The sequence below is a fragment of the Amphibalanus amphitrite genome, unplaced genomic scaffold (assembly GCF_019059575.1).
Source record: "Amphibalanus amphitrite isolate SeventyFive unplaced genomic scaffold, NRLGWU_Aamphi_draft 000299F_arrow, whole genome shotgun sequence".
Lineage (NCBI taxonomy): Eukaryota > Metazoa > Arthropoda > Thecostraca > Balanomorpha > Balanidae > Amphibalanus > Amphibalanus amphitrite.
Genome location: NW_024881794.1, coordinates 519,638 through 661,363, shown reverse-complemented (window position 1 = coordinate 661,363; position 141,726 = coordinate 519,638). Strand labels below are relative to the sequence as shown.

Sequence of the window (141,726 nt, the reverse complement as noted above, 5' to 3'; positions counted from 1 at the left end):
GTCATGCAACCAACGTTCATGGGTGGAGTTTCACGGCAGAGCACGCACTGCAGTGCTCAGCACTGCAGTGCGCTGCGTGTGTCAGAGCATTGGGTTTCCATGGCAGTGTCAACAAACTTCACTGTGACGCTAAGCTATGACAGCATCCCAGAACGCTGCACGCTGCGGTACCAGCACCAGCAGCATGCTAGCAGTATTTGAACTCAAACCTCTGTTCTTGGTACGGTTCTTCAGAACCTCTCACTCTGTTCCAAACGCGATTGATCATAAACTAAGAGATCACATGCAACGTCATTTGAGTGATGCTATGGTATGCCGTAGCTACCAGTGCACACAGTGTCTGGATGGTGAAACAGGGCCATTATTAATCACATTTGCTTTGCTTTGTTTCAGCAGAAACCTGTCTGCACATGGGAGGAGCGCAACAAAAGCCCATCAAGTTCATGCATGGCAGTGGATCTCAACAGGAGAAAACCAGAAAGAACATGGATGCTTGTAGATTGCAGTTGTACACTGCTGTTATCACCTGATGTGCGTGGCTGGCATTGCTCCTGGCAAGAACCACCTGCAAGTGATGAGATGGTGCCTCAGTTGTTAAGTGTGCTGCAGTGTGAGAGGTGCCCTGATCTCTACTTTGTGATGGGTTTCCATTGGAGGTTCAACTGAGAAGTGAGAACTGACTGTGACCATGCTTGAGCATGCCAGTGGAGCTTTACATGCTAAGGGCAGCTTTTGAACAGATGCTGACCATGGCATGTCCCATCCAGTTATCACGTGCACAGAATGGTGGGGGGAGGGCAACTCTGGGCTCTTGAGTCAGCCCTACTGCACAGGGGGTACAGATGGCCGCTTACGTTTGGTGTGTCCTGCACTGCATTATCAAGCCCAGTCTGCGCCACAGGCAATGGGTCGGGCTGCACTATATTAAAGGCAGACTATCTTGCAAAGGAGGCTGGCATCCTCTCCCATAATGACACACCAATTGGCAATCATCGCTGCAATGATCACGAGGGTGTCCGCTTATCTAACATGGTGAGGTGGAGAGCCAGTTCAAGCTGGCCTGAGGGATGGTTTTACTTCATCTGAGGCCCCCTTTCCCCGCCTGCCAGGTCCGGTCAAACGACCGCTTCACAGTGAACGACTTGCAGTGGATGCCGTCCCACAGCGCAACGAGCTCGCCGACCAGAGGCGGCGGCCAAGAGGCGGCCGCGCTCCCCCAGTCGACGGTCCCGGTGGACGTCGGCAACGCCCACCGCGCGACCATCAGATCGGCTCGCGACAGCGCCGTCGCCGACTGACCGCATGACTGGTATCTGTTCTTGATGTGGGACCGACTGCCACCGCCGGTCGCGGAAGGGCATCGCTCATCGGCCATCGACGTCCGCCAGCTTCGCGTGGGTCACTGTTCGGGCTGCCACCAATACACCGAATCGGATGGAACCCTGTCGGCGAATGCCGGCGGTGCCCCGACATCGACTGCGCGGCGGCCAGTGCATCGCGTGCCGGGAGGAGGCTGGCACCCCCGATCGGTCATTGGTCAGTGGTCACAAACCGTGTCCCAGCTCATGACTGCATCCAGCGCAGCTCTGTGAGATGTTCTGCAGCTGCTGCAGTCTGCCGCGTGTGTTGAAAGAAGAATGAACATGAGAAAACCTCAAAACTTTATGCCTATTCGTAATTGACCAGTATTGGAATAAGTTTGGATTTTGAGAATTTGTGTCCCTGTGCTTGTGCCTGTGTGGAAAGGCATGCTTTACGGTGTACCATCTCAATGTCAAATCCCGGCTGCGCTGTGCGGATTTGTGCGGCTGCTGACAGGCCACCTGGGTGCCAACGTATGTGCGAATCCGCGAATACGTTGTGTTTCGTCAGTCAGTATCGTTCTGAAAATATTGACTGCAATAGGCTATATAGCGTATGACGGTTCAGCCCAGCAGTAATAACTGACCATTGATTGGGCGAATTTTGTTTGGTGGTTCGCTAATACATAACCTAAAGAGTGTTTTGCCGGAATCGTTTAGTAGCAGAACTGACCGGAATATCAGTAGAATGCAACGGTTTGAATCGTTAATTTGTTGAAACGATTGTTCTCTGAGACCACTGTGTAACTTTTGACCTGAGAATCACCAATTATAACGACAATGGGGAAGCAGTAGGCACTGTAGAGTGTAGGCAACACTATACAGTTGGCACACTTACGGAAGCACACGACTTACGCAGTGGACATCTGCATCATGCATGTTAAGGTGTACTGGGAAGAGTGAGAAATTAGTCAGAATATAACTGACTAAGGAAAATAGGCGATATTTCCTATTGAGCTGGGGCGGAGAGGGGGAGGGGACGTGTGGTCAGCTATGCCAATAATTCATTCTCTTTATGCAGTTGTGTAAAAGGGCGTCCGTTTTTGGGTGAGACCTTCCCCATCGGCCATTTCCAAGTTAAATCGTGGTGGAGAGTCTGGAGACCTCAGCCTCGGTAGTCGGTACCCTGCGCGCTGCGCCACCTTGCGAAACATAAAGCAGCAGTCCTGACATCTACAGGCGTGACTTTTCATGAAAGCGCGGATGTGTTCGCGCTTATGCGAAGAAAATTCTTCCGAGTATGGTTGATAATGAGATTGATTGTTGTCATTTATTTATTAATTCATTGGCAAAAGTACCCTAATAAATCGGTAAAGTAGCTTGAACTGTATCGTATTTCCTTGGAAAAAAATGACGAACTCATCCTAAGACATCCAGATTATTGGATGCGTTCGTCAGTTGTAAGTAGTTCAAGTTTTTGGGAAAATTTGCTTGTGGAAAATCATAATATTTCAAAGATATGCCTTTTTTCGAATAATTTATGCATTTATCTGCATTGAAAAATGATTGTAAAGCAAAAGTGCAAAAGATTATTGTCAACTTATTTTCTCAAATCACGATTTACGAACGCACAAAACTCCAGCTTTTAATTTAGTGCGTGTGCGAATTGCAGTCAAGAAAAAATATTTAAACTGTCTATATTCCTCTTAAAACAATGAAGGTTGAATGAGGAAAACACTGTTTTGAACAATTGTATATTTATTTTTCTTAATTAAGCAAAAGTACAAAATTTTCAACTATTATTACATTTGCTCTCACAAAACCCATCACTTTTTAGCATGACGTCATGTCAGCCAAATTTACTAGCGCCATCTCTGGAGAGCATCTTTCGAAACCTCCAGACGATAGAGAGAGCCGTTCAAGACTGTTAAATGTTAAGTTTCATCAAACTTTACTAACGTTTTACAGTTTTACAACATTTTATTCAAGTATTTTACCTGTTTTATTCATTATTGTGATGTCATAAATTCCCTGCCCAGTGGAATGTCATCCTCTTGCAAGTTGCAACTTTGTATCTAAGTTGCAACTCATCGAACTCATCTATAATGATTTACAAAATTATTACCTATTACAACACACGGTCGCTGTTGTTTGTTGTATCATGGACAATCTAATCACGGTCAAAATTATCATCTAATAGGTACAAAATGTTCATTTAATAGGTACCTATTGGAGTGCTTGGAGGTAAGCTACCTATGGTATTTCTGAGCATGATTAATAATGTAAATAGAGTGAATAACCTTATGTTCATGTTATATGTTGCAAATTGATATAATTTAAACTAAATTGATATATTTCGATATTGCACCGTCATCAGAATAAGAATCAATCTTGACGTATTTAACGTTGGTATTAAACGTTGGTTGCAGTTGGTGAACGTTGGTATTGGATTACCTTACCTTACCTTACCTTACCTTACCAATACAGAATTTTGAGGCCTATAAGGCCTGTAGGGATCTGATCTCATCGAGCTCCTTACTAGTGACAGTCATGAATCTTGGACTGGGATGTCAAAGGATGCATCACCCCAGTGAGAGTCGAGACGGGCTTTGAAGAGATTGACAGACGTAGAGAGGACCACAGAGGCAGGAAGCGCGTTCCAGTCGTTGATGGCGCGGACCGATAGAGAGTTTCTCCTAGGTCTTGAAGTAGCTTGAGGCTTCAACAGCTTCAGAGCATGTCCTCTGGTGACAGATGACACTGCCTGCTCGAAAAACTGGTCCGGCCGAACGTTAACTCCACCCGTCAAAATCTGGAAGATGGCGATTACGTCTCCTCTCCGTCTTCGGTGGTACATTGATGGGAGCTTGAGGCGCCGGAGGCGTTCCTGATAGGGCAAGTGTCTCAGCTCTCGGACCAGTTTGGTTGCTCTCCGCTGCACTCGTTCAATCAGCCTCTGATCAGCTCGGTTTGATTGATCGATGATCGGTTTGGATTGATCAGATTAGCCTCTGATCGGTTTGGATTGATCAATGATCAAACCAAGATGATCTTTTCTTGCATTTGCTTCTGTTGCTGATTCCTTTAGTTGATGTTTCCTAGCTCTTGTCACTATTGATTTTTCATTTTTTGTCACTTTCAGTCATTTTTGTAGTTATTTGGTGTTCATTGTTCATGATAAACTTTTAACATAGTGGCTAGAATTATTGCTATTCTTGTGCGAGTTAAGTGTTAACCCCATTTGATGATAAAATAAACAAAAACCAAGATGTTTTTCTTATGGTAATTAAGGTTCTTAAGGTAAATTTGCACTTATTTGCAGCTGAACATTTGTTTAGCCATTGTATTAAATTATGGTTAAGATGTGCTTATCTTGTATGTTGCCATGATAGGAGTGCTAATAGTGCTTTAAGGTGTCAACAAGATTCACTAGGCTCATGGCTGACAGTTGCCATTTGGCAATGACCAGCAGTAATTGTGATTGTTGCCTGTTTGTTATTGACTGGGTAGCGTGACACTGACTCTTGCGTTATGCAGGATCATTTGTGGTTTCGCTAATGTTACGGAGGCGCTATCTGTGGACCGTGTAACTGCTATTGCGATTGACGACAGGCGCACCCACTCAGTGTAATAATGGAGTCTGGTCATCGAGCCTGTCTTCCTCGATTAATCTGATGAACGTTGAGTAGGGATAACTATCAACTTTCCGTGTTTTACTGTTGAATTCTGTTTATGATCTCGCCGTGTTTAGATAATGCTGTTTGCTTTATTTGTGTTTCTTATTTCCTTTCGGCTTCCAGGCTTTTTCAAATATATTTCCCCTTTAAACTATCGTGTTTTCCAGTAGTTTACCGGTGTATTGCACATCACCTATCGCCGTATGTTTTTGTCCCGCCTCGTGTGGCAGCCACAAAGTCAAATCGGAAGCAGAGTAGTCCTCGGGTATCATACCGCTGCTCACCAGGCTGCAAACCAGGGATGGCGGCACATAACACTATCGTTATCCCGAACTCCCGGAATAGTCTTGTAGACAACCGGAAAACGAACGCCACTGAAATCACTGCCTCATCCGGACCGTCCGGGATCTGCAAGTTCCGCGTGCCCCTCTCAGAACCGTTCTGTACAGGAATAGTTAGCGGGAGTTTGGATAAGTTACCGGGTAGCTGAATTTGTATGTGCTCATGAATGTTCCATTTCGGCCATCACTCCCTGTTCTACATTGTACAGAGCTGTGAGTCTCGCTCCATCTAGAACAGGTATGCCGTCAGTACTCAGTACCTGTCGGAAATCCGGAAGATGCAGTGTGTGTGTGTGGGGGGGGGGGGGCTGATGGAGAGGGGAGGGGTGAACCGTGCACGGTGCAGTTGTAGTAATGGCACTAATGACTTATGCCTCGAAGAAGTTGATATCATCCGCTGATGATGTAGTTCTCGTGTGCTCCGAAGGTGCCAGTCAGCGAACTCCTTATTATTCACCGATCGTTTTGTGACGGTTCCAGGGCGGCGCTGAGTCCTGCTGAGTGACTCCGAGGACGGTCACCATGCTGCCGCTGTTCACGCTGAAGCTGAACCACAAGCTGGTGCCGGGCCTGGTGACGCTCGGGGTGTTCGATGGCACGTACCCGTGTCTGACGGCGGCCACCAGCGGCGACAAGGTGCGGTATCAGTCAGATCTTTGGTGCGAGTGGCCGCCGGCACCGCCAGAGGGGACATGCTGCCAACGCTGGTTGGATGCTTCATTTAATAAAAGCTACCAACTCGTTTTGTAAGCTGATTGATACAATCCGTCCTGTACATGTTTCACTGAAATGGATGAATTTCACCAATATATCATGGCTTTTATTCGATTTCGAAGTCCTGACTGTATATTGACGGCTTTGGTATACCAATCAAACCCTTATTTTCAATTTGTTCGTTAGGAAGCCGCGTGGGTTTACTTTCATAAAACGAGTCTCCGATGTTTAAGTCAGCACGTTGTCCCACGGCGACGAGTTCGTAATGCACATCTACCGCCGTCCTGCAGCTGCTGGTGCATAACCCCCACGAGCGGAGCGGGGAGCTGGGCGGCCGGCTGCAGGGCAGCAAGGTGGCCTCGGACGTCTCCATCCTCAACATCAACCAGCAGGTGAGCCAGCTGAGCCTCTGCAACTCCAGGCTCTAGTAGGTGCACGCACACTTTGACACACTTATCATCTCTGAAACTCTGAGCCCGCCGCATACTATATGTCGCTGACGTCGCCGTTGTGTGTCAAGTGTTCAAGGTGATGTCACCTTTGTTTGTGTGTGATGCCTCAGCTGAACTAACCGACATGTGTAACGCATTCTCAGGTGACGTCGCTATGCTGCGGCCGTCTGAAGAAGGCGACCGCCGACGCCGGTCCGATGGGGGATGTGCTCTGTGTGGGCACTCCGTCCAGCTTGCAGGTGTACGACGTGGCCAACAACGCCGACCTCTTCTACAAGGAGGTGAGCCTACGGCAGGGCATGGAAGGACGACGGTGAGGTAAGGGATGAAGGACCGAAGGAAGGATGATGGAGAGGGAGAGGTGAGACTCATTGTGGCGAGTTTGACATTAGTGTGTCATAACTGATGTCATGTAGGTTATGACTGCAATGCAAACATACCAGCAGCAATCGTGCATGCCCTACTTTATCCCGCTAGTTTAGTTTATTCCCCTTATATCCCTTGCTGCTGAATGACGGCTGCCGGAACTATAGATCGGAGATGCGAGACTTCTCCGTCCCCCTGTTTCCTTCAGTTCCCTCCTGCATGGCACTATATGCCTGTGACGTGACCCCTGACCCCTCCCTCCGCTCTCCACAGCTGCCGGACGGCGCCAACTCGCTGGTGGTCGGGAAGCTGGGGGACCGTCCCGACCCGCTGGTACTGGTCGGAGGCAACTGCGCCCTGCAGGGGTTCGACGCCGACGGTAGTGACCCGTACTGGAACGTCACGGGCGACAACATCCGCTCGATGGCGCTGATCGACCTCAACCAGAACGGACAGAACCAGGTGCGGGCTGTCACGGGGAAAGGGATTCTACATAGCTGATATTGGTAAGGAATGTCTTCTACATAGTTAAGCTAGTGAAAAAGATCTCGTCTTCTGATTAGCGGAGTTAGACGAGGAACATTCAGCTTTTTACAATACAAGCTGAGCGAGAAATGACACATTCGCCTGGTAACTAGCTGAACTGGAAGAGAAGCTTCGTATTCTAACTAACTGAACTATGAGATGCTGTGCGAGCCCATCACTATGTCGGTCACATTTTATTGTACACCATAACACCATATCATCCCCTGTTTGTCGCTCTCACTGCCCCTTGCACACTCCGCTCCAGCTTCTGGTAGGCCCTGTTGCCTCTAGAGACTCTCACTGCCCCTCGTACACTCAGTCCCTGCTACTGGTAGGCTCCCATTGCCTCTGTACTCGTAGACTCTCACTACCCCCTCACTCTCTGCTCCAGTTGCTGGTAGGCTCTGACGACTTCGACATCCGTATCTTCAACGACGACGACATCTCTGCTGAGGTGACGGAGACGGAGGCGGTGACGGCGCTGCAGCCGCTGGCCGGCGCGCGCTTCGGCTACGCCCTGGCCAATGGCACCGTCGGCGTCTACGACCGAACGTCGCGCTGGTGGCGCATCAAGGTACGGAGGAGAGGGCTGCCGAGAGGATCATGGGAGGGTGTTGGAGTGGAAGAGGCTAATGTAGTGGAATGATTGGATAGTCGTAATTTTGGTGTTGGAATTTATGTCTCGGAGAGTGTCTGGCATTGGGTTTTGATTTTGAATGAGACGTATATCTCTTGGTGGTGTTCATAGATTTGGCGTGTGCCTAATGCCTATTGGCAGGAAGAGTTGCTTCCTGCAATAGTGTAGGAAAACGTTGTATTGTGTATCCTGTAGATGGCAGTAATTGTCTGGTAACGCTGCGACTTCACCCAGCCAACGACTCCTGCTTTAGGACATTAGATAGATGGCATTGGACATTAGTGCATTTTTGATTTAGCAGCAGCATTTGACCGTGAGTCCGTGACGTCAGTTCTGGCCACGTGACTGACCTAGCATATCAATCCTTTCTGTTTTTGCGCCACGTTTCGTCAGTGTCAGGATGGCCGAGCGGTCTAAGGCGCTGCGTTCAGGTCGCAGTCTGGTTCTCCAGGCGTGGGTTCGAATCCCACTTCTGACAAACGTTTACCGTCCGTCGCCGACACCTCACGTTTTGCCCTCAGTCGAAGAACTCGGCAGTGGCCCTGCAGAGTTTCGATATCGACAATGACGGGGTACCGGAGTTGGTGACCGCCTGGAGTAACGGAAAGGTGGACGCACGCAGTGACCGCACCGGGGAGGTCGTATTCAAGGTGAGAAAAGTTACATTGGGCCTGGAAATAGAAGACCGCTGCATTCCATATGAATGTAAATACATATGACATGCAAAGGTGCAAACATATGAGATCGGGTGTGTGGTAAGGAAGTGAGGTGCCGATATGTTGCTAGCAGATTGCCATGTCATTTTCAACCGGTGTCCATATTACATGGAGGCGGTCGGTGGGACACTCCTCGAAGGTGATGCGTCATCATGAACGGGTCGTCGGAACTCGGAATAACACACTGATCAAATTGCCTGAGTTGCCTGTAAATGAGTTTACCTTCGTTAAAATCGATCGGACTCATTAAAAATGTATGTCAATGCGGCAGTTGTTCCATTGTGCTGCGCTTACGATCAATATTTTGAAACCGTTTCGATGAATCGCTCAATCTCTGACGGTGCGTATGTCACCAGGACAACTTTAACGTGTCGGTGGCGGGTCTGACGGTGGGCGACTACCGCCTGGACGGAAAGGACTCGCTCATCTGCTGCTCTGTCGACGGAGAAGGTGGGTCTCCACTGGGGAGTGGCGAGGGAGAGAAGCACTGTCGTATAACTCATCAGCTGATTGGGTGCGATTTAAAGTTTCCGACATTGCGATGAATTCACTTGCCAGGCAGCATCAACTTTTTCTCCATGAACCTTATCGTTAGTTTGATTTAATGGGTTTCGTCGGTGACTGACCCCAGTCCTTTCCCTCCGCCCCCAGTGCGCGGCTTTTCGCCGTCTAGCGGCTCGCAGCGGGCGGCCAGCCAGGCTACAGATGGCAGCACCATCGAGCAGCAGACCATTCACGAGCTGTCCCAGCGCCGCCAGACGCTGCTACTCGAGCTCAGAAACTACGAGGTAGGGGCCCTCGCCATTGCCATGCGGACACGGTGGCTAGAAAAGTGCTTTGCTAAGAGTCATGCAATTGGACCTGAACTCATTCGTCGAATATCGAGACAACAAGCATGCCAAAATTCATCAAGGCCTAACAGTTATCGTCTCACGGCGGTCAAACAGTCAAGTGTAAGACCGTCGCTGTAAAACTGACGCTGATAACCGTCTGTGTTTTTTTTCACAATGAAACTAAGGTGACCGTGCCACCGCCCTGTCCACCGCCCGGCACCAGTGTGTCGTATGTTTACGCAGTTTATACCCCTCTAACCGCCCGTCCCGTGCGCTTGTGTCGGTGACCTACAGGAGAACTCTCGGGTGGACGAGGCGATCCGGTCCAGCGGCAGTAGGCAGACGGTCGAGAACGTCGGCATCATACCGGTAAGTGGTGAGTGTGGCGTTAAATCGATCGGCTGATGGACGATATCGTCATGTTCTGCCAGTTTCATTTTGAAAGCATCCTGAATGATTATCCAAACTTACTTGTGGTTATAATTATCTAATTATGACCACAAGTATCTAATTATGACAAGTAAGTTTGTTAAGCTAACTGAGTCTACTCAGTAACATAATAAGACTAGGACATCACCCAGCTGTGTTTGAGGTCTCTGTAGCTACGAGTAGCTTGCCTTTTTCTTATCCTTCCAGCTTTGATCACCGCCGTGACGCAGTTGAGCCCTTGGTTGAGCCTATTTCACCTCCCCCGTTCTCTCCGGCTCCGCCAGGCCAACACTCAGCTGCAGACGGGCCTGTCGGTGAACATGGGGTCGTCAACGGTGCCGCCGCACGTGGAGATCACGCTGGCCACCTCCAACGACACCATCATGAGGGCGGCGCTCATCTTCGCAGAGGGCATCTTCCAGGTAACGCGTCCGAGCGACGGTCCAAATGCGTTTAGTTAGTTAGCTAAGTCGGAGTGGTTAAATTCTTGGCTCACATTCGATCACTAGTCAATTGTTATTAATTAGGTTTCTTCAGCTCATTGCAAATTACTTTGAGGTGTTAGTTCCTGTGCTGTAACTTATTTCAACGCAGCGCGACAACGGAATACGTCCCTGACTCCCTGGTAATTAATGTATCGTTTACTCAATGCGGAATCATGTGTGTACCAAAGCCAGCGAGAGGGACGTTTAGTAGAAGCTATGCTGACCTATCCGATTTCCATGGTAGCAGCTCTCCGGGTCAGAGTCATAGGTGGTTCCCCCGGTCGGCAGGCGCCGTCCGCTACATAAACATTAAATAGTCTCTGGCTAATCACAGTAGCCAGACTGGGGCTGTCACGCTTATGGGGAGGTAATGAAGGGTCGATTGTTGGCAATGCGCCTTTGCAGCTTGCTTTTCTAACGGGAGTCTTTCGGCCTACCCTGGGGTGTTTCGGATGCGTTACGTCCTTGTCTCTCGTTATTGTCGGCCCTGCTCCATTGCTCGTTCTCTCTCTCTCTCTCTCCCTCTCCCTCTCCCTCTCCCCCTCTCTCTCTCCCTCTCCCTCTCCCTCTCCCTCTCCCTCTCCCACGTCTCTCGTTCTCTGCTCGTCATTGACATCACACGACAGCCATTGGGACGGGTGCCGACAGTGTGTCAGGCAGCGCATCCACCGTACTGTATACAGACCGTCACCTCTTCGGCCGTGTGGCGGGTGGTGACGGACGGCCACAACCTTGAAGCATTGCTCCATCTTTTCAATGCGCTCTGGGAAAGAGGGCTGTATCCCGAAACATGGCGGACGGCCATCATTATCCCGGTGCTGAAGGCTGGTAAAAGCGGGCTTGATCCGCTTCACTACCGCCCTATTGCGTTGACATCTGCCCTGGGCAAGCTGCTTGAGCGAGTTGTAAACGCGCGTCTCGTCTGGTTTCTGGAGGAACAAGGTGTTTTATCTAACTCGCAGTGCGGTTTCAGAAAGTATCGGAGCACAGTAGACCACATTTTAGCCCTTGATACCGAGGTTCGTTGCGCATTTAGGCGGAAGCGACACATTGGTGCATTGTTTTTCGACATTGAGGCTGCGTATGATACCACTTGGCGTTTCGGTATTTTACAAAAGCTTTTCAAGTACGGTATACGCGGTACAATGGGCCATTTCCTCGCCAGCTTTTTATCTAACCGGTCTTTCAGAGTCCGTGTCGGTGGCAACCTCTCAGAGCAGTTCCCCCAGGTCAACGGTGTCCCCCAAGGAGGAGTCCTAAGTGTTGTGCTGTTCGGGGTAATGATTAACGATATTGCCGATCACCTGCCCCCTTCCATTGGCCGTGCCCTTTTTGTGGATGACTTCTCTATCTGGGCCAGTGGTGCAACCACACGTATAGTAGAGAGACAGCTCCAGTTGGCAATTAAAAGATTAGAAAACTGGAGTGCTGTTAACGGATTACGATTCTCGACAGCCAAAACTGTAGGTGTCCACTTTTGCCGTTTTCGCCGTAATTGCCCTGACTTCTCTGTCAGGCTAAGGGGTGCAGTGATCCCTGTGAAGTCGGAGGTGAAGTTTCTTGGGATGGTAATAGACAGCCGTCTTACCTACCGCACTCACCTGAAAGAGCTCCGCGACCGATGTTTTCGAGCTATGAATGTTTTGAAATGTGTTGCGCGTACCTGCTATGGGGCAGATCGTAAGACACTGCTCTTGCTTTATCGTGCTCTTGTCCGTTCTAGACTTGACTACGGCTGTTTTATATACGATAACGCCACGGAGACCTCGAAACGTATTCTGGACTCTGTGCACCATACTGCTCTTCGTATTGCCACTGGTGCGTTCCGGACCACCCCAGTAGCCAGCCTCCTTGTAGAGGCCCACGAGCCACCTCTTGCCTTGCGTCGCCAGCTACTGGGCATGAGATATACCATAAAACTCCGCCAGTTGCCTTCCCACCCTGCCTATGATGCAGTTTTCTCACGTGCCAACCTGGCGCTTTTCAGAACCGGAGAAGGTGCACGTACTGTCCGCTACCCCCCTTTCTGCTCTCGTATGCAATCGCTGCTCTCGGAAGCTCAAATTAAACTTCGGGGGGTCATGCGTAAGGAGTGGCCATCTGTCCCACCGTGGAGACAAGTTCCGCCAAAGGTGGACCTTTCCCTCACCGATGTGAGAAAAGGCGACATCCCTCCAGCTGTTTTAAAGGCTCGTGCGCTGGAACATATTTCAAGGTACTCTGACTACGTAGCCTGTTATACTGACGGCTCAAAGACTGATGACGGTGCCGGGTGTGCTTTCGTCTGCGGCGACGCTGTGCGGTGTTTTACCTTACCTAAACATGCATCCGTTTTTTCCTGCGAATTGGTCGCTATCCTCAAACTCCTGTGTTTTATCGAGATTAATCCCGCTCGGTCATATGTTATTCTTTCTGACTCATTGAGTGGTCTCCAGTCCTTGTCACAATTCTATCCTTCTGACCCCCTCGCACAGGAGATTCTTCTTCGTGTGACAGCCCTCGACCGAGAGGGTACGTCGGTGTCTTTTTGCTGGATCCCTAGCCACGTCGGTATTCACGGCAACGAACGGGCGGACCGAGCTGCGAACCATGCTGCGCAGTATCCGTGCTCCCGCCGATTCCCTCTACCCGCCAGGGACTTTGTACCGGCGGTGGGCTCTTTCCTCCTCGGAAAGTGGCAGGAGGCCTGGAGCCAATCCCACGGTAACAAACTTTTACGTATCAAGCCAGGTTTAGCTACCTGGTTGTCGGCCTCACGCAGATCGCGACGCGAGGAGGTGGTCCTCTGCCGGCTTCGTACCGGGCACACTTATGGCACCCATGGGTTCCTGATCGGCGTTGGCTCCAGGCCTATTTGTACCAGATGTGGTGACCGACTTTCGGTCCGACACGTCTTGGTCGAGTGCCCGAGACTGGACGCTGAGCGATTGCGGTTTTTTGGATTGCGTGGCCCCCAGCTCTCTTTGAGAACACTTCTCCGCGACGACTCCCCTTTTCTCGATTCCTTTCGCCTCTTTTCGTTCATCACGGCCTCCGGGCTTCAGGTGATTTTTAACCCCCGACTTTGAGGAAGATTGGTTAGATATGGGCGCCATATAGCCTCGTTGCTGGTGCGCCCTAAAACACCAAATCATCATCATCACCTGTCACCGAACCCGTCACCGCGCCTGTCACCGGCCCGCCGGCCGCTCCTGTCGGGTCGCTAGGTCCCACAGTGGGGCGGGATGGCGCCCATGGCTCGCCCATGGACAGCTCAGTGCCCTGTATTGAGCCAGTCCGCCGGCTGAGGTGGCGTCGGATGGTTACAATCTGTCGTCGCTGGTCAGGGAGCGGACAGGAGCACTCTGTCATTGGTTAGGTATCTGTTTAGCGCCAACGGTGCATCTGTGACCCCGCTGCACGGGCTCGGTGCTGTGCACTGATCTGTCTACACCAGCCGTCTCAGCCCGCCCTGCCCTGACGTGCTGACTGGGTCATGAAGGGAGCCATGTGACCCCGTGCCGTCATGGGTCTTAGATCACTCAGAGATCGCTGAGGATCTTTATCACGTGACCCTATGTTGTCGATAGGTTCAGTCACGTGGCACCCCGTTCTTCTATGACCACTGACCAGTTGACCACCCAGTCATGTGACCATGTGCTGCCCCCGGGGCGAGTCACGTACTTGAGTCACGTAACCTTGTACTTGTTTTCAGGGCGAGAGTCACGTGGTGCACCCGCCGTCGGCCATGTGCTCGAACGCCATCCGTGTGCCGCTGTTCCCGCCCAAGGATGTCACCTACGACCTGCACATCAAGGTCAGCAGACTGTACCTGTCTACGATTTTGAGTTGCGTAGCTAAGATATTGAAATGTTGAAAACTAATCCAGTATTATATAAACAATGGTTGAACTGAATATTCGCTTTTCCATGACGATATTATACTCGTAAGTGGACCTGAATGGAACTAAGTGTTAGCTGCAGAGCTGACTAATCTCGAAGACTTAACTACTTACTTCCCGCTTGGTAGCACTGATGCTACCCGCTAGTATAACCGACGCCGTCTCCCCGGTCCCTCACCTCTCCTCAGGCGCTGGTGGGCTACGTCAACAGCGAGCACTACCACGTATTCGAGCTGACGCGCCAGCTGCCGCGGTTCGCCATGTACGCGCTCTCCACGGAGCAGGTCCAGCCGCCAGAGGGGTTCGTCACGTTCAAACTCAACGAGCGAGTCCAGAGGGTTAGTTCGGAGGTTGAGAGGGTCTGATGAGCGATAGTTATCCGGTTAAAGCTTAGGAGTGGGTGAGAATGTGATGGACTTCAAGCGACTTGAAAATGTTTGGTACCAGTGTGTCTTAAGAAACGTATGTACTTGTAATGATCATTGATCAAAAACCCACGCATCCTTTACTTACGCATTCACCGGCCGACTTAGAACCCAGCCTGTTTTTTGTGATGGTGACCTCTTTGTTGATGTCGATGTTCATGTTCTACATGCATTACCGTTCTCTGTGTACCCTCGGAGCCCTCACCACTCCCCACACGCTGCCCCTTTCATGTCCAGATGGTGATGTGGCTGAACCAGTCGTTCCTGTTGCTGGAGGAACTGGCCGTGCCCGGTGACCTGGACATCACCATGACGTCCTTACGGACGTGCCGGCCGCTGCAGCTGCAGATGAAGCAGTCCGGCCAGGTCACCATTCGGGTGGACGACATGGAGCTTGCCGGAGATATCATACAAACGCTCACCTCCTTCCTCAAGGTGGAGGATCTGCAGGTCAGCCGGGTGACGTCATAGATGTAATGCGTGCCTTCGCGACTCAAGTGCGATTATAGGAAAGCTAGTGAGTGATTATTGATGGCGTTGTCTTAGATGACATGCGGCTTTATTGTAAGTTCACTAACAGCCTCTTTCACCCATATGGGCATTCGATGTCACGCTCACCGTTTGTCCAATTAGACCTTAATTCAGTGATATATGGGCAGTTACCCACCCAGGGCGCGGAAAGCCGGTCATAAAGTTCACCACTGACTCTCCTCTGTTCTGTCAGTGCGAGGCGGACTTTCCTGCTGAGCTGGAGCAGCTGGAGAAGACGCTGTCCCGCGTGCTCGAGTACCAGTCGGTGCGCGAGCGGCTGACGGCAGAGATGGCCGACTACTCGGGCATCATCCGCAGCCTGGTGGTGCGAGCGGAGGACGCCAGGCTACTGGCTGATATGTGAGTACCGCTGAATGGCTATGGGTTGGGGTGTGGGAAGGGCTGGTCCAGCGGGCTGATGATCTTAGGATGGGTGATCTTGGTCGAGGGATGGTGGCTTTGAGAGTGGAAAGCTCTGCTCAGCATCGTTTGTGTTCTTCAGTGGCAATCTGGTATATCCATTCATCGATCCATTTCTATATTTCTATCCGGTATCCACTATCCATCCACTATTCTAATGTATCCTGTCTTCTGCAGGCGCATGCAGTGATTTCGTTGACCTTGCCTTTACGATGAACTTCTAGCTGTCCGGAAATGTTCATGATAATCGAACGACGGTGACGTCAGAAAGTGGTCTCAGAATAACGGAAACTAGAGGGTCACAGTCCCTCCCAATGTCATGCGGTAGCGGTACAATGTGTACTGGTCAGTCGTTCTCACCTCTATATTACGCTGGTGACTCGCTGTGGACAGGAAGTCGATGAAGCGCTGGTACATGGAGTTGTTCGACGTGAACCGAGACCTCATCAGCGACTACAAGATACGCTGCAACAACCACGAGGAGCTCATGGCCTGCCTGAAGCAGGTCAACCAGACCATTCAGAAGGCTGGCAAACTCAGAGGTACGGTGACGCTTCAAAGGTGGTATGTCCTCTTGTTTAGGTGGTAATGCGGTCAATGATTTTGGGATTTTTGCTCAATATCTCAGCATGTTGATCATCATAATCCCTAGTAATTTAGCCAACCTGCCTCGCCTCTTCAACGACGGTTCATTCACCTTAAGGCTCTTCAAATGTCACATTCTAACTTCCAATGAGTGTCACTTACGCCGCGTTATATCGTTTCTGGCGTCTCTCCTTTCCCCAGTGGGTAAACCAAAGGCGGCGGTGATCGCTGGCTGCCGCGCCGCCTTCAAAAACTCCAACATACCGTCGCTGCTGAAGACCATCCGCAGTGGGGAGCCTTAGTTCGCGAGTTTCCGCGAGCAGCCCGCTCTGACGGAGCTCACAGGAAGTTCTGAATTATCAAGTTCGGACTCCTGTGGTATGACAGGGAATTCCCCAGTTTCTGAGACTAGGGTGCTCTGGGTGTGAGAAGCGGTCTTACGTGACTGAGCGGCAGCATCGTGCTCAAAGTAGCAGTTGAGCGTCGAGTTGCGCTGTGGCAGTTTCAGACGACTTTCGGGGGCATTTTCAGGGCGGGGGTGTGACTGTTGATCTCGATGCAGGCGTTATGTATGTAGCGATTGCACCGCCGGATGCCAGTCCCGACCGGCAGGGAATCCCCCAGGCCAGATTTGTATGCATTCAGTACCACGGCACGGCCAGTCCTGCAGTCTGCCAGTGTCTGATTCAGATACGGCACCGTTGGGCAACTGTGGGTATTCGTGTGTATCACAGTCGTGTGAGAGCGATGTGTGGGATGAGTGGTAGTGGGTGTCGGTCCCATTATCCACAGTTGTCGCACTATATGAGGTATACGAGCTCGTACTATGATAAGCTATCTAGTCATGTCAGCTAGTCCGTCCAATATCCCAATGCCGCCCGATTCGACGTCACGCACAGTGTATGAGGTCCACGCATTCCGTCCAGTACTGTGATGACTACTTGTCTGTGTGGTGACCACGCAGTGATGATACTGTCGCAGAAATGTCACGATCCGTCCAATCCCAGTCAAGTGTCTGTGACGTCACAGCCATGCATGCCTGCGTTCACTGACCAGTGACCGGTCAGTGTCACTACCGCGTTGCGGTGACTACGCTAGCGTGAATGTGTATGCTGATCTCATTTACACAAAATATACTCAACTATGTATACTGACTTTTGGGGAGGGTATTGCACTTCTGATCAATAGCGGCCTTCTGGTCTAAAGCAGCCCCTCGGGTCAATAACGCTCTGTGAAGCACGTAATGTCGAGCTCCCGTTGTCCCATTCAACGTAATTTCGGACATATTTGCACGCTCTGGGAACCCATCGGCATCCTGCTCACTGGTAGTGGTGCGCTCAACATTTAATTTCTAGCTCTCTCATCACTAGACCCATCTCCAGTCCGTCCCAGAGGACTGTGCCAGCCATACCTTGCGTTTCTCTGGCTATATCTCCTTCGTTGCTGGATGGTGACACCCCCTGAACCCGCGTCCCTTGGCAGTATCGCCCCAGCAAGTTTCGCCCTTTTCTTCACTAGGGCGTTTCTACTTTCGTTGAAGTCCCGGGAAGGACACATTCGAGAAGAATTTGCTCCCCACGCACGTAACTGCAAAATTCCAAATAAGCAGCCAGTCTTGATGAATCAAACAATCAAGACTTAGCACCTGTCTTGACCGAAATGTATCCCTAGTCCATTGCAGGAACTTCAACTGATTGAGCGTTCATAATCCATTCCAAGCCACAATATACGAACAACGTTCCCAAAATATTTGTATGAAATATATAACGATCGAAACAAAGCATGTACAAATTACACATTATCCTAGTGGATTCCTCACGGAGACCTGGCTGACGCTCTCCGGACGGTCGCTCGAAGGCACGCACGGCAGCTGATAGTTGATATGTTAGCGCCTGACATAAGTACGAAATTCCGGCTGGACTGTGCGCAGAAGCTGCACATGCGCAGTAGCACCTGGAGGACTGGCGACGGCCTCGGCACGCCACGACAGACGAGTGACTAGGAAACAGAGGCGGAGAGGCTACTGATACACAGAGGGGCGGCTCGCCCGTCCGCCGGCCGCGCGGCCACGGCACGCGCCCGCCGCCGGCTGCCTATGTACAGACCACTGGAAATGCCCGCGGATGGCTCGACGCGCCCGAGGAAGGAGGAGCGCCAGCGGCGATCGACCCGGCAGTTTGTGAGGTATGGCGCGCCCGGGCCGAGGGCACCGGGCCGCCCTGGCGGGGCCACCCGCCCGCAACACACGCGCACACAAACACAGACACAACACGTACAAAACCCGCCCGGACCGGCAGCGGTCCGAGCGCAATGGTCCCGCAGGGAATGCAGGCGTCAACAAATAACTGGGAATGAACCTCCGGCGCCGGTACGGCGCACACCGCGGCGCCCGCGCCGCTCAGTCAGCACCGCTACAGCCACTTCAGGTAGGTCCAGCACCACTCTCCGGCCCGCGGCCACCGCTCAGTCTGTGACGCGCCCTCTCACGCGCTGCTGGCGTTCGATGTGCCCGAGTCATTGGCGCTCGAGCAGGACAGTTGGCCGCCCGACGGCGAGCTGAGAGCCATCCGCTCGTCGTCAAAGTAGGCGTGCTGCAGCGCCTCGGCAGCAGTGATCCGGTGGCTGGGCGAGAACGCCAGCATACGCTGTCGGCAGCAGGGGACACGCGCTCGTCAGATACCGAATACACGCCGAGGGACGGGGAAAGCAGGGACGGCGGACATCAGAAACAAATGGATAGTTATATCTAAGACGAGCCCGACGGAGACGAAGGGATACAGCAGGTCAGAATGGAAAACAGAGAACGGGCGCGAGGCGAGGAAGCAAATGAAAACAAGCGATTGATATTAAGTATTAACAGTGCAAGTCGCATCCAAACAAGGGTTGCAAGGGTCGTTGACCTCATGATCGAATAACCCGCCAATGATATCACTGCATCGGGTGACCCGCAAATGATATCACTGGGTTATGTGACCCGCAAATTGGACACGATGCAGACGTGTTTTCTGGTCGGAACATCAATGCTCGACCACGCGTGACGGTCAGGGTAAAAACTCGAAGGACGTGACACTCAGAGTCAGAACCCGCCTGAATGTGATAGCGGGCATGCGATACATGCAAAACGCTGGATTTTCTGACCACATGACAATTACAATGAATGCAGTTTTGTCTTCCGGGCAGACACAATGAGGATCTAACCATTAGGGCACTCCTGTCTCTATAGCACGGAGGTTTGCCGGCGCTCTATTTGTCCCTACAGCGTCAGTACATACATTAGCTCTTCACACGAGCTTCGTGTTACTACGCGACAGGAAAGGGCACCAGGAATGAGTAAGCTTTGCGTGCCCCCGTTATCACAACTATCTGAAGCTGAACAACCGGCAAAAATGTCCATTTGAGAACTCCAGTTAAGGCCTGGAGCAGCATCCGGTATGGTTTACACGCGAACGCCATATTTCACCGCAAAAATACAGTTATCAGCTGATCCGACGGATGGGAAAGAAGCCACAGTACGATGTCCGTTATGATAGTGAAACCGCGCTATCTCAGCCGACCCGGGCCACGTATTTCAGGTCCATTCACCCTGTACATTGCCCGCTCATCTGCGGCAGGTTGGTACGCACCTTGAGCAGGTCGCGGCCCAGGTCGCAGATTTCAGGTACGAGTTTGTCGAGCACTCCCTGGCGCCGGTGGAACGACGACCACGGCACGGACACGTTCTCCGGCCAGTCCGCCTCGTCTGGCGTGCCCATCACGCTGCAACGGCGCGAAACGCAACGTCACAACACGGCCCACGCATCACACGCATAACCGAATGGTACGGCTCAACATATCGTGAAACAACAGAAAACAGCAAACAGGACTTGAGTTTGATGCTAATGACCTTGTCCGTCACTTTAACACTGGAAGCCTACTATGACCCTTACACGGTCCTCATCAAGTCACAAACGCGCACCATACATTTGTATTAGGTCCGTCCTATGAGGAGAAATGCTAAGCTCACGCAGGCTATCATTTCTGAAGTTACTAATAATATCGATCAAAACAACAAATATAACATCATATAGTGCTGATATGGAGTAGTCTATGGTAACAGCGAAAGTATTGCTTAGCATGGGTGTGATACGATAAAATCATGCTGTTATGTTTGTAGTGTCAACTGACTTTTTTAGAAGCTATGGCTAAAAAAAGAAAAATAGCACAGCAATAATATAAAACATGGCACATTCAGCAAGATACTGCAAATAGCAAAACAGTGTAAACGAAGGAACATCAGTAGCACAGTCAGTGATGTTAAAACGAGACAAAACACACTACACCAAAGACCATCGTACTCTGGGGTGTTGGATCAGTGCATTGACATACCATCCTCCTGGCTCTCAGTGACACCTAAGATAAGTACACATGTCATTGGACGAACAAATATCACACTTCCAGAAACGAACCCGGTTTAAACAGCGTTACAAGTAGGTTGTTTTAATGTTTGGCCCAATGTGCGGATGAGCAGAACCAGTCCAAGCAATAACACTCGGCTGGGTGAAGACATCCAACAGTCCATATCCGATGCAATAAAATCCCAGTTGTACAGTCTCTAAACATCGGGAGGAACGGCATCGTAACAGGCTCAGACTTTTCTATATAATAGACAGACGTCTCAGGCTAAATAGAATGATGAAAATGGCTTGGATTTTAGGGTGTCCAGACTGCAGTTGTTATCGGCGCCTTGAATATAGACCAATCACGATTCACTGGCCTAGTTCTGATGACAGCTCACGGGGACTCACTCGAGTATCCTGACGAGCTGGCCCGTCTCGTTGCTGCCGCAGAAGAGCGCCGTCCGCCGCCACAGCTCGGCGTAAATACAGCCCACCGACCAGATGTCGACCGGCGTGGCGTACGAGGACTGGAGGAGCACCTCGGGCGCCCGGTACCAGAGCGTTACCACCTGAGGGGTGGGGGGGGGGGGGGGGGCATCGTCAGGTCATTGGAGGAGCACCTCGGGCGCCCGGTACCAGAGTCCAGAGCGTTACCACCTGGGGGCGGAGGGCAGGTCAGGTCACTGGAGCAGCTCACTTCTCGGGTGTCCAGACACTAAAGGCAAATTACAAACACTAGTTAGCGCGCTAAAAAGCGACCCCAATTACATCGAAACTACAGAGGACAAAGTATCAAACCCAGCATCTCCAATATTTAAGTTGAGCACAATATCCTCCAATTCAACCCTAGCCTTTTTGACATCAGAGCCCGTCCCTACTGTAAGCAAATCCCAGCGAGGCCGGCAGGGAGACCCCGGCTCGCTGATTCTCCATAACACTGACCATAACACAGCCATAGCGCCTATCACTGACCACATTGGTGAGTGTCATCTGGTAGTCGTATATCCTGGCCAAGCCGAAGTCGGTGATCTTGACGTCGCCGCCGTTTGTGACCAGGATGTTCTGCGGCTTCAGGTCTCGGTGCACGATCCGGTTACTGTGCAGGAAGTCCACACCCGCCAGGATCTGGTACAGCATGCTCTGTGGCAGGCGCGTGTAAGAACAACGTCAGACTGGAGAGTGAAGTGTGTTGGTTAAGTCGGAGCGAATGGATAGGTCTTGGTTGAGTTTGAGCGCCTGTATAAATGAGATAAATATGACAATTCACAATATGGTTTTAAAGAGCAGTGACTAGCGACTTTAGCGAAGTTGGACTTATGGACATAAACATTCGGCACATCTGCCACTTGATAAACAGTTACTCATGTGCACCAGCTAACAGTGTCAGCAGTCAGCACCATGACCCAGACAGGACTAACACAAACTGAGTGAGGCGCCACACTGCAGAGAGGCCGGTCGTCAGTGTACTTAGCGTCTGGGAGCGGTATGAAGTCACACAACGTGACCAACACAGACATCGGGGTGTCTGGCCAAACAAACTGGTGATCAAACGAGAATCAACCATCATCGCCACCGTGTGTTTCTAAACGCCCCGCGTACACGATAAACAGGCTGCAATCGACCTCAAAAACAGCAACTGGAACATCATTTAGCCAAGCGACAAAGCAAAACATCTGGATTTAATGACACGGCAAACACGCCATCCGTGCAGTGCACGTGCGTTTGATAGTCGCTCTGCCGGCGCCGCCGGCGCAATCCAATCAAAATTAGTCCCTGCTTCTTAACCATCCCTGCGGCGGCGCCGGAGGCGGCGGCTCATTGACTATGCAGACTGGCGCGCTCCGCCCCGGAGTTCCGGTGGACTCGGGTCAGCGGTACGAATGCAGAGCATTCGACTGGGTCGGCGCGGCCGGCGGACGCGGCACACCGACCTTGATGAGGCCGGGGCTGAGGCCGGGCTGCGGGCACTTCTCCAGGTAGGCCGACAGGTCCTGGTCGATGTGCTCGAACACCAGCACCAGGATGAGCTGGTTGCCCTGCTCGGACCGCTGGCCGTGACAGATGTCCAGCAGCCTGCCGGGCAGACAGAGGGAACGGGCGCGTTAGTGGCTACAGAGGGGACGGACGCGTTAGTGGCTAAAGAGGGAGACGGAGGCATCAGTGACAGAGGGGAGAGGAACGCGTCAGTGGCTGGGGGCACACCGAAGGGCGAATTCGCGTGCATAACAGGCATTCATCTGCAGACTGCACGAATGACGGGCATTCTGGGGAATCCATTCAAGCCGACACAAAAATCTAGAATGTTTTCCGCTCTTCCATAAAACTCGAGTACGATGATAGCTCCTGCGCCTACGTCATAAAGCTCGTGACAGACATCAGCGACGGACAGTGACGTGGTCCAGTTAGATGGACGTAGCCAGTTAGATAGGTTACTGACAGACAGGGACAGTCTGTCGCCACGGACCGGGTCCGTCTGGTGGCGGGGAGGGCTGTCGTCCGTCGCTCGGCGGCCACCGTCCAGGGCGGCGGCAGCGCTACGGGGCAGGTCGGACCCACCGTGCGCTGTGCGACCTACCCTCAGGAAGGATGGTACAATAAAATGGAGAATTGATAGTAAAATCTCGGCTATCACAGCGTTGTTACACTAGGATACTGACCGGGGAGAGGAGTGCGACACTGGTCGCGGTTCTACAGTTGACGAATGTAAGGGCATGTCCATTCGGTCATGTGCACAACCACGCTGCTTGCGAGTCATTTAATACCCTTTTCTGTACTGGTCAGTGGCTTAGATCATTTCATCGCATCAAGTTGGTATTTTCCCAGATCGTAAAGCAATCAAAACATGTCAGGCATTCCACTGATACAGGAACCAAAAGAAAAGAACAGGATAACAGGGACATGTTCATACCAAAGAGAGCAAAATTAATCATGTTAAAATAGGCTGGAAGGCGTTGAATATACCCACAACAGCTTGGGGAAATTCAGTCGGGGCCACAGGACGTTCAACGTGTAAGGAAAAGCGTCGACCTTACAAGAATGAATGGGGGCTGTAATGATAGATAGGCATACATTTTTGTGGCAGGTTTCCCAAGTTACGTCTAAAAAATCTGAGTATAAAAGGTCTGCACAAGTGTACAGAAGACAATACAAATACAACAAGTTACGACTTCATTCTTCTCAGGTTCCGCATTTCTGTCTGGTCATGTTCGGCAAAAAATGGAAAGAACAACATTTTCCAATCCACAAAGAATGCGCTGAGCTTCTCAGCAAGACAACTTTTCAGTGTCCACTCCACGTCAAAACAACATTCCAGAACAGCATTCTCACGCCAAACCAGTGTTCGATTTCCACGGATGTTAAAACCCCAGTTCTGCCGGAATGCCGGAGACAGATCTTTCGCAACAATCCCCAGTTCTGAGTCGGGCCTGCGGTATTGTGAAAGGTCACCAGGTCCAGGTCCAGCCTGATAAATCTGCCGACTCGAATAATAAACACATTATTCACCGCTGCCCATCTCAGGCATGAATCACCGCCCATCGGCACATGCTTGCACTCGGGAGTCAGATGGCAACGGCGCCGCCCCGCCGAATCAATGAATCCAATGAATCAGAATGAACCACATTCCAGCCGGACACCCAACCGCAGGCGTCCGGGCCGAGGCCGGGACAGATTTCCGCCTTCCTCAGATACTGTCGCTGACACGCCGTTGACAAAATCAACCGACTGAGGGCCACAGCGGCCGGGAGGGGCGGTTTTCATTGCGAGGATCGGCGCCGCGCGCGGTCGGAATCCACTGGTCAGCACGGCAGCCGCCGTCGAAACCTGTACGCCTCAAGGCCAGACCGGGCCGGGCCAGACGGGGCATACCAGAGTCGCCGGCTGGCCGCCATACCGCGGGGCCGGCGCCTGCAAACACTGCAGGAGAGAGCCGACCGGTCAGCCGGCCGAACAGCTGATCAGCTGACAACACCAGCACGACCGGCCGGCTGGGTGGCGGCCGGTCTGCCGACCTGCAGAGGTGTGGTCTGGGCCGGGCCCCAACACAGGGTGGTCTGGGTGGGTCTGAATCATGGTTTCGGAGTCGGAGTCGGAGTCGGAGTCGGAGTCGCCCGGAGTCGTGGCAAGCAGCCAGGAGTCGGAGTCGGAGTCGGAGTCGGTCAACCTGCCTCGACTCCGACTCCGGAAAATAACTAGAATCTGTGATATCACTTTTCAGTTTTTTTTTTTTACCAGTTGCCCGCGGAATAATTCCCTTCCCGCAATAAAAATTGCACACATCTTGTTTTTGTTCTAAATGACAAACATTGGATCTTACAAGTTTCAAGTTATGTATATCATAATTTAGTAGCCAAGTATTATGCATGCGCGTGATAACTTCCACTATCTGAAGTATTTGACCGTTGACGAGTCAAAGACTAAATGACAACGGGCAATTAATTATCGAGGAAAAGGTATTTTTACTTCTTCTTTTATGCTCCGAAAGGTATCAACACATAGGAATGACCGACATGATGGCGATGCTCGTGTTCGTGATACGGCCGCCTCTCGCGCTTCTCGGCGTCGGCGGATTTCCACGCTGGCCGCTGACCTCTTGTGGATTCAGCTGCGTCCACGTGGGAGAAATGGTGACTGCATGAAGCAAACCGGAGAGTAGGAGCATTCTCCCCGTGCACGTAGACCTGGCACGTGGCGTCACATCACGCAAAATTTTGGCCGTTGGCCGCCATTGCCCTTCGTATGACCCGGAGTCGGAGTCGGAGTCGGAGTCGGAGTCGGAGTCGGTCAGGAGCCCGGAGTCGGAGTCGGAGTCGGAGTCGGAACAGCACTACCACGACTCCGAAACCCTGGTCTGAATACATATAGGGTGGTTTATATCTGCGGGTTAATATCTGGTTAGTGTCTGGGAGACTGAGAAGCGCAGTCAAAAGCGATGTTGGTCAGAATGGAGGCAAGCAAATGCTGCATATGGGAGAGTCAGCCTGGCCTGAGTGAGAGCATGGAGGCATGAAGTGGCGCCTCCTGATACGGGCCGTCTGAGCAGTTGGCCAGCTCAGTTCCGGCCTCATTCCGCCGTGTCATTCGGTGCCGCTCCAGGTATGGACCGAGGAACCCCCTCGCTCGCCTCCGGAAACGCCGGACATTCTTCAGAGGCCGGCCGGCGGCGGCGGAGCCGTCTCCCACCGTTCGGCGTGCCGTGCTCAGCGGCGCACGACGGCCCGGCGACCCCCGCCCACGATCACCGCCAGTGCCACCGCCGCTGCCCGGGGCGCCCACAATTACCCCGGGAGCGTCACCTGCCCGCCGCGCCGCCCGGGGCCGAGGGGAAGAGCGGCTCCTCAGATCATCGTGCGTGTTTTTCTGTGTCCGCCTGCACGGGAGCGGCCCGGCGGTGTGTGGAGAGGCGGTTAAATGGCTCACGCATCAGCCGCGCGCTGGCTGCTCGGTCACGTTTCGGGACAAACGGCGCGCGTGTGCTGATGTCTCTGTCAGCGGCTCGGTGGGTCGCCGGGCGGCCTGACACGACCCGCCGCGCTGCGGTGGGGTTCTCCGAGCCTTGCATGCCGGCAGCCCATTCTGAGCAGATCACAGACCACATATCGCACTTATACAATCGCCAAAGCGATTTATGGCCGCGAGAAGGCGCCGCGGCAAGCATTAGCGTGATGGGCGGCCACATCAGGCAGTCAGCGCGGAGCTGATCACATTCCTCGGCGCCCCGGTGCCGTCTCAGCCGATCACAGGTGATCAGTCATACGAGACGCACGCGCGCGAGAGTGGCAGATCGCCACTCCGACAGGGAGCTGAGTTACCGCTTCTGTCTTGGGCAGGATCCGAGGCGTCCGAGACGTGATTGAGGCGGGCCGGGACGAGTTCGACACCAGCGGGGAAACAGAGGACCATAGCGGACCAGAACTGGACCAGGGGCGGACCGCGGACCATGGGCGCGGTCCGTGAAGGTCCGCCGGCGGTCCGCCCGCAGACAGCCGCCGTGTATGATCAGCTGAATCGGCGACTGGAAAGCCGCGAGGTCGCCAGACCACCAATCGCGCCCGTAAGTGAGAGGCCAATCACACCTCACTAGCTCCGACCCGGTCATTTCGCCCGGTGATTGTCGGCTCGGTCCGTCAAAGGGTTGCGGCTGCCGCGCGGGCCGGCGATTGCGAGCCAGCCGTGGCGATTGGGGGGTATCACCGGTGGGAGTATCGTTTCCGGCGGGCCCGCCGATGGGCCGCAGGGCCGCCCAGTGGCTTCTCACGGGGTCGCCGGGTCGGGGGCACCGGAAGCCCACCATTACCCCCGTCGATGACACGCTGGGAAGCGGCTGAGGGCGACACGCGCGCGCAGCTGCCGCTGCCGGCCGCGTGTGACCCGGCCGGCCACCGGTCACACAGGTAACAGAGGGGCGGTCACACAGGTAACAGCTCGCGCGGTCACACAGACCACTGCGGCGGATGTGAGTCATGATCACACGGCAGCCACAAGACGGACACCATGCCTCATTTTAAACTAAATGGTTATTATTATTTGAACCGACGGTATTTGTGGGAGAAGGTAGCGCGGTTATTTCAAGATGCGAGCGGTCTCCATTTCAAAAGCATAACCCCAATTCAAAGGTATCTAAAATGAAAGCAGCTAGTTCAAAGCGGCATGACCCAGCTAAATCAATGGAAATAGCCGTGTAGCTTCTTCCTGTTAATCACATCCTTCTATGCCAGCACAAACTTCAAAAAATTGCCCAGCGGACCGCGACGGTTGGCCCCATCTGCATAACGAGACCGCTTGACCAGTCACTTCGCATACCAGCGGCTAAATTTAGCATCAGACCGCTCAATGGGCTCAGGTGCTCATAAGCTCGTTATGCACTAGATGGTGCTAGAAACCCCGCTGCATGCTTTCATCCTTCTAATATGCAAGGGTAGGGCGGATAGTCAATAAGTCCTTTTGTCGTAGTCCGCATTGTTCACTGCAACGAAAATAATAACAAAAAAAAGAAAGAAAATAAATAAAATGGCAAATGTTCAATATAAATTGAAGTCCACATTACCCCTACTAATTTAAGAAGCATAATTATTCATGTCGACGCAAACAATTTCCAGAAACCTTGAGTATCCAGTCTCAACAATTCACCAACTACCCGATCGTAATTAAATCCCCAAGCCACGACTGGTTCCATCCTCGGCAGTGTCCGCTGGTAGCCGGGACCGGAGAGGCGGAGACTGTCCGGTCCTGGCGCGGTGGTCGACCTCGCCGTCGGCCTCCCGCCACCGCCGGCGGCCCCAGACCGGCGCTCCAACCGTCCATGCCCTGAGCGGTATTCAATTCATTCGCCTCCTCCCGCGGCGCCAGCCGGTTCCGCCGAGGCGCGCTCCAAGCCGAGCGGCTAATGGTGCAGCGCGCCGGCCGCCGGCTGCATGTTGAACGCTAACGACCCCCGCCGGTCGCCGTGCCGCGCCGCCAGCGCCGCAGCGCCACCGTTGTCCAGCCGTTCGAGCGTCCGTAAGCCCAAATTATTATCATCATCGCCCCCTTAAGCTCAAATCATTACCGGCATCACTGCGGTGAAATTTCTCCGGAAAGGCCAGACCACACAGCGCAGAACCCCACGCGTCGGTGCGGCGGTCACCCAGCCTGCCACGAGGCCAGCAGAGCTCTCAGGAGCGGCCCAGACAGCGGGCTCCTTCACAGCCCTCCCGGCCGGCGCGCCGGTCAGCTCGGCAGCTGGCGCAGCCCGGGGCGTGTTTTCTCATAGCTGAGCCGTGACATCACGGCGCTCGGCCGGCAGCACGAGGTGTGATGGAGCGTACTGCACGGGGCCGCAGCGGCCGACGCCCACCGGCCCGGCACGACGCCTCGCCGCCCTCCGCAACGGTGCAGCCGGGGAGAGGTCGACCGAGAGGCGGCCGACCCTCCGCACTGAGGCAGGTGATCTAAAAGCTGTGAGATGAGCTGTCGTACGATGTGGATGACCGTACGGTGGAAGGGTTAGGTGCTGTCAAACAGCCATCGATCTCGTGAAAAGGGTCGATGAGATTCCCAGACGGCCGGCGAAACACCCAGACAGGGTCAGGGGGCGGACAGACAGCCTGACGGCGGCCGCCGCCGCAGACGCCGGCGCCGCCGCTGCGGGGGACGGCCAGGCCATCGACAGCTGCGAAACGGCCACCGGACGGGCGGGTGATGACCGCCTTAACCCCCCCGGAGGCGGCTATTAGAGCAGTCGCCGTCTGCAGCGGCGGACATTGCGTCTTATGGACTTCCGGCGGCAGCAGCCGTTGAGAAAGGCCATTTGAAATGCAAGCTTATGGCATCAACAAGGTGGGGGCACAACAGAGATAAATTGAACTTATCCGGTGTCTGACATTATCTCATAAGAGAAACGCCAGCCCAGTTGGTGATACCTATGAATAAATTAGGAACAACGAGTGGTACAGCGATGCGAAGTCGTGAAATAACCTTTTACGATCATATCAAGACCACCATTGGTGGGCGGTGACGACATAGCTATCATGAGCGTTAGGCGGTACAATCGCAGCGTCGTAAAAAGCCCAGCAACACCTCAACGCCCCACACCGTGAGCTAGCTCCGCCAGCACTGGAGCCCTGCCGGCCCACCTGCCGATCGGCCGAGTGGGCGGACGGTGCACACAACCGTCCACAGACGGCGCCATAACCTTCGGCCGCGGCGCGGGGGCGGGCAGCCTTTCCGGCCACTCTGCAGAGGCATTCCCGACCGGTCAACGGACAACAACGGTCACCGGAAGACGCCGCCGGTGCCGATCATCGTGATCGATATTCGCCGGCGTGGGCGAGCTGCAGCTGCCGCTGAGCAGCGTCCGTCCCGTGGGCTGAGTCCATGGAAGGGTGGCGTCACGGCCGACGGGTAAGCAGCCGCGGCGCCAACGGCTCAGCGGTCGTCCTCCGCCCTTTCCGCTCACTGAAACTAAAAAGACCGCTCGTGTGCAACGTCGCGTACAGCGACTTTTAAACACGGTCGGCGCCACCGAGTCGCTGCCGCCGTGTCGGCGGCGGCTGCTCGGGCCGGACCCACCACCGCGTCTGTTTGGGGGCGCCGGTGTTGTGAGGAGGCGAGGCGTTAGATAAGATAGCTTCCAGACAGAGCGCCGGTTGCAGCAAACAGCCGCCGATAGCTGGCGTTCCCAGAGCGGCGTCAACATCACAGTTCACACCTCACATCAGTGACAACAGCTGATGGCCGACAGCTCTCAGTCACTGTCATCCGCACTCCTCAGTCACTTTAGTCACTGTAAACAGAGCACAGAAAAACGAGGGATTCCGTGTCATTCATAGTTCATAGAGTTTCACATACCATACTTCTTACCCCAAACATTAGCTAGGAAGATAAACAAATACTTGCCAGACACAGTTCATTCAGAAATCTCGCCAGTCCCTGGTCACTTGCTACAACCTCAATCTGCGACGATTTGGTGCCTGCGAGGCTATCTCCCATTCAGAATCTCCGTGTCCCCTAACGTTCCCCTGCAGTCCAGATGTGTCCCCGTTATCTAGGGTCCGCTCACGGCGCCGGTGGTCAGTGCTGCGTCGCCGTCCGGCCCCGGTCCTGACGCCCCTCCTGTGTACAGTCTCGGACCAGTCACAGACCCAGACCCAGCCGGCGGCGACCAGACGCCCCGCCGGAAACGCGCCGGTTTAAAGGGCGACGGGCGCGGAGGGACGGTCGGTGGGGCAGGCCGGCCACCCACCGGCCGAGCGGGACGGGAAGGACCGAGGGGAGGGGAAGGGAGTGTGGAATGCTCCCCTCCCGGCCGTGTGGGAACGGGGAGCGCCAGGAGCGGCGGCCAGCAGCTGCCGGGTTCATACCGCGGAACACAACCCGCACCAGGCGCCCGCGGTGGAACGGCCGCCCGGCGACCCTGGAGTGCGCCAGGCTCGCCACAAACCGCCATGGGAGGTCGACATGCGAAGCTGACTCATCAGCCTTAGTGTAAGTGGCGGCAGGGATGTCAGCTTGCAATTTCCATTTAAAACACCCTCTTTAGCGCGCAGACACCTCACAAACCTCTCACACAGCCGTCCAATGATAACGAGATACGAACGGCGTCGTCCATAGTTTGCCGAAACAGTGCCAACATGTCAGCTCGAGTACCGGCGCCGCGCTGCGGACGTGCGCAGGCCGTGGGACAGCACCCGGCCCGAGTCCGGCGGACGCGTTGCACCGTCTCTGCACCATGCAGACGGCAGGCGGCGGGGTCCGCCGGAACGAGCACAGTTCCGGCGGCACAGCTCGGTGACGTCAGCAGCAGCAGCAGCCTGCAGCGAGGCCCCGGGCGCCGTCCGCAGGGCGACAGAGTGACTCAGAGGTGCCGGTCCGGCGCGGCTCGCCATAGCACCGGAGAAGCTCGCTACCCGGACAGCACACAGGCGCTGTCTGAGACCCACGGGCCGCTGACACGGGGCAGCGCAGCGCAGAGGCGACCCGGCTAGTGAAGATGGATGGTGTCTGCCCGGGGCGGCGCAGGCGGCGGAGGTGGCGGCGGTGGGAGCAACAACAGCCACCATCGCCTGGGGCTGAACGAACGCCAGGCCGCCGCTCTGCGGGTCAGGCAGAGTCCGGCCGTGCCGGCTGACCTCTGTCGGCGTCCTACGCCGGCCGGTCACACACCTGGCTCTCCGAACGACACTCACTCTCCGCTCCCCGCCTTTGTGGAAGAGCGGTCAGACTACCAGCGGGCCGGCCGGCCGACCCTCCCGAGACCGTGGGTCAGCCTCGAGGTCACCGGCCGGGCCGGACCGGACCGGGCAGGGGCGCCGCCTCGACACCTCCGAGCTCCGGCCCGCCACGCTGCCACACATCCCGACCGGCTCTCGGCTGCGAGGAATGTGCGACCGAATTAAAAACCGAGCCGGCCCGGCCCGCTTACGATGTCCTCAGCGGTAATGACAGATCACAGCTATAAAAACGGACGGCCCCGGGCCGCGCCGGAGGGCACACCGCGAGCCGACCTGCGCACCGTGAGAATGGAACGAGAGGGGAGAGGAGAGGAGAGGAGAGGAGAGGAGAGGAGAGGAGAGGAGGGAATGAAAAAAAAAACAGAAAGGAAGGAAAATAGGAAGAAGGAAGAGGAGAGCAGAGCAGATGACAAAGATGAGATGAGAGGAAAAGAAATAGAAAAGGAGATGGGCATAAGAGAGAGGAACCAATATGAGATATGATTCAGGACATGCAAAAAGTCGAGAAACTTGGATGAATAAAAGAGCGATGTAGAACGAATGAAAAAAGAGAACATTGATAAAACAAAACAGACGGGAATTGGCTTAACTGGACTGTGTCAGAACTGGACAAGAAGTAAAAGCGCTTACCAGAAAAAGTAAATGTAAGACAAGTGAAAAGGGAAAGCAAGAGAGGCACGGAGAAGGGGATCCAGTCGGGTGGCGCTGGATTCCAGCGCCACCCGAAGTCGGCCGCTCGGCAGCGGGGAGAGCCGGCACCAGCGCCGGAGCGCGGTGGCCGCGGCGCAAGGCCAGCGCCGTTTTTGCTCGCGTTTTTCGGCCGGCAGTGACAGGGTGACTCGCCTTCGGTCGGAGAAAGAGCGGGGCCGATCGCCGGCCGACCAACCTATCGCGCCGCCGCCGCCGCCGCCGAGTAATTACATTCAGAGTCTGGGGCAGAATCGGCCGCTTTTTACGCTACACCGCCGCCCATGTGGCCGACGCGAAAGAGTTGAGACCTCATTTAGATGGCAGGTCCTTTATTGGGTTTTTGCGTCAGAGCGACGCACCGGAGTAAAAAACTGACCCCGCAGTGTCGGAAAGAAATCGGCACCACGCTGCGAGACAGACGAAAGGCGAGGCGCCGCCGCCGGCACCCTTTACGCGATCGGCCGGCACGCCATGCGTCTGACGTACACGATTTCTAACGGAGCCGGGCGCGATGTGCGTGCGTGGAGCGCGCGTGCGTGCGTGGGTGTTTAAATACCCGACTGAGTAGGCTATCTCCCAGTGCCACGCGTTAATTCACGCAATGGCACGACTGAGCATGACGGACATGACCGGCGCGGCGCCGCCGGACACGCACAGACCTCTCCCACAGTTCCTCTCACGGGATAGCGAGACAGCTGTCTCCAGCAGCAGCGGGGCGCCCAGCGGTGGCCGGTGGTCCACTCCGACCCGAACCGAGCCACGCCGGCGAGCTACGTGCGCCACGTGACGTTCAAAACGTGATCACGTGCGCCGGGTCACAGCCTCGACCGCAGCTTTACGTGTTCGGCCTATATCGGAGCCCGCCGCGCGGCCGGCACCCCTTGTAGACCACTCTCACGTTCACAAGCCGTCTCCCCACCGGCCCCACAAAAAACACTGCGCGATAGAAAAAAAACCGGCCCGGCTCCCTTCCGGCGGCGGGGTCCGACCGGCCGCGGCGGCGGGCCATCTCGCGACCCGATCGCGGTCGGCTGCGGCCGCCGCCTATCCCCGTCCCGGCTGTCTGTCCGTCTGTCTGTCTGTGTCTGCGACCTTCCTGCCCCAGTCTGCTGCCGTCTGGGGCCGGTTCTCAGCCGTCTCCCCTGTGTCTCCGGCACGTCTCCGGCGCCGGCGGCGCTCCGCCATTGACGCCGCCGTCCGGTGAGTTCTGATGACGGCCCGTGTCGTCACTCGGCCATCCGCCGGCGGCCGGCCGCGGTCACTCACCGATAATTGGTTTCTAATCGCGTCGGTAAAACAGTGCGCTCTGGCCGGCATTCCGCGGCGCCGCGTTCCCATCGGCGCTGAACGGGAGGCGTCGCCGAGGCATTTCCCGGCCACATTCCTCGCCGGGACGCGACACCTGGCGGCTGCCGCTGACGGGAGGACCGAACGACGAACGGAGGAGGAGAGGGGCCCCGCCGGGTGGACCGGGGACGGCCAGTGGTCCCGGCCCGTCCCGACAGAGGTCATTCGACTCGACAGGCAGCAGGTGGAAGCCACGATAAGTTTATGGATATATTCTTAGGCAAATGCATGTCAACAATATTATCAATGCACCTCAAGTGGTACTTGTCCAATGCACGCTAGCAAATCAAAGACTGGTGGGACACCTTAGGTATCCGATAATGAGAAAGTGCAGTGGCCTCCCACACACGCTGCGCTGACCTGCGTAACCCAACGTAGTACTCGCCCGTCTCATACGTCTGCCTCATTTGCACAGGACGACGTGCGCACACCGGCGGCTGGCGATCAAAGGCCCGGGCGGGTCTCGTTACCACTCACCTGACGAGCCGATAACGCCCCGCCGCGCCGGCACTGCGCGCACCACGTGACGGACGACCGTCCGAGGCAGCACAGAACCGCCGCGGTCACGTGATAGACGACCCCACGCAGCACGATCACGTGACTGTCTACGTTCCGTCTTAATCCAGCCTCAATGCGAGTCGACTGTTTTACAGGACCAGTAGCCGTCGCTAACGCAGGAAGCGGTGCGCCAAGTGCCGCAATCCAATTACCAGCGCGGCGTCCCGTCGGCCGGCGCGGCCCATCCTGCATAAAACATCGTGTTGAAGGGCGTGCGAACGTGACCCCGCGACCCTAATAGCTGTGCTGATTACAGTCCTCTTTCCGGCGGCCGCCCCCGCCCCCTCGCAGCCCACCCTGGCGGCCCTCAACAGGAGAGCGGTGGGCACACCTCAGCGAGAGGAGACCTCGGCGACGGCGACGCCGACACACAGTCAGATTAGATATAGCCGCGGAGACGACCGCCCACTATTTCCGGGAACGATCCACCCCAAATACGATCGAGCCGGGCAGCGACACCGGACAGGACAGCGACCTAGCAGCCGGGACAGGACAGCGACCGGGCAGCCGGGACAGGACGGGACGGGACAGAAGGCGACGCGACACGACACTCGGCACGGTCATGAAGTCATCTTCCGTGAAATCGGAACCAGCAAGGACGTTTTAAGTCAGCGCTGCCTGCATGTCGCCGTCACATTCGCGCGATATCGTCTGTCGCATGTCCAATAGCATGCGGTAGAGCGTGACACCTTTCCAGCCGCAGTACTTCCCGAAACTCTGACCGGGTCGTGTCCTGAAAACGGAGGCGCCTCCGTTGGATCATTATCAACGATGGCTTGTTTACGGCCCGGGCAATTACTGGGGACGCCGGTCGCCGCGCCGCGCCAGAGGAGAGGGACCTTTAAACTAGGCCGGCACGCAGCGTCCCGTCGCGCGGTCACAGTCAGGTGAGTCGCCGATCCGGTCGCTCCCGGTAGCCGTATAGCGGTATCGGCCATGCGTCTCCGTCGGTCGGAGTTCGACGCAGCCGCGCCACCCCGGCGCCGCTCGACACTCACCCTCGCGGGGAGGGGTGACAGAGTCATGGCCTGCCAGCTGAGAGTGACACAGCGGCGCACCCATCCCCACCGCGCTGACACGGCAGGCGGCCCTTTAAACCCGGCGGCGGCGGCCGCGGGCGCCGGGTGGGCGCCCCTCAGCTGCCGCTGCGGCCCGCGCCCCGTCCGCCCCCGGCAGGTGGTGGGCGCAACACCTGCCCCGGCGGCGACGGGCCGCAGCCGGCCGGCCGGGAACGCGGTCCGCATCGAGACCCGCAGCCGCCGCCGCCTGCGAGACCCGCAGCCGCCGCCTGCACCCGGACCACCTGCAGCCTAAGCAGCGCGGATGCCAGCATCAGCCGGTACACGGATAGCGACTCCCGCAGCACCGGCAGCACGGACATAAGGTGGTCCCATCTCAACCCGCCGTCTTCATTCCTGACTCGGGGCGACGGAGAGTCAGAGCCAACTGGGCGGTCAGCCGCCGTCTCGACTCTACAGCTGCCGGCACACTTTCGTTTTCTGCAAGGATTGCAGCGCGGCTGGCCGGCCGGCCGGTCGGCAGGCGGGCGGGCCGGCCGGTCGGGCGGCGGCGAAGTGTGTTGGAATGCGGCCCGACCGCGCGGCGGCTGGCTGCCGAGTTCAGAGCGAGCGGTCGGTGCCGAAGGTGGCCGACCGGCCCGACCACGTGGCGTTCCGGCAGCAGCAGCGGACACTCGGGTCATCCAACCGCACAGTGCAGAGGAACCGGGAACGCTAGGGCTGCGGGGAAAGAGCGGACGGAAAATACACGGGGTGGGTAAGAAATATGGCATAGATAGAGGAACGGAAATAAGGGACAGACCCGGCAGCAGACACGACGGAAATCCTAGACGGAGCGGGCAGGAAGATCAGACAAAAACAAGCGCCAGACTGACCTGAACAAATAAGCAGCCTGGCCGATCGGACATCACAATCAACAAAACAGACGACGCGTGAGTCCGAGCGCGGTGCCCTGTCCACGCGTATCATACATTCCCGTGCGTCAAACTCGTCCCCCGTTGCGCGACCTTCGTCTCTATTGCGTGACGAATATCGACAAACAAGGTGACTATTAGCTGCGCGGCGGTCGTTAAACGGGGCAGGGCACCGGTGCAGCACTCAGCAGCGCTGACGGCGCACTCGGCGCCGCCCTATCTGATGAGCAGTGCGCCGGGCCGACCAAACACACACAGTCGCCGCCCGGAGCGCGTGCGCGCAGCCCCCGAGTCTGGCAATAGTCCACTGACCGGTGCCTAATGATAAACGACGCGCATATGCCGGTTTCAGGTCGTACTACGGGACAGCTACGGTTCTGTCATTCAGTCAGTGACGCGCTGTCAGTCTGCCTTGCTCGATAAGGCGCTCAGTTTCCGGTCAGCGGCCATACGCGCCGAGTGCCATGCCACTGCCCATGAATTGTATGTAAATTCCGCGTTCCAGTGAAGACGGCGCCACTGTTGGTGGGCTGTCGTGCCGTTCCAACACATACTGTCTCCGGACTGATCCAGACCCGCACGGCAGCAGACGACGTGAGTGTGGGCGCCGATACTCAGAGGACTGTCGGCAAACGTGGCTCAGACGAGAGCCCCTGATACCGGGACTGCAGGCTCGCGCGGCGCCAGAAGGCACACACTGGTCGGCGGGACAATAGCGCCACAGCAGCCACGTGGCATCGGCAGCGCTTAGATGACCCGGAAAAACGGTAACTGTCAAACAGTCCAAGCTAGTGTTCATCCGACTCCAAACATGATAACTAATCCGAATACGGGCCAACCACACAGAGGATTAGGAACCTGCACCCTTTACCAGCCACTGAGAGCTGTGCATAAAATCACCACCGATCGCCGAAGTCTTCCACCCCGAGTATCATTAAATCATTCGACTCCGCCCACAATCACCGGAAGCTGACTCCTCGGGGCGTCGGCGCGGCACCCCGCAGAGTTCACTCCTCTCCACCCCTAGCGTCGAGTCTCCGCCCCGCCGCGCCGTCCGCCCCACAGCATACAATCCTCAGCACGACTGTAGGGAAGACACTCCGCTCATTCATCCAATAGTCAGCCCAGCCCGTCGGCCGGCCAGTCGGTCGCAGCCTGCATCAGACTCCCCAAAGCACAAGTATTCACTGCGCAGAGCTGTGCAGCGCACAAGCAACACGGGAGAAATGCCGTCCAGAGACAGGCTGACGAACTGACGGTTCATTGTCATACCTGTCCATAAACCGAGCTACGGCAATGGAAAGCGCGGCTCTATACGGCGGCTATGGAAAGCGTGGCTCTATACGGCATACACAGATCCCAAGAGGGCATCGAACCGACCTTCACAGCATCCACACACACTACACACACGAGTCAGAGAGAGGCGGGGAGAGCAGAGAGCGCGGAGGCGGGCGGTGCCGTATATGGGCGTCGTCACACCATGACAATGTAGCCCGCGGTGCGGCGGCACGGCCTATTTGCTGCTCAGTGCCGCCGCAGCGCTGTTCAATCGTTTTCCGGCAAACACCAATCCATCTCCGAGCTCAGGACACGGGACGAGGCGGGGCGGGGTGGGGGGGGGGGTGTGCAGGGGGTGGCAGATGACCTTTGAACGGCCGGCCGGCTGTCACCGCCAGGTCGGCAGTGTGTCCGTCCTAGGGAGGGAGGTGGGACAGAGAGGAGGGAGGATGGCTGGGAGGGAGAGAGAGAGAGAGAGAGGGAGGGAGGGAGGAGAGTAGGTGTCCCACAGATCCGGGCGCGACGTGGCACAGTATTTATTTGCAGTGGCGCACAGTCGGCATCGTGTGAAGCCGACAGCACAGCCAGATGGAAGAGAGAGAGAGAGAGAGAGAGAGAGAGAGAGAGAGAGAGAGAGAGAGAGAGAGAGAGAGAGAGAGAGAGAGAGAGAGAGAGAGACAGAGACAGAGACAGAGACAGAGACAGAGACAGAGACAGAGACAGAGACAGAGTCAGAGTCAGAGTCAGAGACAGAGACAGAGACAGAGACAGAGACAGAGACAGAGACAGAGACAGAGACAGAGACAGAGACAGAGACAGAGACAGAGACAGAGACAGAGACAGAGACAGAGACAGAGACAGAGACAGAGACAGAGACAGAGACAGAGACAGAGACAGAGACAGAGACAGAGACAGAGACAGAGACAGAGACAGAGACAGAGACAGAGACAGAGACAGAGACAGAGACAGAGACAGAGACAGAGACAGAGACAGAGAGAGAGAGAGAGAGAGAGAGAGAGAGAGAGAGAGAGAGAGAGAGAGAGAGAGAGAGAGAGAGAGAGAGAGAGAGAGAGAGAGAGAGAGAGAGAGAGAGAGAGAGAGAGAGAGAGAGAGAGAGAGAGAGAGAGAGAGAGAGAGAGAGAGAGCAAGAACAAGACGTTGCCGAAGTACCTGCACTCGAGTGACAAAGGCTGAATGTAAAGGGACAGAGGAGGAAAAGGCAAGGGGATATCATGCATTTAACCTAAATACGGAGAGTAGGAGCGGGTGTCTATTATGTACGCCTTCCACAACACCTGTTGTGGAAGGCCTTGTCAATCGATCGTCCCCTCCCGCGCGCACACACCTCCGTACGTGCACTCCACAGCCCCGCAGAGCGATTTCATTGGACGAATCGCAGCGAAAGGCGTAGCGTTCTGAAAACATTGCCTCTTCGTGCCCCGCCGGAATGCATGATTGGCATCGGTTTCGTGAGGATTCGAAAAGTAGGAGGAAACTGGCCCTGTGAAGGCTCCAGTGAAGGTAAACGGGACAAGTTTTGGAGGTGGGAGTCGCCAACAATGCAGCGCGGCATAAAAAAATACTTCAACGAAATCGAAAAGTTCCAAAATTCATGAGCCAGAAATGCATTCTATTAAAGCTGTTTTGAAGTTTCAAGTGATTGAACAAATGCTTCAGATTATCCATATCATCTGCTGGAAGAGATCAATCATATCACAACGATACAATTTAAAAGCGCATTTATTGGAAAGCCGAAAATGTGACCAAGGCAAGTTGTTGTTAGGCAAATGTTACATTTTAAAACATAAAATACAAAAAGCTTAAAACATTTACGCCGCCCAGTGTCAAATCATATGCATATTTGGTGATCCTTTTAGCATGGACGATTGAGCAGGGTCGTCAGTTTTTGACGTTATGCGTTACCGACTACTGAATTCGTTACGTTTGGAGGCGCTCCAGTACACGATAATATAGATAGTTGCCACAACGTAGACGTAAGCATCATTTACCCCGAGCCCACTGAGTACACAAGGTTACCGCGGTACAACATACCTACAGCCTGCTCCCTTTTCCGCATCGACTTTTGTTTACGAGACCCTAAAATAAAGCGCGGACCCACCCACCGTTCAAAAACACTATTCCATAAAGCAGGCTCCTGACACAAACACAACAGTCTTCCACACAAACAAGCTGTGTGCCACTCCATTTCAGCTCATTCTGCCTGAATGAGGGCCGATAAATTCGGCGAGAAAACAGCTTCACGCGCGTGGGAGACCGAGCGTGTCGTGGGAGCGCGGCGCGACACGCTGGAGTAGGCGCCGCTCGGACGACCTTACACGGACGTACGAGGTAGTACACTTCGCGTCCACCCCACACCTCGCGTACACACGGATATAGTACCACTATGACAGGCCTGAGGGGTCAATGCGGGCCGGGAGACCCGCTCTCACGATTAACGTTGGCCAATTACAAGAAATATCAGATCACCTGAGAGCAGGTGACTTCCTGGATAACATCCCTAATCAAAATCGTCTTACTTTTCTGAAGTTACCGACTAAGCCAGCCTGATGACTCGAAGCGATCATACACAAATCAATCCCAACTGAAGCCAACCATAGACAGCGCCCACGCCACCGAATCCCGCGGCGATCCCGGACTCACCTGACGATGTTGGGGTGATCTGACTTCTCCAGCTGCCGCAGAGTAGCGATCTCACGCAGGGTTGACATTGGAACGCCGTCATCCGAGAGGCGCACCCGAATCTTCTTCAGCGCCACCATCTGGCCCTCATTGCGCAGGTCGCGCGCCTTGTACACCGTACCGTACGCACCTGGGAAAGAGGGACGAAGAAAATGAAGATCGGCCTAATGCTTGCTCAGGCACGGACGGTGTGCGCAATAGTGGGCGGGGAGAAAGAGGGAGGGAGAGAGGAGAGTGGAGTACGGCGATGGAGTAACACGGGAGGAAAAACGACGGCACAAACAAAAACAACAGCCGGAAAGAATCGGTGATAAATGGCCGGGGTGATCAGCAGAGCAGCTACCAGTAATTAAGACGTGGGCGTTGCGTAGGCGGAGTACTAGGAAGGTAGGTCAGTAGACCAAACAAGCTGCTGAGTAAGGGTTGGCAGAACAGCTCGGTAGCCAAAACAGGGGGCGAACGGGGGACGGAGCCAGACACTATAGAGGTAGGTCAACGCAAAACAATGCCTGTGCAAAGTCCGTGTCCTTAAACAGCCATTCCGAAAGCAGAGGAGGTGCGTCGTGCAGCCGCCGATCGCCGCTCGCGCCGCACGCCAGCTCGGTGCAGCTCTTTATTCAGCGCTGGTATGTGCACACACAACACCTCCCTGGCGAACAGTGACACGGCAGTTAAATGACCGCCGTATGTGTGCGCCACGGACCGTTCCCAAAACAAACAGCGCAAGCACAGTGTCGCAAGGCGGTGTCGGACGCCGCCGGTCAGCTGGCTACAGAGACGGTCCAGAGACGGCTCCCACTCGGCTTCAGACGGCTCCCGTACGGCTATAGACGAATCACGTACGGCTACAGGCGGCTCCTATCGTAAACAGACGGCTTCGGTACGGCCACAGGCGGCTGCCGGTTCGGATATAGGCGGCTGGCGTATAGCTACATGCAGCTTCTGCACCGTCGAAGGCGGGTCCCAGCTCCATTGGACCTATGCCGCTGTGAGGCGTTCATGGAGATCCGGTGGGTTTGGTCAGGTTGGACGGCCAAGGATCGGGCTAAACAAGACGGAAAGAGGTGAAACTGGAACAGACTGTGTCACGATGGATGGGACATTGATCTCAGGAGATATAGGTCCCGAAGGACATCCGACAGCGATATGCAGGTCTTCTTCGACGTCATTTTCCAATGTTCCAGAGATGCCGTGATACGCGCGACTAAAAAATTACTTGACAATACGATCTACCGAGATAAAGGTACAGTTATACAAATAGACGGACTGAAACAGACATGATAAATATTAGCAGACAGAAGAGACTCTAGACAGAGATAGACACAGTCTAGACAGACCGACATAGAGACAGACCCAGCAGACAGACCGACCTAGAGACAGACCCGGTGACCGGGCCGCGGCACCCGGACGGGGCCCCCGCCGAGCGGGCCACCCGCCGGCTCCGTCGCCATTCATTGCAGCGCCCTGACGGCGGCCGGTGCGTCACAACAGCTGTTGAGCGCCGCGGCGCCGGAGTCGCCGCACTTTCTCACGGCTCGGCTCACGGCCACTCGGCGGTATGCGGCCACCGGGACATGGACCCGGTCCGAGCGGCGAGGTGAAGATTGGCGTGAGGACGCCAGATTGAGGATGGAAAATAAGTCGATCGTCGAACGAGACAGGCTTAAATACGACAAGTACAGAAGATCTACGAAGCTTAAGGGTGCGATGTTAATGTTAAGTCAATGGGAGGCGAAAAACCGCAATATCTTGAAAACCGATAGAGATATTAGCCTCAAATTTGGCATGTACCTGCTCCATGGGTATACAAAGCCTACTTCGGACAAGTTGTCTGATTCCGTGCAATATTCACGTTGATATTGCACGATAAAGGTGGAAAAACTGAAAAGTTTGAGCCGAAATTCATTAAATGTCATTCAAACTAGGCGCAAAAAATGAATGGCACCCGCATTTCCTCAAAGTGGACAACAATTCTATGTACTCCGATTTTCCATTTTCTTTTTGCAATGTTGCAAAAAATGAAAGTAAAACTTTGCTCATCTTTCATTTTTTGTGTGAGGCATAAAATAAAAAACCGGCTACATAGAAATGTGCACAGAACATTTCTTCACACGAAAATGAAGTTTACTTTTCAGAAATATCTGAACTGTGACTGGAATTAAGCCCGATTCATATCCACTTTTTGACGGTTTTGTTGGTTCAAGAGAGTGCCGCTAGATGTCGTATGGGTCTCCGCCTCGGTCCCTGTCGTTCCCCCATGTAATAAAACACGCGAGTCGCGCCGACCGGCGGGGAGGGACTGTCAACACACGGTGATTTACGGTCTGGGGTTCCCAGTGTGCCGGTGGCCGTGAAACTCTGCCGGAACAGAAGCGAACTCTCGGGGTTGTCGGAGGAAAATACGGATGGTGGGTGGAGTGAATGAGATTAGTGGATTTTATATAAGTAATATATCGATACACAGGTTACCAACTACCAACCTTGGCGCCTGTACTTTGGGTATTGCATGGGTATTGCATGTGAACTGTGATGGCATGCTTGAATTTGATTGCGGCCAGTCTGTCTATACATACGTCAGTAATATTACAATCGCATAGTACCTACTCTGAAGCTGCATTTGTATAGCGATCACAATTCACAACACGTCGGTAAATAATGTGGTATCGGTATATAGCAACCACATGGTGAAGCTCAAGACCAAGAAGGAAGAACCAGTACTACTATGTAGGGTAGTGTGGGGTAATTTGAACATATTTTTACGTCTTTTCCGTTGTACCAAATTCCAGCTCAACCCTGGATGAAGAAAAAGTGTTTCAGTAGCGCATGTGTCACTTGCTTTTACCATGTAAGCCTCATTTTTGGACGAGCCGAGCATACCTTGAAAAGCATAGCATCACTTCTCCACCAAGTCACGGTGTGTCCAAATTGCCCCACCGTGGGTTAATTTGAACATACTGCCTTTACCTGCCATAAAAACGATAGTCTCGCCAGCACCGATGTTGTTTGACCCATAAACGAATAGGCAGAGCAATTCTAAACATGTTCAAGATTTTGGAAAATGCAGATCGATAATCAATAATAGAAGATAGCCATTTGATTGTTCATGGCATTGGCAGTCTAATGGCGTTTACTGCATGTCTGTATGTCTATTCTGTGATTTTATATGATTTTTTTGAACATATGCCGTTTTTGGTCGAAAACTCAGAAATCATGACGTCACTAAAACCTCGATATCTTAAAAATTTTCCGACCGATTTTTTTGAAACTTTGTCACAATAAACTTCCATCAATTCCCTACAGGTACTTAAAATTTGGCGCGCCTGCGGCGCGCCGTTTTTATGCTATGGCCCGGCGAAAAAAGTGGGGGCGTTTAACGCCCCCCCCAGCAACTCGCGGGTTAAACCCCGTTCATATGATAGCCCTTCTAGTTCCGATAATTTCTCTCATTGGTCTTATTGTCATGCCACTTATGGATTTTCCGTAATTTTGTGTTATTCACACTATGTTCAAATTGCCCCACATGTTCAAATTACCCCACCCTACCCTATTGTAATACTCACGAAAAGTAATAAAACAGTGCATCAGTTTATTTAGGACACTGTATGCTGTTGTGCACTCTGTGACTGAGGTCACGGGCGGCGTAAGCCGACTCCAAATATTGACGATAGGATCCATTTTCTGCTTGACCAGTTGGAGGTAGTCAGTTATGGAATGGACGGAGTGGATGGCGTCCGGGAGGGGAGGGGGAGGAGGTAGAGCACACTGGCAGTGGCACCGGAGAAGCAAGTTAAATAATCATCCCTTCCATAAGTATAGCAGCGGTTTGAAAAAAGGTGGATGGTTGGTAGGTATAGATATTTCTGTGAAGTTCCCAAGGAACATATTACATGGTTGCTAGCAGTCAATAAAATGCAGCTTGCTCAGCTTGCTATAGCTTGCTATAAGCTTGCTATAAATTGCAGCTTGGAGTTCTATAGCCTTGAGCTTGCTATAAAAGCAAGCAAGCATACCAATGCCTCGTTAACCTATAGGTAAAATTGATATTTTGTTATATTTGTAGTTTGTACCTACTTCCAGTCCAGAGTCTACTTGATATAATAAAGTTATGCGCATGGGGCTAAGCTTCAAACGACATGCCTTCAAATGAGAAATAGATGAGAAATGGAATACGAATCTTCCAGCTCATAGTCTGCTCCATCAAAATGAGATTGTGCGCATGGGGCTTAGCTTCAAATGAGAAGATAGATGCTGAACTTCCCGTTGTTGTTACGGAGCGAGCGAAGCAAGCGAAGTCTTTTCAATATAACGGATAAATCTCAGTAAGAGCTGCCCGACCCGGCCCGGGCTGTAACGCTTTTGAAAGGCTAAAAAAAAAAACTCAGCAACCGCTGGACCGATTTAGGTACTTGCGGTAATTTTTGTAGGGTAACTTGATTCCTTCTTCCAAGTATTTGACTTCTTTCGATGCATGTGGGTGACCCCTTATGCACGTGCCACGTGCAAAACGAAGAGGAATCATTTTTGTAACAATTGCAATATCTCGGTAGTTACTGGGCCGATTGCGCTGAAACTTTGCATGTAGGTAGGCAGTAGGCACCCACTAGGCAATGCATTTTCATGTCCCACAGTTCATGTGGGGTGCTGCTGCACGTGCGCACGTGCAGGGGTCGATTCCAGATCTCGAGAACGGCTGGACCGATTGCACTCAGATTTGGTTAGCGGTTAGGGATCCATTAGTAGGGTGCCGTGCAAAAGTCAGTTGGGACCCATTTTGCACGTGCGCACGTGCAGGGTGCCGCTTCCAGATATCGAGAACGGCGGGGTCGATTGCGCTCAAATATGGCACATTGCTAGAGACCGGTTAGTAGGGTACGGGGACCCGCAGTTGCTACTGTACAGCGACCCTGAGTAAATTGTCCCAGCACCCTCACAGGGAACAACGATAAGCTGTCAGAGGGCACGCAGAGAAAACCTCAGCTGCTCTTGTACAGGGACCGGCGGTCGATATCAATGTTATCGGTTGTTACTGGACAGGACAGACGGGCGACGGCTAGAGTTGGGGTTCGTGTACAGTAGCAACTGCGGGTCCCCGTACCGTGCACAAGTCAGTTGGAGGTACCCCCTCACAATTTCCCACGTGCAAGGCCCACCCTCTCGCTCGCTCCGTTTGTCGTCCTATAAGGCGTTTTACTGGTAGTATGTGTAGCAATGTGAATCTAGCACCGCATTTCACTAAAACAATGCCGTCAGGTCAATCATGTGAGGATATCAGACGCATTCTTGTGACTAGAGCTGCGGCAGACTCAATATTCGATAACATGTATCCATATCAAATAATCAGTTTCGTTCTAACTGGGTAGGACGTAGGTACCTACACCAGGCTAAGGACGGCGCCGGGAAGGCCTGTCGAGAGACGTGTTCCGTCCGCGCGGTGTTTACACACCATGATCTCCCTCAGTCGGCGCCGCCCGCCGCGCCGGCGCAGTAACCAAACGTCGTTATCGTAAGGGCCGTGAAATGAGGAGGGGGAGAAGGTCATTAACGTGGGAAAAAAGCGCTCTACCCTGGTGACATCTACTGGCTGAGAATCGGAGTAGTAGTGCTCGGACACCAACGCTGAGCGGAGCCACCTCCGAAGTTAACGCACCCTTAAAATAACCACAAACCTAGAAGGAGCACAGTCATACAAAACACAGCATGCAGCACAAATTGCTGAACAAGCACCCCGGGAACGCAATCCATATACAATGGATATTCAAACGACCCGGTGGACAAAACCGATAACATAGCTGCGCGATACAAAGCGGCCATCACGGTGCGGCGCCGGGCGGAGCCGAGGCCCGTATAGAGGAGCCTGTCGGAACGCGCCGCGGCGGTCTCCAGCTGTGAGATCGCGCCGCGCAGAGCCGCCGACCGCCGTGCCTCGTCACCGTCCATCCCCGGTCGGCGGCGCGGCTTCAAACGACGAGAGGCCACGCAGGCCGCGTGCGTACGGCGGAACTGCGTAGTAGGTGCGTGTGAGTGCGGCGCGCCGCGGCCGGTGGCCGGGCTGAGCGGGCGCGGAGCGGACGGGAGCCAGCGGCACGTAATTACCGCCCAGCTCCGTCGGTATTTGGGAGGGTCGGACCCGCCGCCGACACACAACGGTGCCTCGACTCGGGTCAGCCGGCCGGGCGGCAGAGGACGGGCAGAGGAGAGCGAGAACACGGAGAGAGGAGGCAGGGGTGAGGAGGACGGGATACTGGGATCCGGGTTGTAGGTTTGTGGGAAGCAAGCAGATGAAATATTGCATTTAATAGCAGGACATCTGTATTGAATATGGACGAAAAAGATAAGAAGCCGAAAGAATGACCGAACAGGTTGAGATAGTAAATTGGTAGTTGAGATGTAACAAAGAAAACACAATTGGAAATAACACATCTGATAAACCACAGCGTGACAGGGGAGAAATTTAACTAAGCGTGGGAAGAATAAATGCAAAAACCTCACGAATAAACTTAAATACATCACGAAGGGAAACCCCACTAGGTCAGCCCCTATTCCTCGTCCGTCCCATGTAACCGGACCTGTGACAATGTCCGATCCGAGAATCGGTAACGGGCTCACAAAACGGTAATACAGTGCATTGCTGCTTCCGGAACTGCCTAAAATAGGAATAAAACATTCATACACGGTGTTAACAACTTCAAGCAAAGTTGCACTGTAACAAATAACAACAAAAGTGGAACAAAACAATGTGTACAGGGCAAACGTGGCAGTTCGTGAGCAGCTTCGTGTTTATAACTACTCAGTACTCATCTTCACAAAAATAACAACACAACTTTGGCCTCACCAGTCACACCACCTTCGCAATGACTCCCATCCCCCCCCCCCCCCGAGTGCGTCCTGCTAGCACTGACCGTTTCCGATGAGGCCGATCTCCTCATAGTTGGTCGCCTGCCGGATGAACTCTGTTCCGGGGCAGACGAAGCCGGCCGTCGGTTCGGCGGACGGCCTGTCTCTGGCCGCCATGGCCGCGGCGCAGCGGGCTGAGCTCGGCTACCACATGGTGACCCGCCTGCCGACCACAGCACGCCGCCAGTCAGTCAGTCGTCTCGGTAGGGTAGTGTGAACGGGGTATCGACAGGGCGGTACTGGAGCGCGGTGGGAGGTACGGACGTCGACCGACCGACCGGCACCAGCGACCGTCGCCGACTGCCGCCGCCACCGCGGCTCGTCGTCCCGGAGCCCCCGGCCGGCCGCGGCGGCGCCGCCAGACACGTGGTACCCGCTGCCTCCACAGGGTGCCCGGCACAGATGGTCACGTGCCCTAGCTGGGGGACCAAGGGGTACAGGGTGTGGATGGAAGCTTCCGGGAAAGGGGGGAGTAGACAGATAGGCCGGAGGCAGTGACTGCCTATGGGAGATTACAGAGGGGCGAGCCGCTGAGATACCGTGCCCTGGACAGAGGTCGCCGGGTCACGGATCCGCCGAGTGCGGCCCGGCCGGGTCAGGGGTCAGGCAGGCTGTGACACGGCTACCACAGCCCGGTCCCAGACGGACCGACAGGGCCGGCCGCTCCGAGCCGGCCTCAGACAGCCACCGGCCGGCCGGCGGATCACAGCCTTTGTCCGCGCCGGCCGGGAAAAAGGGCGGTTCAAGGACCTTCGGGTTCATCATCGGGAGGCGCCCTTCACCGGCTGCCCGTCGGCCCGGAGACGGGACCGGAGACCAGAGGACCGGGACCAGAGACCAGAGGAACGGGACCAGAGGACCGGGGACCAGAGGACCACACGGCAGCCCAGCCGGCCACAGGCACCGAGGATCGCCGGCGCAACGGCCGGGACACAGCTGCTACACTGACACAACCACGGACCTACGGAACACGTATTAGCATAATTTTAGCCATTCGGCTGCTGCTAGGCTAGTACTGACCACTGGCGTTCGCATTCCACACCGAGCATGTCCGATTGATCGCAACGCCAGGTATGTGGAAATACCAGCTGCACAGCGAGTGTTGTTGATTGGTTTGATGATAATGATAATAGTTGCAAGAACCGAAAACTAGGCGGTCAATACACAGCAACGGCTCGGAACACCAACACGTGGCAGAGATAGGACGAGCTCGACAAAAGGGCAATCACATGCTTTTATTATTGCAAAACTAATACCGTTCCACGGAGGGTTTAAAGGCAAAGGTGTCGAAAAAGAACCCACTACCTAAAGACTTTCGTAAGATGCGCAAAATATCTGAGGTGCATCGTTCGGTGCCCGTCAGTCATTTTTGGCAACGTGATAAGGTAGGCTATGTGGAAAGGCTACCGTGACTTCATTAATTGGATTATTGTTTTCCAATCCGTGGGAATGTAAGACCGAAGTATCTGCGGCACATGAAAAACATCCGAGGAATGTTGATTACAGTTAGACGATGTGCCTTAACACCGGCAAGCGGCGATCGCAAATGACATAAAACGTGTCAAAGGAATCTCCGTTCCGGAACTGGTCATTTTACGGCCTGGTGAAGTGTTGAGCTGTGAACGAGTGGTGATATATTACGGAGCGGTGAGGGGGTGATGACGGATTAGCGCCATCCAGCTCCCATAAACCGAAACGACCGAATAATTTGCCGATCACACCTGCGGCGGATTGGACTCATTTGAACTCTGACCTTCAAACAATCAAAACACGATCAATTTTAGCTACAAACGCTGACGGTGGTCGCCGGCAAAAAGAAACGCAGCGTCGATGGACCTTGATGAAGGCGTCCTAACGGACACGGCGCAGATGCCACTGAAAAACGGGCTATGCTAATGAACCGCCCGCTGCTTCGCCCGAGTGAAAGACGGTGTGAATGCTTTTCGGCATCTCTAATCGCATTCATAAATCGCCCTCTTTGATACAGAGAATCGTGACAAACATCGAACCCTGTCGTAATTCGTTTATGTTCCCAGCTGGCCGGTTGCAGCCGCCGGTGCCGGGGCTGTCGGCTGGTTCCCACGCATCATTCAGCTCGGGACGCACACGCGACCCGTGTATTTACCGGCCGGTCGTCGGCGCCGCGTCAGATCGTCGACCGACGGCGATTTTTTACCGACAGCCGCACTAAAAAGTCGCCAAAGAAAACAGAGCGCTGTGGGCCGGCGCCGCCGCCGCCGTCTGCTGCCGTCTTCCCACAGTTCTGGGTTACTCTGCTGTCTGAGACGGCGACGGCGCCCGCGCTCCTCCGCCAGTGGGCCAGCGACGGGAGACAGATGACAACGACACGTCACCCATTCATTGGCGACTGAGACGACGGCGGCACTCGGCGAGCGGCAGACAGCGGTCGGCGGAACCTCAGCGGACAGAGGTCGGCGGAACCTCAGCGAACAGCGGTCGGCGGAACCTCAGCGGACAGCGGTCGGCGGAACCTCAGCGAACAGCGGTCGGCGGAACCTCAGCGAACAGCGGTCGGCGGAACCTCAGCGAACAGCGGTCGGCGGAACCTCAGCGGACAGAGGTCGTCTGGGGGATATCGGCCCCGCCCCGGACACCGTCCAGCAGCGGTACGGTACCGGCCACCTACATGCAACGCCGGTAATGAGTCGTCTAGAGGCCGCCGCAGGCAGGCACGGCTATTTGGCCAGCGACAATTTAGTGTCCGATAATAATTATCACGGCGGCGATCGTGCGACCGCGGTCGCTCGGCTGTGACCGCGCGGTCGTGCCCCGTGGGGTCCGACCGATCTGCCGACTGCCACTCGGCACTGGAGATACGTTTGTCGGTGGTCGGGCGCTGAACGGGTGGACGGCGGCCGCTCGTCGGCAGTTAGCCAAGCATGCACCGCAGCTAGCGGAAAAGGACATGGTCCGAGGCAGTTCGGAGCGGCGAGCATCAGCCTTCGGGATCGAGTTTCGTTCCGCGCCAAGTGATCCAGAGAAGCGGAGCGACTGCTCCTCGCCGCCCTGGTAACTACCAGCCTTTCAGAGGGAATTTAGTGTCTGCACGCCCTCTCAACACACAAACACTCCACTGCACTCTGCGCCGTGGAGCACGATCCGTCTTCATTAGAACGCCGCAGCGGAACACAGCTCTGCAGCAACGGACGGGCGAAACCGATAATTTCTTAGACTGCATCTGAATATTAATCTTCAAAAGAATCTAGCATGATTTCACATCATCATCAGTCCGCTTTCTTCCCGCAGGAATTCCTAACCACTCGAGAAGAGGTCAGCCTACGACAGAGCTGAACTCCAAACGGATCCACCACAGGTGAATTCCGACCCATTGAACCAAAGGTCACGGAATGATAAAATGTAACAGTCTACCACGAACTCGGTTATGTAAACAACTCAGCGGCTGGAGAGGCCGGGACGACATGTCTGACGGAAACCAGAATTAGCTGACCGCAGAAAACAGAATCAGCTGACCACTGAGAAGACAATCAGCTGTGCGGGGAGGGGGAGGGGTAGGGGCACTCGGCCGGGGCGCCGACGGGGCATTATTCGGCGGTCATTCGTGCAGCGAAAGCTGTCCGTGACGGCTGACGGTGCAGGCCCCGGGCGGCCTGTCTGGCGGCCTGTCTGGCGGGCCTGCCGTCCCAGCGGCGCGGCGGAGCGGGGTGTCTGAAATGTCAGCGGTGTCAATGCACGGCTCACACCGGCAGACCCGTTCCCCCACTCGGTACCGGCCTGCAGCTCCAGCCCACCAGCTGCCGCAGCCACCAGCCGGCCCGCCGCAGCCACCAGCCGGTCTGCCGCAGCCACCAGCCGGCCTGCCGCAGCTGCCGCAGCTCCGAGCCTCCCCAGCCAGCCGCTGCCTCTGCCTCTGTCCCAGCCAGCCAGCGGGCGGGCGGGCACGTCTCGCCGCTCAAGATGAACTGATCGGAATGCGGCACTGGGTCATGCCAGACTGCACCGGGCCGGGCCGGTCGGCCGGCGGGCGGGCGGGCGGGCGGGCTGCTGCATAGCCGGCGTGACTGGCCACCGGCCGGCGACCCGGCACGGCCTGACCCGGTCACTGAAGGTCACACTGCACCCAACCCGGTTACTGGAGGTCATACCAGACCTTATCCGGGCGTTAAGGGTCATACCAGACCTGACCCGGTCACTGAAAGTCACACTGTATGTACCCAACCCGGTCACTGAAGGTCATACTGGTCAAACTGAACCTGAACTGAACCGGTCATTGAAGGTCCTACCACGCCTGACTCGGCCACTGAAGGTCATACTGGACTTGGCCCCGTCACTGAAGGCCATACTGTACCTGACCCGGTCACTGAAGGTCATATCAGGCCTGACGCGGCCATAGAAGGTCATACTGGACCTGATCAGGTCAGTGACGGTCATACCGAAGCTCAACCAGTCACTGAAGGTCATATAAATAGCTCCTGAGTCCTGACTCGGTCATCAACGATCAAGAAGGGTCTTCTCTCAAATCTCAGTCGCGTAGCCTCCAACATAACTTCACTACATGCGAGTTTCTAACATCTCCAAAGCTCAACTTTCACAGACTTCTCAGGAAGCTCTTACGGTACTGTGAAGCTATTATGTATCAGCCGGGGCTTTTAAAGATAACTCTTCGAAATCCCACACTGTCGCGGCGCCATTGAAGGAGCGATGAAAACACGGCGTTTACAGCCTGTCTGCATTCCAGCGTGAGGTCCGGATTATACCATGGCCTGCGTGCTCCTTGCCTCTCTCTAAACACGACGTGATTTTAGCACTCGCTGCGGTTGATGGATCGATAACTAGAGTTTTAGTGCGCGCCAACGGGGCGGGCCATTCTCTGGCCAATTAGCGTCCGACCTGGGAGGCGCCGCCGGAACCCTTTGGCCGGCTCGGGTCGCCGGGTCGATGGATATGTCGATACAGCACGCCGTATCGCCGCTCTGATGGACGACGGAGATTAATCCCATTGGAATGCGGCGGCGGCCGGGCCAGCCGACGGCGACCTAACCAGGCAGGGCGGCCGGCGCGGATCACAAACTGCCGGGGTTTCCTGCAATAGAGGCGGCGAACGGACGCATCGGTGCGGCACTGACCGTCGACCGACGACGTGATAAATGAACCAACAGCGACGGCGGCAGCGATCGCCGACAAAGGCATTCCTCGACCGGCAGGTAGCGGCGCGGACGGCCGACTCTGACCTACCTACAACTATACTGTCTCTCCTTCACCCAGCAGCAGAATCAGCAGCCGATAAAGCAGACGAGCCAACAGCGAGTCAGCAGGTGGACCAGCAGCGAGCCAGTAGTGCAGGTGGACCAGCAGCAGCCGGCGGTGCTCAGCAGCTCACCCAGCGCCAGCCTACCAAACAAACCAGCAGTGGGGCCAAGAGACATTGCATGCATGGACCGGCAGTGGAGCCAACAGAGCAGACAACAGCTGAACCGACAGAGAAACCAACATGCGTACAAAGTAACAACACACTCAAAGCGTCGATCGACAAGATGTACCCCAATGGGCACAGGGCAGTAAAATCATGCCGAAATGTTTGCCGATTTCAGTCAGCTCCGTAGGTTTATGCAGTGAGGCCACTGTCGGGTGTAATCGCCGCGGTTAGTGTTTTAGTTTGGGGCCGCTGCCAGTGCTGCGGCCAGTGGCGATCCCGGTAAGTACCCGGGGCCCGGGCTGTATGTCCTACATGTCCCTGTAGCCGAGGACAGGCCTCCACCGGCCATTACTGCCGCGGTGCGCCAGATTCCTCTGCGCTGAGTCACCGGCTGCCATGTGGACGCCGACGGCGGCGGCCGGGGCCCGCTCCCGTCACCGACCGGCGCTCACACACGGAACGACGGCACCGACGGCGGCGAGACGCGACCGACGCGGTGCCGACACAGCTGCGACGCCCCCGACCGTGCCCGTCACCGCCGACGGGGTCGACTCCTGTTGCATGGTAACCGGCGGCGCCGTGACAGCCCGGCTACAAGGTCGACGGCGGCGGCAGCGACTGCGGAGCGGTCGGGCCGGCCTAGAGATGCCACTTTTTCACTCACAGCGACCACGGCCCTGATACCCGGATAACCGCTCCGGCACAATGAGATTTCAAAAAAAGTAAAACAGTTTCCCACCAATCATGGCGACTACCTATCACTTCTAGTAAATAGTTGTGGATCCTTAAACCACCAGGTAAAACGACACTAAAACCACCAAACTAATGAAAATGTTCCGTCAGCGGATGTGTGGAACGACAAAAACATGTTCGCTAAGCCGGTGGAAAGCCCAGTGCATCGGAGGCTCGCGAGCCGGCCACGGCTGGCGCCTGCCACTCGAGCTGGCGTCAGAGAGGCGCCGCCAGCCGGCAAGAGGGGCAGAGGCGCCGCCTGTCGGCTACAAAGACGCCGCCTGCGGTCCAGACAGGCGCCGCCTGGCAGGCAGATAGACGCCGCCTGCTGGTAAGAGAGGCGCCGCCTGCTAGTCAGAGGCGCGGCCTACTGGTCAGAGACACCGCCTGCCGGTCAGAGAAACGCCGCCTGCCGGTAGGAGAGGAGCCGCCTGTCGGCCAAAGCCTGCTGGTGAGAGGCGCCGCCTGCCAGCCATAGGCCTGGTCGGAATCGGCTGCTGTGCTGTTGTCAGCTGAGATCCAAGCCCCTGATTGGTTGAGACATTGATGACGTATCACGCCTTCCCGCGCTGTGACGTCATACCTCTGCTGACAGCCGGCTTTTCGGCTGCTGGGAGAAGGCAGCAGCACGTCAGCCGAAATTCAAAGTGGCTCGAAAGTGGCGCATGTAAGTCAAAGCGCAGCTTTATAGTGCAGGTGGTTAGTTTTTATATACGATGTTTTTGGCGTATTTTGTATTAAATATTTTTCGCGAAAGATAGCAATTATTTCTTTTTCATGGCGCAATGTGCGAGTCAGCCTGAAAACAGTACCTACAAATCGGAATGCCAGCACCGCCTCAATTATCAATCCTGTAATTTTTTCTATAGCCTCGGCAAATAAACCTCAGAAATATAATGTAACGACTAACGGAAGATAGTCGTTGAAAAAAGCGCGAAAATGCTACCTCTCCTCAAGTCTCAACTCTCAACCCTATCTGTCGAGCGCCATCTTAGCATCTCAGCGCCATCTGGGCTGACGTTTCCTGTCAGCCGATTATGAACAAGCCCGTCAGCAGCGTGGTGTGGGCGGGGCTTATTCTCGGCTGACAAAGTTCTGTCAGCCGATTCCGACCAGGCCTCATATGAGCGCCGCAATGGGCCGACCGATGACCAAACAAAAACGGTCCTCGAAACGGTCCCCCCCCCAGTCGACCCGTCGGCAACACATCGGGAGAGGGAGAGGGAGAGGGAGAGGGAGAGGGAGAGGGAGAGGGAGAGGGAGAGGGAGAGAGAGAGAGAGAGAGAGAGAGAGAGAGAGAGAGAGAGAGAGAGAGAGAGAGAGAGAGAGAGAGAGAGAGAGAGAGAGAGACCTTAAACGATTTCAAAGAATGTTTCTCCACACAAAAGAACCACGCAAGAACCAACAGGGAACTAGGTAAAGATAGTTCGACGCTGCTGACGAACGGAATGACTACAGTCACCGCCTGGCGCCTGGGCAAGGTTCCTAACAAGACCAAATTACAATGATATTTGTAATTATGTCAAAAAAGTATTGATGCAGTGTTGAAACTTGAAAGCTTTTAGATAATAGCAAAAAAAAAAAAAACGCTGACATTGGCACATTGACCAACAGCCAGCAGGCACAGATCACATAATGATGTCATTATGTCATCCGTGCAACAGGCATAGTAGTGGGAATTGCATTTGGGACGCAATACAAATTTATGGAATCGATGTCTAAGCAAGTACAAGGGAGTGGATCATGAAAAGCCATAGCGGGTTTTAGAATCATAAAATAACATAATCTTTGGCAAGGTGAATGCTAGGAGGCAGGAGCAGGAGTTTTATAAATGTCTTCATGTTGATATTTATATATGTATAATACATAGTAAAGTATGTAATACAACATCATATTGGAGTACATATTTAATATCGCATTGACATTAAATTAGATTTTATATGATAAATCATGGCACTCTATGGTCAATACAATGCTGATGTTAAAATTGCTTGAAAAAAAAAACTAAAACTTAGGCTTAAAACTTTGCTGCATTATAAAAGTAATCATAACATAAATAATTTGAATGCAACAGCATCCAACCAGGTGAGTGAACAGTGAACACCTGCACGCATAGGAAATACAACACACACTCATAAAATATCGAACCACAGTGTTTACCTACAATGAATCCTTATCTGAATCTGATTTGCACTCAAAAATTATACAACAACAAGAATCAAGCATTTCAGCAAAACAATATTCTGCAATTGCATAAACTTCCTATTTATGCACCCAATGAACAAAATCTAAAATCATTGTTCTAAATTTCCATTGCATATTAATTTTATCTTTTGGGCAATTTGACAGATTATTCACATTGGGAATCCCCAAAAAGTTCATTGCTTCCTATGAGCCAGCTATATACCAAATCAACTTAATTGTAATTCTGGATTCATAAAACATCTGAAAGTTTGTCCTGGCATCTAACCCAGGATCAAAGAAAGGTTAAGGTTAAGGTTAAGGTTGATCAGCTAGGTTAGACATCTTGGGGTAGACTTGGTCTATTTGGTGCTCATGTCTGGTAGGATGGTGTGTATAAATAGCAAATATTTTACTAAATATAAAGGTAAAAATGAATGTGAACATTATTATGTTAGAAAATGACCTTATGCTCATGAAAGGTACTATGAAAATTACCATCTTCAAAGTGTGTAAACCATTCTGATTGAAATATATCATAATACTTTTCCAGCTTATTTCACTATCATTTCATTGTATCATGAGCATAAGGTCATTTTCTAACAGAATAATATTCATAATAATGCTCTAACTAGCCATAGGTCACCTTCAATGAATGTTAATAGAAACTTACCTGTATCAGTATACCTACCATTCTAATTAAGTATCAAAAAGCTGCATTGAAAATATGTGTCATGGATAATGCTTGTACAAGTTCCGAACTGAGATATTTTCTATCTAGGTATGTTTGAGACAGTCGAAGCATTTACATATTAGATATAAATGATTTTAATCTTATATTATGGGTTATGTCCTTTAAACGGCTTAACCTTTATAATACCGTTGATAATACCCCATAAAAACAACAACTATTGCGATAAAAGCAACACAACACCAGGTTGAGCTTCAAAAACAGGTACCTACCTACTTGTCAATTAACCAACTCACCACGCACGCAGAAAAGAACTACCTTAAAATATGCAAAATCAGATTCTTGCTGCCTCACACCGATTCAAATAACCCAGAATCATAACACCCTCAGAAACTCAGCGGATTCTAGCCAAAATCACAGATAATGCATTCACCAGGTTCAAGGTATATAAAAACACTGACCAGGTTGTGTGCAATATTGTGCGTACCAGAGTATATTGAGTGAACTGCGTGTGTACTGCGCGTGCAAATAACGCGCGGGCGCGCAACATGCGATGGCAATGAATGAAATTCCTCGAAGCAACTCCGGCGTGCTCCGGCGGTCGGTCGCAGCTGATTGGTTACATTTGGTAGCACACACATGTTTCTGAAGGCTATTTCTTCCCGACAGATGACAGCACCTTCTGGCAACGTCGCTTGCCTTCTGGAGGCCATACATATAATAAATATGGTACATGTAATGATTTCTAAAAATGACGAGTATTTTAGAGGAAAACTCATTTAAATCTTTTAAAATGATTTTCAAAGGTTAAATGTGTATTCATCTTGCAATTATCTCCTTCGAAAGACACTGCAAATGAAACCAGGGCCTGCTTCATATCTAAAAACTCATTCATGATATTTGTCGATTAAAATGGAATTTAATAAGAAAAAAGACATCTTCATGTACCAGCAACACTGAGGAAAAATTAAAACGCCGAGCTCCGAAGACAGCATCTCATCTTAAGTAATTACATGCTAAAAATTCCTTTCAGTTTGGCAGCAAAAATAGTACGCGTTTCTGACGCAGATGTTACATATGCCAATGTGGGGCAAATCATCTGCTGTTTTTACATCTTGGTTTTTACATAGGTACCTTGGGTTTTTTTAATTATTTATCATCTCTCGATTTCTCCGTGCTTCTGGAAGTAGTCCTTGGTGGGCTCAACACTCATTTGAAGCAGTTGTGTCAGGTTTGTGAAAATTATCCCTCTGGTTTCTTTTATATTTAAAGCTGACCACTGACCGTCCCGTCACCGTTCCGTGCTTCTATCCTCAGGATACTGAAGTCCTTCTCCTCTATCACCAACACCGCAACCCCCTCTGGGCTGGAAAGGCAACTTTAACTCATGCGGGCTGCTCCCTTGGATCGGCACCGCTCCCGAGGGAGCGCACCCCGTAGCCGGGTGCAGTGAGTACCTTGGGGCTGGGTGGCCTGTCCTCTGGACGGGCTCAGCCCCGATGACTCACTAGGGTGCCTGCCCAGACCAATGTCTCCCCCTATATCCTATCATCCTCCCGGCTCTGAAATGGTCTCAGTGGACTGAAAGGGCCTGACCCAACAAAACAAGCTGTCTCGTCATAGTTAGTTCAGTTGATTGAGATAGCCAAACTGGGGTCTCGGAGGCCTGTTTCAGTTTCAGCCCCGGCAGAATATTCTGCCGGGTGTGACATCATATGTCTGGTGATGTCGCAGACCTCAGACGGCAGAATATTTTGTGAAACACTCTTGCAGAATATTCAGAATATTCTGCCGGCCAGCAAAATGTGGCAATCATCCTTCACAGTGCAAAACGATTTCACACAAAAGCCACTAGAAAATAACACACTAACTATGTGTTTCTCAAATATTCTGTAGCCTCTAGGCTAGTAACTCACCAATTGACGCTATTACCAAAAAACCATCAGCTGTTCCAGTCAAAGCTGTTGCCGGGCTCAGTGGCATCATGGCATGAGTGAAGCCCAATGATTTTTTGGTCTTATTTTCAATTCAACTTAATCACATTATATCATGAGCATAAGGTCATTTTCCATCACAATAATATTACTAATGATGCTCAAATATACCTATGCTTACATCCAGAGACATGTAAGTATCATTTTTGGATTCAGGTTGTCAAATAAGTAAGGATATGCAAAAATTATCCTTGAAATCTTCTTAGGACTTTATCCTGACATTTACCGACTCTGACTCCCAGGCTGAAACCAGTTTCTTCTCTTACATTTCTGTGCAACCATGATTTGCTGTTGATTTGATCGTTACCATTTTTCTTCCTTTCAGGTCAGCAGAATGGCGAAAACAAAGAAGCGAGCGCAGTCGCGCATTAAGTCGAAGCCTAGCGGCTTCAACCCCGCGGGCCACAGTATGAACCCGGACCGTGAGCAAGGCAAGGTGGATCTGCGCGGAGCGCCATTCGCGCGAGACCGCTCCACAATCAAACGGTTGCAGATGTACCGCAACCAGAAGGCCAAGCGCGACAAGCACGGCAAGATCCTGCGGCCGATGCCGTTCCAGTCGAAGCTGTCGCCGGGCTCGGTGGCCCGCGTCGAGCCCAACCAGCGCTGGTTCGGGAACACCAAGGTCATCTCGCAGAACGCCCTGCAGCGCTTCCAGGAGGAGCTGGGTGCGGCTCAGAAGGACCCTTACCAGGTGGTGATGAAGCAGAACAAGCTGCCCGTCACGCTGCTGTCGGAGCGCGCCAAGACGCAGCGCGTCCATCTCCTCGACACGGAGAGCTTCGACAGCGTGTTTGGCCCGAAGCGGACGCGGAAGAGACCCAAGGTGCCGACCGGTGACCTGGAGAGCTACGCTCAGCGGGTGGCCGACACCCAGGAGAAGTACGAGCCAGAGAAGGACCGCGACCTTGTGCGAGACGCGCCCGACGTGCGCGAGGGCCAGCGCGACTGGGTGATGGCGGCCGGACAGAGCAAACGCATCTGGAACGAGCTCTACAAGGTGATCGACTCGTCTGACGTGGTGGTTCAGGTTCTGGACGCCCGAGATCCGATGGGCACGCGCTCCGAGTATGTCGAGAAGTACCTCAAGAAGGAGAAGGCACACAAGCACCTTATATTCGTGCTGAACAAGGTGGATCTGGTGCCGACGTGGGTGACGCAGAAGTGGGTGGCTCTCCTGAGTCAGGAGTACCCGACCATGGCGTTCCACGCGTCACTCACCAACTCGTTCGGCAAAGGTGCGCTGATCAACCTGCTGCGTCAGTTTGGCAAACTCCACTCAGACAAGAAGCAGATCAGTGTCGGATTCATCGGATATCCGAACGTCGGTAAGAGCTCCGTCATCAACACCATCAAGACGAAGAAGGTGTGCAAGGTGGCGCCGATCGCCGGCGAGACCAAGGTGTGGCAGTACATCGCGCTGATGAAGCGGATCTACCTGATCGACTGTCCCGGAGTGGTGTACCCCTCGGGAGAGACAGACACGGAGAAGGTACTTAAGGGCGTGGTTCGCGTGGAGCTCATCAGCAGCCCCGAGGACTACGTGCCGGCCGTGCTGGAGCGTGTGCGGCCCGAGTACATGCGGCGCACGTACGGCGTCGGCTCGTGGACGGACTGTGAGGACTTCCTCGAGCGGATCGCCAAGCGCACTGGCAAGCTGCTCAAAGGCGGCGGTCCGGACGTCAACACGGTCTCCAAGCAGATCCTCAACGACTTCCAGCGGGGCCGCATCCCGTACTTCGTCCCGCCGCCGGGCTGCGGCACCGCCAAACAGGCCGACGAAGCGGCCGCCGCTGCTTCTGAGACCGCAGAATCAGCAGCGGCAGGTTCCAGCGAGCCGCAGCCGGGCAGCAGTGACGCCGCTGCGGCCGACGAGGGAGCTGACGAGTCGGAGGGCGGCGCGGTCACGACCGGCGCGATCACAGCCGTCAGCCAGGACCTGAGTCGCGTGAGGACCGACCTGGAGTTCGAGGGCGACGACGACCAGCCGCTGCAGCAGGAGGGCGAGCTGTACGTCTCAGACGGCGAGCAGGATGAGGACGAGAGCGACGCCGACGACGAGACGATGCAGGTCGAGACGCGCCCGGCCGCCGACGCCACGCCGAAGAACAAGAGGAAGGCGGCGGGGAAGAAGAGGAAGCTGGAGGATGACGATGGGGAGGAAGGCAAAAAGCAAAAGAAGACGGCGAAGCAGAGACGGAAGGAGGAGAGGGATAAGAAGACAAAGAAGATCGGATCGAACTTCTATGACGTGGTGAATGTGAAGAACAAGAACAGGAATCGAATAAAACCGAAGTCGCCTAATGTTACTCCAGGGAAGCGGAATCAGGGTAAAACACAGGGCAAGAAGGGAAAACGGACCCCATGAGGCCAGCTACTGCTGGTGGACTGTTAAACATAAAATTGTGTACTTTTCTTACGTGCGCCTTGGGATGAGTGGAGGTTGAACCTATGGAGTGTGATGGCAACTTGTTTTGCTGTTATATGATGCCCGTGTGGTGACAGGCATCTTGATTCTTGATGTTGAGTGAGCGGTCTGCTACTCTATGGAGGATGCCACAATGTTCATTTTTCGGCGGTTTCCCAACACGTGGGTGCGTGTTTTTACTGAATCGCTGCCGGGTTCTCCCGATTTCGTCTTAGGCGCTGGTGTGCGAAATATTTGTCCCTGCTCCGTATAGGTAGGCACCCAGTCCGAGGCACAGACTGGCCAACGTGAACATGAATTGGTACGTGCCTTTATCCGCTGCAGACACATTGTGGGTCATGTTTCGTGTAATGAATGAATATATGAATAGAAGTTCCCCAGCCCTCGCTTACCTGAGTCAGCGTGCACGATTTTGCTTCGATTTAACAGTGATAAGCGGTTGCGGTGATCATCGGCGGTGGTCCGCACTTAGCGTTTCCAGCCTGCTTTGGTTCGATTAACGCTAAAATGTCATGAACGGTGGCAGTCTATAGTTCTCTGAACGTTTATCTCATAAATGTGATTGTTGTTACCATTGAGAGTGATAACACTGCCGTTCTCATTGAGACGTGAAGAGAAAGGATCTGGGTTCTAAGGATGAGATGAGGAGAGGCATTATTCGAATTGCAGTAAGCGGTTTTGGTTTTATCAGCCGTTTCGAATGTACATGTAGTGAGATCAGATGACCTTAGTCAGACGACCTTGGAGACCTCAGATGACCTCGGTGAACACACGAGGAAAGTTGCTGATTGGGACGCCTGCAACAGGCGAAAGCTTAACGTTGACCCAAGGCCAACGAGGTCACCCGAGGTCGTCATTGATATCAAATGGTTTATGAGATTGCCTATTGCGATTGAAAAAGAAACGCCGCAGATTCCTGACTTTAAATGGATGTGATAGGCGCAAACGCTAAGTTCTCTCGAGGTCACCAAGGTAAGTTGAGGTCACCACATCCCTAGTAGGTGATGGAAGCGAATTGAATGGTGACGTTTTCGTTTCAATCGGACCGGTAGTTGCTGAGTCACAGGGTTTTGAACGGCAACAACAGGCGAAGGCTGAAAGTTGATCTCTCGAGTTCCCTCGAGTTCATCGAGGTTACCGGCCTGAGTTTACCATATTCGCAATTCGCTAGTCGCTACTAGCTAACAAAGTCGCACGCAGACCGCTATGAATCGACTGGCGGCGTTTTTGTTGTGGTCGGCTCACTGGTTTCGGACGTTTCGGAGGCATCGGTTTCACCTTATGTTACGTGATGCACGTAATATGGCAGTGTTTTAGTGTGTGATTACTTGCCTGTCACAGATGCGCCAAAAGTGTAACGTTTGGTTCCCGCTCGAATCTTTGTTTTTGTCTTGATCTCCCCGCTATGCTAAATGCTCTGAGATAATAGAATTCGCTGTTGAAGTCCACGCCTCTTTCTCGGTACTGAGAGCCCGAGAACGATACATGGTGGCAGCTGTGAGACCTTAGTAGCCTATGTGGTTCTTTAAACACTGTCTTGAATGTGTTTTGAGATAATCTTTCCACCTGGAGAAACGCACAAGGTACTCTCAAGATTTTGAGGCAATCTCGGCGCACACCAAGCAGTAGGTACAAGCCAAGACAACATGTCTAATGAAGGAAATAACCACACTGTGGCCATTCCTGGCATCCGACCACCCCAGCCATTCTCAGTGGGGGGAAATGCTGCTGAAAATTGGAAGCTGTTCTCTCAAAGATGGTCATCGTACACCATTCTTTCTGGCTTTGAGAATCTCGAAAGAAGAGTACAGGTTGCACTCCTCCTCAACCTGCTGGCTGACGACGCCCTCAAAGTGTACAATGGGTTTCAGTTTGACACCCCTGAAGAGGAGCGTACTGCAGCAGAGATCATGGAGAAGATGGAAAAGTTCTGCGTCGGGGAAGTGAACCAAACCTATGAGAGGTTTATCTTCAACAGCAGAAAGCAAGCAGAAGGTGAGCCAGTAGATGCTTTTATATCTGATCTGAGAGACCTGGTAAAGACTTGTGGGTTCTGCAATGACTGTCTGCCTGCAATGATCATGGACAGAATCGTCCTTGGTGTTAACGACTCAAAGGTTCAGACTGAACTGCTGAAGTGTCGTGATCTCACTCTAGAGCAGTGCATAGACATCTGCAAAGCTTCAGAGAGTGCTTTGGCCCAAAACCGAGCCATGCGGCCAAATGAGCAGATTCACAAAGTGACTACTGAAAAAAGGAAAGGTTTCAACCAGAAGAAACAGATGAGGCATCCAGGAGACGTGAGGACCTGCAAGTTCTGTGGCGAAAGTCACAAAATGAAGAAGGAACTTTGCCCAGCATATGGAAAAACATGTAAGAAATGTGGCCTCAAAAACCACTCTGCCTCACAATGCTTCACTCCGCAGCACAGACAGAGAGTGCATCATGTCCAAGACGATGAAGAGCCTGAGTGGGTCAACGTCCTGGCCGTGTCGGATCAGAAGAAGGAAGTGAAGTGTGCCATGCTACTGGACGATGAAGAAGTCCACTTCCAGGTGGACACTGGATCCAGTGTCAACCTGCTGCCTAAGAGGTATGCCACAGAGCTGACACCAACAAACAAGATAATCCGCACCTGGAACCAGGGCGACTTCAAACCTGAAGGTACGTGCCGCAGGACGGTGAGGAACCCCCGAAATGGCCGTCTGTACTCAGTAGAGTTCCTAGTGTATGAAGGAAACCTGACTCCCCTGCTAGGACTCCGAGCTAGTCAGCAGATGAAACTGATCAATGTCCAGACAGATAACTTTGTAGAAGTACACAACCTCAATGTGGAAGACAACTACAAAGATGTCATGGATGGAGGACTGGGGAAGCTGGAAGGCGAGCACCATCTCAAGGTCAGTGAGGAGGCAAAGCCTGTGATAATGCCCACAAGGCGGGTCCCCATCTCGGTGCGGCCCAAGCTGAAAGAAGAACTGGACCTGATGGAGAAGCAGGAAGTGCTGGCGAAGGTCGAAGAACCAACCCCATGGGTAAGCCAGATGGCAATCACTCACAAAAAGGATGGGAGCCTAAGAGTCTGCATTGACCCACAGGAGCTGAACAAAGCCCTGCAGCGAGAACACACGACGCTGCCGATCCTAGACGACACACTCCACGAGTTGGGCCAGTCTCGAGTCTTCACAAAGATGGACCTGAAGTCAGGATATTGGCATGTGTGCCTGGACAAGGAGTCCAGCATGCTGACCACGTTCCAGACCTGCTACGGCAGGTACAGATGGCTCCGCCTACCCTTCGGTCTCTCTGTGTCTGCCGAAATCTTCCAAAAGAAGCTCCAACAGGCTCTGGAAGGACTTGAAGGTGTACTGTGCGTAGCAGATGACGTCATCATCCACGGACGCAACATGAAGGAGCACGACGACAGGCTGAGCAAGTTCCTGGAGAGGTGTCGAGAGAAGAAAATCAAGCTCAACAAGGAGAAGAGCAAGCTCCGAGAGAAGTCCATGGTGTTCATGGGGCACCTGATCTCCGAAGAAGGCCTCCAGTCAGATCCGGAAAAGGTGAAGGCCATCACTACCTATCCTGTCCCAGAAAACGTCACAGAGCTCCGGAGATTCCTGGGGATGACAAACTACCTGGCTCGTTACCTGCCTCATGTGACCGAGGTGATCCACCCCCTCCAGAACCTGTTGAGGAAGGACGTGCCGTGGACCTGGAGCGAGAACCAAAAGAAGGCGTTCCAGGACGTGAAGAAAATGATTGAGGCTGACGTCAAGCTGGCGTTCTACGACCCCCAGAAGGACCTCGTCCTGGAGAACGACGCGTCCGAGTACGGGCTAGGAGCCGTTATGATGCAAGATGGCAGACCAGTGGCGTTCGCTAGTCGCTCTCTGACTCCTGCTGAGCGGAACTACGCCCAGATCGAGAAGGAGATGCTGGCAGTGAAGTACGGCCTGGAGAAGTTCCACCACTTCACCTACGGTCGCCACGTCACTGTGGTCACCGACCACAAGCCGCTGGACAGCATCAAGAAAAAGCCGCTATCCAAGGCCCCAAGAAGACTGCAGAACATGCTACTGAACACTCAGAAGTACAACTACTCCCTAGTGTTCAAGCCGGGATCTGCGATCCCTGCGGCCGACGCTATGTCTCGCGCGCCACCGCCAGAAACGCACGAAGGAGAGGACGCAGAAGTGCACGCTGTGTATGCAGCGCCCTTCAGGCGAGAGCGTTTGGACGACATCCGAAAGGCAACCGAGCAGGACCAAACTCTACAAGAGCTAACGAAAACCATCGGAGCTGGATGGCCGTCTGAGAAAACATGTCTTCTGGATAGTGTAAAGCCATTCTACAACTATCGAGACGAGCTGTCAGTGCACGACGGTATCGTTGTAAGAGGAGACAGGGTGATCATCCCGAAGACGATGAGGAAGGAAATGCTCCTCAAGCTCCATGCGGGTCACTCTGGCATAAACTCCTGCCTGAGAAGAGCACGAGATCTGATCTTCTGGCCAGGCATGTCAAGTGACATCCGGGAGTACCTCGCGTCATGCGACACCTGCGCCGAAACTCCCATGAAGCAGGGGCCTGAGCCTGTGTACGCCCACGAAGTGCCTGACCGACCATGGGAAAAGGTCGGGACTGACCTCTTCACTATTGAAGGCCGTGACTACCTCGTCACTGTAGACTACTTCAGTCACTTTGTCGAGGTAGACTACCTGAAAGAAACAACCTCACAGGCGGTGGTCACCAAACTGAAGGCACAGTTTGCTCGTCATGGCATACCAGATGTGCTGGTAAGCGACAACGGCCCGCAATTCTCCAGTTATCACTTCGCGCAGTTCGCCAAGGCCTGGCAATTCGAACACCAGACGTCAAGTCCGGGCAACAGTAAAGGGAATGGAGCTGCTGAAGCCGCTGTCAAGACAGTCAAGCGAATGATGAAGAGGAGCAGAGCCGCAGGAGAGGACCCGTACCTGGGTCTCCTGAACCTCAGGAATACCCCACAAGAAGGGATGGACACGAGCCCGGCACAGCGTCTGATGAGCCGACGGACAAGGACAGGAGTGCCAACGTCTAAAGCACTTCTCCAGCCCAAGCAGAACATCAACCAGAAACAGCGACTGGAAGCCAGGAAAGCTGCCGCAAACGACAGGCACACCGGCAGGCGAGAACTGCGACCCCTACAAGTGGGGGAACCGGTCCGAATGCAGCCAATCGACGGCAGAAACTCGTGGAAGAAGGCTGTCGTGACTAGCATGCTCAAGCCGAGGAGCTATGAAGTAGAAAGTGAAGACGGTGTCATCTACCGTCGAAACCGTCAGTTCCTACGAGCTACGCAGCCGACGACGCCACAGCAGCGCCACACGACAGCCCAGGCAGCAACAAGGAACGGGGCGGAACATCAGCCTACTCCGACGCGAGCCACCACGAGCGAGCAACCGGCCGCGCATTCCGAGCCAGTTGGAGAGAGCGCTGTCGCCTCCAACTGCACCAGGTCAGGGCGACGTGTCCGTCCTCCTCTCAAGCTGAACCTGTAGTGGTTCAAACTTAAAGGAGAGGGATGTTACGTGATGCACGTAATATGGCAGTGTTTTAGTGTGTGATTACTTGCCTGTCACAGATGCGCCAAAAGTGTAACGTTTGGTTCCCGCTCGAATCTTTGTTTTTGTCTTGATCTCCCCGCTATGCTAAATGCTCTGAGATAATAGAATTCGCTGTTGAAGTCCACGCCTCTTTCTCGGTACTGAGAGCCCGAGAACGATACACCTTACGACTTACATCATCACCTTATTCAAAAGTCAAACAGCTATCAAAATTGCATTATTGGTTGCAATTACCTAATGCATAATGGAAGCCGAACGGATCATCCAGGAAGGGAGGGGTTCTTTCATCCATGGTAGTGAGCTGTGGCACTGATGCAAGCAAATATGGCAGTTGAATTGTGCTTACCGTTTAGCTGCACTTTAACCACAATCTGGTAGTTATCTTAAAAGACATTTATGGCGCAGTAACGACATTTCCTGCTTACTGAAATTTCGTTGTCAAAATTTATATCAATATTGGTCCTAAATGCCCGCTTGCCTAAATGAGTATCCAAGCAGCTGTTTATCAGCAAATTCAATCATCTCAGTGCATAAACTGCTGACGGCAAGTTGAACTTGGATTTGAGGGATGACGTCTTCCCTGGAGAAGCTGGAGACCCAGCTAGAGATGTTCACTGAGAACGTCCGGCAGCTGGGGATAATCGTCAGCGACTTCCAGCCCCAGGGTCAAAATGTCTTCAATCAAAAAATACAGTTGATGGTGACTGGGTTACAGGAAATTGATAAACTCAAGAATGAAGTACAAGATGTGCAAGTTCCACTGGATGTTTTCGACTACATCGATCAGGGTAGGAACCCTCAGCTCTACACAAAGGACTGCATGGAGAAAGCACTAACCAAGAATGAAGAGGTAAAGGGCAAAATCGACTCATATAAGAGATTCAAGGCAAACCTGAAAGTGGAGCTGTCACAGATGTTTCCCAATGAAATGGCGAAATATCGTGCTGTACGTAAGGCGAGCGAACAGCCTGCTGCCGAGGAGCATTGGGGCTGAGCGCCAGACTGCTGAGTTCGAGTTGCACCAGGAAATGCATCAGACTGTGAAGGAAGAGCAACAGAACTTGTTTTAGGTCAGGATGTGAGGAGTGCAGACCATAGGTACATGCCCAAATATTGCATCATTCACATGTGTGTTGTGTCTTACAAAATGGTGATCAAGTGATGTATATAGGGTTTACCTGCTGCGGCTGCAATGTTGAATGTGGCTGTTATGCCCAGGTTGAAACATGCTGCTTCATGCTTGTGTTTATGTGTCGATTGGTTTCACTCCATCCATTATAGCTTGTTTTGGAACTGAAACCAGGAAATGAGTGGTGGGTTTCAGAGGCTGCCGGCTGGCAATGGCAATGTTAGATGTAAGAAGAAGACCATGATTTGAATGTAAATAATTTCACTTGTGAGTTGTGTACCTACTGCTTTTTGCCCATCCATCATTCAGTGCTTGGTAATACTGTCCACTATTTCAGTTGTTGAATGTCAAACTTCACTGTAGTGGCTGGTGGTAGAAAAAGATGGAACTGATGATCTGTGTGGCACATTTCAGTCCCACGCACAAGGGGGAAAAGCTCAAAAAATTGAGCGCTCAAAAAATTGAGCGGGCCCCATTATGAAGGAATAGGCGAAACGATGGTATTTTACAATGCCTTAAGCGTCACACTACGGCAAATATCGTAGCCAAATAAGGTATCAATGGCAAGAGAGAGCAACAAGGTTTCTTCTCGAACACTCGCCGTGATAATTTATATCGGTGTTTTTGGAAAGAAAATGCCCTAAAGACGCTCAACTTTTTGAGCGCCACTTGTCGTTCGGGACCGCGATACTCAATAAATTGAGCGCCACGACAGACGACAGTCAGCTGGCGCTCAAAAAATTGAGTGCCGGCCAGCATCTACACTCAATTTTTTGAGCGTTCTCCGTGACAGGTGAAGCCGGTACTGGCTGCCATTTTTGATGTTATGTTCGTTGAAATACGTTAAACTGAGTTGAAACAGAAATGCAGGAAGTTGAATGCTACGTGGTACCTAAACTTTTCACAAACCCATGGCATCATGTCACATTTTCCGCTAGTAGTTTTATCGGCCTTTCGGATTCGGCACACCTCAAATAATTATACAAGGCTTGAATAATCCGTATGAATACTGTAATTGATATTCTCTGACTGTACTGGGAGAAGGGAATACGTGAATACAGAGATATCCACCCACCCTTGAATATTGGAGAATTATAGCAGGAAAAACTGTATTGCCACGGTTACAACTTACAAGGCCATCGGCCGCAAACAAACAAAAATACTATAAAATGTGGGTTAGATTCACAAACATCATCAAGTGTGGAACACAGAGACGAGCAAAACAACATTACATTATCGCATACCAGCCCGACCACATTGGAACCGGGTCCGGGTGACCTGCGACCGGAACCTGCGTCTTGCCAGCATACATCACAAAAGCAGGAGGCAGTGTCGTACTGCTTTGATCCAAAATATGCCATATAACAAATGATATAAACGACCTAAGCTCGGACTAAGCTTATCATTATCAAATCCTTAACATGTAAAAGACGAATGGAAACATCGAGTCTCAGACCAGCAGTAGCAACGATCACAGTAGCAACATCACAAAGAACACGCGGCATTATCAGACAGCCGTTTTGTTATCGGGCTACAGGCGGCGACGGCGTGGTTGCAGACCAGCTGCGAGGTAGCGGCGTGCGGGCAAAAGGCGCGGGCACACCTCCATGTGGCCGTGCGGACAGTGCGCGGCCGGCGTCGCATAGTGGGCGGCATCGGGCTGTCCCGGGCCGTCGAAGCCGCACAGGTTGTCGGCGCATGTGGGCGCGCGCGGTCACCACGGCCAGCTGCTCACCGCCAGCACAGACTGCGCAGCGTCGCCGCTCCGCCGGCCAGAACACGCAGACAACCCTTCTTGCAGTCGCACAACACGTCGCCAAACTCATTCACCTGCTCCACCATGTTGTTGATGTCACCGAGTCGTTCGAGTTGTGGCTCGTGCTGTCGAGCATGACCTGCCCGATCGGACACGGGTCAGCGGCTTCTGCTCCAGCGAAGTCTTCATCTTAGTGACGTCTTGCTGATCTCCACAAAGGCTGAGAAGATGACCTTACCCACAGAGACGGCCGACGTCCTCGCCAGCGACCGCTTGGTTGTGCAGACCTGCCAGAAAAAGAAAAGCTGTTTGGTGATCTCAAACGATTTTTTTCTTTATGTAGTGGAACAAAACGGAAAATATGTCATACAACAGGAACTAAAAAAAAGATGCAGCCTAGGTCGTCTAAGAAATGGGTGCAACATTGATAAGATTCTTCATTGAATGAATTCTGCAAATGCTTTTGATAAAATGTGTGGTGATTATAAGGAGACCACTTTACTATAAAATTGCTCAGGATTCCCTATCTGGACCTGTCAAAAAATCCTGACTGCACACCAACAATGAGCATTAAATCCAAAACCTCTACCAGGTACCTAGGGATAATTAAATTCTGATTCAGGAAAATATTTCACATCATACAAATAAAAACCTTTACTATATTGAAACTGAAAATGTGATGCTGATCCAGTGACCTAAGGGTCTCAAAGTATAATAATAAATTAATTGATTATAAATTTGGTGGTGACTGCCGACTGGCGTCTGGCGGCCTAGACCTTGAGGCTTGAAAGTGGCCTTCCTTTTCCGTTGACTCCGATCCTCCAGATGGAAATGATATAAAGGATCATTTCTATCTTTTTTCATATGAGCGAGCCAGTCAGCAAAGTGGCTATCCTGTTTCAGCATTCACCCACACAATAGTTGACTGTCAGTCTGTCATGCTGTCAGTGTTGTGAAGTAATGAAGGAGTTGAGTTTTGTTGATTATAAATTGTGATGTTATGTGAAGGACTGGAAAATGAATGTGAAAACTATGGAAACATATTGGCAGAGTATTGTCACTTACTATCAGGACATATGGATAGAGAATATATTCAAATTAATAAGAAATGCCAAATATCAAGGTACTCAATCACTAATAGCAGTGGACTATCATATGTTTTAATGTCAATTATATGAAAGTTAAGACTGAAACTACCTTTTACCTCATCATAACTAATGAAAAATTGTGTGAAGAAAACATTCACAGCCTCTTTGAAGCACTTAGACCACTAAAAAACAAAAATTTTCACGTAAATATGTTGTGTCTCCTTCCTTCAAAACATCATATCGGATGGCGCCACTTTCGTCGACAGTTACTTATCTGCACGCAAATCGAGGAAAACGTGAATTGATTGACGTTTACGTGTTTCCAAATTTAAAATCACAGCATATTCAAACTTTTCAGTGTACCTTTTAACATCTAAGTACAACTAAAACGATAAAAACTTACCCTCAACACAAGGACGACGACAACCACGCGACCGGAGGCGTCGCGACGAAATAAACAAACGGCGCCGCCAAATGAAAAATATTCTCCGATATGGGTAATGTGAAATTGAATCGCAATCATTTTGGGTAGTATGAAAAATGCTCTTTCCAACAGAGCCCTAGTAAAAAACGTGAATGGACAAAAAATAACTTTTATTTCGACATAAATATTGGCCTGTTTTTAAGTCATCCTGGTATGCCGTAAGATTTCGACCTATAAATTGGTGTTCCCCCAATCATTGAAGCTTGAGCAGTGAAAAATATGAAAGCCTAATCTGTTTTGCATCATTAGTGATTCTCCTAGGGTGTTGCCATTTCTCCCTAGGTGTTGCGAGTTGCTTTTGCAAAACGTGTTCCTGAAACGGCTCAATTTTTTGAGCCCTCAGCATTACGCCTATGGGAGCCTCTGACGTCACACGCTCAATATTTTGAGCGCTCAATAATTTGAGCTTTTCCCCCTTGTGCGTGGGACTGATTTATAAAGCATGCTGTCTTAGTTCAAGGCAAATGCTATTGGTAAAAAAATATATGTTCAGAATTTGTATATCACATTTTTTACAAACAGGGATTGATATTAGTGTTTAAGTACAGAGTAGAAGAGCAAGGCAATTTAAAAGGGATTTATATTTATAGGCTATAGCCACCATGGAGGCTTGGTAATTAGTGATAAGGATTAGTTCGATCGGGCTTCCATATTTGTACGAAAGTCACTAGATTGGTAAAGGTCCCAGTAAATTGAGAAGTAAGCCTGTTGTTATTGGGAATTTTGTGAAATACTTCTCAAGGTCCTTTCCCAGTCGTGCTGTATTTGCGAGACACTGCAAATATGCAATTTTATAGAAATTTAACTAGCATAACTGAAACAAACTTAACCTAACTTAACTAAATCTATGCTGCTGAGCTAGGAGGAAGTAGTTGTAGCCAAGTCGTAGTATTAGGCAAATAAGGCTAAATTGTGTTCAGGCCTCACATCAGTTGAATACTATCATACCTCTATCATATTATTGAGGCGTTGCCGCGTTACTTTTTAAGTCTATTGTCATTATCTTGAATCATTTTCTTGAGTGAATTTCCTTGAAACACTTTAGATCCTTGAGAAATGCCATGAAGAACTCTCAATGTACTGAAGACTTATGAAATATGGAAGCTCTTGGAGTCTGCCTTTCCCCGTGCTACAGACCACCAGTAACCGCCAAAAAGGTAAAGGGCAAATTGATTGGTGACTCACCTATGTTCGAGCATAATTTTTTTATTGTTTATGTTTGTAGTACTCTGTGCTGCCTTGATTCTGTGCATTCTGTGTACTGTTATTGATGTAGGTGCCTATTTCTATAGTTTTTGCTACATCAACATAGCACTGGATGGTAAGTGGGTAGTAGTAAAGCAGGCGTCACACTTGTTGCAAAGTGCAGAGGCCAGCTTTACCAACAGAAAACTAGCCACCTGCCAGAATTTTTTGTCTAAAAATTGCTTGACATATGGCGGGTAAACGTGGTGGGTATGTAGGGCTTTACCGTATGTGAAGAGGTCTTAAGGCAAAAAAAAAATCCAGCAGGCTGCTATTTTTCTGTTGGTAAAACTTGCCTCTGGTGTCGTGCAAGGTAAAGATAGATGTGCTGAAATTAAAGAGTAAATGAACAGTTTTTGAAACTGGGCTTGTCACCTACCTACCTGAACTGGCCAAGTTGAAATTATGGGTACCTAGCAACTTGCATCTCTTACTTACAGCTTCTCGAGATTTTGTCAGGCCAACTAGGCCTGTGGGTTTCGTTCTGACCAAGCTCATGGTAAGGATGCCAGGCTATCGGTCTTGTTCGGGGATGGCGAAGGCAATGTCCGCCCAGTGACTGGGCGGACAACTCGGTCAAATTATTTATCTGTATCATTGTTCAAATTACACCCATTAATTGTGTTAAAATTTTCAATTATATTTTATATTGTTGACCTTGTTTCTTGCATGACTATTGTTGTCCATGCCTAACCAGCCTATGTGTGTGTTCTTTTCTTTTATTTTTATATTATTACCCTGCAAATTAACACAAATTTTTAAGTCATGAAGACACTCAAGCCGAAGAAACGCATGCTTTGTACCCCAGCCAGCAAATTTGGTCTGAGCCGTAGCTGGTTTTACTCTGGCTAGCTCCTTCATTTGCTCCAGCTACAAGTCAAGATCTGGGGCTCTACTAGAGCTGACACACGATCCCGGAGCGCTCGCCCGCACCACAGTCGAGCTTATGCCGCATCAGCCGTGCCGTACCTCAACCGTACTTCAGCCACAGTAAGCCAGAGCAGCTACGAGGCAACTGGACCTGGTCGTAGGGTGTTGGACTTGCGCCAGAGTTGGCGGTTCGAAACCATACCAACTCTGGAGCGCCACACGCCACAGCAAAGGCTGGCTAAGCGGAATAGAGCCAAAATGACCCAAGCCCCCTGACGGCGTTCCGTTTACACCGGCCCAAAGTCTGGCATGTCGGAGTTGCCGGGGCAAAACGGACTTAAGCCGAACCAAATTGCTGGTTGGTGTAGTCAAGATTACTTTACTAATAGTATAGTTGCATATTTATCCCTTTAGTGTTGATGTAGGTTCCAGCAAAACCTGTGTCCCCTACCTATGACTTACAGCTATCCTGTGTCTAATTGTTTCTATCGTCAATAGCAGTCTGGCTGTACCCCTGCTTGTTAGGGTGCTTGAGTGTGAGGCAAGACGTCGCGAACCGACTTTGGGCCAGGGGTCGCCGAGCTGCGAATTGCGACCACCTCCTGTTTCCTCGGTTCGGTTCCACGGTTTGTCCAATGTAAACCCGAGCGGCCACTTAACAAAATGAGGGTCAGGAACCTAGAGATCGGCGAGCGAAACGAGGCAACCGGTATGCCCTAGGCCGGAATGACACAGCGTGCCACCCCTGGTCCGTTCGGGACGCCTGCCCCCACAGTCGGGCGCTGGTGGTAGAAGTGTACGGCTGCTTGCAGTGCTATTGATAGTCCCAGCTCAGCCCATCCGCCCACCACCTTATAACGCTATTGGAAGTGCTCACTGGCTACACTGGATGTGATAGGTCCAATGACAGAAAGGCCGGACCATGTCGTGCCAGACTGAATTCATTTTCTGTACGGTGTATTAACGATTGGAACGGACTTCCAGCAGAAATTGTACATTCGCCCTCAGTCAACGTCTTTAAGAACAGGCTAGATGCGCACTGGGAGTCGATCTGGTACTCCACTCCTGTAACAGACTGAGAACTAAGTGGAGTTATGGAAATCGGCGAGAACGGGCCCTACAGGACATCGTGCCTCTTGACCCGATCACACGAAGATGAAGATGAAAAGTTGAGAGTGATCAGTGAAGAGTTAAGATGAGAGCCATTAGGATGAGAGGAAAAATAATGCTGGGATTATTTGTTGTATTGCTTCATGTACCTATTTCTTTGTTTCAGAGCCCAAGATGGTTAGAAACGTCTATGCAAAGTTTGTTGCCAGAACAGTGCTGGTCAAAAATGGTCAGGTTGATGATGCCATGAAACTTCTGAACAGGTGGGTCATACTCCCGGGCTGTAGTTGCACAGCACAGTTGTCGGATACGACCCATTGAAAGCGGTAGCGCTCCTGACTTGTGGTCGTAAGAAGTATGACTACCCTCGCATTACTTACCAAAATAGACAACTTGAACTACGGAATCCTGATGCATGTGTCGAAGTATCAGTGACCAGCGGTTTTGTCTGTCTGGTGTGTATAGTCGTCTACAGAATGATGTTCCTTCACAGGCAATTATTTGCCTGGAGTGGTAGGCTGTGCCGCATCACACGGGCTGAGTTCACAAATTATAGCTTTGTCCCAATGCTCACAATCGACACGCTTAATTGCGTGATAAACGGCACAACTTAGCGCTCCGGTCAACTGATAACTTCTGAGGAGTGGAACATCATTCTGTAGTCGACTACAGTGTCTGACCTCACGTAAATGAGAACGTGATGAGTGACACAGCGGGGATGATCTGATGGATTCCAAATGTATGTGTTGCTTGATGGACAAAGCGCCAATGCCGTCTCGGGCCCGATCCCTGGAGCGTGTTAGCGCTCTAAGGGCGTTGGTGGTTTGGCTCTGGGTAACCTAATCTTTCCTCGTGTTCTTCTTAGTATAGCGGACTGATGGCCTAAAGTCAACTGAATGTTACTGTTTTCACCCCCATACTTGTACCTGATTTTCAGACTCCTGGGACAGGAAGGTTTCCTGGAGCAGTACCGGAGGACGAGGTACTACGAAAAACCGTCGCAGGTCAGTGGCAGAATATTTTGGGGCAAAATGCGGCCACATGGCCCATCACATTTTCATTAGATTGCTGGCGACGCTGTTAGCGTATTCTGGAGCGCTTTGCACACACCACGCACAATATTCGCTCCTGTTGATTGCCTAACATTTCATGGCCCAGATTACTAGCGATGTGCTGGTATTGAATGGTTCTCACGGCGTCAAGTCTAGTGTTTTTGGATATGGATGAATATTAGGCGACAAGTTTTGGTTTCCATACTGACGTTACATGGATGACATGGTGAAGGCATGAAAAAACGACATTGACCGTGGGCGTGAAGTGTTGACATTTACAACATTTTAAGTTTGGTAACCGTTTTTCAGTTCCGAAGACGGATCAACTTCGAAAAATGCAAGGCGATACACAATGAAGACATGGACCGGAAACTGCAGTTTTTGATGAGGAAAAATCGGCTCACACCTTGGGTTGGCTGTGAATGAATGGCTATGCGGTGTCATATGTCTCAATGCTTGTTATACCTATGTAGAATGATTATGTGTCAACTTGGTTTCATAAACATGTCGTGAAAACAGACGCATCTATTCCTTCAACCCGTCAAATGGTCTACATATACAATGTACAGTAACAATCTACAACAAGACAGCCTCACAAATACAGTCCGGGCAGTAAGGTGCAGGCGGTTACTCAATAAAACTTCGTCTATAAGTTATACGAGCAACTACACTGTCAACCACCGCTCGATAATAAAACGCAGCCAAGCCCAAGACCGAGCGAGCCGACGCTCCAACGCATTTGACACAAGTTTAAACGCCTCAAAATAAACTGTGCAAACGCGCGCCAACATGGCGCCAACAGGCACTGGACGCAGAGGCCGACTGCCGCCCAACGAAAGGAAGCATCAAATATTGTCAGGTACCTAGGCCGGCCGGCCGGCCGCCGCCGCCGGCGTGTCTACCCACCCCGCCGCTCGCGCCGACTGCAGGATTGCTCGGGATCACAATGGGACGCCCCCTCCCTCCCCTCCCCGCCCGTCCGACGGCGGCCGCCGCTGGGGGCCGGCCTCAGCTGGCCACATTGTAGTGCCGGTCGTCCTCGGCCACCAGGGTCAGCACGGGCCGCTCGGGCGGCGCGTCGTCCGGGTAGAAGGTGACAAAGTCCTCCTGGCCGTGCGCGCCCGGCCGGATCACTCGCAGCGTCGCCTCCAGCGCGTGGCCCAACAGGAACATCTCGATCTGAGGGGAGACGGCGGCGGCGGCGGAGTCAGTGTCACTGTCAGTCAGGGATCAATTGATCCGTGGTCGGTTGTTATTGTCGACATGGAATGGCAAGGAGGTCGTGTTAAGACGGCTGAATAATGGCAGGGAAGGTCCTCGAAGAATGGAGGAACCACTATGCTGTAAAGCTAATAGAAGAATAAAGTGCAGCGCGGACAATATTTGGGCATGATGGATCACAAAACTCTAGTGGTCAGTCACTTGAAAATCTGGTTTTGAATGTAGCTAGTGTTGTGATGAGCTTTTGCGCAGGCAGCTCTGGAGAATGGAAAAATGGAACAGCTATGCTTGAGGCGTGGGAAGTGTAATACGGATAGGAAACGCCAGCCAAAGCGTGCGGCAACTGCGGAAACAAAGTGTTATTCACTTGTTGCGAACAAGAAGAACGTCTAGAAGGCATCACGTCAAGGATATTACCACTAGATTTTGTGCCGGTATTCCGTTTGTGAAGGATAACATTTACGAGTCATATCTGAAGTTCTAATACTTGCACGAAACCCATAGACAGGTGACGTGCACGGCGCTACATTAACACTCTAAACCAAACGCGGATACACGCATCGAACATTATCGGGATTCCCCCTTTTCCTTGACGAAGGCAGTCAAGGCTAAACCGGTGACTGTCCTTCAGGTATGCAAAGCATCGGAATATACAGCCTCGGCCAAATGCGCCGACAGCAACACTGCAACATGCAATACGGGGGCACGTCCCCAGCTGCGTAGCGTAGCCCGGCCTTCCACAGGTGTGGTGTTTAAGCGGCCAGTGGGCCATGCTTTCTCCGCTTGGCAAGCGCCCGGCGAGCTGGCCACTTACTTGTCTAATGCCTGCCCAGGTCAGCTGTAGCGGGCGTGGGGAGACAGACCGCAGGGTCACCACCCGTACAGTTGGGAGGCATTGCATGCCAGGGCACCACAGCGCAAAGCGCCACAGAGACAGGCGGAAGGGACTGGCAGATCCGACCGGAGGCAAGCCTACTCCCACGGGTGCAGGACTAGTTATATTCTGAGATGGGAAGAGATAGGATCACGAGACTAGCTGAGTTCATGGGGAAGGGCGAGAGTGGGATGCCGAACTCATCGAAAAAATTCAAGAGATAGCCGCGAAGACTGATGCCTAGGTACGCATCTAGGTTTCGAAAGAAAACAGAAGTTGACTCGAGATGTCAAAGGTCAGTGTAAGCTTCGCAGGGATAAGTCAGGGTCGGGTCGGTCCGTGACCTCACCTGCTCCAGTCCGCCCGAGTCGCCCACGTGGTTCAGATGGTTCACCATGAGCTCCCGGGGCGTGGAAGACGTGTCCCGGGCGAACAGCAGCATCGCGAACAGCGGTACCGTCTGAAGGGGAGAACAGACGCTGGTTAGTGCACCGTGCGCGAAACTGTCTGCCTACACAGCGCACGATGGAGTGGAGCAATGCTCCCCACCAGTCAACGGAATACTTGTTTGAAGATGTTCTGTGAAAAAAACACGCTTGACCACACTTTGACCTCCATGATTCGCCAAATAAATGGCGCTGTTTCCCGATATGTCTCGGACCTCACTAAGCACTCACATCTCAATAAATACTCCATTTGCCCACACAATTTGACACGCTAGGCCATATGTACCAAGTACCAAATACCCTCTGTCGTACCCGGTCTGTGCGCGCCTGGTCCCGCTCCAGCTGTACGGCCTCGGCCAGCATGTGCAGTTTGACCGCCTCCATACAGCGCAGGTCGAGGTCGGGGTCGGCGTTCCAGCGCTGCCTCAGCTGTCGGCCCGGCGCCGCGCAGCTCCGCAGCTCCTCACCCTGGGGTAGAGGGACGGAGGAGGGTCAGAGGGAGAGGGGGAGGGTGGGGAGACAGCTGGGGTGGCGCTGACGTTCGGCGCACAGGGCGACATTGGGCACGCAAACTGGTCAGATGTGGGGACTCTTTATTCACGGTTGATTCGAGCCCTTCAATAGATTGCTTAACCCACGAGCCGCTGGGGGGGGGGGGGGCATAAAGTTGCCCCCCCCTTTACGTTTTGTGAAATATCTCCGGAACCTGATGAGCTACGAACGTGAAACTTGGCATAGCTTCAAATGAATAGCTAGGCAATGTTTGAGGAAAGTTTGGTGGTTGCAGCACCTAAGATGACGTCACAGTGACGTCATAAAGTTTTGCCGTTTTCCGATATGGACCGTTTCTGACGACGCTGAGCATGAAACTCAACTGTAAATGAACTAGACAGCACCTGCTGTCATCCTAAAACACCTAACTACACTTCCATCTAGCTTCTGACCAATAATCGGTCCTTTATATTCGGTCCCATATATCTGATGTATCGTGAGGAATATGAGAGTCGCAAATCTATAATTTCACATATGACGTCACTGTGACGTCATTTCAAATGGGATCAACACTAAATTTGGACACAACCTCGGCTAGGTATTCAGGAAGATGTGTGCAAAGTTTCGCTTCTCTATCTCTTCGCGTTGCGACGATATCGTCGCAGAAGTAAAGGGGGGGCAACTATATGCCCCCCCCCCCCCCAGCGGCCGGCGGGTGGCGCGGAGGCCCAGCGGCCGCCGGGTTAAAAATATATGCCTATACCAGAGTTAGCAAGCACATAACTAGGTATATCCAAAAACGCCTGTTGTTGACCCGGCATGTTAACACATTAAAGTTATGAGGGTTCCATGGCTAGAATCTCTTCACTCAGGTCTTCCTCCTTGCCGTGGTCAGGGTGGAAGGCGCCGTGCCACCTTCCTCCCTCCCCTCTCGCCCTCCAACAGTCCCCTCTTTGTCTCCCACTACCCCCCCTCAGTATGCTCACCAGCTGACTGAGTGTGCTCAGGCAGTCGTGGATGCCAGCCCGGGCCGTGCTGACGTCATACGGCAGCCGCGAACCGAAGCTCCAGGCGGTCACCCAGTCGCCGGCCGAGTCCAGCAGGTGGCGGCACCTGTTGGCGTTGGGTGGCGGCAGACCTTTGGCGAGCAGCTGGTAGAGGGCAGCGCGCACGGCGCAGTAGTTGTCGCCGCGTACCCGCTGGAGGTGCGTCAGGCCGTACCGACTGGCCATCTCCTCGTAACCCTGCCGACAGAGGGCGCCGTCAGACGGTTGAGACGGGCGTGCGATCAAACACATTGCTGGGGCCCGGTACCAAAACTTGCCGGGCTAAAATAAGCAATAAGCATGATAACATTCAAGAATAAATGATAGCCGTATAAAAAACAAATTACCGCTTTACGAACGTAACGGTTTGGAGAGAAATAGCAGATAAAAAATATTGCTTGAGTTTGGCGCGGTATCGGATGATGTTAGAAAAACACATATTCTAATTTGTAGCATACCAACGCGAGACCGTGCCCCTATCACAGCTGAGTAACCACTTCCCTCACCGCCGCGTCTCTTACCTGCCGCATGGTGGTGGCTCGCGGCGTGGTGCCCCTCCACTCCTGCTGGCCGTACTGCACCAGGTCCATCGACTCGCCGACCGTTTCCAGGGCAGCGCGCGCCGCCAGCGTGTCCAGGCCGTCGTCCCAGTAGGCCGAGTCGCGGTTGGCGCGCCGCTGCTGCTCGCCGGAGGTGGTGGTACCCGAGGTGGGGTTGCCGTTCAGGCGGTCCGTGGACCCGGAGACGGCAGAGTCCGAACTGAGGGCGCCCGACTCCCTGTGAACGGAGAGACTGTCGTCAGCGGTGGAGCGGGACTGAACAATGACAGAGGTGAGCGGAGGGGAGGGGAGGAGGGGCTGCATCGCGGCTTACCAGTTCCCCATGACGCGGCTCCCCGGGCGGCGGCCACTGGTGTGAAGACGACGCAGTCTGGCGTACCACACAGCACTAGCTCAAATCACTACGCCAACAGGCAAAATCACAACGACCAGCTACACCACCAGAAGAGTACGTTGACAGCACCACCCTAAACTTGCAGCCTGAATAGTTACTTTCTCCGATATTTTTCACACAGCCACCAATCTAAGCCCCCAGAGCCAGCAGCGGCCGACGGTCGGGTAGCGGCAGCAGTGGATCGCGGTCAGGTCCGTCTGGCTCGCTACCCCGGCCCGCATCGGTGCCAGGTCGGCACACCGCCCGCTGGCCCGCCTGTGGTGGGTGGGCGGCCCTGGCGGCCAGCCAGGTCAGCACGGCGGTATGGCCGGCTGGCAGTAGACACCCGGTCATCAGCTGAGACGCACGCGGAAACGACGCGGCGGGAGTGACGAGTGACAGCTGAAGTACACAGACCGAGTGTGTGGAGTGCCGGTGAGAGCGACGGGCGGGGGAGATAGCCGTCAACTGGCGAACAAAGGCCGGCAAGGGCTCAAGGATCCTGGTGGGGCAGGTTCTAAGAAAACTGAGACTGCTGTTCAGGAACTGAAAAAGCGACTGGACGACTGAGTGTAGGTACATATATTGTTCAAGGATTCACTTGAACGCTTCATATATTGACCGGTTGAGCTCATAAGGACGTGATGAGATGACCCTCTTAGCACCCAATACCCATCAACGATGCTCCTGAGTGCTGCCGCCCATCACGAGTTGTCCCTATTGCAGGCCATTGCCGGCTCCATTTGGCCCAAATTGCAGTGGCGTTTCAATAGCGCGCCCCAGCCGGGCCCGAGGCCTGACGCAACTGCCGCTCTAATGCCGCTCAGTTGCAGGGCCTCGCAACAGGCGAGCAGGACGGCGGGCCCTGACTCAGTCGGAGGCGACACTCCAACACATCAGGTGGACAGGAAGGGCGGAGACACGCGGCGTGAGACTGCAGACAGTCACGTGCAGATCTGAGTCACCGTGATAGCGGCGCACGTGAACGCGGCAGGTGCAGAGCATGGGAGGAGGGGATGGGGTGCTTTGTGTTGGTGCTCTATATGCAGGGGTGCTGGTGACCATATGGAGCTGCTGAGACTGAACCCTTCATTAAAATCGCAGAAATTCGTATGAAGTGGTTAGTAACTATGCAAACAGAAAACATTAAGCAAGAAGTGGCAAAATAAGACCATAGATTATTGGAGACAGTGTAAAATATCGATATCGGCAATGTACAGTCTGTCTTAAAAGTACCGCGCAAAGTGGCGGTGGATCCATCAAGCCTGACCGAGGAAGGGCCATTATAATTTGAAAGTCACCGAACCAATTGACCTGGGGGATGGACGAGGATGTCAATTGCTTCGGTGACTCAAATTTAGCAGGCCCTTCCTCGGTCAGGCTTGATGGATCCACCGTCACTTTGCGCGGTACTTTTAAGACAGACTGTACAGTCTAAGGGTAGAGGTGCGGTAACATCATTTTAACACGAATAACCAAACCGTTAAAATCAATTTTAAGCGGGGGAATCCAGCCAGACACATTTACAAGTATGATTTGAGAGAAGACCATGCAAAATATCATGGAATTAGGAACTCGAACACAGCAGATGGCAGCAGCGTAGGGCGGTCGCTCGCGCCTCCCGTTCCTACGTACTCACGCGTGTGTCTCGGCCACGGGTGAGAGCGGGGTACGGGTGAGCACGGCAGAGCTGTCCATGCCCTCGTAACCAGACTCGGTGAGCGGGTCCACCAGAGGCGAGTGCTCCCGGCTCAGCGCCAGCCTGACGGTGAATAGGGGGTGGAGTTAGGCACGGGTCGAGCAACAGAGCAGTCCATGGGGGATACCTACGCACGCACGGTGGAGTTTGAATAGGTCAACTGCAACCGCATACAATCCATCAGGGCTGCGGAGTCGGAGTCGGAATCGGAGTCGGAGTCGGTCGGAGTCGACAGTTGTGACCGGAGTCGGAGTCGGAGTCGGAGTCGATTTTAGAAACCCGAGCCGGAGTCGGAGTCACCGAAAATCTGTCGACTCCGCAGCCCTGCTAGGTCTGCGGAGTTAGAGTCGGGAGTTGGAGTCGGTCGGAGTCGACAATTCTGCCCGGAGTCGGAGTCGGAGTCGGAGCTGGTTTTTGAAAGCCGGAGTCGGAGTCGGAGTCGGAGTCGCCGAAAATCCATCGACTCCGCAGCCCTGCAATCCATAACAACGCACACTACTCCATAGCAGCGTCCGAGTCAGTTAGACAACCTCAAAACCCAGACAATCAGTTCAATGACATGGTATTTGAGTCAGGGTGAGTACTAGTGATGTCAATTACGGAAAATCGGAATACCGATACCAAACCAAATCCCAACCAAAACCGTGGAGAAATACCGAAACCAACCCAGCTTGGGAACATGAGGAAAATACAAACTTTCTACCGATTTCTTAGCCTCTTAAACATTAGCGAGGGTTCATGATACCAACAAAATACCAAACCATAGACCTCTGTATACATGGACTGGACACAGAAAATCCGGCCATGACCACAACGGCCCTAAAAGTAAATGCTTATAACTCGAGAGTCAGTTCACCTACGACATCCATTTTTTCACCGCCGCATAGCCCCATTCATTGAAAATGATGGGGATCATCCGCCGAACCGATGCGGTGTAACGGGGGAGCACCAGCACGTGGCGCGTGAGAGATGTTTGTGAAAATGGCGTGACAGTATCTCGGGAACGGCTTGACCGAATGAGTCCAGATTTGGCACCCAGCTAGGTATAACACACCTGCCAATAACACATGTCCCAATTTTGAGGTGCCGATGCACGTGCGCACGTGCACACCCCTTTTTTGTATCTCAGAAACTACTCGTCCGATTTCGCTCAAATATTGTATACAGGCAACAGCCTAACAACCATTGCTGGCTCACACCTCAAGCAAGGGGTGCGACTGCACGTGCGCACGTGCACACCCCTTGTTCATATCTTGGAAACTAGCAGCCCGATTTAGCTGAAACTTTGTATCTGCCTCCCTAAGAGCCAAGCTAAACGTTCCTGATACTCATCGCAAGCTTGAATTGCCGCTGCACGTGCGCACGCGCCACGCGCGCACCCCAATTCGTGGCTCGGAAACTAGCGGTTCCGTTTTGTTTTGCTGAGATCTTCTACGCAGCAATGTACTCCATAACCACTGGCGACTTATACATTTGCGGATCTTAGAAACTTATTTCCCAACTGGACTGAACTTCTGCATTATCAGGTGCGGCTGCACGTGCGCACGTACACACCCCTTGCTTATATCTTGGAAAGTATCCGTCCGATTAAGCTGGAATTTTGTCTATGCCTCCCCAAGAGCAAAGCTAACTGTTTCTGATTCTCGTCACAAGCTCGAAGTGCCGCTGCACGTGCGCACGCGCCACGCGCGCAACCCTAATTGGTAGCTCGGAAACTAGCAGTTCCGTTCTGCTGAGATCTTTTACGCAGCAATGTACTCCATAGCTTAACCACTAGCGACTTATACACTTGGTATCCTAGAAATTTGCTTTCGAACGGGACTGAACTTCTCTATAACGATGAAGTTAATTGGCAGTAAAAGCACATGCATTGTAAAATATATGTATTGCAGATCAGACTGAGCACACTTAGGTATACATAGCTGATAGTTCTTCAGCACCGAAAAAAAATCCAGCTCATCAACCAGTAGGTACCCACTCATCGGTTAGCTGCACGATGTAGCATTTTCACATGACAAACAGCAAGGCAAACAACAGAGCTAACAACAATACAGGATTCACTCGCGGACGCTTTATCAATTAGCTGTGCGATTTTTTTTTCGAGAAAACTGGCTCACTGTTGAACCGCCCAATCCCGGGAAGAGCTGTTGGGTACTTGTTCGGGTGGAAGAGGTGCCGTTTTTCCCCAATCAGTCACCATGAAGACAGGGCACTCGAAAAAAGATGTGCTAGAGAGTATATGCTTTCCCGCGTCACACGGCTCACCGACCCGCCAATGGTCGAGCACTTATTGCACTTCTCGAAAAGGTTCCTTGAAATCCGCTGTAATAATAATAGCAAGAGCCCAACAGTGGCTATGCCCAACAATGTAATGGCTTACACAGAGCTGTTGGATGTCCGCGGATAAGTGCTGGTGCATGTCATAGTCTTCCACCACCGATGGCGGTAGGATGAAAATGGGAAGAAGGATGGAGCGGGATGGCATTCCATTCATATGGCGCTGACGGCTACTGAGCTCTTGGTTGCTAAACTGGATCATCATGCAGTGTCCCTTGTGCGGTCTGGGTGTTCGTCAAAATGATGACAGAAAAGTACACGCGGTAGCGTTTAGCCGATACACGACCCTTGTGGGCCATGTAGCCGGTGGCCAAGGCCGCATTGGATGTCGTGGGTCGTGGTCCCCCATGACGGTGCGATACCAGCCAGCTGGCCAGTCCGCCTGCCACCTCTTCTTGGTGGACCGCGCAACGACCTGCGTGAGGGTGCGGACGTCAACCGGGGTCATCTGCTGGGACAGCCCGGCCGCTTCCTTGGCCAGGGCGTCCGCCCTCTCGTTGTCGGCGAGTCCACAGTGGGCTGGGGCCCATTGCAGCTGTATTGTGCTGCCGTCAGCCGTCAGGCGCTACACTTGGGCCGCAGCGCCTCCAGCCATGAGCTGCCTCGATTCAAAGGCGTCAGCAGTTACTCGATCGGCGGAGCGACTCGGCCTCGCCGGCCTACCGGACACTGCGGCCGATCTTGTCGCTCCTTTTCTATCATGTCCTAAATGGGCCACTCTTTTAGAGAGCGTGCGCCGTACAACTCGGTGAGGACCTTGGCCGGCAGAATAGTTTGCTGGGCGGCGACCGGAGCCGGCTCGATCCCTGCTACTACGGCCTGTGCGGGGCTATGCAGCGGTCAGCTGACAGTCGCACGTAGCTACCGCTGGAGCAGCCAGATGGCGGAGAGCGGGATATTTAGGACAGCGGCTGCGTGCTCCAGTGTTCCGTCCACGCATCCCGATGAACGACGCTGTAGGCAATGATTATCCACATCAGGTCAGCCTGTGGACCTGCATCGTGGGCTACACCCGGGAGCAAAGGCTGTATCAGCCTCACTGTGCCAAATAGTGCTTAATGAGGTCACTGTACGCTTCAGCAAGCACCGAACACTGCTGATCAATTTTCCCTCCTACATTATGTCGGCGACTGCTGCTGCTCCTGGAGTTGGCATTTCGATGATGTGCTATCCTGGGGGCATTGTTCGTTGGCGGCTCGTTGACTATCTCTGTGAGTGGCGTCACTGAAAGAAATAGAGAAAAAAGTATGTCGGTCACACTTTATAGGATAATGTGTGCTTGGCGGTAATCTTTTACTTTTAAGAACAAGCGGCCCTCGCCAAGCATGATCCACAAAGTCATTACGATAGCATGACAAGAACAAGTAAATGTGTTTGTAAAATTGAGGTTTCGGATAGATTTATGTATTGCAAAACTGCCTTTACACAGTGATACTTGATATTAACCTACGTCCTACAAGCACATCTGCATTGAGAGGCAAACGACTTAAAAGTAATAATGAATGTAAATGCGTCAAGATTGCTATTTTACAGTTTGATCAATGACACTCACAAATAGATTGATTCGAATTCGATGACATTAATTATATTGTCTGCGAGCATGCCTTCCAACCATGGCAGGCAGTGCAGTAACTAATCTGGTTTATTGAATACCGACTTTGGCGAGAAAACATAGAAAAAGCAGCAAAGACAAATAACAATGAAGCAAGTTATAAAGCATTACTCACGCTTGGAAGGATCTGGCTAAGGGTGGATGGAACCACAGTGTATAGATGTAACGATGCGTCAATCAGGAACGTTTGCTTGCTCTTCCTGTGGGCTCTTGTAGGTAAATGGTCATCTCCAAAATGCAGCTAAAAAACGAACAATTGTTCAACAAATAACCTTCTACTTGTGACATTTAATAACGTATCAGTTTGTATGCACACCGACACCAATTATTCAACCGAAACTTGATAAGTCCTCAATATGAAACACTTAAAAGCGAAACTTAAATATACAATTCCAACTTTATGCCTTGCTTTATGCCTATTTTATGACAAAACACGTAGGTCTGGGAATAATGCTAATGATACTTTACAGAAAGTCACGTGCTCTTTTCCGTCGCCGTCATTAAGACGAATTTATTTAAGACGGTCCGTCATGAGCGTTGCACTTTTATCCCCTTTCAGAGCAATAAAACCGATTTAACGTTATACTGTTTTTGAGAACAAGTATCCTAGAATACAACAGCATAGGAAATTAGCTCAAATGCTCACCAACTACCGGATATTTATCCGCATACAACTACAACGATCGTAATCTGTTGGATTACACGATCAACAGTTTTAAGTCGTTTGTTGTTATTTTTAGTTATGATATCAACTATTCAGGTGTGAATAAGCGGTAGTTGTGGGGACCATGGTTGTATTCAAAGTTTCAACGAAATGGGACTGTTTATTTCCGAGATATAATGGAAGGGTGCGCACGTGCGCACGTGCAGCGGCACCTCAACATTGAGACAAACACCAGCAATGGTTATAAGACACTTGGGTATATGCAAAGTTTCAGCTAAATCGGGCTGCTAGTTTCCAAGATATGAACAAGGGGTGTGCACGTGCGCACGTGCAGTCGCACCCCTTGCTTGAGGTGTGAGCCAGCAATGGTTGTTAGGCTGTTGCCTGTATACAATATTTGAGCGAAATCGGACGAGTAGTTTCTGAGATACAAAAAAGGGGTGTGCACGTGCGCACGTGCATCGGCACCTCAAAATTGGGACATGTGTTATTGGCAGGTGTGTTATACCTAGCTGGGTGCCAAATCTGGACTCATTCGGTCAAGCCGTTCCCGAGATACTGTCACGCCATTTTCACAAACATCTCTCACGCGCCACGTGCTGGTGCTCCCCCGTTACACCGCATCGGTTCGGCGGATGATCCCCATCATTTTCAATGAATGGGGCTATGCGGCGGTGAAAAAATGGATGTCGTAGGTGAACTGACTCTCGAGTTATAAGCATTTACTTTTAGGGCCGTTGTGGTCATGGCCGGATTTTCTGTGTCCAGTCCATGTATACAGAGGTCTATGACCAAACACATTAGGATTCAAATACCAAATACCGAGTTGGTATCGGTTTGGTATCGGTATACCAAAAAGTTGGTATCCGATTGACATTTCTAGTGAGTACCGAACGCCGATTCAGAGCATCAGGCACAAGTATGAACCAAACTTATCAGCCGGTATCAACCACTAGTCAGCACAGCACAAAGCTCTTTCATAGCCGAGATTCATTTCACAGCAATCATTTCACAACAATCATAGCTATGGAATCTAGTCGGCGTTTGATAGATCGGACAGCATTAGCGCTCAAAGTACCACAACCAGTTATCTCGGCACTTCCCGTCGGAAACCACGGCAGAAATCCGGAATGTTCCGGCTCGAAGCACCCTCTGCGACGCCTCAGCGCCTGGGTCTCCGACCACTCAGAACAGTTAATCCCGCCACGGCCCCCGGGACCAATGGAGATCTATGGGTTGGAGGGCCCGCCTGCATGGCGAGGGTGTCTGCTGCGACGCGGTAGCATCAGCATCCCGCATGGGTCTCAGGGACTGGGCGGGGATAGGGAGGGGATGGCGTCATGGAACAATGAAGGGGTCCAGGAACATTCGGAGGGAGAGCATTACGGGCGGGCTTTACAGAGCGGAAGGGCCGCCAGACTGCCAGAACTGCGCAGCGTCGAGAGCGAGCAGCTCCAGTTATGCAGCTCAGACAATCCAATCGAGCGGTGGATAGTGAATGGTTTATAAGGAGAGACACGGCACCAGAATATTACGGGCGCCCGCGGACCGGTATTGAACTACAGCCTGGAAATTTAGAGGTCATATCCGGAGTACGACCACAAAGCCGATAGCAGGCTGAAAGATACCGGGGATGGGAAGGAACGGGTGGTTTATGTGGGTTAGGGCTCATCTCAGGCTTCGCTCACAAATAGGTGACGCTCGCCATTTCCGTTTACAGCAGCCGAGTCACGCCCTAAACAATGGATATATTCGTCGGTCGGCTACGGCCTTTGATTCCACTGAGTTTGAACAAGTTTGATCGCCCAATTCGAACTTCAAGTTAGTTTAAAGCAAGTTTCCACGACCAGCTTATCCGTGGCTTATCTTACATTAATTAGTTCATTCAGGTTTTCCCAACGGATACCAGCTGACTATGATTACCATGAGCGTGTCGCCAGGGGAATGTTTGGAAGCTCAAGGCAGCGGCTTGGTCAATATCGGCCTACGCCGTGTGGCGCAGCCCTGGCAGGAATCCTTTTGAACAGAGCCATGGTGATGTCTATAGGAGGTCACGAGGAGCGCCCTGGCAGTTCGGATAGATTAACGAGGTACCTCGCTGGCAAAACAGACCCGTACCCTCGCCACGGCAGAACACAATGGTCCCAGCGGTAGCGTGTGGGAGTCGGGTGGCACATGGGCCACACACGGACACCGTGACAATGAATACCAAACAGCACGACACCGCTCAGCGCCCAACTTCCGGGGCCATTTAACAGGAGGGGGACAAAGCATCGCCCAGTCCGCGTCTCCGCCCGGCTCTCCAGTCAGTGCTTACTGTCAGGGTGTGCGCGCTGAGGGTCTCGAGAGTCAGCCGCGGTACTTCATGACACTCAAGCGGGGGTCAACACTCCTGGGCGAGCCGGGTGGACCCACTCCGCAGTATTCCGGAGCGTTGGACCCTCCCTCCCGGGGCGGCGGCGCCCGTCTGCGCCCGACATATCGATCCCAGCCAGCTGGTCACCGGTCTGGTGCAGCCGGCGCCGGAGGTTCGTACTCACGTGAGGCTGCCCTGTCGACTGGCCGAGGAGGCGCGGCTCTCCTGAACCGTGGTGGCCGAGCTCTCGGCACTGCCCTCCCGCTCGTCAGAGGCGGTGCGCGGGTCCAGACTGCGCAGACTGGCCGAGTCTCGGCTGCCGCGCGAGCCCAGCTCCAGCTCCAGGTCGAGTTCGAGGGCGAGCTCGTCTCCCAGCGGCCGGCTGCAGGAGCGGAGAGCGGCCGTCAGGTGGTGCGCGGCCAACACAGTCACTAACACGGCCGGCAGCGCGTCCCGCCACACCAGGGCGCAGAGCGGCACCAGCGCCGGCAGCAGCGGCCGGCCGCGCGGCACTGCCGACACACACAGACGCACCAGCTCCGCGGCCATCGCCGAGCACACGCGCAGCGACACAGACACCACGCGGAAGACTACCGGCGCCGACACCCGGGCCACCACCCGCAGCCGGCAGATCAGCAGCGCCAGCAGCCGCAGCAGCACGGCCAGCAGGCGCAGCAGCACCAGCAGCGTCCAGAGCAGCAGCTCCAGCAGCCGGCCGGTGGCGGTCAGCAGGCGCGGCGCCAAACGGACGGCCAGCCGGGTGGCGCGGCGCAGCAGCGGCACCAGAGCGGCGGCCGCCGCCGGCAGCATCGGGCCGCCGTCGGTCCGACGACCGTCGGGAGCCGCCGCCGCCGACGGCAGGGCGCAGTCTGCCGGGCCGCGCCCCGCCGACCGCCGCCGGCATGGCGCGCGCGCTGGCCCGCGGCCAACTGAACTCAACTGTCGTGCCGCCGCTGCCGCCGCCGCCGCCGCCGCCGCTGCATCGGTCACCGGGCGGACGGATCGGTCCGAGCGGGTCAGACCGCCGGGCGCCCAGTCAGGTCACCGGCAGTTCCGAGACAATTCCAGACAATTCCGAGACAACAGACAAGACGACTGGGTAGGGGGTGAGTTGAGGCATTGGGCCGTCGTTCTCACTTGAGCTGAGAGCAGCTGATGACATCAAGGTAATTTAGGCTGTCAACTGGGTGGCCAAAAAAGCCAAGCCTCAACTAACGTCAGCGCAACATGCTACGACAGCCCGTCAGCAGCACACCATTCGCTTGGCAGAGTTACGTCATCTAAATGAGGACGTTACCCGTGGGGACTTTGATGTTGGGAAGTGACGCATGAAGATGCTTTGATGATGCGGCGCTACGCTGATCGTTCAGGTGCATAGGGCGGATCTTGTTAATGGGACAGGGAAGTGCGCGAAAGACGCACTGCACCTGTCTGCGCTTAGCCTCTTCCGGTTGTTACCAACTTCAAAGAAAGGACACTACTTATATATGTTGCCGGTAGTCGGAAGAAAAAAATTGGCAAAAAAACTGAAACAGAGATGTTTTGAATAACATAGCAAATAACCGGTAAAGCGTACCTATATGATACACGTTTAAATTTCTATCGTCAGATCAGTTCTCGCCGACGTCGGACAGCCATAAGCGATTTCTCCGAGCCACGACCACCATAACGAATTCTCTATTTCCGTACCCGGCTCCAGCTGTGGTGTGAAAACCCTTCTTCTCGAGGGAGAGCGCACATGTCGCCACTATTCTCCAGGGCTCTGTGAGTGATGGTACACGACCTGTCTCACTGGACACTGATATGTGGCCAAGCGAGCCCAGCTGGTGAGGCCTCTGAGCATGGATCGCGGTAGTGAGGTGGAGTTGAACCTTGTGTCGGACATAGTTAGACAGCACATATCAGCCAGCACCTAGCGCACAATTCGTGCTGTCTGCACGACAGCGAACTAACGAGCCTGACACACAAAAGCTTATTGATGAGCACAATGCTTCCAAAATTCGTCCAGAAATGCCACGAATTACAGGTGCACAATTTAAACACGTTTCAAGTGAATAGTTGTAAATATGGGCGATGACACTCCTATGGGTAATCGCCATGCCGTTTTGATACAGTGGTGTACCTGTTGAATGTTTGCAGTTCACAATGCAGGACCAAAAGCATCAATCGATGGTATGATCGCACGCATGACCAGCTATGACCTTCAGTCATGAAACCGAGCGGAAAAGCAGGGGCCATTTGCGTCGTCCGTCCCGTGTGTCACGTCAATGTGCCAGTTAAGTCTCCTGTCCCCTATTTAACTTGTTCGGTTTTTCATTAGATAACAAGCAACTTTGATGAAACATTTAACAGATCTAGGGTCTGGTACAAAGCGGCATTCTCGACATTCATGTGAAGACAGCTGCGCGTTCGTTCGCTAGAAGCGATTCAACTAGAAACTAATTTTAGATCTTCAACAGCCATTAAAAAAGTTTAACAACGAAATTAGGTGGTACATCCATTTTGTAGCACGGCAGAAAACTGCGAGGAACGTTGTTACATGTAAGTTACAGAAATTCAATTTCCCTCAAGAAACAGTTAGACGAAATTTTACATCCTATTACACAACCTGTAGAATGTCTGCAGAAGTTACAGAAGAGAAGCCCGGAAATCATGCTGCATGTAACAGACAATGGAATTAAAACAACATTATCTGGTAAGACCAGCATAACAAGGCAACAAGCCCGAGATAAGCACGATGCCCCGATATCTCCCTCGCCCCCGTGTCTCCCTCCCGTACTGACCTGTCGCCGGCGTCGGCGTCCTCCTGCCAGGTCTCGGGGTACTCGGTGATGCCCGAGTTGTCCCACTCCAGACTCGGCATGTCCTCGGCGCGCAGCTCCAGGCTGGGCGACCGCCGCAGGCTGGACGAGGCCGACTGGCTCCGGCTGAGGGAGGGCCGGCCGGCCGAGCTGGCGCCGTCGGCCGGCGGGCGCGCCGCGCGCGGCACCGCGCTCCACCCGTGCACCGGGGAGTCCCACTCCAGCGAGCCGTCCGTGACCGGCGGCGAGTCCAGCGACCACTCGGCCGCCGCCCCGGCCGCCGCCGCCGCCGGGCCCGCGCCCAGTCCGCCCAGGGACGCGTCCGACCGGAGCCGGTGCTCGGAGGCGGATTTACCCAGCTGCCGGCGGCCGGCGCGCTCCTCCTGGTGCGGAAAGTGCAGCGTCACCAGGTTACTGTCCATCGTCGACATGTCCAGCTTCAGCACGTCCAACTGACTCTCCAACTGGTCCAGGAAGTCCACCGTGCTCGAGCCGAGCCCGTCCGCCCAGGCCAGGTCCAGGCTCAGGTCTGAGGCACTCGAGTCAAACGACCCATCGCGGCACATGCGGCAGAGTTCGCTGACGCTCAGGTCCACCGAGCCGCCCTGCTGTGAGGCGTCCCGCAGCTGTCGGCGGAGCAGCTGGCGCCGTGCCGCTGACGCCGGGGAGGCCGGCGGTAGGCTGCGCGCCCGCGGGGAGGTGGAGGAGCCCGACTGACCGCTGTCGGCTGAGGTGGCCGCGCGCGGCCGGCCGGAGGTGGGGGTAGGGCCGCCGGCGGAGACGTGCGGCACGATCACCCGGCGGCGCACCTGCTTCAGCGGCGGCGCCCGCTGCGGCGTCTCCGTCCGCTGCGGGGAGAACAGGGAGTTAGTGGGGGCTTAGAGACGTGGTGACGGATGGACAGAGTTGCGATTAAAAAACGATACACGACAATAACGAATGGCAAACGCTCACATAATTGTTACCAGCGTGTTTTGGTCTAGGAATTAGGATTGGTATTGGCAAGATAATCACTCAAAAATAATTAACCAGAACTAGAACTTCTGTAAGCTCAGAGAGCCTTCAAACCATTTGAATCCATTTCTTAGTTTTGCCATCAAACCTACCTCCTGCGCGCGCCTGGCGGCGGCGGCGGCGGCCTGCGGCGAGCCGGTGGACGAGCTACCGCTGCTGCTGACCAGCTGGTCCGCCTGCAGACGGTTGAAGATGACGCCCGCATCCTTGTTGTAGAAGACCGGCTCGAAATTCTTGCTGGTCTTGTTACCCATGTCCGGCTCTAGGCTCGAACACTCGGCTTCATCGTCCGAGGCAAACTGCAACGGATCGGGGACGGACGTCAGAGTACTGCTCGCTAGGAGCTGCGCACACCACCCTCTCTGCGTCTACAGCAGCCACCAGGACACCGCGGCTCGCTCGGAATTTCGCCGATGCGTAGGCCAAAAATGTGATCGATACGGGGTAGATTAGTATGTCCAGCAAATGACGCGTTCCATCAGCGATTGGCGGCTCCTATCCCGCGCCTGCGGTGATTAAGTCGGGTGACTGGCCTACATAGCGGCGACGATGTGATGCTATGAAAACACGCCGCACGAATAGATTGATGGTGCTTTGGAGAGCGGGGCCTTTAGAGACGCCATAGCAAACATTGTGGGTCATTAGGGAACTCTGAGGGGAAATTAGAGAGGCAAGCCGGAACAAGAACAATTGATCATCGCACCAATGCAGAATTAGCAGGGGAATGGGCTAACACAAACAAATGTCTTATAGAACACGAAACAATGAGCATGCATAACTCATAAAAAGGGGCCCGGCTTTCAAACCAGAAGATTGATCAAAGAAAACGCTCCGTGCAAAAAAAAATGTACATTCTTCCCACAAAGATGCTAAGGCACTGAGGTGTTCCACTTTGGTGGCCTTTCCTACGCCTCATCAAAAAATTAAAATGCAGCGCAGCCTATCGGTCGTCGTAAGGTCTGAAACAAAAATGCTTGATCACTTCATTGTGTCCTGTAACAACATTTGTTAAAAGCTGTAGGCGGAACATTGAAAGTATATTTACAATTAAATCCGCATCACTGCAAAGCCATTTTCATAAACTCCACGCCAGCGTCCATCTTGCAATCTACTCGGTCATCATCAGTGTCCATTCTGAAACAGAGCGTCCCATTTTGACAGCGGGCCGGCCGAGCGTTTCTCAAACGGCACCCCTGTGGGTGCTGGGTCGGTATTTACGGCTGCGTTCGCCGACACGGAGCGCCGTTCCGTGTCGTATTATCGCACGCAGCGCCCCAAGACTGGCGCCAGAAGCCCAACAACTGCTGAAGACGAGCGGGGGAGAGAAAGAGAGAGAGAGAGAGAGAGAGAGAGAGAGAGAGAGAGAGAGAGAGAGAGAGAGAGAGAGAGAGAGAGAGAGGAGAGAGAGAGAGAGAGAGAGAGAGACGCGGAGTAAGCAGCAGCAGGGGTAACGACAAGGGGCTCGGAGGGAGCCGAGTACGCGGCTCGACTGATCCAACTGAGCGGCGGCAGGCACTCAGCCCAATAACGGGCCCGCCGTCGTGTTCGACAAAGCCCGGCGCACTTCCAGCCGCCGCAGCTCTCAGGGCTCCGAGGGAATCCTGTGTGATCCTTCCAACTGATTACATCTCCGCAGCTCGGACACACCTGCTCCCGCCTCTAACTAATCACGGGCGAGCACAGAGACGGCGAAGGGCCGAGCCCGACCACAAAGTAGGCGCGGGGTGCACGTTGCGACACGGGGATCGCCAACTTTATGTTCCCCGTGCGGAAGATGCAGCCAGCTGCGGTAAACATGCACCACAAGCCCGTGCGCAACAGGGGAACAAGGCGCCCCAGTTCACCGAGGCACGTGCCAGGGACGCCACACAGTGGGCCGGGGGCAGGGGGTCACCATCAGCTGATGTAACGGGTGATCGATATGCTCCCCGAGGTCAGCCGACCTGGCCCGGCCGGTCCAAACTGCGCCACACAGCAGGGGTGAGCGGCGTCAGCTAATTCCAGGCGTCAGCTGATTGCAGATGTGAGCTGGCATCTGATCGCCGTGCGGGGCCCCGGCAGGCGTCATCCAGAATTGGAGGATCAAAAGCATGCGATAGCATGCTTTTGCATCCGGAAATTCCCATTGGTGGGTCGCTGAAAAAAAGTTCGGCTGAACCTGTTTGTCAGTGAGTATGTGAGTGAGTTTGTCCAAGCTTTTTTGGACCTGGAGTCAAAATGGGTGGACCAATCGGGACGAAAGTGGGACCGTTTGATTCGTCTCCGGCGAGGTAAACTTTTGGTGCTGGCCTCGGTTCGCTCGGTGCTTGGTGGCACATGCTATTCCGCTTCAAAGTTTCGGTGACACGAAATTTTTTGTCAAGGCTACAGGTCAACCCGAGGTCACGGGCAAAGCCATACTGGCGGGACACATCGGTAACACCTTGAACCAGTTTCCAGGGGGGTCACCGTCTGCGAGGGGTGCAGGCTGCACGTGCTGGGGTCGGAAAACCGTTTTGACGTGAGGTCCTCTGGCTCAAAGAAATTTTAAGCTATTAACCTCAAAATCGGTTCAATGGTAGTCCCAGGCAAGGCCTCCAAAATAATGCACATTTGGTTGAGCTAAACTCTGTGGTGCATGAGCTATGCACGTGCAAGCCGATTGCACCCCTTCGTACGTTGCCACGCCTGCAGGGCAAACGGCAGCTCTAACTGCAGTTCAAAACTTGCAGGTCATAAGAAGAATACATTTGATCACGACATTCCGGCGAGATAATATCCGAGGGGTGCAAGCTGCGCGTGCGGGGGCGGATAACGGTTTTGACGATGGATCCTCTGATCCCGGGAAACGTCGAGCTAGCGACACAAAAGTCGGTGCACTGATAGAACTAGACACACGCTACAGGATGTTATGAAAATGCCTGCACTGTGGTGCCTGGGACATGAACTATGCACGTGCAGTTAATTCATATCTTACTGTAGGGAGAGCTCCACATGAATCTCACGTGCTTTCAAGCATTTCATGGATGTTTCAGTTGGTTTTGCAGTCCATACTCAGTTCCATTCCTCCAATTCTGGCCCAAGGCAACGCACGAGCGCTGCCGGCATCTAGTTACGGAGCGAGCGAAGCGAGCGGAGTCTCATACTGAATTAAGGGAAAAACCTGAGTATGAGCGGCCGGCCGGCCGGCCGTGGGGACGCTCTTCAAAAGCTAATATCTTAGGAACGGGACATCCGATTGACAAGCGGTCTTCTTTACTGAATGTCACTTGGGCGTAAAAGTTCTGTGGTGTGATGGCCACCATGCGTTCTTGCCAACCACCGCACGTGGCGCGTGGTAAAGTTGGACATTTTTTAAGAACCCCCAAAATTGCAACCTCAATAACGGCACAACGGTTGGGCCGATTGAATTGAAACTCGGTACACAGTTAGGTCTCCATCAGATAATTAATCTGCATGTGTTAAGGTTGGGGTGCTACAGCACGTGCGCACGTGCAGGGGGCGCTCCCAGATCTCGAGAACGGCTGGGCCGATTGCGCTCAAATTTGGTACACGATTGGGGACCAGTTAGTAGGGTGCCGTGCAAAAGTCAGTTTGGACCCCGCTTGCACGTGCGCACGTGCAGTGTGCCGCTTCCAGATCTCGAGAACGGCTAGGCCGATTGCGCTGAAATTTGGCACATCGCTAAAGACCGGTTAGTAGGGTGCAGTGCACAAGTTAGTTGGAGGTACTCCCTCGCAATTTCGCACCTGCAAGGCCCATCCTCTCGCTCGCTCCGTTGGTCGCCCAAAAGGCGTTTTACTGGTATTACAGCTGACATCAGCGACCAGATGACATCAGTCCATATCAGGCGTCAACTAGTGCTTCATTATTGGTTAATTCACATTAGTCACATCTCACAGACCATGTAACGAGCAAAAACTCGCCCCGGAAACGGCAGACGATAGTGAGATTGCTTCATCTTAATTAGCCGCGTCTAATTGCCGCTGCCGCTACTGCTCGCCGCTCCACCTGCTCCCCCTGCACGCCGCTCCATAGCGCAAAGAGTCACAAAAGATCGGGGACATCAGCCGCCGTGGACGTAAAGCCATGATGTGACGACATTCAGTGCAGGGTCAGCAGCCGACACGGCCAGCTAACCTCGATAAGACGGCATCCTTTTCATAGCCGCACAAAACAGCACCCTTCTAGGGCGCTGTCTTCTTCAAGTTCGCATTACAGATCCGGGCCGATCGCACAGCCTAGCACGAAACGGACCTTTCGGCAAAAGATCCGCTATCCCCTAGACGTTGCAGAGTGAATGTTCAGTTAACACATGCTCTGCAATATTATGGGAAGTAGTGTTGCTGCCCAGAGGTAATATCTAGCACATCATTTAGTCCGTACATACCTGGTCACCGACGCTGTAGGAGGCGCTGTGGTCTCCCAGGTACTGGAGCGAGTCAGCGCTGGCACTGGCCGACAGGTCGGTACTGCAGCCGCTCTCGGCGCCGTCCGAACGGTCCCCTGCGCCGCCCCTGGTGCCGGCCGAACGCGCACTCCTCGTCAGACGGGCGGACGGGGCCAGCGGCGGGCCGTAGTACTCGCTGGGGCCGAAATAGTGCACCTGTCGGCAGACACAGAGAGGAGTGACTAGAGCGGCACACATGGACAAATAGACACAAACAGACATACAGTGAGACAGTGAACGACGGCTTCCAGGGACTTCTGTGCAGTTGGCTTGGGTAGGGTTTCGCCACAACCGCAAAAGCAAGAATGGAGCGGATGTCAAGTGTCAACTGGCATTTATTAAAAGTACTGTTATGGGGATGTGGAAGGTTTCTGCCAGCCTAACACTGGTACATACCTATCTGTGTAACGAATATCGTGCAGCCCGTATGTGACCCGTGATGCCGTAAGTGAGTTGTTTCGTGGGGATGCTTCCTCGGCTCCCGCAATATCAAAACCCGTGCAGGGCTGAGCTTAGCTCAAAATGGGGACACTAATATGGTCGTAAGGGGCTCTAACAACGTCCCAAATTTTCCACAAGAGGTGATTTTTGTGAGAAATCTGGCCATTCGCGGCCTATCTCGGGCTTGCATGGGACGTAACAGCCTCTTACCACCAGCTGTGGCATTCCCCACGCTGCCTCCTAGTAATTCTCATGAAGCAGCGAACCAGAATTCTGCCGCTGATAGTGCACACAAAGTCGCATTATCCGCGATCGTGACGCGTCGCAGACCTTCCAGAGACGCAATCAACGCCCACCGACCTGTTTCTCGTCTCTGTGAGGGTGAGCTGTCAGGACCGTCCGACAACGACGGAGCAGACGGCCGGGCTCAGACCGTAAACTGATCTATGTAAATAGCATCTCGCCAAGGCCGTCTGGATTTAGCTAAGCTGCAGCGTAAAACAAATGAGCTTGCAACATCCAAAAGTCACGGAATAAACATTCACGGTATTCCAGTCTTTGGCTCACTGCAAAACAACTATACCGACTTTCTCGACCCAAATAGAACAAGCAAAACGACTTCCCTGAAAAAGCAGCATCAAAGGCATCATTCCAGCTCCAAATAACAAGGAAGGGGAAGGCGAAAGACGAAGGTCAGTTAGGCACCTTACGCGCAGTGCGTTTCTCACAAGAAGTCCGGCCAAATCGGCCGTGCATATTGAAAAAGCCTAGTTCGTTACATCGCCTCACTATTTCACCCTTTACTAGCCTGCGTCCAGACTCCATCTGTTTTCCATCCCCTCTCTCCCGCCCCAACCAGAGACAGAGCACCAGAACAGAGCCAGAGCGGCATGTAAGATAGGGGGAGAGAAGGAAGTGATGCGAAAACCGAGAAACCGAGACAGGTTCCAGATGGCGGCGCGGCAACTTCAGAAAGGGATACCAATAGCAGCCGGGTGGTCAACGACCGAGAAATTGGGAGACAGGCTCCGCCGGCATACGGTGCGTGACTGGTGAAGGGGTTGACTGGGCTGAGCTGGGCTGGGTTGGACTGGGCTGGGCTGGGCTGGACTGGGTTTGGCTGGACTGGGCTGGGCTGGGCTGGACTGGGCTGGCCGGCTCACTGACTGGGCAGCTAACAAGGTTGATTGGACTGGCTGATGTGTGCAATCGAAGCTGCGTCTAATGGGCACAGGTCTGCCTATCTGGTCGGTCGATGTCAGAGAGAGGTCCCGCTAATGGGCAGTGGTGTTGTGTGGTGTAATGCAAACCAGAAGCGAGCTAAGCGGGAGAGCTGGGCAATGTCAAATGTGCATGGTGTAAGCAAATCGCTGAGCTTACCTATACGAAATAAGCGGTTGAAAAAACGAAAGCGGTACGAAAAAAAAACAGCCAGTTGCTGGGTGAACATTATGCACCACGACATGAAAGCTCATAGGAAGGGACAATAGGTACTAGAGCCCCGGCTCCTAGTCCGTCGCACCTAAACACCGCCTCCCTCGGCCGCTTATCTCTCGTCACACCAACAGGCGTGACTATCAGCCCGGAAGCCACGAATATCCTGGACATCAGCTGGTAGAGGACAATGACGCAACACCTGCGGTGGCGCATCTCCTGTGTCACAGCAGCAACATCAGATCACCAGCGCCCCACGGCATCATACACGGTGTCAAGTCATCGGTATCTTCATGTCATCAATATTGACGGCCAAGCCCATCAGTGAACCGCAATAAAGATCTTCCATCTCTTATTTCGGAAGCTATATGAAGTCATGTTTGAATCACAGGAAGCTGGAGCAGACGAGAAGCCCGTATCGAGCTACTTGTGGCAGGAAGCTGAGACTTGATCAGTCATTCAGACAGACAAAAGAGGCTGAATCGTCTGATTCGTGGTACCCTGTCCCTGGCGCCCAGCTGTCCGGCCCATATAACAAATTCTAGTAAATATTACACAATACAGATGCTTAGAACTTCGGGATGCTAGCTTCCTGATGCTCTGACATCGTCGTGATGCGCGACTTCCATTATTATGAACCTCAGATCCCGTGTCTAGACACTGACACTCGGCCTTCCCAACTCCCAACCTCGCATCACCTCGCTTGCTCACCTCAATGGGTAGCTTCGCCGCTTCACCTCCTCACTGCACCACGCATACACCATTCACGCCACAGTCGGTCCGTACCTAACTATTCCCCACCTGGCGCCCGTCGCCCCGCCGCAGCCGACGGCACCCCGCCGGCCGCGCCCATCGGCCGGCCGCCACTGGCACGGGACAAAGACAGGCCAGCCGACTGCCCCGCTCGCGACTGCCGCCGTCGCCGTGTCTCCCAGACACAGCGAGAGGACCGCCGAGGTCGATATGGTCACGTGCGAGGCTCCCGACACCGGCGGAGGTGCTGGGTTATTGGTTTAGACGGAACGGTGGGACAACGGGTCACGCCCACCGGCGCCGGCAGAATATTGACGTACGGCACCCCATCTATGTCGGTGATGATTGTAAGGTTGGAGATGGATGCTGTCAGACATTGTTATCTTAGTCATGCCTTTGCCGTGCCCTCAGGGGATAAACAGAACCCTGTGAAGGTTCAGGAGACACGGGGGAGAGCCATGAAGTCATCGACATGCACTGAGAGAGCCGAGGGCCGCCGTCCCGCGCCGCTGGGCGTCCATGGGCCGTCACGAACAGAGCACGAGAGCGGCACGAGCCAGAGGACGTGAGCAGCACGAGCCAGAGGACGATTATGGCATGAGTCAGGGGAGGGACAAGTCACCAGACCGACAAGAGGCAGGCACAAGCCTGAGGACGAGACGGGGCACGAGTCTAGAAGGAAACCAGCACGAGCCAAGCTCAAGCTAGAGAACAGGCCGGGACGGCCAGCAGCCGGTGTAGAGCGGAGACACGACGGACCAGCCAGACGACTGAGCCGGCCGGCCGTCCTGCCTTCCGGTTGGCTGACCGGCCGGACAGGCTCGGAAGTGCGCCCGTCCGCGGTGGCCAAGGTCGTGCCGTCACCGCACCAGCCGCCGGGGACGCCGGTCAGGCGCGGGCGGGTGGTCTCATAATGGGCGCGGAGCCGAGACGTGCGGGTGTGTAATTATACGACGGACGTGTGCCGGTTCGATGCCGATTCGCCTGCATTGTATTGTATTACCTTCATGGACAATCCACGCGGGGCGTGGCGATTACAGTCCATCACAGGCATGTGCTTCATGGGGTCTTTGAAAGAGGACAGGGTCAGAACACGGACGCATTTCCAGGTAGGGGATGAGGGTGGGACGGGAGGCGCCACATTGTCGGCGCCTCAATAGCCGAGGGGGAGAGTTAAATGTGTAAAAACAGGAGCCAAAGACATCTGCTCGCTTCCCGGATGGTCCCATTCCGAGCGATCAAAACAGGAACCGGGAACAGCTGGTCGACATCGGTAAAGACCCACAGGGCTGGGGAGAGGGGACGAACGAAGGAAGGGGAGAGGGCACAATCGAAACCTCTCATACTCCAAAAGCAGGATGGGAGATGGGATCAGTTGTCACAATGACGCAGCCGACCACAGCCCGCACAACAGTCAATGATTGACAGCTCAGAGGCCAGGGGCGGACAGCCGGGCTCGATCTGTGACGTCACATAACCCCATTCACGCCCCCATATGACCTCAGCATGTGACAGAGACTGAGCTAGAATGACAGCTGACTGACAGGGCCTGACCACGACGGACACTGGCTATGACAGTTCCTGAGCACGAATGGCGTCTGACTGCGACAGGACAGGGGTGTGGGCTTAAAGTGACAATCACTGAATACACTGAATACACTGAACTGTCGGTAAGACTCAGACGCACGTTGTAGTGGCGTCACTGAGCGGGCCACCAGGAACACCAGATGAGCGCGGACGCGGCCGGACCGACACCGGCCGCCGGAGGAGCGGCGCGGTTTTTACCCCGATGACGACCGATTGGCGGCGCCCGGCTGGCAGAGGTCGCGTCAGGGTCAGGGACCGTCTATCGGTCCCGTGTCGCCGGGCGGTGTGACACGCACGGTCAAACACAGTCATCACCGCCCGACAGCACGGCAGAGACAGCCACACTGGCGGCACAGTCACCAACCAGATCTGCTCACAGTGCACAGCACACCGCCCCGTTGCACCGTCAGCCAGGGAGGCATTGGCGGACGGCGGGCGGCGCCGTGGGGTCGGACACCGCGCCATCGCGGCCGCAACAGGTCAGATGCAGACGACGGCCGGTTTGTTTGGGTCGCTGACAGATCCGGGAGGGGAGAGCCGACGATCCACACCCGGCCCGCACGGTCTGGCGGAGCTGGTGGAAAGGCAGAGTACAGCGAGGCAGATCACAGCGAGTCTAGGGAGCAGATTGGCCGCTCGTTGTGTCTCAATTAGCGCTAATAACGAAAATTGCTGCCCGGGGTAAGGCTAGAGGCGCATGGAAGATGAAACGGGTGCAAAAAGCGATCCTCCACAGCCGGAAGAGCCTCTCAAAATGAAGAACGTTCCAGTTTATTTGAAATATCCGAGCTATACCTACCATGGTTGCCCTATGCCCGACCCATACAACTGGCTGCTTATCTCTCCATCTGCCGATTACCTCGGCTGGTTGTTGGCCAGCATTCGCCGCACACCCAGTCCGGTCACCATTAGTCCCTCTGCCTCCCAGTCCCCGCACCGCTCCCAGACGACCGAAGGCAGGGCTGGGGGATGAGACGGCGCCCCAGGTCCGGCCATGGCACGCTGCAGCGCAGGAATCCACCCCCGAGGCAGGACTGATTCCCAGAGCCCTTCGCCGGCCGGACAGCCAGCCAGCTCCTCGGCTCGTTCGTGAATAATAAAGCGGTCGTCGTCGAGTGAACAGCGTGACCAGTGGACGGTCAGGCTGTGGTGAGGCAACAGCACCCGCTCGGCAGGGGTGCAGGGACGGGCTGGTGGAGCAACGTGGCCCGACAGGGGTACAACAGGCCCAAGCCCGCCGGCCCAGTGAATGTATTGTGTCGAATGCGAAATGTGGCGCTCGAACGGAGCCAGGTGTCGAAATCTGGACAGTTACCAGGTCACCCCCGCTGTTCGGGTTACTCACCAGACGCTGCGCACGACAGACCGGCGCCTCAGAGACGCTGTGTGTCAGGCCTCGGACAAGACGGAAGAGGAGCGTCGCACCGCCCAGTCGAGTCACGTGCTCGCTGCGCGCCCGACGTACCGCCTCGCACGCGGTCGATCGCTCCACCGCGCTACCGAGTCACGCTACTTCGATCCGGCTCGCCACGACACTCCGCCCCGGTCCACACCGTTCAGCTCCCCCGCACCACACTGCTGACCGCACGCAGGTCCAGCTCGGGCAGACAGGGACGGCACGGTGACTCAGACCCGGCGCCGGTCAGCCGGCTGGGGGCGGCAGCCTCGCCAGCGAGCGGCGACAGAGGCGGCGGCGCGCGGCCTCACACGGCCCACTCCAGACTGCGACTGGCCGCCCGTCCCGTCGCCGCCGCCGCCGCCGCCCGTATGGAGCGGTGGGCGCCGCCGGGGAGGGGAAGGGGACAGAGGGGAGCGGAGGGCCGAGGACGGGCGCGGCGGCCGCCACCGCGGGGCCCGAGGGCCGAAATGGGCTGGGCGAGTGAAAAAGAAGAGGTTTGGTCGAGGGCAGCCAGCAGGAGGCCGACAGGCGAACGACAGCGGGGCCGCGAAAGGACGGGGCCGGCAGCCAGCAGGGAATGCGGAATTCCAACACGCAAACAGGTCCGGCTCAATGGGAAGGAGGGGTGACAAACAGCCAAATACAGACAAACCGTCACGCCAGGGGGGGGGGGGGGGGGCTCGGAAAGCAAGGCTTTTTCGCACAAAACGGTCACCAATGACCGATGAAGATGTATTGCAGCCGTCGTGCTTAACGACGCGGTCCTAGCCGGCAACCGCTAGCTCAGATAATTTTGGTGGATCAATGTTCAATAATCCATGCAATCAAATGCTCGGCGAACGTCGTCCAATCATAAACGTAAATAGTAGTAATGCTGATGAAAGCCTTGCCTAGAAATCAGACATATAATTACAGGGAGTCTAAAACGCACGAATACGATTTGCCACGGCTGGGATAAAACGGTAGGTAGGTAAACAAGTGTAGCGTGACGCAAGGATGAATGTGAGCCGTATAAGTGTGAGTCAGCTTCAGCGTCGAGCTGTGAACCGGTGACCCAGCGTTGGTCATAGCCGCCGGCATCTGATGCCGGCAGGGCCGAGTTACACCCTGCAAGTAGCTGGGCCGGGCATGACGTATGGGAGCATGATTGGCTGGTTATGATGTGAGATATATGACGTATGACAGCGCGATTGGTTGGTGATGATGTGAGATGTGTGTCTGCGAGCTGTGGATGTGCCAGGAGGGGGATTGTGAGTTTAGTTGGCTGGAAGGTGTAGAGGAGAGCAGAATAGATCTTCTTCTTGTGCTGGACGGTGACTTTTAAGTCAGTACGACAAGCTATTTCGGCCTTCTCGACTAAGTGTTGTGATTATGTCTGACGTAGAAGAGGGCAGTGGTGCACCGGTAGCTGGTACCAATACCATGGAACCAGAGTTTCCTGCGCCTGCATTCGATCTGCGGGCAATACCGGAGTTCGACGGCAGCGGTGACGTCGTCAGATGGCTGGAGCAGGCGACACAGCTGTGTGCCCTGCGTCGTGTGTCACTGGCCGCTGTCATACCCACACGCCTGAGGGACCAGGCGTACGAGGTGTGGGCCACCCTCTCCTCCACCGAGCAGCGGGATGCTGCAATCGTCCGCCAAAAACTGCATCGTGCATTTGCATTGGGACCCGACGCGGCTATGTATGAGCTGTATCACCGACGTCTACAACCGGGCGAGTCTGTGGATGCCTACCTGGGATCAGTCAAGCGGCTGATATCCCTCATAGGTTCAGTGTCCAACGAAGTGATGACGACGCACTTCCTGCAAGGTCTGCCGCCGGAGGTGCGGCTAACAGTACGTAACAGTGCTGGAGATGAAACTCTCTCCTTGGAGCGAGCCGTCGCCGTCGCTAGGTCAACGTTGGCGATGGCGGCCAGGGAGAGAGCGACTGCATCGGTGGCTGTCGTCCAGCCGCCGCCATCATATGTACAGCAGCAGCGGGGAGCCAGAGGGACGGGTCGCCGTCCACCACTGCGGTGTTGGACCTGTAACCAGGTAGGCCACATCGCCCGGCTCTGCCCAAACGGGCACGGCGACGGCGCTACATCAGCGCCACGGGCTCCGCCGTCGCCAGCTGCCGCAGTGACCCAAGAGCCCCCATCATCGACATCAATGTAAATGGGCGCAAGTGCCGAGCACTCGTCGACACAGGGTGCAGCGAGACAGTGGTGTGGAAGGGCATGGTGTCCTGCTGGGAGCGGAGTGACGCCAGCTTGGTCGCTGTCAACGACAGCCCGGTGCTGTGCTGTGGGCGGGCTGTGGTCAGCCTTGGAGTGCGCGGGGCGACAGTGAGTGTGCGGGCGGTCGTCGTACCGGCCCGGTTGCTGGGCGTAGACGTGTTGCTGGGCATGACCGGCATTGACGCCCTGCAGGGCGTGAGTGTAAGTGGAGGATCCGTTCGCTTCGGGAGCGACAACCCAGTTGCGAGCGTCGACACGGCTGCTGTGGTGCAGCGTGAGGCCCCGCCGGAGCGGGAGGTGTGTCGTGCGGTCGACACGGCTGCTGTGGTGCAGTGTGAGGTCCCGCCGGAGCGGGAGGTGTGTCGAGCGGTCGACACGGCTGCTGTGGTGCAGCGTGAGGCCCCGCCGGAGCGGGAGGTGTGTCGAGCGGTTGACACGGCTGCTGTGGTGCAGCGTGAGGTCCCGCCGGAGCGGGAGGTGTGTCGAGCGGTCGACACGGCTACTGTGGTGCAGCGTGAGGCCTCGCCGGAGCGGGAGGTGTGTCGTGCGGTCGACACGGCTGCTGTGGTGCAGCGTGAGGTCCCGCCGGAGCGGGAGGTGTGTCGAGCGGTCGACACGGAGCCGGAGCTAAGGATTGACGAGACTGACTTCACGGCTGTGTTCGATGATGTGTGGACAGTCCGTTGGAAATGGGCCGGTGGCGTGGCTCCGCCCCCGCTTGGAAACTCGATAGCTCAGTACGGTGTGCCGAGTTGTGCGCGTGAAAAATTCGATGCAGAGCTGGCGCTGTGGATTAGTGAGGGCTGGCTGCGCGAATACGATGAGACGATGTACGGTCCCGCACAGGGATTGATCCCGTTGATGGTGGTTACTCAGGCAGCGAAGGACAAGGTGCGGCCGGTGTTAGATTATCGGGAACTCAATCAACACCTGACACGTCACACAGCCGACGCTGACGTCTGCGTGGAAGAGCTGCGAAGGTGGCGACGTCACGGACGCCGGGTCGCTGTCCTGGATCTGAAGAAAGCTTTTCTTCAGCTTCGTGTGGACCCGGCCCTGTGGCCGTACCAGACAGTCATCGTGCAAGGGCGGCGGTACTGCCTGACCAGGGTCGGCTTTGGGCTCAGTATCGCGCCTCTGATCATGAAGGCTGTGGTCAGGAAGGTGCTCGCACAGAGCCCCGGGTTGGCAGAGGCAGTGCTGCCTTACGCCGATGATCTGCTGGTCAACGAAGCGGTGGTCTCGGCTGATGAGGTTGCCGAGCACTTCGCTCGATTCGGGCTCACATGCAAGCCGCCGGAGCGGGTCGCGACCGGTGCACGTATGCTGGGCCTTCGTGTCGCCGAGAGCGACGGGCCGGCACTCCAGTGGAGTAGGGACGGGGAGTCACCAACGCAGGCTCCACCCGTGCTAACGCGGCGATCTGTCTTCGCGTGGGCCGGCCAGCTGACATCTCATGTGCCGGTCGCAGGCTGGCTGCGGCCGGCCGCTGCATGGATGAAGCGGACTGCCAACCGCCTCAGCCCGGACTGGGACACTCCGATCGTCAGCGAGGAACTACAACGTGAGGTGGATGAGGTGTCACGGCGGTTTCGAGCATGTGACCCGGCACGCGGCCAGTGGTGTGTGACAGGGACGAGCGTCGTGGTGTGGACCGACGCCAGCTCCATCGCCCGCGGTGTCGTGCTCACTGACCCTGACACGGGCGCCATCATCGAGGACGCGTCCTGGCTGCGTGCCGAATCGGAGAGGGACGTGCACATCAATATCTCAGAACTGGATGCCGCTCTCAACGGTGTCAACCTGGCGGTAGCATGGGGCTTCCGTCGCCTGACGCTCCGGACAGACTCGGTGACGGTGCACCGCTGGCTGAGTGACGCGCTGTCGGGTAAGGCAAGGCTGCGAACCAAGGCGCAGTCCGAAATGCTTATCCGACGGCGCGTGGCTGTTTTCCGTCAGCTCGTCATCGAGTACGAACTGGAGGTCACTATCGAGCTGGTCGCGTCAGCGGTCAACCGTGCTGATGAGGTGACGCGGGTGCCCAACGCCTGGCTGCAGACTGCCGACCAGCCAACCACTGATTCGTCCAAAGCACAACCGGTGGCTGTCGCTGCCATCACAAGTGCCTCAGCGAGTGACATCCGCACCATCCACGAAAACATCGGTCACCAAGGAGTGAGGAGAACGTTGTGGTACGCCCGACGTGAGCTGGGGGTGAGGCGGGTGTCAAAACCAGCTGTGCGAGACGTGGTCAGACGATGCCAGACGTGTGCCTCGATTGACCCGGCGCCGGAGCGCTGGCCCGGTGGGTCACTCGGAACAGAACGCACGTGGGATCGCCTGGCCATGGATGTCACCCACGTGCACGGCCACCCATACCTGACGCTGGTGGACTGCGGGCCGTCGAGGTACGCCATATGGCGACGGCTTCGCCGGGCAGGAGCTCTGGAGATTGTGAGTGAGCTGGAGAACGTGTTTCTAGAGCGTGGAGCCCCGGCGGAAATACTCACGGACAATGCGACAGAGTTCCGTGGCCGGGTCATGTTAGCGTTCGCGGCTCGCTGGGACGTATCCATCCGGTTCCGCGCTGCCTACGAGCCCGGCGGGAACGGCATCGTCGAGCGCCATCATCGTACCATCAAAGTGATGGTGGCCCGGCAGTCCTGCTCCGTTGCTGAAGCAGTCCATCGATACAACGTGACACCGAAGGATGGCAGTGACCCGGCCACAGCTCCAATCAACGGGGTGCTTCGACACCCTGGCCGAGACGTTGACGTGACGCCCCGCAGAACCTCAGACGAGCCTGGTGACGCCCTGCCGCTGAAGAAACCCGGTGTATACCAGGTAGGGGACAAGGTGTGGGTTCGGCGGCGGGGCGACCGATGTTTTGTAAAGTCAGACGAGGGTATTGTGACAGGCGTCGTTTCGGCCCAGACAATCGAAGTCGATAATGTCCCACGACATGTGCGAAACCTCCGACATCGGTTGACCGTCCCTGAATGTCCGAGGCCAGGGGCTCTGCGAGCGCCAACGGTGGAGTGGTCTGATGACAGCGAGTGTGATGGCGTGTGTGTGTCGCCAGCTCCGAGTGATGTGACGGAGTCGGACACGCGGCCGCCCAGCGTCGCTCAGTCCCCGGACCCCGATCCACCGACCGGGTCCGATGTGTCCGCAGACGAGAGTGAAACGTTCGTGCCTGCGACGCTGCGGCGTGGTACGCGTGTTCGAAGAGAGCCGGAAAGATATGGCGATGGTGTGCCAGAGGATGTAGTTGATGCGTTGATTGAATGACATGTAACATGTAGAGTAATGTGGTTCTTCAGAACCAGGGGGTGATGTAGCGTGACGCAAGGATGAATGTGAGCCGTATAAGTGTGAGTCAGCTTCAGCGTCGAGCTGTGAACCGGTGACCCAGCGTTGGTCATAGCCGCCGGCATCTGATGCCGGCAGGGCCGAGTTACACCCTGCAAGTAGCTGGGCCGGGCATGACGTATGGGAGCATGATTGGCTGGTTATGATGTGAGATATATGACGTATGACAGCGCGATTGGTTGGTGATGATGTGAGATGTGTGTCTGCGAGCTGTGGATGTGCCAGGAGGGGGATTGTGAGTTTAGTTGGCTGGAAGGTGTAGAGGAGAGCAGAATAGATCTTCTTCTTGTGCTGGACGGTGACTTTTAAGTCAGTACGACAACAAGAATAACTAATTCACTAAAGTCGGTTCTCAAAGCCGTGTCTGGCAAAACCAAATGCTTATTTTGTCTGAAAACAGCCACCGCACAAATGTGTTGACTTCATAAGAACATCAGCCACATCATTGATGGGTAATTATTAATCAATAAAATACAGAGGAAGCTAACACTAACGGCGCCAAAAGATCCTCCCGGCACGAGCCAAATCCCCGCCGCCGGCCACATACTCCGAACGAGTACCGCACAGGCGCACATACTCCGAACGAGTACCGCACAGGGCGTACTTACATACTCCGAACGAGTACCGCACAGGCGCACATACTCCGAACGAGTAGGCAGCGCGGCGTCACGGGTCAGCGCCGCTCTAAACGCGACGGGCGCCGATCAATTTATAGGACCACCGGAGTTGGATAGACTGGAACCAGATGGACCAGGACCAACGGGACCAGGACTAGCGCAAACCGTTGGGTCATGGACCACCGAATTGGTATTATGTAAGCAATATGACAAGCATCAAATTCAATGAGCAAAAAGGTGATTGAATCATATCAAATCATATGGATTAAAACATTCATATTCAATAGCTGTCAGGAAAAAAAAAACAGCATAAAAAGAGACCACCAACGAGCTTAGACGACACAAGCCTCTGATCAGTACTGGGCAGTAATGGACAACAGACAAGTCCACAAATTCGCCCCCGTTCCGCCATTGCCGTCAGTGCCACTAGCCTGTCAAGATCAGTCAGCTTGTCGCAATGCCACCCACTTGCCACCGGCCCCGTCATCCACTTAATGAACCCTTCCTGCTCCGTCTCAGGCGCCACGCAGCGCAGCTCATTCATTCCACCACAGGGCACCGCTCGGTGCCGGCTCAGAACAATAATACACAAATCACAGCGGGGCAGACACCCGGCACGCAGCGGCACGCACTGCGGGCGCCGCGCACGGCAGTTAGCACTCTAAACAGAGCCGCCGGGGTCTGTGCAAAGAGCCGACGACGGACCGGAGACGCAGCTGTGGGTGCCGCCTTCGCGATGAGCCGGCCAGTGGAAAGTGGAAAGACTGGTAAGGGGACTGTGTGAATTATGAAAGCCAAAAGTGCATGGACATGAACGTAACGGTGAGCTCAGGGCTGTCGCGCAATGGAATCTGGTTTGACGGGTGGTGCATAAGATCGGGTATGAATAAGTCGATTCATAGACCTCTACTTACCGTAGAGGTCTATGGTCGATTCATATTTTCAGGCTGACAGGCTAAACGGCACATTTACGCACTAAAAAGCAACTATGCTTCTGTTTACCGCAAATGATAAAAACCATTTACGTCTGAATCAATTTCACTCAAATCTTTACTCAAACACCCCTTTTAGCATTTAAATACCCAGTCCTATTTGAACTATATCACAAAACATACGGTGGGAAACTGGGTTTTATATCTCGGGTAGAAATGTTGGCAGCCGTTACTGCCGTGAGATCAGCTCACTAGTGTTCACGGGTTCAGCCGCCGCCGGCCGGCCACAGTCTGTCTTCACCGGCTCACCAGGAGGTCTTTCCACGCCGGAGGGCAGCCGAGCCTCCCAGCTTCTCCATTCAATAGCATAGCACGCACGGCCGTCACAGAGGGTACCCCGGGACCCGCTACTGACGCCCGAGGCCCTCTGTCAGTCAGTGACCACCGTGCTGGTCGGCAGGCGGTGACCAGTGACCATCGGTCTACAGACACTGGGACACCGGTCGGCACACTGACCACCGTGCTGGTCGGTGACCAATGACCATCGGTCAGCAGACAATGGCCATTGGTCGGGTATCATATAGCTCTGGTCATCATACAGTGACCGCTGTTCACCATTCAGCGACCGTGGTCCAGCAGTGACCGCTAGCCGGAGCGGCAAGGAACTGGAGCGGCTCACTTCACAGCGGACCGCAGCCCGATACGTTCGGCCCACACGGCAAACAGAGGCCGCAAAACGGAGGGGTGTCACGATACACAACCGCAAGCGACCAGCAATAAATGACACCGGACACCAAGGCCCGTGACGGAACATTGAGCTAGCGGGCTTCCGCAAGCCGAAGGATGACCGAAACAATTCCTATCACAATAGAATATGGAATTGCCAAGGGCAAGCTAGTCACAAAGGCGCCGGGCCACCCGACGGGGACTGCAGTCTACCGTTTTGTCTCGACACATTACAAGTCATCCATCGAGCGGTAGGTCGGCGAGCGGTCGGTCGGCGAGCGGTCGGTCGGCGAGCGGTCGGCGGAGCCGCGGGGCACACGGGTCGGTGTCAGCCGGAGGAGAGCGCTACGTCCGTGATGCCAGCCGAGGCAGCGATTGGAGGAGAGACTCTCCGCAGATGGGCTGACGTGGTGGGTGGGCGCTGCTCCATCAAACCGCTGATATGTGAAACACATGTGTAGACGACGACTGAGCGAGTTGGGATACCATGGCCACCATTTGGTGCTTGTGAAATCATGGGGAACTAAGGAGACGTTTCTCACGCCAGTGAACTGGTTCAGTCACTTTCAGTCATTACAGTCTAATAGTCGAGCAAATGAGCTAGCAAAGACGCTATAAAATCTGAATGTTTTTACTTAAACGAGACCACCGTGAAATGTTCCACTTTTACGCCTTTCTTTTCAAGTTCATTAGTCTTATCGAAAGGGCAATGCGATGAGCTGTTCATTGTTCAAATAGAAAACTCCCAATGATCGGGGTAATTTGCAAAAAAAAAAAATGATTGGATATCACGGCTCACATTTAATTTTACCAGGGGGCACATTTACCGCAATCTTATTCTATGTCTTTCTTTACATTTCTGTACGATCTACATCCGAGACCGCACTGGACAAACAGAAACTTTACAGAGCCGCCCCACCGCAAATATTGACGTTGCTTTTGGTGGCAGCGTTTGGGGAGGCGGGGCGGTTTTCTATGTCATCAACACGGTCGATAGCAGACCCGTATTGGGAGGCGGTGACCGCTGGACTTGGAGAGTTCGGGTCGCCGATTGTGAGGCATGATTGATCATCTGGGGCACTGGCCGGCGGACGGCTTATCACGAGGTCAACTGTTGACTGCCCATGACACGCCCAACAAATAAACGAACCAACAATAGAGGCTATAAACAAAACCGCACTGAGCTTATATCAATGCTATTGCACCCTATGTTATACCTCGCAGTACTTTAGCTGCGCCAGCCGCCAACACCAGTAAGAAAACTTTATTCAATTTCACAACAAAGAAACAGCGTCATCGGGATGGGCGTGTGTCACCACTATCAGTAATTGTATTTTTCAACTGAGCAGCATCGAAACATATGGGTGGAGCACCGTCAGACTACAGCCGCGAAATAACCGAGAAAGTCACGATCACCCAATATGCCGGGAGTGGAACGCGCATGCAAGGCCACGAGCCCAAACCAGAAACAGGTCGATAGAATCCATCCCGTTTCCATGAAAACAACAGATTCCTTTGTCGCGATAAAAGTTTCCAACACCGAAAATAAAACCCAACCGACACCAAATGCAGCATCACGTTTCTCAATACTCCGACACCACAGTTCAAACGTCCCGCACGCCACACCGCTCCAAACCTACCCGTTTGACCTGCGCCGGGGCGGACACCTGCTCTGTCTCCTGAGTGACATCGGTCACAGAAGGAGCCGGAGGCTAAAGGTCACAGGACGGCGACCGGTCAACAAAACACGTAATGTTAGGACCACTGGAGCCGCCGCCTCATGTATCGCGAGAGATGACACCAGTCGGAACCAGTTAAACTCCACGTGATCAAACACGAGAAGAGGTTGGATTGGAACCGGGCCCATCGGAAATGGGCTCGTAAGTCGTAATTGAAACACCGATTCATCTGGAGCCGTTCGTTTTGAGATTGAATGGGATGTCCGGGATGTATTCGTGTCATGACACACTGAAAATGAATGTGCATTTTTTAGTCTAGATGCTGGAATTTCTGACATTGCCCTATTACAGCAGAGTCAAGAGTGAGTCGTAATGCGAGCGACAAAAGGAAGATTAGTCCTACAGATTTCCCATCACATCACGATTCATCACACAAACAACTCGCTTACCCCGCCTGAACCTCCTTCACGACGCGTCAGCATTGTAGCTGTCATTCACCCGCCCTCATAACAACATACGAGCACCCCTCACTATTCTCCAACGCCAACTCTACTGCTTGCCCCAAGGAACAAACAAAGACAGACACGGCCGGTAACAATGTATCGACATCGCCTCCAAGTAGCTGTCGGTGCCATTAGCGAGGTCACGCGGGGACTCGGGAGCGACAGGTCGCGTGACCACCTGTCGGTCAGGTCGGGCCGGCGGAGACGGAAAGGGGCGGGTACAGGTGCCGGACAAGGTTGGGAGGTCAGGGGGTGGGGGACGGCTGATTAGTGGGGCACTGGAGGAGGGATAGGTGGGAAGGACAGGGACGTGGGTAGTGGGAGGTAGCGTGACTGGGAAATGGAAACGTCACACGGGATATTGGTCGACTTTCTGGAACCGCTTTTCAATGACTGGAACCATCAGTTGACATCCAGGAAGCGTCCGATATTGAAGGAATGAGTTGTTATAACAACTTTCGCACAGATGATAGGTAAAAGAAAGGAGTGTGAAGGAGCGCAGACAACCAGGAAGCAGGGGATTTGCCGTCAAGCTCTGTCGGGTTAGCGCGCAGTGGCAGACCGTCTCCGCGGACACGGCACCCACCTGGATATCGTCGTCGGGCGTGAGGTCGTCCTCGTCCTCGATGATGGTCGGTGGCGTGGTCCAGTCGGTGCCGAGCAGAGTGCGCAGCAGCCGGCGCCAGCCGCTGTCGCCGTCACCGCCGCCGCCGCCGCCGCCGCCGCCCGTGTACCGGGCGTACAGCCGGCAGCAGACCAGGGTCCCGACGCCCAGCAGCAGCAGCACACTCGAGGTGCGAACTGTGGGACAAGAAGGGACACAGGGTCAGACGGCATACCCGACGGACGGCGCCCCGAGCCACACCGCGCACTGAGCGGGCGATGAGCGGCCCGGGACAGTCATGACCTAACGGTGGGCGGCCGAGGTGTTTACTAGTCACAGAGGAAATTGGACGGGTTTCTGGAACCGCTTCTCGGCCGTAGCTGATGTCATTCAAGGTCGTCGGTCTGCAGGGGGACATTGTCATGTATGCAAATGCAGACGTGACGAGAAAGCTGACCGAGGATGGATGGAAGTGCATTTTGAAGGTCACGGTCTGCAGAAAGGCAAACGGGTACGCACGAGATGGGAAAACGTCAACACCATTAGATAGTGAGACAGCGAAAACCAATTGGCAACAGTGAAACCAAAGGGAAATTTGACACACAAAACATGTCTGTGGGCGTGCCATCTTAAAATGACATTGGGAGCGAGGAAGCACAATATAAAAAAAATCAAGAGCTATTACACCCTATTAGCCACGCAAATTGTCAACTAATGCATGCTGCCATCCACGCCGAATGCGCATACTTACTTAGCCAAGAGAAACTAACTCAGCATCACCTGTCGATTTAACGTCTTCATCCTTCAATTGATCTACCTTCAATTAGTTACACCGACATGGATAACCACCCATTCGCCACCGCAAATTACACCTTAATGACAGTCAATTCAGTGCCGGGATAGGCACGTAGTGCATCGTCATCGTTTGTTTCACCGGGCTCCATTGTGACATGGGGAGTTGGTGTCCCGTGGTGCTGCTGTGTCAGCGGGTCAGTGGTGACTGTATGACACGGTGACAGGGTCACCAGCACGGGAACTTGCACCCCGTGGTGCTAATATGCCACTGAGTCAGTGGTGACGCTGTAACTCGGTGTGACAGGGTCACCAGCACGGAGAGCTGGTGCCCCGTGGTGCCGCCGTGTCACTGGGGCAGTGGGACGGTCGATCAGGGCCGCCCACCAGGTACGGGGACAGGTGTGCCCACCGAACTGCACCGCTGCCCCAAGGCTGCAGGTGACAAGCCAGGGACGCTAATGACGTGGCAAACGAAGAATGCATGGCGAGACATAATCAGCATTTATGTGCAAATCAGAAGAGAGTGCAGCGTGGATTCCGAAGGTCGATGCTTAGTGATCCCAGTTTAGCGTTAGAGAGCATATATAAGGACAGTGTGCTACGTTCCCCACTTACCAAGCTTTGTAGGCTGTAGCGAATATCAAACCACCACCGTGTAACAGCTCGTTGTCAAATAGCGGTACTCTAATTCATCAACTCGGTCGTTTTAGTGACCACCACCATTCGTCACCCTCCAATCTCCAATTTCACGCCCTCACGGTCCGTGTGTCGCCAGTGCTACGTCACCAGCTGCTGTCCCAGGGCTGTTGCCAGCAAATCTGACAGCCGCTGCCCTTAGGCTGTCATCAGCACGTCTGCTGGCCGTGTCAGCAGGTCTGATAACCGTACCAGCAGAGCCGTACCAGCAGGTCTGGCAGCTGACTCAGGTCTGACAGCCCTGCCAGCAGAGCCAGGCCAGCAGCAGGCGGAGCACAAACGCCCGCAGTAATGAGCGTAAACAGTGCCTCGGGCTCACCAAACACGACTGTCCGAGCGCAGATGGACGAGATAGCGCTCCGTGCCGTCCAATATCGGGTGTGGTCGGGCAGTAGGCGGCCATCGACGGCACGGAATGGATGGAGCGCTGTGGGACGGCAGGTGACGATAGGTAATAGCGTGCTGCATATTGTATGGATATGTCGAGAAAATGCTGTGTGTGAAGGTCAAACTGTTGGCAGTAAACAATGGGGAAAGAACGGAGGATGGAGGGATATGACGAAAATAACCACCAAACAGTGAACGGATGGTGGCGATAGATGGCGAAAGACCAACAACAAACCCTAACGACGGACAAGGCGGACACAAACATAAACAGACAGGTGACCTGTGAGCGCACGCGTCAGAGGCGACAAACAGCCCAGAGCGAGCAAAACTGCCGCGGCTGCACTGCTGTACTGCTGGCCAATTTCAGTTATAATTGACAACAGAGACCAGTCACGACCCAGAGCTTCATCAGCCCAGCTGTTATATGTATTGGTGCGCTGACCTCACGACAGCAGACTCGGCCAGTGCAGCAGGCAATAGCGCCGCAGCTGTCTGGAGAACGTCTCGCAGACAGTGGGCCGCTGTTTAGTGTTTAAAGCGACCGATTGTCACTGCTGGACCTAGAAGCAAAACATGACGATGAAAACACTGCGGACACACCATGGGCCTTGGCAACGTTCCTTTCGAGACGGAACGCACGCTTTCCCATCCGATGAAGAACCAAACCCACGTCAATACTGTACGCACCATCGGTTTCGGACGAACACAGCGCAGTGCAATGCGTAGCGTTCCGTTTGTTTTTCTCTGTTCCTCTACAGTAAACCTAATTATCGCCGGCGTCTGGCCGACGTCTGTTCCGAGGCCGGAGCTTGGTGGTCCAATCTGAGCCACTCCCCCGCCCGGTCCCACTGCGCCCAAACACTGATAGAGGCGGCAGAACGCCCGCCCAGCACGCCACGACCGGCCCAGAAAGTAATCCAGGTCCGGGCTCATAGGAACGCCAAGGGATTAACGCTGCAGGCTGCTGTCAGCGTGCGCAGTTTCAGCTGCTCAATTTCAGTAAGGGCACTGACCTACTCAAAGACGTCCCCAATTCTTGAAAGCTGTCAAACAGATGGAATCGTTAATTGATCCCCGTCATTTAAATTCGATGCTGTAGAAGGCGATATAAGTGCGCGACGAAAAGTATCATGTGTTATGTTAACCTGCAGGGTTAGGGTTGGGCGTTGTGATCTCTGGATGATCTTTGGTTTGGCTGGGCGTTTTGATCAATGAACGTTGTGCGTTCCATTGAAGTTTTTTCTCTAAATGGCAAGCAGCCTAACAACATCAAGCGCAAAAAGGAAACATGTACCGAATACTTTATCAGCCAGTTCGCCACTACTGACCAATATTTTTCGACAAATAGGTGAAGTTTACGTGAAACCAGCCAACGCAACTTCGCCGGAAAGCAAAAGAAAAACAAGAAAAAACGTGGGCTGCTTCGCCGCGCCGGCCTGTCCACTGGGGATTCGGTGTGTAGCTGGTTAAGCTCCGTATCGCCGGTCCTGTGCCAAGTTTCGCGACTGGAGTCGTCCCCAGCAGTGTTGGCCGCTCGTATCGAGCGGAGTGGTCCGGGGCAGCGCACCCAATCACTATCGCTCGCTGCGCAGTGCTCGCTTCAGTGCCAGTAACGGGCGACCCAGCTGAAAAGGGCGGCGCCAAATCGACGAAACGAGCTCTCCTGTGCCGCGACCGGCGGTTCCGAAATGGACGAAAAGTTGATCATCTAGCCTGGCGTTGAAGTGGTGGACGGTTTTGGAAAGTGGTTGGCTAGGGTCTCGGGCACTGTCTCAGGTGCCGATCGAAACAGCACCCACGCGCTACCATTTGTGGGAGCGGCACAGGTATGGCTGTCACGACAAGGCATTCAAAAGAGGCACAGGTTTGGATAATTAAAACATCAGCTGAAGTTAAATTAATATTAATGGAGTTTCATGCGAAGTCTGGACATTTCACAAGCACTTTGACTTTACAGTCGCGGTTCTCATTGGCATGCCATGGAGACTGGAGACACGTTAATCAAGGCTACTGATCATCAGACAAGAAAATGGCCACATAAGGACAAAGCCGGTGCCAAATGCTGATACTGGGAACCTTAGCTATGTTTGGAAAGTTTGCAACAGCACCCACCAGCATACTGCTTCCACCAGAGCATGTAAATGCCTAGCGTCGGATAAATCATATTCCAAAATCCAGATTAAAAAAGTTTAAGCCGGGCATTTGTCACTCTTTCTGAGCCACTAAGGATGCAGCAGAGAACGTCATCGTGGCAGGACTTGGAGCAGAGCTGAAGGCTGGCGAATGGGGTTGAATTGGGCAGTTGCAAAATTCAACGCAGCCATAAATCACAGAAAGAGAACTGACTCATTCCGGGCCGTTAATTCGTATGCTTTTTGGCACTCGCCATTTCTGGCGAGTACTACCGTATGTGACTACCAAGGTACTCAGTGCTCCGTGCACCAACTGGCAGCGTTCGTCTGCACAGCTGTGTCTTCTCAGACCTCTGTCGTCCGTGTGTCGTCCGTGTCATCTAGCTGGCACACAGCTGTGCGTGGCACACGCTGCCGAGACTCTGTCACCACTGCCAGAATCTGATCCCATTGCTAATGTGCTGCATCGCATAGTCATCTCCTTTCCAACCAGCCAGGTAACTCACCTAAACGGCTGCTGGTGCACCGTCCGTGCACACTGCACACCCTACACGACCCATGCACAGTGCACCTCACAATACAGTGCAGGTGTCACGTGTGCGGGTGCTACCAAACCGGCCAGCTCCGTCGCGTGCCCGACCGAGGCTGTGGACGACCGTAAGGAGTCGCGTTTGGAGGCAGCCTGGCGTCAGTCACGCGCTGCCTGTCCCATGTTGGGTGATAGTGGCAACTCAAGGACTGACGGCTGAAAACTACGGCACCGGCGATTGAAGACTTCACCATTGACGATTGGAAGCTCTACCAATGACTGTTGGTGGTTCCAGTACCGACAGCTGGTAGCTCATGTACCGGCGGTTGGCGACCGTTTCACCTGGGCGGCTCGAGGACTGTCAGGGGTGTCACCAGGTGGACTGATGTACAGCTGGAAACGGACGAAAAGACCGGATGAACTGGCCGAACCGGCTGGGGTGACGATTTATTGGCAGCTTCATTGATCCATAAATATGTCGGGTGAGACAGTGGGCGAGACAGGCTGAGACGGAACCGGCGGACAGCACCCATGAATCCAAAAGCCAGAGAGGTTGTCCTAAAGAACCAGTCTCGCCACAAAGCCAAATAAACAGAAAAATGCGTGGCGATGACCATACCAGCTATTATCAGCCACGTTGGCCAAAAAAGGAAATAATAACAAAAGGTTTTATAGAGGCCAGCGTTCTCAATGCTTCATGAACCTTCCAGGCCCAGCTCGGCATCTGACATGTGAAGCAATCACAAGGTCTACTGATCGCTCGGGTTATGGGAGGTCACGACTGCCGACCTTCCTTCCGGCCCTAACCACCACCTGCTGAAGTAGTGAAATCCGACCCACCAGCTGATAACAACCACGTGTGCTGCCGAGCCATACCGAGCATGAAAGAAAGCCGGAACAATACATAACAGTGCATGGAACAATGAACAATCGCTAATATCGGTCAGTTCGGGGAGCCCAACCGGTGTCTGATAATGTGCCACAGCCCAAGAACAGTTAAACCAAGGTTGGAAAGGCCACACAATCCAGGCATGTCTCTCAAACGGTCTGCCATTCAAAGCATATTCCGGATAAGCCGAATCGGTGGTTATTTCGTTGACGCTTTAGAGTAAGCCATGACCGGGTTGTGAAGGGGTAGGGAGGCAGAAGGGAGGTGGCAAGTGCAGAGGGCGGTGCCCGACAGCCGGCTCAGGCTGAACTACCAGTTTCCACTATCTGCCGGCAGGTGGCAGGCAGGGTCTCCAGATGGCAGCACCAGCCTGGGTCCCGCACATCATCCCGGTTTGTCTCGCATCGCCGCACCCCAAACCAGAGCATTAGCACGGACCATAGTGTAACACCGCCGAGCTCTAAGGAGCTGACGACAAAGGTCGAGAGCTCGAACAATAGCCGAGGCGTCGGCACGACCCTCTCACGGCACAGGCGGCCATTTGGAAGAATCAGACGGCCCACAAAGCGGCCGGGCGCCGAAGCGCTGTCGGTTGCCTCAGAGTCAGCGTCACGGCCGGCGTCTCTGGCGCCGTCAGCAGCCACCCTCAGCATTAAGATGTGGGCGACACAGCGCCAGCCGGGTGTCACGGACACCTGTGCAGGTTAGCGCTCGGCTGCAAACGGCCAACTAGATCCTGCACCTGATAGAAAAATCGCAGCTGCATTCAGTTGGAGACCATTGTGCACCAAGAAAATCCGTGAGTCACACCTTCAAACGAATGTTTCATAGCAGGCCATAGAAGTGTCCATGGCCGTTCAATGCGAGGGATCCTAAATATAGCAACTTGGACCAGGCGTTCCCCTCAGCAGCCGAGGGCCCGTGGGACTGACGCCATACCCGTAAATAAAAGCCGGCTATACCATTCGCCACGTCACCACATCACTATCCTCACAGTAGCGCCATATGATGGACGATGTTGGAATGGAACTGTCATCCGGCTGGTCGATATTCTCCAAGAGGTCGATAGCATTACCGACGCAGTGGTCGCCGCGTGGTCGATGCTATGTGCCGACCATCGCCTCGTCGGTCGATGCTACTGGTCGATACGTTAGCACCAGTGGCGCTGATAGGACAGCGACCGAATGCTAATGGCCCTAGATAGGAACACGCGCGCCGTCGGATTCGGGACATGCATAGTGGAGTGGATCTGGATGCATGCAAAGTAGGTCGCAGCTTATCAGCACTCAGCAGGATGGGTCTGATGAAAAGTACATCGTATAGCAGCGCACAGCTCCAAAACTGGCAACAGAGATGATTGATTGAAGGGACTAGCAATCAAGTTACTCCACACAAAAATGACACGCGAATGAAAAAGTTCGCTAGAAAAAGTCCGCATATCGCGGCTTCGCACTCGTCAAGATACCGATATGATCGATACCTATTCGTGAAAACTGACGTCTGCCGATATTTTATAGCCTATTGAAAGTGCCCAATGCGAGCTATCATAACAATAGGGCGCAATCACAGATATCAGTATATTATCCCTCATCTCTTCTGGTCAGTCAGCAATAATGGTCCCATAATCACCGTATCAGTGTTCGCCATACCTTACTTCGTACTTTTGTTGATGCCTCTTGGCTGAGAAGTTCAGTTATTACGAAATAAAGCGCAAGTAGACGCCGTCACTACATTAGGAACAGCTTAACAGTACTAGGTACTCGTGTTCGCAATTATCTGAGAAGCTGTGCCCATTCTTCGAATGCTGACCCGTCCGTCTATTTCTGATCCCACGGACGTGAAATAACGAAAGAAATCCTCGCTTGCATCAGTAATCCGATGCAACTCCGTCATAAATTCATGTCAGCACATCACGGGCTCAGACACCAAGGCACCACCGCGGTATTATTTCATTTTCTCCCAGCTGGCATCATACTAGCCTCTGCAGTTTATTGGTACTGGCCGGTGGCCATCGATATCGGTCCCCGCCAGTCCCATTGCGTCCACCCTCGTACCTCCTCGGCGACAAAACGTCCTCGTTGAACCTCTTGTGAAAACGACCCGCGTGCCTGCCCAGTGCCCGCAGCGGACAAATTGGGACCGCGTGAATAAAAACGGCAGAGTGACGAGGTCGGATATAGGATCGGTGACCGCACCGGCTTAGTCACCGACCGGTGACCGGACCACAGACAGGTGATCGCAGTCGGCTCAGGTGTGTATCGACTATTGACCGATGACGGGTCGGCTATAGCGATTAACGGACGACGGTAAACAAAGGACTGGCGAGAGGGTCGGTCAGCGATGACGGGATGCCGCGAATGAGATCCTAATATTGGAGTGGTTCATTCATTCATTCATTCATTCATTCACCGTAAGAGTACTAGGCATTCGTCAAAACGGGCTTCAAATAAAGCATAGCAACACTTAGCAGTTCCATTTTATCACTTTTGTAGAAATAAGCTCGAGCTCCGAATCAGTCGTAACATATTTTCGCTTCAAAAGCGTCGTCTTGAGCAAATGTCAAGTCATGAGCCACATCTCAGCTTCACTCCTAAATTTGTTGCCAAGCGCGGATGGCCTGTGTCCAAACTCTCATACCAACACCACCTACACTGCCACATCGTTCAAAAGATCCTGACGACCAACCACTCACAGCTCTTCTCTTCATGCCAGCAGACACAGACCAAAACAAATAAGAACAACAACAGAGAGGCACGAGACCGGACCCGAGCGGTGCCAGGGTCGGGTCAGGCCAGGCCAGAGAGGGCCATTCTGTCGCCAGTTACATGATGCAACAACGCCAGGGTTAGGGGCAGGCGGGGGAGGCGTGACCGAGAGTCACGCCAGCCAGCCAGGGGAACCGAGAGGCTGACGGTGCCAGCCCTGAGAGTGGGAGAGAGAACGGACTGTTAGTCTAACCGCTACTGAAAACCGTGTGACGGTTAACATGCGAACTCATAAGATTATCAGCAAAACAGTTCATAAATATGAGCACAAGTTGCATACAATAGCTTCCGCGCCTGTTCATTACTCAAAGTCCACTGTCCAGCCAGAGTAACTGAAATGCCACATCTAACAGAGGGACACATCGATTGGAGGGCGCACTCTTCCAAGGCTGAAGTGAGCAATTGTAGGGGAGAGTGGGGCAAAGCGGCCACCCGGGGCAAAGCGGCCACCCATCGTTTTAGCCCTTCATAGCTGGCGTCAGTTCCAATTTATGGTTTCCAATTATACTTCTCTGCACGGTCGTTCGAATGAGCCAGACCGGGGTTTCAGGCCTATCACCATTGTTCTGTGGAACACGGAAAAGCATTTCTTGCCAGGTTACCAACTATGTTTACAATATTTAAATGTCATGTTATTCCATAACCGTTAGGAATTTTTATAAGCGTTCTTGTCCATGCATTGCATGGTTATCGTACATGTATTCTACCAATTTTAATGTTTTTTACCCCACTAATAGCTAAGCTGGAATATTTTTGTCTCAGACGGTATGCGCGGGGCAAAGTGGCCGGGGCAAAGTGGCCACCCCCCAATTGGCCATAAACTGCTTCCATCTGAATAAAAAACATTATTTATATTCAAATGTGTCGTCATGCATTCATCTTGGCCACTTTTCAGTTGCATGAGTTACCAAATAATGCAATTAAATGTTTATTTTCATGAAAATCCTTTCTTTGTTTACCTACAGGTGGAAGATGATAAAGTAAACATCCATTCTCGCTTAACCTTGTCACCATCAAATTACCCTAGTCGTACACGAGGCAACTATTTTGTTTCTCATATCGGGACTTGAGAAGACGCCAGTGGCCGCTTTGCCCCAGGGTATGGGGCAAAGTGGCCAATATGCATAGGTTTAAAGTTTTGTCAATATCTTTCATATGTGAACGCCTTTGGAAATAAAACGCAGTTGAAATAAAAGGCAACTTAATAGAGATCACATTGGTATAGAAAGAATCTTTGCAAGTTTAAAAATCAAGCGTTGGCATCGTGAGAAGCGTTAGGGTGGCCGCTTTGCCCCACTCTCCCCTACATAAAAACCACATGACCTGAGCAACTACGAGTATGCGTGCCATAACATCTCTAAATGTGCATACAATATATTGCGAAACTTCTGATCGGACCTGGTTGGTTCGCTCCCTGACTGGCCTAAGTATGGGTTTGAAGAGACTCACGTGCCGCACACAGGTGTGGGACTGACAGGCAGTCAGTCACAATACAATGGGGCAGCTGGTCAGGACCGGTACAGGGAAAGGGAGCGGGAGTGGCGGCAGGCTCGGGGACGAGACGCTAGCTGCCCTGAACGGTTAGGACAAAAGCAGCGCACAGTTTGAACTGAGAGCCTTGAAACCTGGAGACATCCGGACTCTGGACACCAATATATCGAGTATGGACAAAGTCATAGCCACCACCACATATCAGTAGCAAAATGGGTGTTTCAATGGGCGAAGCTTACCTAAGGAAGACATATCGATGCACAGGATAAGGTCGCAACACAGAGCAATTGGAAGTGTAAAATAACGCACCCTGGCTACCGGAGCAATATCAGGGTTAGCGGAACCAGAGAGAGAACAGGCCCGGGCACCAGAGGAACTTCAGGGTTACCCAAACTGGAGGAAGAACAATGTCGATTGTCGGACAGAGCGCGCCGCTCACCTGGCTCAGAGACGGCCTCCTCGGACCAGTCGGAGCAGAGCCGGCCGGCGGCCAGCAGCGCGCGCCGCACAGACGCCATCGAGTCCGTCCAGGAGTCACCGCCGCCGCCGGCGGTCTCCGCCATCACACACCGGCGACTGCAGAACGGCTGCCGCTGCTGTCACCGCCGCCGCCGCCGCTGGGGAGGCGCTCACAGCCACTCACGGTACCGCTGACACGGCCGGCCCGCCCGGGACGCGGCTGACTCATTCCGCAGGTGTGTCCCGCCGAACCCCGCCACCGCCCGCCGACGCCGACGCTGATATCGTACCCAGCACGCGACGTGTCAGCAGGTCAGCGTATCAGCGATACACTTAGCTCTGGGAGACAGAAGATTCTCCTGTACCGCAGAGGCGGAACTAGAGTATTCGGCGACACTCCCGGCCGTGACAGGTCACCCCCAGAGACTCCCGGCACCACCGAGCGACCACGTCACGGCGACCGGGAACGGCTCGATGCAGCGGGTTACGGTACACCGTCACGGCGCAACGTCACGGTGGAATCACGATAGCGTCACGGAACGCTGCACGGAATGATACAATCACCAGTACTCGAGTGCGCCCCAGCCGGAACGCAGAACGACGCAGCCGGCCAACAGGGCCGCCCTTCACTGACTGACACAGTCAATAACGACACTCAACAGTCGCCGCGGCGCGATCGGACGAACTAACGACCCCACTCGTGAAAGATCAGACGAATGTCACAGATGGAGCGCCTCTAATTGGGCCAGAATTGCGGCACAACACAGCCGGCTGAGCGGCGGACGGTCCTGCACGCACTGCCCGCTCCCCGCACCACGCCGGACTGACGGGGGAGCGACTCACACGGGCCGGCGGGGCAGTCAGCTGGGCCCGCCGGAAGGCCGCAGCACTCACACAGGTGCGCTACGGAACAGACGACGGCGGCGGCGGTCAGCGGCGTCCGTTCAACTCAGCCCGCTCCCACGCCGCCCAGCGGCCGCTGGAAGCTCATAGTCTGAGCGGCACGCCATACGCCGCGCGCCACCGCCGTCGCCGCTGCTTCCGGTCGGTAATGGACAACAGCATATTTACGTCTGGACAACGAGTTGCGTTGGAGAGGCCGGAAATAGTGGCGATTTCAGGACCGCAAGAATGGACCGCCATTGGAATGATTCTTTTTTAAACCGTGCACTGTTTTCGGCCGGAATTTAATAGTTACTACAAAATATTTTCTAATTACGTTTCCACCAAGAATGAATGCCATCAGGGCTAAATTTTTACTACTTTTGCATTTTGTCAAGAAGCATAAAGTGCTGTTATATTGCAGTTTTTGCGCGTTTGTTACAAAATATGAAGCGAATTAGCGTCAGTGTTATTCATCAGTGCCAGAAGTTAACTTGAGGAGAAGCTGTGGCAATTGCTCTTGTCCATCCACTAGAAGTTATTAAATATTTTGCTTTGTGTATTCCAAAAGGAGTGGGAACTATTTTACTTGTGCCTTCATGTCAGAATTGAAGGTGGATCATTAAATTTTCAAGGCAGTTTATAAACAAGCATTTGGTCTTTCTCGTATATAAGCAGTGGCTAAGAAGAAAAGGTTGATCAATCCTGAAGTTCAGTCATCGTACCTCAACTTGGCAGCAAGATCCCCAAGGACAGAGGTTATATTGTATACCTGTCCTGTAAATCAAAGCATTTTTGTGCCTGCAAAGGCTTAAGCTATTTGTGGTGTCAGTGTGTTCGGAGTGAGGCTATATGGCCGTTTTTGTTGTATGTTTATGTGGAGATTGAATATAACTGTGACCCTTTGCTTGTTTGTATACTTACTATGGTCAAACAGGGAACAGCACATTCACATAACATACTCACCTAGCACCTAACTCATTGCTGTACCCTGCAGGATCTGCACTTGTTCATGTCTCGAGCATTAACAAAGCACTAAAGTAGCTTAGTAATCATTTCCCACATTTTCTGAGCATCTAACATGACATACAGCAGTGCAGAGCAGCTTCAGAGAAGAAACACTTTCAATGCACAGACTCACACCAGCCACCCAATGAGCCAGTTCCTCAGTTGACTGTTTCCCTGGATGCAGCTTGGCAAGGTGAGCTAACTATAGGCAAGTTGAAGGTTAGCAGGTAAGATTGAGTTAGGGTGAGTACCTACCTATAACTGGGTGCTTCTGCTATGCAGGTCTTGGGTAAGGCTGCAAATATGTGTGATGATTGAGGTTAGGTCAGCTGTCAGGTTATATTCAGGTATGCTCATTGCTCAGGTCACATTTTTTTGGACACTTCGCAAATTAAAAAACTAGCATAACCTAATCTAAGCTAACTCGACTAAACCTACACAACTGCTGACTATAGGAACTAAGCACCTACCTACTTGTGCCTACATCTCATACCATGTCAAAACTCAAAGTAGAGTTCCTTGGTGGAAGATTACCCTCAGTACTTTTTATCCCAGCCCTGTGAAGAAAAGAAAACTAATGCTTCTAAGCTGTGAGTCACTGCTGGCCATCCACAGGAAGAAACGCTGAGACTGAGAGCTTTGCCATTGTATATTGGACCAACAATCATGAATCACTATCATGAATGACTATGAACACATCATATGATCACATCGTTGCATGGATTGTCACATTGACAATTTTGTCACTAACAATCCTTTTTTCAAGAAATACAGTAATGATTAACATCAAAATCAGCATTAAGTGGATTTGGTGATCCAAGCTTTCTCCTCCAGTTGCAGTAGCAATGAAATGATCGCATGTTTCATTTGCCAGACACTGAGTAGGATGCACATTACAATCTGCACAGCATCTAAGCATAGTAAAGCTGCCAAAGTCCATTCATTCTAGATTTTTAACTTGATAGTTAGCACTAATTTATCTTGCTGTTGTAAGTTATCATTCAATATTCATACCAATACATCAATATGCACTCATCAGTCAACATTTTCTGGCATGATCCTGCTCAGCGTGCTCTTCAGTATTGCTCCAGGATCTGCAATATTATAGCTTGTTTTCGGCCAATAAGCTCTTTTAATTTTACTTTTTTTGCTGATATATGAGCCCGATCAACTTGCGTTTATCAACCAAAATTTAATAACTTCAAGTTCAACTTGATATTGATATTGCTCAGGAGTCAGGACCTCTGTCAGCCTCCTGGATAGTTCGGATTGTTTTCAGTCACATGCTTCTTAAATATGATATAAGTCAATCTTAATGGATCCAAAACATCCAACAAAACGACGTACAAGAGTACGGAAACCACCAGATAAACTTAAAAAGCGCCTTGGAACAGAGCCAAGTGGTCTTTTCCATTTGCTTGTTTACAATGATTGTAGTGCTGATGTATTTTTAGGACTCTGAAGGTCGGCTTATAAAAATGAAACGTTTTTACAAAAGTTGTAAGGCAAGTAATATTTATCTGAAAGAACTAAAATATTCAAAAGCCAAACACTATGAAATACATGAATCGGAACGAAAAAGTAACCCAAAAATCCAGCCTTATCACCGGCTCCTAAAACTGCAACAAAATCAGCACTTTTCCCCGCAACTCGTTGTCCAGACGTAAATATGCTGGACAACACACGGCGCCGGAGAGCCGCACGCGTCACCTGCGAACCGCACGCCGGTGACGGGCGGCGGCGGCGGCGGCGGATAACAAGAGGCGCCCGGGACGGAAACGATGGCGGCGAGGCGGAGGGAGATATGGAGCGATGGAAGATTCAGACAGATCAGCCATCAAAAAGCAACAAGCCATTGTTCTGCTGACCGTTCTTATATAGAGCAAATGTCATCCGGTCAGCGGAGACATCGACTCTGGTCAACTCATCCATCCATCCATCCATCCATCAACTACGGCGGCCGCGGCAGAGAGGAAATAAATCCAGGCCTGTGCCGGGCGGAGCTGCCGGATGGGGCCGACGACTGATGAGTGATGCGACTCTGGTGGACCTCCCCAGCCACTGCCGCGCCGCTCCGCCCCACCAGCTGCCGGCCGTCCCCGGCGGTACGGACACCGATCTGTCTCGGTCGACGGCCATTTGTTCAACAGCGGAAACGAACCGTTCCACACCGGTAACGCCGCCCAACCACAAACACAATCAGTCTTTGTTTATACTTGTCATTTGGAGGGAAAAGCCAGCGAGGGCTTTTTGTCGACTGTAGCCATTACGGAAGAGTCTTCGTTTAACTGTGAAAGCTCGCCCCGGCAACAACCGTCATGAGCCGTTTACTTCTGACGCGGCGGTGTAGAGCCAGGCATATACCGGGGCCAAGATAAACATGAATGACGGGGCTCGGGTGAATCAGTGATCGCTGGAGGCTGTCCAAAAACAGCTGACTTAGCAACATATCAGTTTAAAAGTCAAATCCGGAAATGGGACTGTCAAATGCAAGGCTGATCAAACCATTGAAACGCTAGAATTCAAAATGATGCATCAAAAATAGCGGATACATTTGTCTTCATTCATTCGAAAACGCACCTAGGCTGTGCGAATGACAACTATCAGTCCCGCCCCCTTCTTTCAGCCGCAAGACGAAAGACCATACTTCTACCTCAAAATAGCCATACCCCCGAGTCCCATCCCACCCAAGGCCTCCCCCTCCCCTCCGCTGGCCGGTCCGTCCACCCCCCGACCGACCTGTGCGCAGGAGGATGCCGTAGCAGTGGACGATGCCGTCGAGCTGGCCGCCCAGGGAGCCGGCCAACAGGCTGAGGTCCGTGTCGCTGGTGGCTGCAGCCGCCACCAGACTCAGCCGCTGCTCAGTACTCTGCCACAGGGCCGGCCTGGCCAGGACGGCGCACAGCAGACCCGGCCGAGCCCGCCACAGCATGGCGGAGGCCGGCGGCGGCGGCACCGGCCGGCCTCCGCGCCGACTGCTGCTCCGAGCTGCGCTGGCCGCCCGACCGCCGCGCCCGAGACGATCGATGCCGCCCGCTCGGGCAGCTGCGGCCGCCCCCGCCCCCGCCCAGCGCCACTGCAGGTCACCGCGCCGGACCCCGCACGGACGGTCACCGGCGCGATGACGCCACCGAGCCGACCGGCGAGCAGCCGCCGCCAAAGTCAACACTGCACTGCGCCGGCCGGTCTCTGCCGTCCGCTCCCCGGACAGACGAGGGGCTCCGCTCCCCTCCGGACGACACTAGGGGAGCGGAGCGGCGAGCGGGGAGCCGGCGCAGATCGATGGCCGTGACGCACGTGCGTCACGTCATTCCGTCACATCACGTCACGTCACGGCCAGGAGGGAGGGCCGCTGAGTCACGACGCGATTGTGTGTGTAATAAGTCTGCCCGGTCCTACCTCTCCGGCCGAGTCGATTGGATGTCGAGAACCGTCAAAACAGCGTCGGTGAGAGCCGATTCGACTGGAGAGGCCCCGTCACGACCGGCGTTAGCACCCCAACAGCTCAATACGCCACTCCACCCAACACTGCGGGTTTCCCAGCGTCGGAAGAGCTCGAAGAGCCCTTCACAGCCGCAGTCCGCGGTCAAATTTGAATCGCTCAGCGGAGCGCGCTTCCTCCCTCCAAGGCCACAAGAGTCACCGCAAACTCAGTCATGGCAGACTCGGGATGAGTCGGCGACTCGCCAAGGGTTTACGAAGCTGCGCTGAGCGCTCCAGTCGCCTTTCATAGGCTCCACTACTGCGCCTGTATTCGGGCTACCGCTCATCGATGACCTTTACAGAGTGTGGCGGGGGAAAGGGGCGGAGGGGAGGGGAAGGAAGGTCGGCCGCCCGGTGCGTGGCGCTAATCGATGCCCTATTGATGGCATCCCCAGTAGTGCCAGATACGAGGTGCCAAGACTGCAGCCACGAGCCAACACGGTCAAGCCGGACGGCCCGAGACTAAACAGCTGGCGATCGGGGACACCAAACCACCGGCTCTCTCGCCGCTTCGATACAGCGGCAGCGAATTTAGCTAGTCTCACAGCCGGCCAACAGCCGTATTGGGTTACATAAGCGACGTCCGAGCGCTTGATGAAAACCGCGACAACGAAAACTGATTACGATATAAAATGTTCGATAATAATAGAATGTCCAACATAGTTTCACTGTACGCTCGATGTAACCGAGGTACTTTCTTCAAAAAAGGTTTCTAGGCAACACAGCAAAGAAATAACATCTAATTCATCGGAACAGATAAACTTGCTGAATTCATTACTGCCCGATAGTATAAAACCAACGTGGTCTTTTACGATGATTGGTACAGACTGGACGCTTGGCAACAACCGGTGGCGGCTTACAATTGGTTCTACCGCAATCTCGGTACGAACGAATCAATATTGTTAATTGCTGGCGTCAGTGTTCTACGAGAATGTTAAATCATTCAGTAGCATTAGAGCCAACCGGGGCTGAATTAAATGGATAGTACATGACGGGCTGAGACACATGAGCCTAAATATAACCTGTTCGACAGCTCGCCTAATGCATACAGGCTGCAAGCTAACTGGCCTGCAGGGGCGGTCTGCCGGCGATCTACAGCTGCTGAATGACTCGAGAAACAGACTGAGTGACTGAGTGCGAGACTGACCCGCGGGAAAGTGGGGCGGCCGGAGAGGCTGACTGACTGACTGACTGACTGACTGACTGACTGACTGACTGACTGGCTGGCTGACTGACTGACTGACTGGCCTGCGGGGTAGTCGGGCGGTGGTCGGACAGACTGACGTCTGGCTGACTGACTGATTGACTGACAGGGCGTCTGACCTGGCGGGTAGTGATCGGAGAGGCCGACTGACTGACTGACAGACTGATTGACCTGCGGGGCAGTCGGTCGGCGGTCGGAAAAGTAGACTGATTGACTGACAGACAGACTGACTGACCTGCGGGGCAGTCGGGCGGCGGCCGGAGACAGTCGAGCCAGCTGGGCGGCGGCCGGAAGCAGGTCTCCCAGGCGGCCTCCAGGCAGGAGACGCCCGGCAGCAGGCGCACGGTGAGCACCCACTGGCCGTCCCGCAGGAACAGCTCCGCGGCAGACATGGGCGCGTCGTGCAGACGGACCGCATGGAGCCGCCGCCACCGCCACCGTCCCGGCGCCGTCTGAGGGCCGAGCGGACACAGGTGAGGCGTGAGATCAGCGGACACACAGGGGCCGAGTGGGCCGGGAGATTGACAGACAAACAGGGTAAGGCGGGAGACCGACAGCAATCCACAGATTGAGGCAGTAGCAGAAACATACAGGGTGAGGCAGAGGCCAGCAGAGTCACCTGACACCACAGCGAGACAGGAGAGGGGTAGAGACACACAGGGTAAGGGACATCAGCAGAATGGGGACCACCACCACTTGCACGGTTCTCTTATCACAAGGCAATCACCATGTAAGACCTCTTTTCCCCAGGTTTGTACTTCTGAAATGTAATGGAATTTTCATTATTTGCACACCCTTTTAAGTGAAAACTTAGTGCATGTCACTATGCACTATGCGGGCTCATCTAAAGGTTCCTCCCAGTAATCAGTATGGCTGTGTACTTGCATGGAACCTTGCCACAAGGCTAGTATTGTGCTCACACATGTTCATATCTTTGCATATTTAGGTATATCCTGAAGTTCTCCGTGCAAAATGAAACCAACATAAGAACAAAAGCAAATAAAATTGAATATACTTCAGCTGAGATGGTTTACATTACCCTGACTACCATAGGTGGCGGAACAGGGAGGGCACCGGGGCACCGTGCCTCCTTTAATTTTGGCATTTTAACATTACCCCTATGGGCGTTGCATGGAAAGAATGGGACCAAAAATCGGCAGTGCCACCCAGTGAGGGTGTTCCGCCACTAGGTACTGCTGACTACGTCTCATAAGAAATCAGTCCATCCATCTGACGATAAATTGAAATTGAACTAAAAAGAAAAATGGTAGCCGGCAGGCCTACCTCTGGATCTAAAATATCCAGTAGAAAAAGAACACAACAGCTGTTGTGTTAGCAGTGCTAGCACTGCATTAATTTTTTCAAAGAAAACGCCAGCACTTCCCATACTGAACTGCCAAAATCATGAGAAAACAAAACTGAAATTGGGCTTCTGATTTCTTTGACTTCACTTGACCTTAACACAGATACGACAGTCCACAGACCACACATCAACATCAAATCAATGGTACTTACCAATATGTTATTTGATGCATGATGAAACTCCTAAAAATTTTGTTACTTTTGAACGGATAAATACTTATGTTCCCAACCCCATCCACAGCGCGCGCACCCAACCGCTCCGAAACAACCGACCAAATGAAAACAAGTGGGCGGGTTTCTGCGTCAGAACTCATTCGCGTCACAAATGCCTACAAAGTTTTCTGCTGTTGAACAATTTTATTATTTCACTGCAAAGTACTTTTTATTGCACATGATCCCAGTATTATTGAAACAAGGCATCAAACAAAAAAGCAGGAAGGCAGCCTTTCGGAAAATATCTGTGATGCAGTGGCCAGTGAGCATACCGAATTGAAGCTTTGAAAAATATCTAAGACAAGACACAAGAATAGTGATCTAATCCAACCCCAGTCCTATAGTCAGTCACACTGGTGAGGCTGGTGAGCACAGCCGGGCTTCGGGGACTAAACTAAAGCCAAAAATATTGGTTTGTGGGGAAACTGAGGCTGATGGTCCGCAGTTGAATTTCTTCAGTTTCTTTTCATGCCCTTCACTCTGTTATCAGCACGGAATGTAGCTAACTGATAATATACCTAAGGTGCTTCAAATTGTTACTTCTCAGCTTGAATCCCATCGTATAAGATAAACAATTAGCAAACAACATGTAGTTAGGACCTTCTAGTAAAGAACCTACATATGTTTGGTCCCCACCATTACTTACCTTGAAAGATTTTACGGTAAGGCTTGGGAGCTGAAGTTCTCATTCGTGTCAATTGTAGCACAACTGTCACCGTCTATTTTATGCAGCCGACACACTCCGTCTGACGGGCTGGCTCGCATGCCCCTCTCGTTCAAAACCTATCGAGTCTTATCGCCGTATCTCTGAATCGCAATTCACACACCACTGACCGCTGAGTGCGCCGAGTGACCACTCTGTCCCACCGCTAGGTTTTCCATTCCATTTCAGTAGATGCGGAAGGGAGGTCGGGACTGGCGAACCTACGAAGGACGGGCACGAGGCAGCTGCGTTTGTACCTATTTCCGCTTCCTTCGTAATCCAGAAATTCACCAGTCACCTGACGAGGCCTGTCTGTCAAAAAGCCAGCGGCATAGTTGGTACAGTATAACGGAGTTCGACTCTCAGGTTGACGCTATCTGCTCCACTGCGACCAGCCGATAGATAAACGGTATTCGTGGGTATATTTAAAACCGGATAAAACGCGTCCAGCTATTAACAGATATCTGCGCAGTCACGCTCCTGTATTTACAATATGTACAATGACTGGGTCAGGGGAGAAAACGTAAGCGCTGTGAAGCTGTACACTCCCAAAAACAGGTGTTTTGCGCCTAGTCACGGGCGGAACTTTCGTATCCGGTGGCAGTCGTATTGCGCATGCTCACAATGCACTTGAATATACAAATAAAATTAAAAACAACACAGCAGAAACAACACATTTTCTCTCCCATCCCCCAAAAAGAGACCCATCTGTAGCAAAGTGCTGAGGCTGGCAGTCACACTGCTCAGCGCGAACAAAAGCAAATATATGCCGCGACAGAGCGACCCAGGTGCAACGAGAGCGGCGGAGAGAGGAGGGGAGCGTTTCGGTCGTGTTTCGAGTCGGCCGAGCCACGTCAGGTCGCAAACGTCCGCGATTTCCCGCATCCACTGAGGTCGGTGGCTGAGCGGGGTCGGAGCCGAGGTCGGGGCGGCCCGCCGGTGCCCCGTCGCCTGCCGGTCAGTGCCGGCACGACAGAGGCACCGGCACCGCCGCCGGCGCCGCCACCCAGCCCCGCTCAGCCCCCTCCAAAAAACGGTCAGACGACGAAACGGCGCGGCGACCCGCCCAGGGGGCGCTCCGAGTTAAAAGGATCACAACGGGCACACGCACGGCGCGTGAGAGCACGCAATAGGTCGCCGCGAGCGCAGCGATCGGACTAGACAGGTGTGCGGGTGTCTGAGGTGACAGGCCCAGTCCCTGCTACGGCGCGCCGTCGCCACCAACCCCCACCCCAAAACGCAGCCCCGCCCGCACCACAGGATATGTGTGCGCATAAACATTGAATCTGACGCGGGCCGCGCTCGGCCACCGCTACACGAATAATGGTATGTACATGAAACACAGCCGATTCGGCGCCGCTGCCGTGCGCGACGCCGGCACACGCGAAATAAGTGACACCAACTCACCGCCCACATCGGTAACGCGTGAATCCATGCTATGAAAACACAACACATCGTATTCCATTTGGCACCGATGGCTTTCGAGGAATGCAAATCACATGAACAAATGAGACATAAGTAATTTCAATCAACTATCGTAAACAGATCAGAACACGACTAGGTATTTCTGATGGGCCGCTTCAGATGTACATTCCTCGAGAGAAATGATGCATAAATACTTCAGCTAGGCCATTTTCATAACAAGAATTCAAAAGTTCCGAAATTGTGCAGCAAGTTTTAATCATTTCCTCGCGCGTGCGTGCTGGCCGCGGGCCCGATCATGTCTCGAGACCGTGTTTCTTCATCAGCGCCTCCCTGGTCTTGACCAGCATCAGGTTCTCCTCCTGCAGGTGCAGCAGCTGGTTCTGCAGGTTGGTCACCCACACCTCCGGGTCGTAGAGGGTCAGCTGCGCCTCCAGCTCGCGCACACGCGCCTCCAGAGCGCGCACACACTCGACCAGCTCAGGCCGCTCCAGTTCGGCCAGCTCCTCCTCGCGCGCGCGTCGGTACACGTTCTCAAAGTCCTTGCGCGAAAACTCCTCCGCCTCAGCGAGCGCCGCTTCCTCCGCGTCCTCGTCATCGGCCGTCGAGGACTCCAGCTGTGAGCCGTCCGACGGGCCGGTCGGCGAGCGACGCGCCGCAGCGTCGAAGTCGATGTAGAACGCCGAGTTCTCGTGGTCGTCGATGATGAACGATGTGGAGTTGAGCGGCGCGCGCGGCACGTCCCGGGGACGCAGGATGGGCGCCGGCAGCCGGCCCGACCGCCGCCGCCGCTGCCGCCGGTTCAGCCGCTGTCTCTTGCTCGGCACGGCCTGCTCTCCGTCGTCGTTCTGTGAGGGCGCAGCAGCGCCCGCCGCGGCCGAGTCCTCTGGGCGCGCAATACCAGCGCCATCTTGGTTATCTTCGACCGCGTTCACGACGCCCTCTGGAGGCGGCGCATGGCGCTGCTTCTTTTTTCCTCGACGGGTTTTCTTCTTTTTGCGCGGAGCGTCCGGGTCGGTATGGAGGGCGTTGCTGAGGTCGTCCGTCTTACTGGACTCGATCATCAGACTGAGGTCCTTGTCGTCATCGGGCAGCGATACGAAGTCGTCCATGTCGTTGGCAGGCGTGCTGCCGGGCGTCCCGGTCAGGTGGATCTCGGCGGCGGGCGAGGTGGCCATCTCACATCGGAGGGCAGCCAACGTTCCTGGCAGCAAAAACAAGACAAATGAATACCGATAGCGGACTGCAAGTAGGTTAGCAGAGTATGGCCAGCATGAAACATTAGATATTGGAAAAGAACAGTAAGCAAGAGCCAAAGAAGCTGAATGAAAATAATTAAAAAGGAGACGCAACTTAAAATAATCCGTAAAACAAACGCGTGATTTCGAAAGCATAGCACTCTGCATCACAGGATTTTATCGACAAAAACACAAACACACAAAAACATTTAGGCATGAAGCAAATTATCTCGTATTTTGAACCAAACGACTGGTGTTTTATGCCCTCAAGTAATGATTTGCGGTTGAACGTTTTTACCTAGGAGACTATATCTTATTTACTGCGCACAAAATAAAAGGTAAAATAGTAGGTAACACGCACGAAATGTTTCAGGATGGTGGCAATGTAGGTATTGCATTGAACATTCGCATTCCGTAGTAATCGAGGAGATGGAAATAGCATAAGCTTACATGAATCATATCCAATACCTACCTAACTAGCTAAATACGATTAACAAGTATCAAAGCCCAACAAAGAAATGATCGGACGTTTCTATAGACGGCCTATCAAATTCAGGAATGAACTTGTTAATACAGAAGTTTTAAGGAGAACGGCTTTGAAGAATACGAATTGATAAATATACATTACATTACAAAATTCAATCGTACGTAAAGTATCGATATTTATAGGCAGCTGTGAAATGACTCCGCTGAACACTTTTTGTTAACTTGGGCTAAAAAACACTTGATGTCGATTGGATGAGCTCGACTTGGACTCGTGTCGTTTCAGTTCACTCACTGGTTGACGCGAGTTTAATTACTATCTTCAATTATCCTCGGAACAACTCAGCAAATTTTTGTGTCGACCACCATCACACTAAATATAGTCCTGCCTGCGAGACTAGACAGTCAGGCCCCGGTCAGAGCCTTGGTCTCAGCTCGGAAGCTAATAATCACACGGCTGGGTCCCTCCCTCAAAGTGTGTCCTGTTATAAGTGATGCGCATCCATGAGCATTAGTCGTGTAGGCATAGTACCATATTCGGAGCTAATACTGGAGACAAAATTATCAATAGCCGATTTGTTTTCTTACCAGTAGCAAAATCAAAACCGAAACTTGTTGATCAGAAAACCACGGATAATGGGACGGATAAGGGGTTCGGGGATTGGGGCTCAGAGAAACGGGGGAAATAGGCCTTCGAGTACGCAGTACAGACCAATGGCTGTTTTGATACATCTATCAATTTCTTCCGATTCACGGCACAAAGAAAGTCCTAAGGACAGATAGGCATCTTGTTTGGCGAGAAAAAGATGAGATGGGTGCATGTTGTTAAAAGGTCCCAGATGAAGACGTATGTACCAAGCTGCCGAAGAAGGGCTAAGTGGTTGTAGCATATAACCTAAACTCGCCCTATTCAAATACACAGCACTCCAGCACGATAAGCCCATTTCAGTAAGTTAATTGCTGATCTGACATCGTCAAAGTTCGTGCAGCAGAATTCACGCCTGAATTGACAAATTTCCCGCCGTGCGAATAACCCAAGAGTTCACAATTCAAACGATTGTGTAACTGAGCATCCGACCTGTCAAATATTCTACCCTCATCAATTCCCAACTCCAGCTGCAGTATTCGTCGGCAAGGCGACCAGCCATGCAATATCACTCCTACCCGATTGCAGCGGCATTTGAATACGCAATATCGGCCCGGAGTACGACTGCTGAAGGCTGTGGGATCTGGAGCGGGGATCGGCGGCGGGCGGAGATCGGTACCGGTGAGAAATGAACAGGTAGGTATCGTCCCGCCCCCGGTCCGGCCGTCCATACCGCCCGCTATTTGGGTCGGGTGACGAGCTCGGCCGGTCCGTCCGTGGGCCGAGGGAGACGGCAGCGCGCCGAGAGCGGGCAGAGGGGCAGGGTCGATGACGTCCCGCTGGTACCGTCCGACGCAGCACCGCCCAGCGACGGTCATGGCAGGGAGGAGCTTTGTGTGGAGGGCGGTAAGCAGGACAGAATATCTACCTCTACCAGTATTCGGCAGCGAAAGGCAGATAAGATGCATCATGCGGATGATGAACACCGAATAATCCAAATGAATACCTATCGCACTGATTTTCCAGCATATAATGCAATGCATTAATAAGTCTATCCTGCCAGCGTTAGAAAACAGCTGGGGGAGGTGGCACTTCCAGAAACGAATAAGACTAGCGGCAAGTGGCTGCAATAACGGGAGACGTCGTCCCCGTGCTCGCCTCCCGAATACCGACCGTCTGAGTGAGCCGATTGGCAGCTGAGAGATCGATCCAGCGCTCTGGAGAACGGGGGACGGACGGCAGCAGCCCGCCAGCTCACTCGGCGCCACGCACCCGCGGTCAGCCGGGGGGCAACTGTCGCGCGGGATGTGAGCGGGGAACACCGACGGTCGACGGCGCATGGCCGCTCGACCCCGCTCGCCGCCGATCTCGGCAGGTGCCGCGAGTGCGACTGATGTCGGGCAGTTCGGACAACCGACGAGCGCAGAGCACGCCCCAGCACGCCCGCGGCGGTGCCGCTCCGCCGGCGGCAGGCCCACGGCGCGCTCAGACGCGTCCCACCGCACCAGCCGACCGCACCAAAGACCGCCTGCCACGGACAGCGCTGACGGATCTACGTGCGAACGCGCAAAGGGCACCGAAATGGCGTGTGAAAAGCCGACGGCAATGTGAAAACTTGCGGTAGATTTTTCCTTTCGGTCTCCCATTTGTCTGTGCTGAGAAGCGGAACATGAATGAGTTGGTCTTCTGAGCCGTCATAACTCGAAGCAGTTTCGAAGCATGGGTCAGACAAGATAAAAACGTATCACAACTGGGCCTACATATTCGCAAGCCGCCAGGTCCTGAAAATCGAAAGTTTTCCTTGCCATCTGCGTCAGGATGCCATCGATCGAGAACTGCCATGCGTAAAACATGTTAGTCTACATCTGAAAATGACACTCAATTTCTTTCGAAGCTAAAATATAAATCAATGTCTTCTGGTCTCAGCAGGTTACTAAAAAAAAAAATCACTATGGCCAAATCCTGGGTAAATATTTAAGGAAAATGTTGACATTTCGAGCACCAAACCAGGTCGGATAACCATCCCATCCACCTGCCCTGAATGGACATTACACTTCATTACCTGAACCGGCCCGCGCGCTGCCCACGCCGATGGCCTATTCGGAGTCCGGGGGTCTCATGAATAAACTCCCGGCCGGCTGAGCGGCGGCCGTGCGACCTTGTGCAGCTGGTGAATCGGCCGCACCGCCGCGGCAGCCGCAGCCGCATCCGCCGGCGGCGCGGCGCGGCCGTTCCGACTGGAGAAGCACTCGCAGGGCACGCCAGGTGGCGCCCTGAGACCGATCCTTATCGACCTTATCGCCTCGGCGTGAGGGCCAGTGAGCCGGGCACGAGCTGTCCCGCAGGACGGCAGTCGAATTCGGCAGCGCAGATATGGACGTGAAATCGATCAAACGTAATTAGATTCAATGTCAGGTAGCCCGTTCAAGTTCCGTGGAGCCGCAGCTAGAAGGGTTGCCTTACCAAAGTGCACTTGAACCCAAGTGCCCAAAACCAACTGACTTCTGACCGAGTATGGAAGCGGAAAGCCTAATGATGAAATGAGATACTGCCCTAGCAATTCGCTGGTCGGAGGATGTAAGGAGAAGGCTATTAAAAGCAGCGCCTCACCGGTTCTAGCTCTAGACAAATGATCGCCTCTCGCCTGGAGGAATTCTCATCTCTATGCATGGTCATGATTCGGTCGTGCTGCGCCCTTGATGGACCTTTTTAGGTTTTCGTCAACAGGCTTCCCCGGTTATTCCTGTCTTCTTCTACGGCTCAAAGCACCACAAATATACCCAATATACCAAGCCTCAGCCCTCGTTGCAAATCGTCACAGGCTGGTCGTACCGGTGTGAAATACTGTAATTCTGACCCAGAAGACGTCCATCCGAGGACTCCTTCAAATGTTGCTAATATAGTACTGGACATGGTTGAAGACAGCAGTGGGGCTTCTGAAATCCTGAGGCGGTGAGGGTGTCGAGGGAGCACAGAGACATCTGGTGACTATCAGAGAAACTATGCCGCGCTGAAGCGCCACCTGCACCCACAGACTGAACGAGGGCCTCGGCTGAACAGAAGTACGGAACGGACTCAATAATAAAACGAAGGAGCAGACTGAAATGAGGAGATAAATGTTTTCCTCATAGAACACTTTGTTGCACTTAAAAAAATGATTGTTCATAAGTCATAACATATAACCTCCAAGCAGTTGTGCAGTTTTGAATTGAGATTATTTTTGTCTAATTCTAATTTCTAGCTATGACAAATCACATGATGAATTGTGGAAGTTTGGATCACACCTCACACCTATTATTATTCATATCACATATCAATAGTGTGCACAACTGCATCATCTCACTTATAAATGCCTGTATCATAAAATAGTACAAAATGAAAGAAGAAAAACTTTTGTTTAACACAATAAATGATGCCTAAGTGATGAATAATCAGCAGGGTTACCATTTCATTAAGAATTGTTTTCCATCCCAGAAAAGCAAAGGCAGCAAAACACAAAACCAGTTTACTTTTCCTTGCTTATAAATCACTACCATAACTGATGTCTGATACCATTACTTGCATCATTGATTTTTTGTTAGGATAACAAGTTTTTGTTTTCATGACTTTTGAGTGGGGAGAAAGTATTTTGTTTAATTGGTAACTATAGCTGTCAGATTATGTTATGCATATATTGCTGTGTTCCTCAGGAATGGAAACTGGCAGGTCTAGCATGAACTTTACTTTATTCTTTTGCTTAAATGATTTTCATTAAAAAAAAATATATCAATGATATTGATTCTTCAGAATCATTAGAGAACAAAATAAATATGATAATTGAAAATAATAATAAAAATTACATGCAAAGGCATACCTTGGGCATACCCTTCCACACTGCTAGTTAGGTCAATCTCGCAGCTTAGGCAGTCTTTATCAAAGAGAAAGATTCACATGACTTCCTTGATATCCAAATATAAAAAATAATGAGAATTATTACATATTTAGTTGGAACATATTGCATTCTGAAGAACCACAGCACAATTTGACACATTGTCCTTTCAACTACCCTCGTACGCTCTGCAGCCAAAAGGGCGGAGACAAGCGTGCGACGGGAAAACAAGTATGGCGCAGATGGCCGATCGATGCCGGAAGAAAACGGTCTATTTCTCAACCTCACCCAGTCACTGACCAGCTTTTGATACTTGAATCATGAGAAACTTACCTTAGGAAGCGATTGGAACAGAAATCCAGGCCTAAACCACGCTAATTCTTAGCAAAAAAGCACAAATTCACCAGGACGCCTCCAACACCCGACCACGATCAGCTGATTTCAGTCTGCGTTTGACCGTGATACGAAGGCCACTAAAAAGACAAGCGCTGGGAAGAGCCGTGGACAGGGCGTAAACCCCCCATTCACACAACATTGTGGCTGACTGGCTATTGACAGAGCGTAAACCCCCCATCCACACAACATTGTGGCTGACTGGCTATTGACAGAGCGTAAACCCCCCATTCACACAACATTGTGGCTGACTGGCTATTAGTGTGATCATTTATGTAAGTGTCACATAGGAATACTGTAAAAATTTATTGAAAATGAAGCTTATTTCATTTATTCTACACGCTTCAGAAGAAAGCTGACCGAAGCATGCCCCCGTAGTTCGTATCCAATAATAGTTATTTTTCCGAAATGGAAAGCATGGAAGACCCGTGTAGGTATATAGACAAATGTTTTTTTTTGTAATATGATATGTGCTTGTAGTGCATCTCGGCAAACATGTCAAAACATGAAAAACTTTCGCTTCCAAAACGTTTCGGCCCTTATCAGCGTAAGAAATAACACATTCACATCGCTTTGGAACGTTTTAATCACAAACGTCTTATATTTTTTATCATCTCGAACGATTGGACGGGACGGAATAATTAGGAGATGCGGAGCTAGCGCTAAGCAGAGTTTGATGCGCATGGCTAGCCCCAACTGCTCGATCTCTCATTCCGAGTTGAGTGGGGAGTGTTTGGATATCAAAATTGACCCGTTCGATCCACGTGCGGCCATTGCCGGACCCTGCAGACGACGGACCCATGACGGGCATGCCCGTCATAGGGGCGGGGTGAGGGGGGGGGGATTTATCCGAAACTACTGGGCCGACTAGGAAAAAAATGAATGGCTTTTGGTCTGTTGCAAGGTATCATACAAACGACGTCAACAATGAGAGGTGAATTATTTTCAGCCAATCATCAGAGGTGAATTATTTTCGGTCAAAATCAGGTCATTTAAGGCCAAATTTCAAAGTTGTTCTTTGATATTGGTAGGTATGAAGGGATGTCAATCAGATGCAGCGATCGTCAGGGTGAATTTTAGAAAATTTCGAGAGAAATAAACTCGTTGGCGATGTTGCTTCTTACGTTCAGCCGTGGTAACAAATAATAATTATAATATAAACCGATAATGATATACCGATGGCTAAAAGATAATTATAGATAATGATTTAACGAAATACCGATATTATACCTACCGATACAATGATATTCACGCATCCGCTGGGTTTTTAACGCCCTAGTGTGTGTGTGTGGGGGGGGGGGGGGGGGGGCTTCTGGATACACTGACACGCGAAAAGCGGCGTTAAAAAACGTCACAAATAAAAATCATGAAAAATAAATCAATTATCTTTAGGTCAGGTCAAAGGTTGCTTCATCGAGGCTTAAATCGCAGCAAAACTTAAAAATTTCTTTTTTAACCAATCGGTGAATAACTCGTGAATGAAAAGAGCTCATACAGCGCCGCAGTAAAGCGCGTTCGATAACGCTTTCAAAGCTCTTTAGCATAAGCACCTTCAAAGCTAAGGGCGACGATTAGCCACCAAAGGTCAAAAAGCAAAAAAACGTCAATTTGACTTTTTGTGAATTATTCTGTTTTACCTTTTCCACAAGCTAGTGCGACATTTATTTGGCGACATCGTGTTTCTCTCCACGAGACGTCGAATGAAATAAAATTTGACCTTTAAATGAGCTTGAAAAACTTGACCACACGTCAAGGTCATGACCTTACCGGGAAAATTCATGTTACATGTCGAATGTCGATCGATCCGTATAATGAAGTTCCGCATAGCCAACGAGTTTTTACTCGTTCTATAGAATGTCTCTATCAAAAGTTATTGTCGAAAACCGAGCCTGCTTTACCTATGTATATGACCTAAATTGACCTCAGGGTTATATCAGGTGCCAAGAATGAAATATTCCGATTCATTATTAAATTAA

General features: G+C 53.2%; 6 protein-coding genes and 1 non-coding gene across 21 annotated transcripts in view; 4 read left to right on the top strand and 3 right to left on the bottom strand.

Annotated features, from left to right (window-relative positions):
• The window catches only part of LOC122387837 (Bardet-Biedl syndrome 2 protein homolog), a 17,956-nt gene extending 491 nt beyond the window's left edge, over positions 1-17,465 (top strand). Inside the window, exons 2-18 of one of the 2 annotated variants that reach the window (XM_043378393.1) lie at positions 3,218-3,545; positions 5,800-5,955; positions 6,324-6,425; positions 6,629-6,766; positions 7,125-7,313; positions 7,768-7,950; positions 8,535-8,663; positions 9,086-9,179; positions 9,381-9,517; positions 9,857-9,931; positions 10,276-10,413; positions 14,171-14,272; positions 14,545-14,694; positions 15,019-15,231; positions 15,506-15,672; positions 16,126-16,274; positions 16,519-17,465. In XM_043378393.1, the coding sequence (XP_043234328.1) occupies positions 5,842-5,955; positions 6,324-6,425; positions 6,629-6,766; positions 7,125-7,313; positions 7,768-7,950; positions 8,535-8,663; positions 9,086-9,179; positions 9,381-9,517; positions 9,857-9,931; positions 10,276-10,413; positions 14,171-14,272; positions 14,545-14,694; positions 15,019-15,231; positions 15,506-15,672; positions 16,126-16,274; positions 16,519-16,619 (2,181 nt within the window). In that variant the 5' untranslated portion in view covers positions 3,218-3,545; positions 5,800-5,841 and the 3' untranslated portion in view covers positions 16,620-17,465. Of the gene's footprint in view, positions 1-3,147; positions 3,546-5,799; positions 5,956-6,323; positions 6,426-6,628; positions 6,767-7,124; positions 7,314-7,767; positions 7,951-8,534; positions 8,664-9,085; positions 9,180-9,380; positions 9,518-9,856; positions 9,932-10,275; positions 10,414-14,170; positions 14,273-14,544; positions 14,695-15,018; positions 15,232-15,505; positions 15,673-16,125; positions 16,275-16,518 lie in introns of those variants that run through there. The other variant, XM_043378394.1, reaches the window with a different exon arrangement.
• On the top strand, positions 8,408-8,491 carry Trnal-cag. The gene has a single exon. It is a non-coding gene; the product is annotated as a tRNA-Leu (tRNA).
• A 589-nt stretch (positions 17,466-18,054) lies between the features above and the next one.
• On the bottom strand, positions 18,055-56,413 carry LOC122387840 (cyclin-dependent kinase 6-like). Of its 5 annotated transcripts, XR_006257692.1 has the most exons (9): positions 56,098-56,244; positions 46,808-46,965; positions 39,870-40,038; positions 22,625-22,766; positions 21,666-21,833; positions 21,102-21,262; positions 19,941-20,073; positions 18,400-18,962; positions 18,055-18,367 (listed from the first exon to the last, which is right to left on the bottom strand). XR_006257692.1 is itself a non-coding variant. In XM_043378402.1 (8 exons), exons 2-8 carry the CDS (start codon positions 46,917-46,919, stop codon positions 18,801-18,803), a joined length of 1,047 nt encoding a protein of 348 aa, XP_043234337.1. In that variant the 5' UTR covers positions 46,920-46,965; positions 56,289-56,413; the 3' UTR covers positions 18,055-18,800. The 5 variants fall into 5 exon arrangements, 4 of the variants coding, with proteins under 4 accessions (XP_043234337.1, XP_043234332.1, XP_043234336.1 ...); XM_043378402.1 differs by lacking the exon at positions 56,098-56,244 and adding an exon at positions 56,289-56,413 and having other exon boundaries at positions 18,055-18,962; XM_043378397.1 differs by lacking the exon at positions 56,098-56,244 and adding an exon at positions 56,263-56,376 and having other exon boundaries at positions 18,055-18,962.
• A 424-nt stretch (positions 56,414-56,837) lies between these two features.
• Positions 56,838-60,603, top strand: LOC122387839 (nucleolar GTP-binding protein 2-like). 2 transcript variants are annotated; one of them, XM_043378395.1, is made up of 2 exons: positions 56,838-57,032; positions 58,121-60,603. In XM_043378395.1, exon 2 carries the CDS (start codon positions 58,130-58,132, stop codon positions 60,161-60,163), a length of 2,034 nt encoding a protein of 677 aa, XP_043234330.1. In that variant the 5' UTR covers positions 56,838-57,032; positions 58,121-58,129; the 3' UTR covers positions 60,164-60,603. The 2 variants fall into 2 exon arrangements, with proteins under 2 accessions (XP_043234330.1, XP_043234331.1); XM_043378396.1 differs by having other exon boundaries at positions 56,855-56,931.
• Positions 60,604-71,334: 10,731 nt separating this feature from the next.
• On the top strand, positions 71,335-75,084 carry LOC122387836 (28S ribosomal protein S21, mitochondrial-like). 4 transcript variants are annotated; one of them, XM_043378391.1, is made up of 4 exons: positions 71,335-71,446; positions 73,681-73,777; positions 74,452-74,518; positions 74,876-75,084. In XM_043378391.1, exons 1-4 carry the CDS (start codon positions 71,380-71,382, stop codon positions 74,990-74,992), a joined length of 348 nt encoding a protein of 115 aa, XP_043234326.1. In that variant the 5' UTR covers positions 71,335-71,379; the 3' UTR covers positions 74,993-75,084. The 4 variants fall into 4 exon arrangements, 2 of the variants coding, with proteins under 2 accessions (XP_043234326.1, XP_043234327.1); XR_006257691.1 differs by having other exon boundaries at positions 71,438-71,610; XR_006257690.1 differs by lacking the exon at positions 71,335-71,446 and adding an exon at positions 71,621-72,033.
• Positions 75,077-131,121, bottom strand: LOC122387834. 6 transcript variants are annotated; one of them, XM_043378385.1, is made up of 15 exons: positions 127,535-127,774; positions 112,745-112,959; positions 111,617-111,688; positions 96,431-96,646; positions 92,154-92,360; positions 91,030-91,895; positions 88,431-88,628; positions 81,218-81,340; positions 79,167-79,422; positions 78,586-78,843; positions 77,420-77,575; positions 77,011-77,121; positions 76,602-76,625; positions 75,563-75,745; positions 75,077-75,453 (listed from the first exon to the last, which is right to left on the bottom strand). In XM_043378385.1, the coding sequence occupies exons 1-14, from the start codon at positions 127,725-127,727 to the stop codon at positions 75,575-75,577; spliced, it is 3,066 nt and encodes a 1,021-aa protein (XP_043234320.1). In that variant the 5' UTR covers positions 127,728-127,774; the 3' UTR covers positions 75,077-75,453; positions 75,563-75,574. The 6 variants fall into 6 exon arrangements, with proteins under 6 accessions (XP_043234320.1, XP_043234322.1, XP_043234321.1 ...); XM_043378388.1 differs by lacking the exons at positions 75,077-75,453; positions 127,535-127,774 and adding exons at positions 129,718-129,934; positions 130,998-131,121 and having other exon boundaries at positions 75,543-75,745; XM_043378387.1 differs by lacking the exon at positions 76,602-76,625 and having other exon boundaries at positions 127,535-127,770.
• Positions 131,122-132,225: 1,104 nt separating this feature from the next.
• LOC122387833 (protein HEXIM1-like) lies at positions 132,226-140,015 on the bottom strand. Its single transcript, XM_043378384.1, has 2 exons — positions 139,691-140,015; positions 132,226-134,386 (listed from the first exon to the last, which is right to left on the bottom strand). The coding sequence occupies exon 2, from the start codon at positions 134,358-134,360 to the stop codon at positions 133,479-133,481; it is 882 nt and encodes a 293-aa protein (XP_043234319.1). The 5' UTR covers positions 134,361-134,386; positions 139,691-140,015; the 3' UTR covers positions 132,226-133,478.
• Positions 140,016-141,726: the final 1,711 nt, after the last annotated feature.

Bases quoted from the DNA above. Each gene is read 5' to 3' on its own strand.
- LOC122387840 (XM_043378402.1), bottom strand. From the start codon at position 46,919: ATGGCGGCCAGAGACAGGCCGTCCGCCGAACCGACGGCCGGCTTCGTC. The intron at 22,767-39,869 runs GTGAGTCCGGGA...TCTGCCCGGCAG, and splicing joins GATCACCCCAACATCGTCAG to GCTGCTGGACATCTGTCACG. The intron at 21,834-22,624 runs GTCGGTGTGCCG...CGCCTGCCACAG, and splicing joins TCAGCCCCGGCCTCATCAAG to AGCATGCTGTACCAGATCCT.
- LOC122387839 (XM_043378395.1), top strand. From the start codon at position 58,130: ATGGCGAAAACAAAGAAGCGAGCGCAGTCGCGCATTAAGTCGAAGCCT.
- LOC122387836 (XM_043378391.1), top strand. From the start codon at position 71,380: ATGAAATATGGAAGCTCTTGGAGTCTGCCTTTCCCCGTGCTACAGACC. The intron at 71,447-73,680 runs GTAAAGGGCAAA...TCTTTGTTTCAG, and splicing joins CACCAGTAACCGCCAAAAAG to AGCCCAAGATGGTTAGAAAC. The intron at 73,778-74,451 runs GTGGGTCATACT...CCTGATTTTCAG, and splicing joins GCCATGAAACTTCTGAACAG to ACTCCTGGGACAGGAAGGTT.
- LOC122387834 (XM_043378385.1), bottom strand. From the start codon at position 127,727: ATGCTGTGGCGGGCTCGGCCGGGTCTGCTGTGCGCCGTCCTGGCCAGG. The intron at 77,122-77,419 runs GTACGACAGAGG...TCTCCCCTTCAG, and splicing joins ACCAGGCGCGCACAGACCGG to ACGGTACCGCTGTTCGCGAT. The intron at 76,626-77,010 runs GTGAGGTCACGG...CGCCCGCTACAG, and splicing joins ACTCGGGCGGACTGGAGCAG to CTGACCTGGGCAGGCATTAG.
- LOC122387833 (XM_043378384.1), bottom strand. From the start codon at position 134,360: ATGGCCACCTCGCCCGCCGCCGAGATCCACCTGACCGGGACGCCCGGC.